This window comes from Microchirus variegatus, assembly GCF_963457635.1.
Source record: "Microchirus variegatus genome assembly, chromosome: 14".
Lineage (NCBI taxonomy): Eukaryota > Metazoa > Chordata > Actinopteri > Pleuronectiformes > Soleidae > Microchirus > Microchirus variegatus.
The window spans coordinates 26,611,438-26,755,616 of record NC_139815.1 but is presented as its reverse complement, the minus strand read 5'-3'; the positions used below and the strand labels follow the sequence as shown (position 1 = coordinate 26,755,616).

Sequence of the window (144,179 nt, the reverse complement as noted above, 5' to 3'; positions counted from 1 at the left end):
AACATTTTGGGTCAAATTTTTTTTTCAAATTTTGGACCAAAAATGTTGCATCAATTTTTTTTTCAAATTTTGGACCAAAAATGTTGCATCAATTTTTTTTTCAAATTTTGGACCAAACATTTTGGGTCAAATTTTTTTTTCAAATTTTGGACCAAAAATGTTGCATCAATTTTTTTTCAAATTTTGGACCAAACATTTTGGGTCAAATTTTTTTTCAAATTTTGGACCAACAATTTTGCATCAATTTTTTTTCATATTTTGGATGACAGTATAGTATGATGTTTTTGTCAAATTTTGGGTCACAGTTTTTTTTTTAAATTTTGGACCAAACATTTTGGGTCAAATTTTTTTTCAAATTTTGGACCAAAAATGTTGCATAAATTTTTTTTTCAAATTTTGGACCAAACATTTTGCGTAAATTTTCTTTTTCAAATTTTGGACCAAAAATGTTGCATCAATTTTTTTTTCAAATTTTGGACCAAACATTTTGGGTCAAATTTTTTTCATATTTTGGATGACAGTATAGTATGATGTTTTTGTCAAATTTTGGGTCACAGTTTTTTTTTTAAATTTTGGACCAAACATTTTGGGTCAAATTTTTTTTCAAATTTTGGACCAAAAATGTTGCATAAATTTTTTTTTCAAATTTTGGACCAAACATTTTGCGTAAAATTTCTTTTTCAAATTTTGGACCAAAAATGTTGCATCAATTTTTTTTTAAAATTTTGGACCAAACATTTTGGGTCAAAATGTTTTTTCAAATTTTGGACCAAAAATGTTGCATCAATTTTTTTTTCAAATTTTGGACCAAACATTTTGGGTCAAATTTTTTTTTCAAATTTTGGACCAAAAATGTTGCATCAATTTTTTTTTCAAATTTTGGACCAAACATTTTGGGTCAAATTTTTTTTTCAAATTTTGGACCAACAATTTTGCATCAATTTTTTTTCATATTTTGGATGACAGTATAGTATGATGTTTTTGTCAAATTTTGGGTCACATTTTTTTTTAAAATTTTGGACCAAACATTTTGGGTCAAATTTTAGTAGATGTCATTGATGAAGTAGATATTTGTAATTGTGTTGATTTATAAAGTGGAAATGCTGGTCCTCACTTTGTCAGCTCTTTTACCCGGTCCTCAGTATGCAGCAAGTACAAGAATGTGTGTGTGTGTGTGTGTGTGTGTGTGTGTGTCTCCTGAGTCATTGGTCATTTCATAACAGCCAGTTTTTATGCTGATGACTTTGTTTTCATAACAATAAATGAGCTTTGGCTGCAGAAAACCTGACACATCTAATTTCATGGATCACAGCTCTGTTTCTCCATCTACTGGCAGAGTGGGAACAAATATGAATTTTCTAGCTGCATTCAATATGTAATTCAAAAGGCAACAGAAAGACAAGTTTATTGATGAAGCACTTTTCATACGCAAAGATGGATTCAAGGTGAAAAATGCAACCTGTAACAAATTGTTTAAAAGTGCAAAGACAGATAGATAGATAGATAGATAGATAGATAGATAGATAGATAGATAGATAGATAGATAGATAGATAGATAGATAGATAGATAGATAGATAGATAGATAGATAGATAGATAGATAGATAGATAGATTTTTATTATGGCTTTCTTTTGTCTTTGTTTCTTTTGTTTTTCTGTGTTCAAAATAAACCTGATCTATGAATGTTGATCTAAAATAAAAAAGTCATTTTGCAGATGACGATGACATAAATAGTTTCATTATCAGAGACCGTGTAGGTGCTTCCACCAGATGTGTCTGATGTTCAAAGGAGTAGTAAAAGTGTGCTTCACCTCATCAAAATGTCAAATACGCTCCGTGCATCACAGCACGTCCGTGTGGAGCAAAGTCCTGTTGCCTCAAGGGCGCTGGATCAAACCCAAACTCCTCAAGGTTAGATGTGAATTGTTTACCATTTCCCTCCTGTGTTGTGACTTTTGCTTTCGCCATGACCTGGCTGCTCACCAGCTCTGACTGCTTATAAAGAGAAGGATCTTCTTGTTGAGGGTAGCCTCCATCACTTTGGACCAGTCGCTGGGTTTGTGCGGTCGCGCGGCGACTTTTTGTTTTGTTAAAAATCTGTCTTCTCATGGATCTGATGCCTGCTTGTGACCTAGCGATGACTCCAGTAGGTTTGGACGCCATGGCGACGGACCTGGTCTCCATGTCGACCAATGCCACTGCAGCAGGATTACCAGGCATCGCTATGGCGACCAGAACCTTACTGCTGCTCGTGTGTCTCCTGCTGGCTGCCTGGAGCCACACAGAGAAGAGAACCGTCCCAGGTACTGTAGGATCAGCACAGATTTGATTTTTTTGAGTGCCGATTTATACTGACTGTCATTTCCCACAATAGGTCCTTCTTTCTGCCTGGGTTTGGGGCCACTTCTGTCATATGTGAGATACCTGTGGACTGGTATCGGCACAGCCAGCAACTACTACAATGACAAATATGGAGACATCGTCAGAGTGTGGATAAACGGAGAGGAGACGCTCGTAATCAGCAGGTTGGCTGGTAACTTTTAAATATTAGTGAATGGTCTATTTCATTTAAACCACTGTAAAATGAGTTGATAGAGTGTTGATTAAGCCCACAAAGTGTTTCTTTCTCTGTGTGTTTCTCAGTGTAGAAGTGTTTAGAATGTGACATTCCCACTCTGCACACAGAATGATGCATCTTAAATCACAACTTATTGAAAGGTGGGAGGATAATAGGTATATTAGTAAAGCAAGGAGACAGCAGACAATTGGAATAAGGACCAAGTTTTGATGATTTTACTCCTTGGCTGAAAAAGCACCCACGAATAATAGTTTCTTCCTCATGCAGACAGTCTCTAGGAGTGTGTTACAGAGCTGTACCATCTCTGTCACTCACTGCAGGAGCTCACTTCATGTCTGTTTTTAATTCCACCAGCTTGTTTTGAGCTTTAGATCTTAACTTAACAACAAAAATTCTCAGAAAGGAAGCCGTCAAACAGATTTCAAACCATTTTCGTTTGTATTTTTTTTTTTACAACAAGACCATCAGCGGTGCACCATGTTCTGAAGAATGGACTTTACTCGTCACGTTTTGGGAGCGAGCAGGGACTGAGCTGCATCGGCATGAACGAGAGAGGCATCATTTTCAACAACAACATGACTCTGTGGAAGAAGATTCGCTTCTATTTCACCAAAGGTAACAACATTTCTGTAAAATATACTGTAATATTCCCTCATTCAGTTCTGTGATTTCCATTTTGTATAATATGACCGTACTCTATATGTAGACTTTAAATGTTAATGAATTTAATTGAAATGATCACTTAAATATGAGGTAATGTGAAAGCAAATTATAATTAGTTGAGTTGAACAACTTAACATTTAGTGTTTGAAGAATGTGTTTTATCAAGTTGAGTTTAATTATTGTATTTTTAAAGCAACAATAATGTCTTTATATAACTTACAGTTTGACTGAACTAAATTCAAGTTTTCCCAGTTTAAGTATTTTTTTTTGGTGTAACTTTAACCTCATTTAGATCTGTTATAGTCCATTATTCATTGATTTTAAACATATTTTGTTGGTCGTGTGTGTGTGTGTGTGTGTGTGTGTGTGTGTGTGTGTGTGTGTGTGTGTGTGTGTGTGTGTGTGTGTGTGTGTGTGTGTGTGTCAGCTCTCACAGGTCCAGGTCTGCAGAGGACAGTGGACGTTTGTGTCTCGTCCACACAGACTCACCTGGACGACCTGGACAGTCTGGGTCACGTGGACGTGCTCAGTTTGCTGCGCTGCACCGTGGTCGACATCTCCAACAGACTCTTCCTGGATGTTCCTATCGACGGTGAGCAGACACTTGTGTGTACTTTAGTCTTTAGGCTTTGACTGAAACATCTGCTCGACGATGACCTCAGCACATGTGGGAACTGTGTGAGATTTAGTTTATTTGCTGGAGTTTAGTTTATTTGCGACACATGACGTGTGAGTGAGGTCATTCTCCTCTGACCTTCAGCCTCAACAATGCATTTTGGATATTTACCTCTTTTTTTTTTGACCATTCTCTGTAAACTCTAGAGATGGTTTTTGCTTAACATTCCCAGTAGATGATTTGTCTCTGAAAAACTGAGACTTTGAACTTCAGCAGAGTAAGCTTGACCACGTCTACATGTTTAAATGCATTACTGCCCTGTGATTGGCTGTTTAGCATAAGTAAACTAAGCTTGTAGGGGAAAAAACCCCAAAACATTTTAACAAAATACATATTATATTATATATTATATACAAGAAATCAACATATGTTTAGATGCATTTGGGAACACATATTCATCATAACTAAAGCAAATTCTGCTTCGGGGCCACATTATTTTACTCTGGTGTTGCATATGTTGATGCATCTGTAAACTGTGTGTGTGCAGAGAAAGAGCTGCTGCTGAAGATTCAGAGGTATTTTGACACGTGGCAGACTGTGCTCATCAAACCAGACATTTACTTCAAGTTTGACTGGATTCACCAGAGGAACAAGAGAGCAGTGTGAGTCTCCTTTCACCTCATCATGTTTCTTCATATACACAAGCCCAGCATTTTTTTATTTTTTTATTCTTTTACCTCCCCAAAAAAACCAATGCAGTTCGTGTTTGTTTTCTCACAGGCAGCAGCTGTACGATGCCATAGAGGATCTGGTGGAACAGAAGAGGAGAGAAGTGGATCAGGCAGAGAAACTGGACAACATCAACTTCACCACAGAGCTCATATTTGCACAGGTAAGAGTGAGAATCAAATTGAATTCATTGAATTATTATTATTTCCATTCTTCTACATTTGTGAGGTTCTAAACGTTGGTGAAAACGGACGAAAATTGGCACGGAAATCAGAACTCAAGCAAAACATTTTATGAAATGATGGGACAATACCACTTTTTTGTACCGATATCACAAACTTAAGTATCTAGCGATACCGATATTAGTCCGATATAGTTATTTTAGACCATTTATGAACATATGAAGCTACACATTTGTGCTGAGTCATTTCAAATACATAATTATCCAACTGTGTAATAAATATTGTTCTCCCAAAAAGAATAAATAAACAGACCCACAACATTTACATTTAATTTTCATTTTTACAGCCTGTGCATAGTGAAGCATGCGATATACAGTATAGGATTTTTGGATTGTATCGTATTTTACAATTTTATCTGTCCGATATCCGATCCAGTGACTTTGACCAGTATTGGACCGATATCGATAATACTGACAATACCGATTCCCATTCAGACCATTGGGACCATAAACTCAAAAAGAAGTCTGCCATTTTGAATTTGGCGACACATCAAAGTTGTCAAAAGGTCTCAAGACATGACCTCCCACCCCGGCAGTAGTTGATCCATAACAGGAAGTAGTTTCCTGTAACTTCCTCTTCCAATTTCCTTCCGACTTATCCACACTTTATCTGTGCTTGTGCCTTTTTTTTCCCAAGAACCACGGTGAGCTGTCAGCTGAGAATGTGACACAGTGTGTGCTGGAGATGGTGATTGCGGCTCCTGACACCATGTCCATCAGTGTCTTCTTCATGCTGCTGCTCCTCAAACAGCATCCGGACGTGGAGCTGCAGCTGCTGCGAGAGATCGACACTGTTGTCGGTGAGAAAACTGAAAACATAATATCTATCAACTATATCTGATACGGACTAAGTTTTAAATAATTAGATTTAATAATTTTAGAAGAGATGACCAACATAAGGGGCCTTTTTATGAGTACAGAAGGTTGTAATATTGTAGATTCTTTAAAAATATACTCAAAATACTCAAAATACAGGTCCAGTGAGTAATAAACGGAGGACGTCTCCTCCACTCACTCCTCCCTTTTCCTAGTTCATCAGAGAACTTATAAGCTAAGAATAACTTATTCTAAGGCTACAAAAACCAGACCATTTTTATTTGACAGTGATTATACATTTATATAAACATAATTAAGTGTACTATACTAAATTCCTGAAAATAAAAGCCTCCTCAATATGAAATACTGGACCTTTAAATCAGTGGAGGTTACAGTAAAAAGCACTAAACAACCTCTCTGTTCTTCCTTTCTACACAGAACTAAAAGCTGCATCCTTCAAAAATGTTTAAATTGTTGTTAAATAAAAATGAAGACTAAATTGCATGCATATATAGTTCAGTTCAGTTTAGTTTATTTCAAACATGTGAACAATAACAACAACGGAAGAAGAAATTAAAATAAAAAATAAAAGAAACAACAACAACAAAAAATAATAATAAAAATAAACATACAAAATAAAGCAACAAAATACATTTTAACATGTCCGAAAAGGAGTAAGAAGAAGAATAACTTATATAATACTACTTCTCCATTTTCTAATTTTTATCACATATTATTTTGGCTATAAATACATAATAACGGTCTTCTACTAGAACATGAAATGGTCATTTTATCTTCGTGTCTCTTACTTTATAATATTGCTTGTAATTTAGCAGTTTTTTGCAGATTTGTTTTGGAGATTCGTAAATCTCTTTGTGGTTTACAGTAATAACTGAATTATTATTATAATTTTTTTAAAGCAATAAAGATGGGAGGGGACTTTGTAATCGTAGAATTAATCAACAGATATTCCTGTTTTTTTCCCCATCTTTACTCTCAAATAATTATCTTAGCAATCAATTCATTATTGCCTTTTAAATCCACTTTTATATATTTTATCTCATGATTTTGATGACAATTTTAACTTTAGTGTTGATTTTAATGTTGTGCTTTTATTTATTTATTTAGTTTAGTATTTAGTATTTTATTTAGTTTCTATTTCCGAATGACAGAAAGAACATACATTACTTGTTTTTTTTTTGTTTTTTTTTAAATGTGTAAAATGTTATTCAACGTCTTGCTGAACCAGGTTAATAAAGCAGTATAAGTTTCATTAAGTTTAATTATGGCATTAAACACTTAACCACCATTGTCTCCCTTACAGGTGAGCGACAGCTGCAGAACGGAGATCTTCCCAAGCTGCAGGTGCTCGAGAGCTTCATCAACGAATGCCTGCGCTTCCACCCTGTGGTGGACATCACCATGCGTCGAGCCCTGAACGACGACATCATCGACGGCTACCAGGTACCGAAGGGCACCAACATCATCCTCAACACGGGCCGCATGCACCGCACGGATTTATTCTGCAGACCAAATGAATTCAGCCTGGAAAACTTTGAGAAAAATGTAAGAGAATAATTGAATAAACTAAATAAGTCTTTCAATTCATAAAAAAAAAACTACAAAGTTTTTACACAGTCTTCTTTTTCTTCCTCCTCCAGATTCCTCGTCGTCACTTCCAGCCGTTCGGCTCAGGCCCTCGTTCCTGCGTTGGCAAACACATCTCCATGGTGATGATGAAATCTGTCCTGGTGACATTGCTCTCCCGGTTCTCAGTGTGTCTCCACGAGGGCTTGTCCCTGGACTCTCTCCCGCAGACCAACAACCTGTCACAGCAGCCCGTCGAGCATCTGCAGGAGTCTCATCATCTGGGTATGAGATTCTTGCCCAGACAGAGAGGGAGTTGGAAATCTCTCCTGAAACACTGATCCTGTAGCTGAATATGCTGATGTTTTAGCATACATACACTGTACATACAGTATATACATGAGTGTTATTATAATATTATTATGTTATCTCATAAATGTACAAAACTATGTTTTCACGACAGCCAGAGCATCATACACTGTGTTAAAGGTTTTCATTTATACTCTAAATAAATTATTGTTCCAGTATTGTGTGTTGTTGTCTTTTGGGTGGATTGGATAGTTGGTTTACTATATATTTATTTAATATATAGTATATTATATATATATTTAATACAGACTATACTATGTCGTCCAATATTTGACAATTTTTTTGAAAAAATATTTTTGGTCCAAAACTTACAAAAATGACATACTATATACTATGTGGTCCAAAATTGGAAAAAAAAAGGAAAAAAGACACTTGTTCCAAAATTTTACAAAAAAACGTCGCATTATACTATGTGGTCCAACATTTTACAAAAACATATTACTATACGGTCAAAAACGTCATAGTATAGTATATCCTCCAAAAATGGTCAAAAACGTCATAGTATAGCATGTCGTCCAAAAATGGTAAAAAATGTCATAGTATTGTATGTTGTTCAAAAATTGGTCAAAAACATCATAGTATAGTATGTCGTCCAAAAATGGTCAAAAACGTCATAGTATAGTATGTCGTCCAAAATTGGTCAAAAACATCATAGTATAGTATGTCGTCCAAAAATGGTAAAAAATGTCATAGTATAGTATGTCGTCCAAAATTGGTCAAAAACGTCATAGTATAGTATGTTGTCCAAAAATGGTCAAAAACGTCATAGTATAGTATGTCGTCCAAAAATGGTCAAAAACGTCATAATATTGTATGTTGTCCAAAAATGGTCAAAAACATCATAGTATAGTATGTCGTCCAAAATTGGTCAAAAACATCATAGTATAGTATGTCGTCCAAAAATGGTAAAAAATGTCATAGTATAGTATGTTGTCCAAAAATGGTCAAAAACATCGTAGTATAGTATGTTGTTCAAAATTGGTCAAAAACATCATAGTATAGTATGTCGTCCAAAAATGGTCAAAAATGTCATAGTATAGTATGTCGTCCAAAATTGGTCAAAAACGTCATAGTATAGTATGTCGTCCAAAATTGGTCAAAAACATCATAGTATAGTATGTCGTCCAAAAATGGTCAAAAATTTCATAGTATAGTATGTCGTCCAAAATTGGTCAAAAACGTCATAGTATTGTATGTTGTCCAAAAATGGTCAAAAACATCGTAGTATAGTATGTTGTTCAAAAATGGTCACAAACATCATAGTATAGTATGTCGTCCAAAAATGGTCAAAAATGTCATAGTAAAGTATGTCATCCAAAATCGTTCAAAAACATCATAGTATTGTATGTTGTCCAAAAATGGTCAAAAACATCATAGTATAGTATGTTGTCCAAAAATGGTCAAAAACGTCATAGTATAGTATGTCGTCCAAAAATGGTCAAAAACGTCATAGTATAGTATGTCATCCAAAATTGGTAAAAAACGTCATAGTATAGTATGTTATCCAAAAATGGTCAAAAATGTCATAGTATAGTATGTCGTCCAAAAATGGTCAAAAATGTCATAGTATAGTATGTTGTCCAAAAATGGTCAAATATGTCATAGTATAGTATGTTGTCCAAAAATGGTCAAAAACGTCATAGTATAGTATGTCGTCCAAAATTGGTCAAAAACGTCATAGTATAGTATGTCGTCCAAAAATGGTCAAAAATGTCATAGTATAGTATGTCGTCCAAAATTGGTCAAAAACGTCATAGTATAGTATGTCGTCCAAAAATGGTCAAAATGTCATAGTATAGTATGTCGTCCAAAATTGGTCAAAAACGTCAGAGTATAGTATGTTGTCCAAAAATGGTCAAAAATGTCATAGTATAGTATGTCATCCAAAATTGTCATAGTATAGTATGTCGTACAAAAATTGGTCAAAAACATCATAGTATAGTATGTCGTCCAAAAATGGTAAAAAATGTCATAGTATAGTATGTTGTCCAAAATTGGTCAAAAACGTCATAGTATTGTATGTTGTCCAAAAATGGTCAAAAACATCGTAGTATAGTATGTTGTTCAAAAATGGTCACAAACATCATAGTATAGTATGTCGTCCAAAAATGGTCAAAAATGGTCAAAAATGTCATAGTATAGTATGTCGTCCAAAATTGGTCAAAAACGTCATAGTATTGTATGTTGTCCAAAAATGGTCAAAAACATCGTAGTATAGTATGTTGTCCAAAAATGGTCAAAAACGTCATAGTATAGTATGTCGTCCAAAATTGGTCAAAAACATCATAGTATAGTATGTCGTCCAAAAATGGTCAAAAATGTCATAGTATAGTATGTCATCCAAAATTGGTCAAAAACGTCATAGTATAGTATGTCGTCCAAAAATGGTCAAAATGTCATAGTATAGTATGTCGTCCAAAATTGGTCAAAAACGTCAGAGTATAGTATGTTGTCCAAAAATGGTCAAAAACGTCATAGTATAGTATGTCATCCAAAATTGGTCAAAAACGTCATAATATAGTATGTTGTCCAAAAATGGTCAAAAACGTCATAGTATTGTATGTTGTCCAAAAATGGTCAAAAACATCATAGTATAGTATGTCATCAAAAATCGTCCAAAAATGTCATAGTATAGTATGTCGTCCAAAAATGGTCAAAAACGTCATAGTATAGTATGACATACTACATAGTATACTATGTCGTTTTTGTCAAATTTTGGACCAAAACTTTTTTCTCCAAAAATGGTCACATTTTGGAGACATAGTATAGTATGACGTACTACATAGTATAGTATGACGTTTTTGTCAAGTTTTGGACCAAAAAAATGGTTTTCAAAAAAATTGTCCGATTTTGGACGACATAGTATAGTATGTCGTTTTTTGTCAAATTTTGGACCAAAATTTTTTTCTCCAAAAATGGTCACATTTTGGAGACATAGTATAGTATGACGTACTACATGGTATAGTATGACGTTTTTGTCAAGTTTTGGATCAAAAAAATGGTTTCCAAAAAAATTGTCAGATTTTGGACGACATAGTATATAGTATGTCGTTTTTGTCAAATTTGGGACCAAAATTTTTTTTCTCCAAAAATTGTCACATTTTGGAGACATAGTATAGTATGACATACTACATAGTATAGTATGACGTTTTTGTCAAGTTTTGGACCAAAAAAATGGTTTTCAAAAAATTGTCAGATTTTGGACGACATAGTATAGTATGTCGTTTTTGTCAAAATTTGGACCAAAATTTTTTCTCCAAAAATTGTCACATTTTGGAGACATAGTATAGTATGACGTACTACATAGTATAGTATGACGTTTTTGTCAAGTTTTGGACCAAAAAAATGGTTTTCAAAAAAATTGTCAGATTTTGGACGGCATAGTATAGTATGTCGTTTTTGTCAAATTTTGGACAAAAAATTTTTCTCCAAAAATTGTCACATTTTGGAGACATAGTATAGTATGACGTAGTACATAGTATAGTATGACGTTTTTGTCAAGTTTTGGACCAAAAAAATGGTTTTCAAAAAAATTGTCAGATTTTGGACAACATAGTATAGTATGTCGTTTTTGTCAAATTTTGGACAAAAATTTTTTCTCCAAAAATTGTCACATTTTGGAGACATAGTATAGTATGACGTAGTACATAGTATAGTATGACGTTTTGGTCAAGTTTTGGACCAAAAAAATGGTTTTCAAAAAAATTGTCCGATTTTGGACGACATAGTATAGTATGTCGTTTTTTGTCAAATTTTGGACCAAATTTTTTTTCTCCAAAAATGGTCACATTTTGGAGACATAGTATAGTAGGACGTACTACATGGTATAGTATGACGTTTTTGTCAAGTTTTGGATCAAAAAAATGGTTTTCAAAAAAATTGTCAGATTTTGGACGACATAGTATAGTATGTCGTTTTTGTCAAATTTGGGACCAAAACTTTTTTTTCTCCAAAAATGGTCACATTTTGGAGACATAGTATAGTATGACATACTACATAGTATAGTATGACGTTTTTGTCAAGTTTTGGACCAAAAAAATGGTTTTCAAAAAATTGTCAGATTTTGGACGACATAGTATAGTATGTCGTTTTTGTCAAATTTTGGACCAAAATTTTTTCTCCAAAAATTGTCACATTTTGGAGACATAGTATAGTATGACGTACTACATAGTATAGTATGACGTTTTTGTCAAGTTTTGGACCAAAAAAATGGTTTTCAAAAAAATTGTCAGATTTTGGACGGCATAGTATAGTATGTCGTTTTTGTCAAATTTTGGACAAAAAATTTTTCTCCAAAAATTGTCACATTTTGGAGACATAGTATAGTATGACGTAGTACATAGTATAGTATGACGTTTTTGTCAAGTTTTGGACCAAAAAAATGGTTTTCAAAAAAATTGTCAGATTTTGGACGACATAGTATAGTATGTCGTTTTTGTCAAATTTTGGACAAAAAATTTTTCACCAAAAATTGTCACATTTTGGAGACATAGTATAGTATGACATAGTACATAGTATAGTATGACGTTTTTGTCAAGTTTTGGACCAAAAAAATGGTTTTCAAAAAAATTGTCAGATTTTGGACGACATAGTATAGTATGTCGTTTTTGTCAAATTTTGGACCAAAATTTTTTTCTCCCAAAAATGGTCACATTTTGGAGACATAGTATAGTATGACATACTACATAGTATAGTATGACGTTTTGGTCAAGTTTTGGACCAAAAAAATGGTTTTCAAAAAATTGTCAGATTTTGGACGACATAGTATAGTATGTCGTTTTTGTCAAATTTTGGACCAAAATTTTTTTCTCCCAAAAATGGTCACATTTTGGAGACATAGTATAGTATGACATACTACATAGTATAGTATGTCGTTTTTGTCAAATTTTGGACAAAAATGTTTTCCTCCGAAAATTGTCACATTTTGGAGACATAGTATAGTATGACGTAGTACATAGTATAGTATGAAGTTTTTGTCAAGTTTTGGACCAAAAAAATGGTTTTCAAAAAAATTGTCAGATTTTGGACGACATAGTATAGTATGTCGTTTTTGTCAAATTTTAGACCAAAATGTTTTCCTCCAAAAATTGTCACATTTTGGAGACATAGTATAGTATGACGTACTACATAGTATAGTATGACGTTTTTGTCAAGTTTTGGACCAAAAAAATGGTTTTCAAAAAAATTGTCAGATTTTGGACGACATAGTATAGTATGTCGTTTTTTGTCAAATTTTGGACCAAAATGTTTTCCTCCAAAAATGGTCACATTTTGGAGACATAGTATAGTATGTCATACTACATAGTATAGTATGACGTTTTGGTCAAGTTTTGGACCAAAAAAATGGTTTTCAAAAAAATTGTCCGATTTTGGACGACATAGTATAGTATGTCGTTTTTGTCAAATTTTGGACCAAAATTTTTTTCTCCAAAAATGGTCACATTTTGGAGACATAGTATAGTATGACATACTACATAGTATAGTATGACGTTTTTGTCAAATTTTGGACCAAAAAAATGGTTTTCAAAAAAATTGTCAGATTTTGGACGATATAGTATAGTATGTCGTATTTGTCAAATTTTGAACCCAAAAAAATGGTTTTCAAAAAAATTGTCAGATTTTGGACGACATAGTATAGTATGTCGTTTTTGTAAAATTTTGGACCAAAATGTTTTCCTCCAAAAATGGTCACATTTTGGAGACATAGTATAGTATGACGTACTACATAGTATAGTATGACGTTTTTGTCAAGTTTTGGAACAAAAAAATGGTTTTCAAAAAATTGTCAGATTTTGGACGACATAGTATAGTATGTCGTTTTTGTCAAATTTTGGACCAAAATGTTTTCCTCCAAAAATTGTCACATTTTGGAGACATAGTATAGTATGACGTACTACATAGTATAGTATGACGTACTACATAGTATAGTATGACGTTTTTGTCAAGTTTTGGACCAAAAAAATGGTTTTCAAAAAAATTGCTCGATTTTGGACGACATAGTATAGTATGTCGTTTTTGTCAAATTTTGGACCAAAATTTTTTCTCCAAAAATTGTCACATTTTGGAGACATAGTATAGTATGACGTACTACATAGTATAGTATGACGTTTTTGTCAAGTTTTGGACCAAAAAAATGGTTTTCAAAAAAATTGTCAGATTTTGGACGACATAGTATAGTATGTCGTTTTTGTCAAATTTTGGACCAAAATGTTTTCCTCCAAAAATGGTCACATTTTGGAGACATAGTATAGTATGACGTACTACATAGTATAGTATGACGTTTTTGTCAAGTTTTGGACCAAAAAAATGATTTTCAAAAAATTGTCAGATTTTGGACGACATAGTATAGTATGTCGTTTTTGTCAAATTTTGGACCAAAATGTTTTCCTCCAAAAATTGTCACATTTTGGAGACATAGTATAGTATGTCATACTACATAGTATAGTATGACGTTTTGGTCAAGTTTTGGACCAAAAAAATGTTTTTCAAAAAAATTGTCCGATTTTGGACGACATAGTATAGTATGTCGTTTTTGTCAAATTTTGGACCAAAATGTTTTCCTCCAAAAATTGTCACATTTTGGAGACATAGTATAGTATGACGTACTACATAGTATAGTATGACGTTTTTGTCAAGTTTTGGACCAAAAAAATGGTTTTCAAAAAAATTGTCAGATTTTGGACGACATAGTATAGTATGTCGTTTTTGTCAAATTTTGGACCAAAAAAATGGTTTTCAAAAAAATTGTCAGATTTTGGACGACATAGTATAGTATGTCGTTTTTGTCAAATTTTAGACCAAAATGTTTTCCTCCAAAAATGGTCACATTTTGGAGACATAGTATAGTATGACGTACTACATAGTATAGTATGACGTTTTTGTCAAGTTTTGGACCAAAAAAATGGTTTTCAAAAAAATTGACAGATTTTGGACGACATAGTATAGTATGTCGTTTTTGTCAAATTTTGGACCAAAAAAATGGTTTTCAAAAAAATTGTCAGATTTTGGACGACATAGTATAGTATGTCGTTTTTGTCAAATTTTGGACCAAAATGTTTTCCTCCAAAAATGGTCACATTTTGGCGACATAGTATAGTATGACGTACTACATAGTATAGTATGACGTTTTTGTCAAGTTTTGGACCAAAAAAATGATTTCCAAAAAATTGTCAGATTTTGGACGACATAGTATAGTATGTCGTTTTTGTCAAATTTTGGACCAAAATTTTTTCTCCAAAAATTGTCACATTTTGGAGACATAGTATAGTATGACGTACTACATAGTATAGTATGACGTTTTTGTCAAGTTTTGGACCTAAACTTTTTTTCTGCAAAAATGGTCACATTTTGGAGATATAGTATAGTATGACATACTACATAGTATAGTATGTCGTTTTTGTCAAATTTTGGACCAAAATGTTTTCCTCCAAAAATGGTCACATTTTGGAGACATAGTATAGTATGACGTACTACATAGTATAGTATGACGTTTTTGTCAAGTTTTGGACCAAAAAAATGGTTTTCAAAAAATTGTCAGATTTTGGACGACATAGTATAGTATGTCGTTTTTGTCAAATTTTGGACCAAAATGTTTTCCTCCAAAAATTGTCACATTTTGGAGACATAGTATAGTATGACGTACTACATAGTATAGTATGACGTTTTTGTCAAGTTTTGGACCAAAAAAATGGTTTTCAAAAAAATTGTCAGATTTTGGACGACATAGTATAGTATGTCGTTTTTGTCAAATTTTGGACCAAAATTTTTTCCTCCAAAAATGGTCACATTTTGGAGACATAGTATAGTATGACGTACTACATAGTATAGTATGACGTTTTTGTCAAGTTTTGGACCAAAAAAATGGTTTTCAAAAAAATTGTCAGATTTTGGACGACATAGTATAGTATGTTGTTTTTGTCAAATTTTGGAACAAAAAAATGGTTTTCAAAAAAATTGTCAGATTTTGGACGACATAGTATAGTATGTCGTTTTTGTCAAATTTTAGACCAAAATGTTTTCCTCCAAAAATGGTCACATTTTGGAGACATAGTATAGTATGACGTACTACATAGTATAGTATGACGTTTTTGTCAAGTTTTGGACCAAAAAAATGGTTTTCAAAAAAATTGTCAGATTTTGGACGACAGTATAGTATGTCGTTTTTGTCAAATTTTGGACCAAAATGTTTCCTCCAAAAATGGTCACATTTTGGCGACATAGTATAGTATGACGTACTACATAGTATAGTATGACGTTTTTGTCAAGTTTTGGACCAAAAAAATGATTTCCAAAAAATTGTCAGATTTTGGACGACATAGTATAGTATGTCGTTTTTGTCAAATTTTGGACCAAAATTTTTTCTCCAAAAATTGTCACATTTTGGAGACATAGTATAGTATGACGTACTACATAGTATAGTATGACGTTTTTGTCAAGTTTTGGACCAAAAAAATGGTTTTCAAAAAATTGTCAGATTTTGGACGACATAGTATAGTATGTCGTTTTTGTCAAATTTTGGACCAAAACTTTTTTTCTGCAAAAATGGTCACATTTTGGAGATATAGTATAGTATGACATACTACATAGTATAGTATGTCGTTTTTGTCAAATTTTGGACCAAAATGTTTTCCTCCAAAAATGGTCACATTTTGGAGACATAGTATAGTATGACGTACTACATAGTATAGTATGACGTTTTTGTCAAGTTTTGGACCAAAAAAATGGTTTTCAAAAAAATTGTCAGATTTTGGACGACATAGTATAGTATGTCGTTTTTGTCAAATTTTGGACCAAAATTTTTCCCTCCAAAAATGGTCACATTTTGGAGACATAGTAAATTATGACGTACTACATAGTATAGTATGTCGTTTTTGTCAAATTTTGGACGACATACTATACTATGACATCTTTGGATGATTTTGGATGACATACTATACTATGACATTTTTGACCATTTTTGGAGGATATACTATACTATGACATTTTTGACCATTTTTGGACGACATACTATACTATGACGTTTTTGACCAATTTTGGACGACATACTATACTATGACGTTTTTGACCATTTTTGGACAACATACAATACTATGACATTTTTGGACGACATACTATACTATGACGTTTTTGACCATTTTAGGAGGATATACTATACTATGACGTTTTTGACCATTTTTGGACAACATACAATACTATGACATTTTTGGACGACATACTATACTATGACGTTTTTTACCATTTTTGGATGACGTACTATACTATGAAATTTTTGACCATTTTTGGACAACATACTATACTATGACTTTTTTGAACGATTTTGGATGACATACTATACTATGATGTTTTTGACCATTTTTGGACGACATACTATACTATGACGTTTTTGACCGTTTTTGGACGACATACTATACTATGACATTTTTGACCAATTTTGGACAACATACTATACTATGACTTTTTTGAACGATTTTGGATGATATACTATACTATGACATTTTTGACCATTTTTGGAGGATATACTATACTATGACATTTTTGGATGACATACTATACTATGATGTTTTTGACCAATTTTGGACGACATACTATACTATGACGTTTTTGACCAATTTTGGGTGACATACTATACTATGACATTTTTGGACGATTTTGGATGACATACTATACTATGACATTTTTGACCATTATTGGAGGATATACTATACTACGACATTTTTGACCATTTTTGGACGACATACTATACTATGACATTTTTTACCATTTTTGGACGACATACTACACTATGACGTTTTTGACCAATTTTGGACGACATACTATACTATGACGTTTTTGACCATTTTTGGACAACATACAATACTATGACATTTTTGGACGACATACTATACTATGAAATTTTGGATGATTTTGGATGACATACTATACTATGACATTTTTGACCATTTTTGGAGGATATACTATACTATGACATTTTTGACCATTTTTGGACGACATACTATACTATGACGTTTTTGACCAATTTTGGACGACATACTTTACTATGACGTTTTTGACCATTTTTGGACAACATACAATACTATGACATTTTTGGACGACATACTATACTATGACGTTTTTGACCATTTTTGGACAACATACTATACTACGACGTTTTTGACCATTTTTGGACAACATAAAATACTATGACATTTTTGGACGACGTACAATACTATGACGTTTTTGACCATTTTTGGATGACGTACTATACTATGAAATTTTTGACCATTTTTGGACAACATACTATACTATGACTTTTTTGAACGATTTTGGATGACATACTATACTATGATGTTTTTGACCAATTTTGAACGACATACTATACTATGACGTTTTTGACCATTTTTGGACGACATACTATACTATGACGTTTTTGACCATTTTTGGACGACATACTATACTATGACGTTTTTGAACGATTTTGGATGACATACTATACTATGACATTTTTGACCAATTTGGACGACATACTATACTATGACGTTTTTGAACGATTTTGGATGACATACTATACTATGACATTTTTGGACGACATACTATACTATGACGTTTTTGACCATTTTTGGACAACATACAATACTATGACATTTTTGGACGACATACTATACTATGACGTTTTTGACCATTTTTGGACGACATACTATACTATGACGTTTTTGACCATTTTTGGACGACATACTATACTATGACTTTTTTGAACGATTTTGGATGACATACTATACTATGACATTATTGACCATTTTTGGAGGATATACTATACGATGACATTTTTGGATGACATACTATACTATGATGTTTTTGACCAATTTTGGACGACATACTATACAATGACGTTTTTGACCAATTTTGGGTGACATACTATACTATGACATTTTTGGACGATTTTGGATGACATACTATACTATGACATTTTTGACCATTATTGGAGGATATACTATACTCTGACATTTTTGACCATTTTTGGACGACATACTATACTATGACATTTTTGACCATTTTTGGACGACATACTATACTATGACGTTTTTGACCAATTTTGGACGACATACTATACTATGACGTTATTGACCATTTTTGGACAACATACAATACTATGACATTTTTGGACGACATACTATACTATGACGTTTTTGACCATTTTTGGACAACATACTATACTATGACTTTTTTGAACGATTTTGGATGACATACTATACTATGATGTTTTTGACCAATTTTGGATGACATACTATACTATGACATTTTTGACCATTTTTGGACGACATACTATACTATGACGTTTTTGAACGATTTTGGATGACATACTATACTATGACATTTTTGACCAATTTTGGACAACATACTATACTATGACTTTTTTGAACGATTTTGGATGACATACTATACTATGACATTATTGACCATTTTTGGAGGATATACTATACTATGACATTTTTGGATGACATACTATACTATGATGTTTTTGACCAATTTTGGACGACATACTATACTATGACGTTTTTGACCAATTTTGGGTGACATACTATACTATGACGTTTTTGACCATTTTTGGACAACATACAATACTATGACGTTTTTGAACGATTTTGGATGACATACCATACTATGATGTTTTTGACCAATTTTGGACGACACACTTTACTATGACGTTTTTGAACATTTTTGGAGGATATACTATACTATGACATTTTTGACCATTTTTGGATGACATACTATACTATGACATTTTTTAGCAATTTTGGACGACATGCTATACTATGATGTTTTTGGACAACATACTATACTATGATGTTTTTGACCAATTTTGGACAACATACTATACTATGACGTTTTTGACCAATTTTGGATGATATACTATACTATGACATTTTTGAACATTTTGGAGGATATACTATACTATGACGTGTTTGACCATTTTTGGATGACATACTATACTATGACATTTTTTAGCAATTTTGGACGACATGCTATACTATGACGTTTTTGACCAATTTTGGACGACATACTATACTATGACATTTTTGGACGACATACTATACTTTGACATTTTAGACCATTTTTGGACGACATACTATACTATGATGTTTTTGACCAATTTTGGACAACATACTATACTATGACGTTTTTGACCAATTTTGGATGATATACTATACTATGACATTTTTGGACGATTTTGGATGACATACTATACTCTGACATTTTTTAACATTTTTGGACAACATACTATACTATGATGTTTTTGACCAATTTGGACGACACACTATACTATGACGTTTTTGACAATTTTTGGACAACATACTATACTACGACGTTTTTGACCATTTTTGGACAACATACAATACTATGACGTTTTTGACAATTTTTGGACAACATACTATACTATGAAATTTTTTACCAATTTTGGACGACATGCTATACTATGACGTTTTTTACCATTTTTGGACAACATACAATACTATGAAGTTTTTGAACGATTTTGGATGACATACTATACTATGATGTTTTTGACCAATTTTGACCAACTATACTATGATCTTTTTGACCAATTTTGGACGACATACTATACTATGATGTTTTTGACCATTTTTGGACAACATACTATACTACGATGTTTTTGACCATTTTTGGATGACATACTATACTATGACATTTTTTAGCAATTTTGGACGACATGCTATACTATGACGTTTTTGACCAATTTTGGACGACATACTATACTATGACATTTTTGGACGACATACTATACTTTGACATTTTAGACCATTTTTGGACGACATACTATACTATGATGTTTTTGACCAATTTTGGACAACATACTATACTATGACGTTTTTGACCAATTTTGGATGATATACTATACTATGACATTTTTGGACGATTTTGGATGACATACTATACTCTGACATTTTTTAACATTTTTGGACAACATACTATACTATGATGTTTTTGACCAATTTGGACGACACACTATACTATGACGTTTTTGACAATTTTTGGACAACATACTATACTACGACGTTTTTGACCATTTTTGGACAACATACAATACTATGACGTTTTTGACAATTTTTGGACAACATACTATACTATGAAATTTTTTACCAATTTTGGACGACATGCTATACTATGACGTTTTTTACCATTTTTGGACAACATACAATACTATGAAGTTTTTGAACGATTTTGGATGACATACTATACTATGATGTTTTTGACCAATTTTGACCAACTATACTATGATCTTTTTGACCAATTTTGGACGACATACTATACTATGATGTTTTTGACCATTTTTGGACAACATACTATACTACGATGTTTTTGACCATTTTTGGACAACATACAATACTATGACGTTTTTGACCAATTTTGGACGACATACTATACTATGACATTTTTGACTATTTTTGGACGACATACTATACTATGACGTTTTTTACCATTTTTGGACAACATACAATACTATGATGTTTTTGAACGATTTTGGATGACATACTATACTATGATGTTTTTGACCAATTTTGGACGACATACTATACTATGATGTTTTTGAACGATTTTGGATGACATACTATACTATGATGTTTTTGACCAATTTTGGACGACATGCTATACTATGACGTTTTTGACCATTTTTGGATGACATACTATACTATGAAATTTTTGGACGACTTACTATACTATGACGTTTTTGACCATTTTTGAACGACATAGTATACTTTGACGTTTTTGACCATTTTTGGACAACATACTATACTACGACGTTTTTTACCATTTTTGGAAAACATACAATACTATGACGTTTTTGAACGATTTTGGATGACATACTATACTATGATGTTTTTGACCAATTTTGGACGACATGCTATACTATGACATTTTTGGACGACATACTATACTGTGACGTTTTTGACCATTTTTGGACAACATACTATACTATGATGTTTTTGACCAATTTTGGACGACATTCTATACTATGACATTTTTGACCATTTTTGGACGACATACTATATACTATGACGTTTTTGACCAATTTTGGACAACATACTATACTATGACTTTTTTGACCATTTTTGGATGATAAACTAGTAAAATTGGTAAAAAATGTCATAGTATAGTATGTCATCCAAAAATGGTCAAAAACGTCATAGTATAGTATATCCTCCAAAAATGGTAAAAAAATGTCATGGTATAGCATGTCGTCCAAATTTGGTCAAAAACATCATAGTATTGTATGTCGTCCAAAATCGCTCAAAAACGTCATAGTATTGTATGTTGTCCAAAAATTGTCAAAAACATCGTAGTATAGTATGTTGTCCAAAAATGGTCAAAAAAAATAAATTTGTTCCAAAATATGTCAAAAACGCCATACGATACTATGTGGTCTAAGATTTGACAAAATGTCATACTATACTATGTCATGAAAAATGTTAATTTTTTTTGAAAATAACCCCAAAACAATTTGGTCTAAAATTTGACAAAAACGTCATACTATACTGTCATGAAACATTTTGCAATTTTAAAAAAAAAAAAGATATTTTGTCCAAAATTTGACCAAAAATGCATACGATACTTTTTTTTTTTTTTTTAGAAATTTTGTCCAAAATTTGAAAAAAAAACGGCCTACTATGTTGTCCAAAATGTAACAATTTTTTGATAAAAAAACAATTTGGTCCAAAATTTGACAATAACGTCATATTATACCATGTAGTACAAAACTTGACAATTATTGTGGAACAAAAAATGTTGGTCCAAAATTTGACTAAAACGTACATGTCGTCCAAATTTGTAAATTTTTTGGAAAAAAAACTATTTGGTCCAAAATGTGACAAAAATGTCACACTACTTTGTCGTTCAAAATTAGATTTTTTTTTTATATATAATTTTTTGTCCAATGAAAATGTTGGGCAAAATTTAACCAAAGAAGTAATTGGTTAGTATATCGTCCAAAACTTTTTCTAAAGTTCTTTTTAAATTTTGACTTTTTTGTCAAATTTTGGAGGAGAAATCCTTTTTGCAACAACACTATTTACATGCTGATTATCTAATTGAATTGATTATTGTTCATTTTAATTCAGTTTCTTATGTTTGTTTAATGTTCCTTTATCTTCAAACATATTGTCAAATATCATGCATTACTACATGATGTTTGACCTACTACATGCCAGGTCTCAATTGTAAAATTGTATTTAAATCATAACTTCTTAATTATAAATTATAATAAAACATTTTGAAAAATATAGGGTAACAAATTGGTAACATTTTACTTTTTGTTTATTTTACAGCTTTAGCTATATTGTGACAATTAAAGTGTACTCAAATATGAATGCCATCGTACATGCAACATGAAAAGTACATTTTTATAATTAGAACAGCATTTTTCTAAATGTTGCCCTTTGAAAGAAAACTACAACTTTGAAAAGCACATGAATAAACAAATATCTCTTAGCATTTGCAACACTTTGTCAGCAGAGGGCAGTGCAGCACATAACACGGGATCTTTACCTCCACCAACATATGCACCTTGAAAAAAAAAACATTGATCAAGCAAGTATCAGTTGCTCATTCTCAGAGAAAACATTTCACACCGATGCTTCACCTCTAACTTTGTTTCTAAACAAACCTCCAAACCAACTATTTTGATAATCAATAGTCTTTAGTTCTCAAGTTTTTTATGGCTTCGATTCTTCTTCTCATCAGTTTTTCTAGTTTTTTTTCTGGTGGAAATGGGCTCCCATATATATCTCATCAGGTAAAAGTAGAGGTAGCGTGAAATCCTTCCTCTGTGAGCGACAATAAAAGGAAGAGATGATGCTTTAAATTGTAAATTCATAGAAAACAATAAATGACTTAAGTATAACACCATGTATGGCACTGACTTGTGTAAAAATAGCCTCAGGGTGATGCTTTTATTATCACGTAAAGACCTAAAACTGTCAATCACCGTCATCCTCACATCACTGGACACAGTGGTTTGCTGAGATATTTCACTTAAAAATGTCAAACACGAGCAGTCAAAGCAGTTATTACTGGAGAAGTTTTGGAATATTTATTATCCAACCACGCACAAGAAAACACAAGTATTGCAAACCACCATCACTGGAAAGTTTTCACTCTGTGTTTTACTGTAAATAAAAGAGTCAAAAAGTGTTTTATATTTCTATATTTGATAAAGAGCAGAATTCTACATGCCGAGCTAATGAGATTCTGCTGACTCCAATCTGTGGGATTATCAGACATCTGCAAAATACATCTGTGGTAACGTTCACTTCAAGTTTAAGTCTAAGTCATAAACACTGACAGTGTCAGGACCAGGAGTCCTCATGCAGACCACAAAACCTGGTCCTAATGAGGCAGAAACTAATTTCTGAGGAACTGGTTAAGTTCAGGGATAAGATGCAAATTGTGGCTTAAGGTTAAGGTTAATGTAAGGGATTAAGATTTATATAAACTGTACAAATGGAAATCAATGCAGAGTCCTTACAAGAATAGCTGTCCACATCTGTGTTTGTGTATCTTTCTGAGGACCATTTTGAAATAAAGGCTTACAAATAGAGGGGCATCTTGGGAATGTGAGGATATTTTTGAAGTCCACAGGTTGTTATCACTCCTGTTAATTGGTCACTTTTTTATAATAGTACTTTAAGTAAAAGTCTTAAAGTATATGGAAGTTTATGTACTGCAGTATCAAAAGTAATTTTTTGATATAAAATGTAAGTGGCTCAGTGGTAGGGCGAGTCGTCTTTCCACTGGAAGGTTGTGGGTTTAACTCACTGCTCCTGAAAGGACTCCAGTCTATTTGAGTTTACAGAACTCTGCTGTGGCTCCAGGTGAATAATGATAAAGACAAACTCCGGCATAGAGAGGCTGAGTGAACGTGGTGTGGACTCTGTGGATCAGAGTCATGGTGTCAGAGACTCTGTAGAAGGACAGAAGACCTGCACTGTGGTTCAGGTAAACTCCCACTCTGGAGACTTTAACATCGGAGACTTTAGTCCAGATGTTGTTGTGACCAAACTCACAACTGTTTCGGTCACAAACTAAAGCCCAGGACTCGTCGTTGTATCCAAATCCACATTGAAATGAAGTTCCTGATCTCCTGATGTTCTCGTACGTCACTGCTACACAAACTCCTCCTTCTCTCCTCTCCACCTCCCAGTAACAACGTCCAGTCCGACTCTTTTTACTCAGGACCTGAGGCCGATCAGTGAATCTGTCTGTGTGAAGAGGATAAGACTGATTCTCCTTCATCATTTTTACTTTTCTGTTTCCCTCAGATAAAAACAGATGTTTGTTTGCCGTGTTTGGATCCAGTTTGATTTCCTGTGAATATCTGTAGAATTGAGCTCTGGTCCTTGGTTCTGGTTCTGGTTTCAGTAAAACATCTACTTCGGTCACAGCCAGTGAGACGTTTGTCCACGTCTCGGTGAGGACGTCCTGCAGTTGTCCTCTGAGCTTTACCACAGCTGCTGTCACGTCCTCAAAGTGTCTCAGAGGACGGACGTTGATGGTGGACGAGTGTGTAGATGGACTGAGTGCTGACAGTGAGTGGTAGTTGAGGAGAAACTGGGTGGGATCGTGTGTGAGTGAGAGCTGATTTAGTTCACCTTCTCTCTTCTTCAGCTCAGTCTTCTCCTGCTGAAGCTTCTTCTCAGCGTCTCTGACTCGACTCACTTCAGTTTCCAGCTGAGATCTGATCTGCTGCTTCACCTCAGAGCCTCTCCTCTGCAGGAGATTCATCATCTCAGTGAAGTTCTTGTCTGTGTCGTCCACAGCTTTATCAGCCGAAACAGTGAGAGCCTTCACCTCCTGTTGAAGCACCTTCACGTCTCTGTCTATGTCCTGGACTCTCTGCTGGATTTCTTCTCGACTCAGATCCAGCTCTCTCTGCGTCTGCGTCCGCTCTGCTGCAGCTGAGACTGTGTCGTGGTCTTCATGTTGGTCCACAGAGCAGAGATAACAGATACACTGCCGATCGGAGCGGCAGAACATGTCCATCATCTCACCATGACGGGGGCAGATGTTCTCCTGGAGGTTCTTGGAGGGCTCCACCAGCTTGTGTTGCTTAAATGCAGGTGATTCATGATGAGGCTGGAGATGTTCCTCACAGTAAGAGGCCGAACAAACCAAACAGGACTTGAGAGCTTTCAGTTTCCTGCCAGTGCAGACATCACAGGCCACATCTTCAGCTTCAGCACAGCAGTGATGAGCAGGAGCAGTGTGGAGTCCAGTCTTCTTCAGCTCCTCCACTAACTCTGCTAACATGGTGCTTTTTAACAGTTCAGGCCTCGGCGTGAAGATCTTTCTACACTGAGGGCAGCTGTAGATCCTCTTCACGTCCTCTGAGTCCCAGTGGTCTTTGACACAGTTCATACAGAAACCGTGTCCACAGTTAAGAGTCACCGGATCCTTCAGAAGTTCCAAACAGATGGAACAAGAGAAGCTTTCTCTGTGCAGCTGAACTCCTGCCATTTCACCGGTGTCTGAGATTCTCTGCCTTACAACAGGAACAGGTTTGAGCTCTGGTCTCAACAACATGTGACGCAGCAGTGGGCGGGGGAGGGGAACCAGGAAATAGCAGGCGGAGCAACTCTGTACTTAGCAACACTCCCTCTGTGTGTGTGTGTGTGTGTGTGTTCTTGTACTTGCAGCATACTGAGGACCAGTGAGGGTTTTTAAACAACAAAGTGAGGTCATTTTGGCCGGTCCTCACTTTGTTTTCATTGAAATCACTTCCTTAGGTTGCTATAACATGCTATACTCAATTTGTCAAAACAAAAAATCTAATTTTGGACGACATAGTATAGTATGACGTTTTTGTCAAATTTTGGACCAAAAATTTTGGGTCAAATTTTTTTTTTTAAATTTTGGACGACATAGTATAGTATGACGTTTTTGTCACATTTTGGACCAAAATTTTGGGTCAAATTTTTTTCTTCAAATTTTGGACGACATAGTATAGTATGACGTTTTTGTCAAATTTTGGACCAAACATTTTGAGTTAAACTTTTTTCTTCAAATTTTGGACGACATAGTATAGTATGACGTTTGTCAAATTTTGGACCAAACATTTTGAGTTAAATTTTTTTCTTCAAATTTTGGACGACATAGATTAGTATGACGTTTTTGTCAAATTTTGGACCAAAAATTTTGGGTCAAATTTTTTTTATTTTATTTTGGACGACATAGTATAGTATGACGTTTTTGTCAGATTTTGGACCAAAAATGTCCGGTCAATTTTTTTTTTCAAATTTTGGACGACATAATATAGTATGACGTTTTTGTCAAATTTTGGACCAAAAATTTTGGGTCAATTTTTTTTTTTCAAATTTTGGACAACATAGTATAGTATGATATTTTTCTCTAATTCTGGACAAAACATTTTGGGTCACATTTTTTTTTTTAATTTTGGACGACATAGTATATTGGGGATCCACCTGCAGACATTTTATGGTACTGCAACCAGTAGTTCTTTATAGATGTCATTCATGAAGTAGATATTTGTATTTGTGTTGATTTATAAAGTGGAAATGCTGGTCCTCAGTATGCAGCAAGTACAAGAATGTGTGTGTGTGTGTGTGTGTGTGTGTGTGCGTGTGTGTGTGTGTGTGTGTGTGTGTGCGTGTGTGTGTGTGTGTGTGTGTGCCCATGTATTACTAATGAATGAATACAGTCACATTATGGGGAATTGTCTTCCTTGTGGGAACAAAAAGCAAGTCCACATAATGTAAATGACTATATTTTAAGGTGAAGAAATGTTTTAAGGCCAGGTTGAGGGTAGGGTTATGGTTAGGATAAGGTTAGGGTTAGGGTCAGGATTAGGCCAGTAGTAATTATGGTTAAAGGGATACTTCACCGATTTGAATGTGGCTTTGTATTGCTAGAATAGCAGTAGTATTTTTAGAAAATGTGCTTCCCTCCCTCAGTTTTTCATTGAGTTGTAAAAAAAATCTGTTTTCCATTTTCAAAATGTGCCCTACTTTGATGCAAAAACGCGTCATTTGACTCACAGTAGGGCACATTTGGATAAGGGAAAACAGAATTTTTTACAAGTCAGGGAAAAACTGAGGGAGGGAAACACATTTTCTTAAAATACTACTGCTATTCTAGCAAAACAAAGCCACATTCAAATTGGTGAAGTATCCCTTTAAGGTTAGCGTAAGTCTCCAGGAAATGAATGTAAGTCAATGAAATGTCCCCTGAATTCATGAAAACCTGTGTGTTTGTGTGTGTGAGTGTGTGTGAATGAAACAACACTTTTAAAGCTGAGTCAGCTGTGACTGCCTATGGGATGGAGATAACGCGCGTGTGTGTCTGTTTCTTTGAACGCAGATACTCTGTATCACGCTCAGCACATTTTTAAGTTAAAATATCTTGTAACACTTTCACAGGTAAAAATACATTTTCCAAAAGCTGCAGAACTCCGTTCCTCGCTCGGCTCTCGGCCAGCAATCTTCTGACAGTATTATGCAAGAGCAGCTTGCCTTGCCGAATCCAATGGCCGCCTCTGTTCCTCCTCTTCAAATCCACGGATCTTCATATGTGGTTTGTGTTCGTCGCATGATGTGTTCTTTCCATCTCATTCCATTTATTTCTATTGCTCCATGACAGATCTACAGAGGCAGCAGGATGCCAGACAGCTTTTAAAATAACTTTCACCGTCGGAGCCTCGCAGCAAAAGAAAAAAAAGTTTAGACCGTCCGGCCTCCTGCTCTGATTGACAATGTGATTGATTACACGCTGTTCATTGCCCATAAACACACACACACATACACACACATACACTGGAAACCACAACTTCTCAAATGCCAGTGGCCATAATGTCTCTCCGTCTCAGTCCCCTGCTGGAATATCGCTTCATTATAAAAAAAGAACTCTGGTTTCCATGGAAACATCTAGCAGAAACTGGCAATGTACTCATCTCATCTCTCTCTGCATTGACAGTGTGATCTGTGGAGATGACACTTTTTTCCCTCACGTGACGCCGTGTGACGTTTGCACATGTGAATGTTGCTGTGTCACTGTAGGAACAACACGTTTTTATCTGTGCCGTATCGTCTGAAAATCACAAGAATTTTCACTTGATCGTCTGCTCTGTGACTCTGCAAAACCACTACAGGGGAAAGAGGAAGTGATATTGTGAATTGAAACTTTAAAATCGAGGATGTTTTTCAGTCTGATAAGAGTTTTTTGTGTGTGGGGACCCATTTTGTAGAACTATTGGGCAAACTTGTGCATAATGAAACTTTTTGGACTGTTTTTACAGACAAAGAGCAATTTACAAGAACTGTACATGTGTGTTAATTAATGAATTACAGCTTATTTTGAAAACAATAATATACCCTTTGCTTTACCGTGATTACGCGATGCGTTTGTGCTATCGCAAACATTTGGACGATTTCTGAAAGCTGAGAAGTTGCACGTCAAAGCCAACGTGTGGTCATTCTGGTTTCCCTCGCACTGTTGCAGGAAACCGACGAATCAGTGTCTTTGTCGCCAGAAAGTGAAAAGTTGGGGTAAAAAAAAGTTTGTACATAGTTTCCATATTGTTGGCCTGTTTTTGGACATTGAGACAACAACTCCACAAAATATGATGTTCATGAACAACTAGTTTTTTTCTTCTTCATTTTAAATTGTTGTTAGAGAATTTTAACATGCAGTAAATTGTAAATAACTTCCAAAAGCAACTTACTCACAGGACATTTTCTGGCCTTTTTATGGTTAAAATAAGTACATTTTGAGACTTAGGAGTTAAAGAGTTGAATTGAAGATCTGGGTGGAGTTAACAGATAATCTGATTGTCTATAGGCAGATTTAAATCTTTAGAAGAATGTCTTGCGTCTCATGTTTAGGAATTAGTGCACTAATTTATTGCAATTTGAAGATTTTATGTTTGTCTTTCAAATCTGGAGATAAATACGGTTCCGTGCACTTGTTCCTGAGGTCTGATCGTGTTGCCGTTAAAGCGCCTCCTCTCATCAGGCCGGTATGAGGTTTTTCTGCCAGTGAGGGCGTCGGATCAAAGGCAAACTCTCACTTCATACGCGTTTCATGTGGTTCACTTTGCAGAGTCAGCCCATTTGTTTCTCGTTGAACATCAGAGGAGCGTAATGATGGTGCACATTAGAGGATGACGCTGTCACGTTTGGTCCAGCAGCTGGTGAATGAACAGATGCTGCTACTTCTCTTTCAACAAGTTTTTTTTTAATATCATTTTTTATTTTAATCTGCTGAATAGTTTGTCCTGACCAGTGTTTCCTAAAACCTGTGTCAAAATGTCCATGTTTTGTCAAACAACCAAAGATATTCAGTTTACTCTCATAGAGGACGAACGATGTTGCCTCTAGACTTAGGAACACACTATCCTTGGATATCAGGGGAACCAGCTCACTAGACATTTTTAAAAGAAGACTTAAAACTTATCTTTTACTCTTTTTACCGTTGCTCCTTTTTATTCCACCCTGTGTCGTGTTTAATTTGCATTTTTAAAGTGAAAACAGGTTTTTGACCTCTTGACTATAGAGCCTTTTCCTATATTACTCCACGTTGTGTTGTATTTTACTATGTTATTGGCACATTTTGTTTTCATTTCAAAGTTAAAACAGGGTTTTTACTTTTTGACTTGAGACTTTTCCTTTTCATTCACATGTTGTGTTTTATTGTTGTAAATTTTGCTTTTTAAATTTGTATTTTCGCACTTTGAGCTGCAATCCTTGTATGAAAGGTTCTATACAAATAAAGTTTATTGATCTCTCTGCCTGTATAAAACAGAGAAAGCAACTAAATTGGAACTCCTGCAAAGTGCTAATGCATCAAGTAGACATGGTGTTAACCCAGGCATATTACACTCTTGAATTCATCAAATTAAATCTAAAAGTCAAGTTTATGAAGTTACTTTCTTTGCATTCATTTGATTCTGGGTCATCAAACCATGATAAAAGTTGCTTTCAAAACATGATAAAACTGTGATTAACAAGTGAACTTCTCTAATTAAACTGTTATCACATGTGAAAACACACATTTCCATTAAAAACCTAAATACCAGACTCAAACGTATTCTACAAACAAATGAAGTGGAAACATGAATTTCTCTTTTGCCAATATTTCATGCGAGAGTTTGCGTCGTCCTGTCAGTGACAGAGACACGGTTTAGACTTGGCACTTTAACTTACAGGGCAACAAGAGGAGATCATGACAATGGCCATTATATCAATAAAATGAATTATTGAAACCTCAACTCTTTTGCCAGAGGGACTGCACTGTGATGAGAATCAGATTCTGTTTTAATAATTCACTGTGTTTCATAACTCTGGACCTCATAAAAAAAAAGAAGTGTGAAGACTGTCTCAGGGCAAACACACATTTGTGCTACTAGTCTTCTTAGGACCCTGAATTGACAGCCCTGACCTTAAACACAACCAGTTAATGCAGAACCTTAACTTTAACCTCATCACAATTCAGATCCTAGACCAAAACTGAGCCAGATCCTCAGAAAGAAAGAGGTTGTCGCTCATTAGAACCAGGTTTCAGTGTCCATAAGGACAACTGGTCCCAACAAGGTCAGTGTTTATACAAACACAAACGCACACAAACACACACCTTACACATTTGACAACAGGTCAACGGAGACACCGCTTTATAGTGAGGGAACAAAGTAGCTCAGCTTGTTGTGATTTCTGGTGTCTTTTTATTACATAGCTGCAGTGCTACACAACAAGCACACACAACACACACACACACACACACACAGACAGTGTCAAAGATGAGTTTGCCTGTGGGCAGTGGGCAGCCAGGCTAATGCCATCTGGTGCCCAGTGTTCACGCTGAGCAACAGTCAGCTCCACACCTGGGAGACAGTATAGCCTGCAACTGTTGTCGGACCACCAACTGCCCGCCCACCTGCTCCCACACTTCTGTATCTGAGCTTTATGTTGTCACACACACACAAATGTATACACACACACACACACATACACATGTATACACACACACTGTGAATACTGTATAAGCAGGACAAGTCAAGTAGAGCTGAATCGATTAATCGATTAATCGATTATTAATCGATTACTAAATTAATCGCCAACTATTTTGATAATAGATTAATCAGTTAGAAGCTTTTTTCATGATTTAAACAAGATTTCTGATTGTTACAGCTTCTTAAATGTGAATATTTTTTAGTCTTTGCTCCACATAAAGAAATCATTCAAACTGAATCATTTTGGTTTGTGGACAAAACAAGACATTCAAGAACATCGTCATTTCCAGGTTTGACAAACACTGATCAATGTTTTTTTTAACATTTTCTGATATTTTATGGACCAAACGATTCATCGATTAATCAAGAAAACAATCGACATATTAATCGATTACGAAAAATAATCGTTAGTTGCATCTCTAAAGTCAAGTCACTTTGCACTCGTGGGTAGATCTCTAATGCAAGTTTGGGATTTCTCTGTGTTAGTTACATTAAGAGTTATTGGAGAACTTTATATAGATACATTTTTGTAAATATATTTATATATATATATTTTCCACCTGTAAATATGTTTTCCCTGTGTTCACCTTGGGAAGTTGGGACATAAAAAAAGGCCTAAACTCAAGTCAGACGACAGTGCCGTGGTTTTTTTCTTGTTTGGAGGAGTTATTAGCGTTATTAAAGAATCCTGCGACAAAGACAATGACAAAAAGGCCAAACATGACAAACATAATAATACGTGAAAAAAAAAGCGAGATGAAATAAGTTTGTTTTTTTTAAACTTCCTTTATGGAGAACAATTTTTTAAAGAAGCTACTGTGAGCCAAATTATAATACATCAATTGTGACAGGAGCACATTATTGTGCATAATGCAGCGACTCATTTGCAGCTTGGACAAGTGCATTTAGAACATTAACACATGCATCTTATCTAAAAGTTTGAATGGAGACTCAAAAATAAATAAGTAAAAAAGTAAATATGACACAGTCTTTGGGAATGACTGAGATGAAAGATAAAAGTGCTTCAGGCTTCACTTTTGAAGGCTCAAAATACATAATACATCAATAAATAACAGAAACATAGAACCAATGCCAGAATAAATAAATGTGGCAAGAATTTAAAAAATAACTATAAAAACTAAATCCATGTACTAGTATTCATTTATATTTACAAGACCCTCTATTGTTTTTATACATGTGTATCATGTTGCTACTGTCTTCCTGCAGTTCATCTCCAAAATACTCCAAGAGAAACCTCTAATTATCTTCAAGCACTTAAAACTCAGTTCAGATGCTCTACATTCAATTCTTCTTGGAAAATAACAACAGAGAGTTTATTTGTACTTTAGACTCAAGGATTTTAAATGCGTTTTGACAGTGGACTGTATAGAAAAACAGTCTTTTGCTTTGGTATCAGGATGGAAAGTAAAGGTCAGCCAGGAGGGGGCGCCCCCGCTGGGGGCAGAAAGAGCACAGTTTGAATGACATTAGAAAATGAGCTTCTTCTTCTTCTTCTTCTCACTTGATTTATTGCATCAATAAAAAAATGTCCTGAGGTGTAGTTTTGATCACTAGTTTCAGAACATGATGTCAATTATCTGCTCTGGTCACTTCTTTGCAGATGTTACAGGCTTAAAAAGTGACATTTATGAGAGCATTTCTTTGGCTGTCGTGTCACAAAGTTAATAAATTCCCTTTGAAACAGCGACGGCCGAGTCATTTGGGTTTTCTGTGGCCGAGTAAAGCACCGGAGCACGACAGACATTTACCACTCAGCACTAGACTATAAGACAATTGACAAATACTTGTTTTGCTGCTAATTTTGTCTGCTTCCTTCAGGCAGTTTACTTACAGTGAGTGTGTCATATTTTTATGATTTTCTTTCTTCAAAGAAACTACTAAAAATACTAAATCTAAACAAAAAAGTAAAATGTGCACAAAACATGCAACGCTCTGCAGATTTATGGGAAGGACATCTTTCAAACCTTCAGACAGACAATGTTTTCCATTCAGTACATGATGGTATTTGTTGCTGTTCCAATCCAATCCTACTTTACATGTATTTGTCTCCCCGGTGACATTTATTATCTCCAACTGTTTCAAATAATCTTTTATTTTATGTATTTGCTTAATGTTAGTGCACTTAAGGACACAGTGAGGCAGCATTCATGAGCTTTAGTGATCAGAAAATGTGCATGCGTGTGTTTTGTAACATACTGAATATTACCATAATACCACTTCCTCTCTTTCTTTCAAACTCTTGGGGAGTATTGGATGATGAAATTCAGAGGAAGGCAGTAATGCACACATTATCGATGCCAACTTCTGCTGAACACGACCACAAACCTTCAAAAAATCTGCTATGTGAGCGATTTGAGGACGAAACAAGAGGGAAACAAAGAAAGAAACAAACACTTTACTGGTGATAAGTGTAAACCAAATATAAACACAACTCAAAGACATATCCCATACTTTAATGACTGTAAACTGTTCAAATCCATTTAATGGTTAGTGCAGGTAGTCAAACAGTAACCGGGCCGAAGTTCATGTGACCGGCACAGATAGTAGCTGAGTGACAGCCAGTTAACAAGCGGTCATGGGATTTATATATATTTTTTACTGCTGGAGATGAATTTCAAGTTGCCATGAATGAGTCTCTCTGCCATTGCTCTGTGAAAACACAGGCAGCACTCTTACCCAGAGACACAGAGAGAGGGAGGGAGAGAGGAAGCAACAGCACTTACAGCATACAGAAAGAGGTAGAGAAAGAGTTTGAGTGGAGCGAGCGTGAAGAGCCCGAGTGTGACAGGATCCCAATGAGAGGAGGAGGAGGAGGAGGAAGAGGAGGAGGAGGAGGGACCAAGTGGCAAGGACAAGGGAGGGAGAACCAGAGAGGGGATGGACCGTGAGAGAGCGAGGGGAGGGAGCATTAGGAATTGGGAAAGTAGACGAGAAGGAAACTGAGGGAGTCAGAAGAAGAGAGGAGTGCAAAAGAAAAGGAGGCGAGATCAGCAAATAAGCTCAGTACTATTCCTCTCACAGCTGCAGTGATTTAGGCTGGGAGAGGAAGTTCAGCTCTCCAGGAGAAAAGAAAAACAATACAAATATATATATATATATATATATAAAATCTTTTTTTTTTTTTCTGAGATCCAAAAAGACTCCCTGGAGAAGAGAGGGAGCCAGAAGAAAAGAGAGACATAAGAGAGCATCTGAAGCCTCTGAGTGTCCTGCAGGGGAAGATGGACTCAGACTCCGGAGAGCAGAGTGATGGAGATCTCTCTCCAGGTAAGTCTCACTCTATCTCAACCACATTTACTACAACACAACATCACTTTCTGACAAGTTCAGGTCACTGGGCTCTGAGCACATTCATTCTTCAGAGAGTGTAGTCGCTCTCCACAGGGTCAGTGAGTCACTCCGTCCGCTATTTCAGCTCATTTTCCAGGATTATGATCAGGTACTGGCTGTACCTTCGTATGGTCCATTTTCCTGGCACAGTAACCCGACCGACGCGGGTTTCTTTCCACATCCGAAGACGTCTTCATATTTAAAAAAGAGTCTTTCTCTCTTCATCTATCCCGCTGCCAGCAGCTCAGAGCTGTGATGTGTCAAAATGCACAGTCGTCTGTCACTCTGAGCTCAGTGACTGGCGGAGCCTGGTTTGAGTGCTGTGAATGAAAGCCGGTGGAATCACCAGCAGGAACAGGCTCCAACACGTGCGTCAACACATCCAGAGCTCCAGAGTTCATCGACACATCCTCCCCGAACGCTCGCACTGTTATCTTCTCTGTGGGTCATTTGGAGCATGGAAATATTTGGACTTTGCAAAACCCTGGAAGAGGTCTGCATGTTCCCCAGCATTCTGAGTGTGTGTATTAGTAGTTGAACTGTGGAAAATTTAATCCCAGGGGTGAAACAGCCTCCTGCAGATAAGCTGAGTTGAATCAACAGGGTTTTTTTTTTTTATAATATACGCATGTATTTCATGAATATAATTGAAAGTTTTCCTCTTCCAGAACAGTGATCATACACTCTAAGATTGAATGAGTCTGGCCAAATTTCAGCCTCGTCAGGTTTTGTTTACCATGCCATCAGACAGCTGACGCGTCAGAAACGTTGCTCGGTCGACGTCAGGCTCTCGCACGGTTGAAACTACGCAAAGTTGCGAATCCGCAAACCACGACGACACAGTGTCGGACGTCATGTCTGGAAGCCAAGTTGCTCGAGATGTGGCGTGTTGTGTTACTACTTTTATTACATTTCTGCTTCCGTCCTCATGCTCTCACACATCTTTGAGTCCAGATGTGCAGACATATATATGGTCTGGTGTGTTTTAGTCAAGTATTGGCACAAAAAAAGTGCACTTCTACCTTGTTAGCATTGTCGCTCGTTGCCATGGAGCTTTGAAAAAAAAAATCTTTATTGGCATTTTTGTCAATAGCCTAATGGGACTGCAGGGGCCAACAGGCTGGTTTTTTTTACACCAATAATGATTGGACGAGCACAAAATCATGAGCATTGATTATTCAGTGTTAGATATAACTCCATTAGCAGATCGTGTAAAGGTATTATTAGGTATTATGATGCACTCATTATTTATTATTTGACGGCACAGAGATTCGTGTGTTAATGAATTCTGACCATCTGTCTGTCCATCTGGACAACTGTCTGTCCGTCTGATGGTGAGTCCATAACTAACAGTAGATTTAGTGGTAAACACACGTCCTGAATACACATTCACATCATCTGTGATTTCAGGCAGACAGATCAAGGCTAAAACAAAATTAACCAGGACTCTTAAATGAAGCCACATTTTGTACATTTTGCGGCCAAACCATCGGCAGATGCTTTATCCATTCACTTTCATGTCAGTGATATGCACCGTTTCCCAATGACAGAGCCGGAGGTAAATCATTTTTCTACATATGCTGTGATCTGGTAATGCATCCAGCGACACAACACTGACCAAGTCTTTGAAGCGTATGGAGGTATTATCTTGTAAAGCTTATCTTTCAGGGCCTAAAAGCACATGTAGACACAGGATTGGTGACAGCAGAGGAAAAGCAGAGTGACATTTTTCCGTAGTTTGGAGAAAGCAGGAGTCTGACTCATTCTCAAAAGTCATGGTAATGCGTGTGTGCTGCAGTTTCCACTCTCTCCAGTTAACTGTCACAGACAACAAATATATCATAAAAAAATGTATAAGGTCAAATCCACGAGCGAAGCACGAGCAAATGTATTTTGAAAACAGACGTGTTTTGAAAACCCTGTCGCACACAAACACGACCCGTTTTTCCCGAAGGAGTTGATGAGGGTCGAGTGATTGATCTGCTCTGAAAAGTCAGCAGTGTAAACACGGACGTGTTTTGTTTCCAGTGCGGGTTTCGTACGTCTCCCTTTTTTAGTCGTTAGAAAGTGAGTTGATCTTACATGAGTCATGTCAGCGGATCATCTGTGGTTATAGCTATATAATCTCACATGTAAACACAACAGGTAACTTGGGGTTACAGCGCATACAGCAACAGTCCTCCATCTTTGATAAATCAGGGTGTAGGAAGACTCTCCAAAACCAGCGTCTATTTGGATTCAAAACAAATAAAACTAATTCAGTTGAACTACTTCAGTACAAGCAGGTGAACGTACATTTCGCTTGTACACAGTTTGAGCATGACTCAGTTAAACACGACTCTTTTTCTTTGCTTTTCCATTAGTGATAGTACCTGGTACATCGTACTTTTTTTTGTACATGCTCTGGCGAGGTGAGATGTGACGTCGACAGTCTGCCGCCCACTGATTGGTCTGTGACGTCTGTCAAAAAAGAATCAAATCGAACAATAAGTTAAAAATACTTGAAAACGTGTTCATCTACAACATTTAGCAAAGGAAATGTCTAAAATCTCAACATTTAACAGAGGAGTCTGGTGTATTGAAAGCCGACATACCGAACGATTCAGTGAACAAATCTTTTTAATGAATTGATTCTAATGATTCAGTTACACCGAAAAACAACCGTCACTAGTTTGTGTGTTTGTGTCGCGTATCAAACGATGTCACGGCAGTTTTCGTGCTATGGCGACTCCGTCCACGTTGAGGAGGTTCTGTGGAGAACCCAAACCCAGTCAGGTAGAGCATTCGGTCTAATGATTCAATTTGCGTCCTGTTTGATGTGAATGCAAGACATACAGACGGACAGATAGGTTCTATTGTTGTGATAAAGCCTGGAGAGTAGCTGCAGTGAACTCTACTTAACAGTAACTGCTGAACACACACACACATACACATACACACCTACAAAAGCTCACATTATTACCCATAATCGCCCAGTCATGCACTGATCATGCAGCTCTCCATGACCCACAGACTGATTCACCCAGCTGCCCTGTTCTTCCCGCCGTGCACAGATGACCACAATTTACAAGTCAAAGTGTCACCTGTTCTGACGAGTGTGCCGATCGCACCAAAGCCCGACACAGGCCTCTGAACAGTTCTATCACTCCACGTTCTATATTTGAGTCGTTTGTTTTTAGATTGACATTATGTTGGAGGACAGTGAATAATCAGCCCACAGTTTACTTTTGGCTGATTCATCGTGGTCCGTGCGCGACTCACTATCACACCAGAACCAAAAATCTGCCATCTGCGGAGCTATTTCCAGGCACGCCGTTTGTGTTTATTGCAGATTGTCTTTATAAAGGCAGACTCGCTGAAAAGAGAAGCCGCAGAGAGACTGTTGTAATAACAAAAGTGACGCTCGTCAGGGCCGTAGCTGTGGTTCCATTATAAACAAAACAGCAGCAGATGTTGTTTGATGACACAACTAACGTTTTAGATCATGTTCTTTATTAGTTCCCTTCTGCTGATATGTGTACACATACTAATAAACAATAAAATGCCGACGACAAAAAAGAAAAAGCAGCGAATTAGCATCCAGAGGAGAAGTGCCGTGTTGGCAGACTGGTCACATGACCCACACATGAGAGAGTCCTGCACATACTGTTAACACTTCCACACACACACTGATGAAATCATGCCCACACTCTTCTTTCTCATTCCCCCTGGGCTTCCCAGCACATGCATCCATGAGTTTTCTTCCCCCCCCCCACCTTTAATCTGGTCCACAGATGGAAAGCTCTCAACACATACACACACACACACACACACACACACACACACACAAGGGACACACCATGCAGGAGCTGGTTCTGGAAAATTGCAACATGAACTGAGCAACAAAACAAAAGAAAGAAAAAAGAGGAAAACAGAAGTGAATGTAAATGGAAAAGACAACTCAGGACAAACAGGTTTTTCAGCCGCGGCGAAAAAGTCAAACCGTGAAACTCCAGATCCGGTTGTGTGACCGGTGACGGTGTGTGAGAGTGTGTTGCGTCTCTTGTGCGCTAACACAATTCTTCTGTGGCATTAGCAGTGTAGTGTTTGACAGACATTTGGTGAGTGAGAGAATTGTTTCCCCCCCCACGGCTGAGCCGTTACCGAAACATGGAACCAGACCGCAGAGACATTTTGACAAAGCCTCGTAGTCACACACTGAGGAGGAGGAGGAGGAGGAGAAGCCTGTGGTTTCACTGGACGACCTGATGAAGCAAAGCAGAAATATTAACTAGTGGCGTCTGGTGTGAGCGGTAAAACTGTCTGAGGACCAGCATGAATCGAGAGAAGCCTGAAGTGGCGTCAGCCGGACCTTGAGCTATGAAAGCTGCACACAGGAGCTGTGGTTCAGCTCCAGTTGTTTTATTTCTTCAACTTGTGTTGAAATAAATCCACAATTGTCTCAAGGAATGTTTGAGGAAAATTGTTTCTATTTTTAGGGGCCTGGTGTCTGGTTTCAATTTGGACTTTGTGGTTCACACAAGTGTTTTCATCATCAATGCCTGATGTGTTTGTGGAAATCAGTGCAGTCTGGGTTTGTCTTGAAAACCATCAACTTCAAGGTCGGGGTCTGTGAGTCTGGACGAGGTTTGAAACAGTATCCGTCTTGGGTTTCGATTATAGTGTGTGTGTGTGTCGGTCTTATGGCGATAGTTAATGTGACATCATACCGACACGATGCTGTGTAGCCACCAAAATATTCAACACATGGCATGGTATTTATTTGACGATGGTCTGATGCACTTCTAGACTTTATAATTTGGCGTTAAAGTGTTTTCTAAGGGTTTGAATTTTAAAGGTCCGTTGAGTGGTCCTGTTGCACATATATGTTAGTTATGAAGGTCTACTTACATACATTAACTTGTTTTTATGCTCAAAAACCTCCTAGTTGCTGTAAACGAGCCGATAGAAATCCTCTATTCTGACGCTGTTCCTCAGCCGCGATATTTCAGACTCAACTCTAACCCCCAGAAGACAGACTGTGTTGTGATTGGCCAGCCAGCGTAGAGCCTTCCCAACTGTCTTGTGATTGGCCAGTAGCCAGAAGTGACATATTCAGCACACCAGCTCTCAGAAGCACAGCTCCCCCCTCTGGAACGGTGGATGCACTGCTCCTCATTATCAAAACATTGTTTTAACAATGTTTAAAAATAGTTTCGTCACGACTCCCCGCCGCAGTCCCTTTGACGACCTTTGACCCAGAGTCAGACCCAGAGTCAGAAGACACTGTCGCTCGTGAAACACCTCCACAACGGATGTTATTCTTCTTCTGTGGTTCAATGTACGCAACCGGATGTGCCCGGACTAGTGCCCGGAGCAGGAGGATCTGCTGTTCAGGAGAACCGCTGTTTACGTAACCGGACCGGGTTTTTTCAGAGATCTCGCTGAGCCTGAGATTACAATAAAACACAGCGTTCTCAGCAGTGACTGAACTGTTTGTTTAGAACCTTCAGGGCTTCATAAACAAGGTAATGACGCAGATACACACTAAAAAACAGTGTTAATTGGAACTTCAGGTCTAGGTCTGCTTTAAAAAAAAAATCTGTCTCAAATGATGAGAAATATCTGAATTTTGCAAATGACCTAGAATACTCTCTAAAAAACTTTTGTGTTTTTTTTTTGTTTTTTTTTTATTCCATTCCAGTTATTGCTTGGAAGTGAAGAGACAGTGTTGACAAATCAATGGACCGAGTGTTTCTAGCTCCACCCTTTTTTTGTTTTTTTTGGGACATTCTGTGAGGGCACTCGTAGGGTTGGTTTGTGAAAAATATCATGACTGGCTGTGTTTATTACAAAAATATGTGGTCAATAGACTTTCTTTTCCCCGTTATTACCAAAAACATAAATCACTGATGGCTATAAGGATGCTTCAGACCCAAATTCTGAACCCGAGCATTCACATACAGATTATTCCAACATGTATATAAACTTTTCCTCTACCTCTTCACTTAAAAAGTTAACATTGAACATTGAATTGAAGAGTGGGAGGCAATTATACACTCACAACTGAAATAACGGCTAATTATAACACTTTGTGTTTGTGGTACGATAAAGTGTTGAGTATTTAACTGCATTTCACAGCAGTTGGTTCAGGATTATGTCATTTCAGGCTGATTTTGGTAAGGAAAAGTGTTCCTGGGTGGTGGTGAAAGGCAGCGGACCAGGCAGAATTAGAAATTATATTTATTATACAATTATATTAGTGGGTTTGGATATTTCATAGGAGACAATGGCAACAGTGAGAGTCTTAAATTCCACACTCCGTTTCCCCGCAGTCACTGGGATTTGAATTAACTCGCTTAAGGATCAGGTTTTTGGTCAGTTGTGGAGAGGGTTAAGCCGAGAGAAGGAATGCAGTCCCTAAAAGTCAGAAACGACTACCAGTGTGTGTGTGTGTGTGTGTGTGTGAGTGTGTGAGTGTGTGTGAACCACAGTTATTTCCTGGTCATTAGTTAGTGGTGCGTTGGCAGCCAAGGGAGCAGCAGCACATTGGATTTAACCCAAAGGCATGCACAGTAAAAGGCCTTCAAGGCTCAAAGTACAAGCACATTTTATCACTCGAATCTAATTAAAGAAAGAGCAACCTTTCATAGACGCACGGAAACTCTACTGTTCACGGACAACCTTTGTTCCTCTATAATCCCACATTACTTTAGGCTGTAGCATCTAATAGAATTTAAACACCTTACGTTTCAGCACAAATGGCTATTTCCCCCTCAAACACTGGTGGTGTAGAAATAGTAAATCCTGACACTTGATGCACAAAGAGCATTTCTTTCTCTGGCTTCTTTGACATTTGGTAACATCAGGTCGATCTAAAAAGAAAAATCAGTATAATGTAATCTAATGCGAGCATACTGTACTCTACTGTACCGGCCTTATGTTTGCTTGAAGGAAAACAAGTAAACAACAGTGTCTAGAGTCTTTTTCAAATGCTGGCATATTTCTCTGAATTCTCTGACCTGCATGACAAATAGATGAGCAGAGTGATGTGGACCATTCCCACTGTAATTTGCAACGTCAGAAAGCGTCGCTGCGCGTTTCCCATTAGTCTGTGGCGAGTCGTGCTGTTATTACCTCGAGCGAGGAGGGTTCGTCCGACTGTGAGCGGAATAACTCAGAAAAAATTACAGAACATATTCTGATGAAATCTTCTGTGCATGTAGATTATAGCCCAAAGAAGAAATGATTAGATTGTGGTGATGTGGATATGAAACCGACCGGCTTTGGCGGAGGTTTGTACTCTCTGAGTGCTTTACCTATTGTTTTTTTAATGAATTAAAACTGCAGTGTGTAACTTTTGTTGTTTTTTTTGTTTGTTTTGTTTTTTTCAAGACATTGACAAGATTAGAAATAATCATTTTATTCCAAATAATAATGTTGCCCTTTCGTCAAAGAAGCAGCAAAACTGTTTTCAGCTGTGCTAACATCATTGTACAAGGGTTTTCTAATCATCCAATAGTCTTCTAATGCGATTAACAAACACAATGTACCATTAGAACAGTGGAAATAGGCCTCTATACACCTATGTACATATTACATAAAAAACCACAATAACAATGTATAAAGTGTATTTATTTTATTTATTTCATTTAATGTTATATTCACTGAAAAAAGTGCTTTTTCAAATATAAGGACATTTCTAAGTGTCAAACTGCTAGAATGTACATATCCACTCTGGAGACAATAAAAGCTCATCTGCAATGTTCTCTTGACGTAAAACAAATCACTTTTTGTGTGCAGCGCCGACCTGAATAGATCTAAACACACTAAACGCTTCAGTGAGACACGACGTGTGAACTCATTTTTGACAACACAGGCAACATATTTCAAATGTTAGCGGTTGCATGATAACACATTAATCTTTAAGCGGGAGAGTTTTTGAACTGGGGTCACCGTTATGTGGTCGGTGTTTGATTGGCAGAGCGAGATTACGATGACTGGTTTTTGTCCACAGTCTTGTGTGTGTGGTCATAGGTTTAGGCAACAAAAGCACTTTGGTTTGGGGGGAAAACGGTTGTTAAATGGAAACAATGTTCGGCCTCAAGTCACTTACTGTAACTTTTTCTGCATCAAACCAAAACCGCAACCCCCGAGCGCCCTCCAACCTTGATAAAGTTCTGCTATTCTTCAATCCATGAGCGATACCTGCTTATTCTTTACACAATACTACTATTCCTACTACTCTTTAGTGCATTAAACAAGGGGATATTGTTCTGTAAAATTAGCTGCACTGGCAGGAAAAACTACACTTTCTATTGATTAAAAAATGTAATCCAGCCACTTCAAAACATATGCTGAGGCTCTGTGTTATATATAAATATCATTTCTTGGAGACGAGATTCTATTACCTTCAATTTTTTTTACAGTCCAGTTCCAGCAAAAATATCCAAATAACATAGATTATAGCCAAGGGAAATGTGTTTTTGATGGCAGCGATCCAGCTGTGTATGCCAGCAGTTTAAAGCAGGGGCTGGGGATTCAGCTGCGGCGAACGACGACGGACTGAGCTTCTCTGTCAGTAAGTCCAGGATTCTCACTGCAAACTCACTTCGACTGAGGCCGAGCTAGTAAACAAACCAGGAGGCCAGAGTTATGGGAAAAGCTGGCACAGCCCAGGATGATTGTGAGTGTGTGTCTTTGTAAACGATGCCATGGCATGCTGAGACTTGGCCAAGGTCAATGAGAGGAGCAGCACACCAAGGGCCGGAAAACGCTTACTTCCAGCTCAGTGTCGTAGATCTAGTGAGAAATGGACAGAAGAGGAAGAGATCGTCGCAAAAGAAAAGAGAGATGTGAGCTTCACAAAAGACACGCAGTGCAGCCGGCGTTTAACACAGCTGCAGGTTAAAAAAGGGAAAAGATGGCTGAGGATGAGGTGTTTTTCTTGTTCTGCGTGGGTCTGATTCTGATGTACGTGTCGACAGAAGGACGACGGTGAAAATATGAACGTGTGATTCCATCTCTCCTTCTTTGAGACACGTCTTTCCATCACGTTTTGACACATCTGCAGATAAATAGACAAACAGACTTTCTCCGTTTCGCTTCTATTAATCTTGTGAGAATTGTCAAAAATGTAAATATATGTATTGCCACACAGCTCTGTCCAATCCCCCCATCCATCAATCCTTCATTCTCTCTTTCACTATAAAAAAAAAAACCTTAGTTGCTTTATTTCAGATGGAATAGATTAAGGGAAGTAAGTGTGTGTTTCACTTCCAGTCCAGATAAAGTAAGGAAACCCCGATATTTCACCCTCTTGCTCAGTCTCACAGTCTGTCATTACAGTTCACACACAAAACACACCCACCCACACATTTGCACCGACGGCCTATAAATAGAGTTATGAATTAAATTAATTCCAGGAGAAGGTTGGATTGTTTCTGCAAACTCTTGCACAGCCTCAGTTCTAAAATATTGAATTTTTCCATCAGCCTTTTCTAAGCGTTGTTTATCTGCTCCAAACAATTTGCTGTCTTTGCAGATAAAAGTGTACAAAGCAGCACTTCCTGTGTGCACAGATGGTTCCGGGGACCTCTTGGACACTGGCCCCTGAATGCACAACCTGGTTCAAGTTTGAACATTAACAAAATCCTTTATTTATAGGGAAAAATGTTCAGTATTTCCAACAGGATCTGGTTATTGTGGCAGAGCTCTGTTCCAGAGAAGCTCCCACAGGACAGGAGCAGGGACGGGGGAGAAAGCCTCCAGCCTGTTCCCATGCCCAGATAATCAGCTAACTGGTTCTCCTGGCTCTTTAGCTAAACAATAGCAGACATTAGCGAACCACAGCTGGTGGAGACATTAGTTTTACACCAGAGGAGAGGTCAAAGGGCAGGTATCTCACAGGGCCCTGCAGTTCACGCTGCGTCCGCAACAGGATGTTCCCTGCACCACTTCTCAGCCTCTGCGGACGAAGCCGCTTTCTGTGGTTCGCTCGACGACAAGTGACTGTGACGAGGCCAAGGGCAGAGCGAAAGGCAGAGGTCAAATCGCTATCTCTCCGTCGGTGACAGGCGATCAAACCGGCAGCACATTAATCAATCAGACGTCTCCTGCCACTGCCAGGTTTTCCCCTTCATCTCTCTGGCTTGTGGACAAGGGCCGGCTGAGGCACCGGTGAAGCGGATGAAGGCAATCTGCGCTCGTGTCCCTGCTGAGGGGCCTAAGTGCTTTACTCTGGACTGTTGGTAACAACCATCCATTCATGTACAGTACATGTCTGAATGCTACCAGTGAATCCTGGTAAATGCTCTCTAATCTGATCCAAGAAACCACATTCAGAGGTGGTTTGAGGACTCGTGACCACAAGATAGATTAGAGATCTCAGCTGATGCTCTCTGATAAAACTGCTGTAATTTAAAGGAGACGTATTATACCCTCTTTCTCCAAGTGAACCCAGTTCCCTGGTGTCCTAATGAACATGTCTGTGACATGCTTTGGTCAAAATACCTTAAGGATGAAGCACCACAGCAGTTCAATCACTCTGCCAAAACAGTCCTGTTTAGAACGCTCTGTTTTGAGTGTCTGTCTCTTTAAATACAAATGAGACACAGGAAACTACGTCAGCGTCACTGAGGCTCCAGCAGCTAACAGCAGTTAGCATTTGGAAAAACCATCATTTGCCTACTCTAGCTGATCACTATTGCCCTCTCTTGCACTGTCACAGGTTTTAGGGACGAAGCAGAGTTCAGCAAGGAATGTGTCATTATGACGTAGCAATGAGTGCGGAAATCAACCTTGCGTGTTTTATGTCGCATCAGCGCGAGTAGAGCTTAGATTCACTTGAGCTTAGATTCACTTGAGCTCTTCTCATTTTCCTTTTCCTCTCTTTGTATCTGCACACACACACACATACATCTGTATGGTCAGACTTGTTAAAAACATCATGAATGTCCTCGCAAACAAACATGACATCATTGCGTATTTGAATTTAAGAGCAAAAGAAGCCAGATGTGATCACGGGAAATGCATCCAGGAAACATTTCAATGCCAGGTGTGAAGTCTGTTCACATGCGACTGGATCACTGAAGACAGATGCTAATACCAGGTGTGAACAGGGCCTTAGTCAAAGTAGAGACCGGTCGTTGGATAAATAATATTTAGTGGTTTCAAACACCGTCAGTTTGAAGTGAACATCACTAACAGGTTTGTTATTATGTATAATTACAAGAAATGCTGAGTCAAATACACGGAGGTTACAGGAAGGTGGAGGAGTTAGCAATAATTACAGTATATGATCAATTTGAGAATGAGATTTTTGTCATTATACACAGGTACAATGCAATTCTGTGCTGGTAGTAAATAAATAAGAAAAATAGAAATAGAAAAAAAAACGACTACTAAGACAATTAAAAAAGGATCTGAGATTGACAATTGCACAGATATTAAGTCACTCAGATGTTGGACATAATGATATATATGACGATATTTCATCCTGATTTTCAAAATAAATCAATTTGATTTCTGACTATTGGCCTGATTTTTGTCTATCTTTGGTTTTGGGAAAGCATTTATTGCACTTAATGCACCTACTTAACTCAAGTTATTTTGACTACACACTTGAGTGAGGACATTTTGGTTGGTCCTCACTTTGTTTTCATTGAAATCACTTCCTTAGGTTGCTGTAACATGCTATACTCTGTTTGTCAAAAAAAAATAAAAAATTAACATTTTGGACGACATAGTATATAGTACTATAGGACTTTTTTGTCAAATTTTGGACCAAACATTTTGCGTCAATTTTTTTTCAAATTTTGGACCAAACATCTTGGGACCAATTTTTTTTTTCAAATTTTGGACCAAAAATTTTGCGTCAATTTTTTTTTCTAATTTTTGACTTAACATTTTGGGTCCAATTTTTTTTTTCAAATTTTGGACCAAAAATTTTGCATCAATTTTTTTGTCTTTTTTTCAAATTTTGGACCAAACATTTTGGGTCCAATTTTTTTTTAAAATTTCGGACCAAAAATTTTGCGTCATTTTTTTTCAAATTTTGGACCAAACATTTTGGGTCCAATTTTTTTTTCAAATTTTGGACCAAACATTTTGGGTCCAATTTTTTTTTTCAAATTTTGGACCAAAAATTTTGCTTAAATTTTTTTTTCTAATTTTTGACCAAACATTTTGGGTCAAATTTTAGTAGATGTCATTCATGAAGTAGATATTTGTAATTGTGTTGATTTATAAAGTGGAAATGCTGGTCCTCACTTTGTTAGCTCTTTTACCCGGTCCTCAGTATGCAGCAAGTACAAGCATGTGTGTGTGTGTCTGCTTTGTTATGTGTGTGCAACACACGCCAGCACAGGGACAGAGTATGGGAATAAGAGAATGGAACAAATGTCACCGCGAAGAAATGGAGGGGAAACTCAGCGTCAGCATTGTTTGTTATGGTACGATTGTTTATGGGATGCAGCAGAAATGGTTATTATGATAGCGATGTATGGTAAAGCCTTATGAGACCTGAAGCACAAGGGTTTAAGAACATTTTGGAGGAAGGTTTGAGATTGTGTGTTTCTGTTGTCACTGATTCCTTCAAAGGATGTTAGTTGTTCCTCGTGTCCCAATAGCGTAAACAAAAAAAGTTGTATGGAAAAAGAAACTTGGCGTCACTATCCCTCACAATACGGGAATGAGCACTATCTGATTTGTCATTTGGACAAAATGGAATAATTGACTGGAATATCTGTCGTTAACCGACCTGTCAACCTGGTTCATAATGATAACTATGTTAAAATAAAGACGTTTTCTTACAGGTGATGGTTTGGTATGAATCCTTCTGGGTTTGTGGCAGCTGTCACAGGTTTTTTTTATTTTTTGGGGGGTGGGGGGTTGAAGCCTGCTGCTGCTGTGAGCTTTTCTCGACTTTAAGAGTCAAAATTTTTAGGTTTAGTTTGCTGCACAGTTAATGAGCGCTGACAGCATGTCATCCGAGCACGGCGGTGGGTCTGAATGACGGGTTTGTTGGTCTGAGATGTTGTGTCAGACAGACTCTCCATGCAGTCCACCTGCAAATAAACTGTTTTACACCACTGTCAGTTAACCACAGGCTAAAGATAATAAGTTTACTCTACAACAAAATCCCCAAAGCTCTGGCTGGGGTTGAAACTGCAAATAAATGTCAAGTAATAAACTAAGACACCGTGTCTGCAGGTGAAGTTTTATTATGACGGGAGCAAATCGACAAAATCTTCATCTAGGTTTCACAAACCTCTAATCAATTAGAATTACATTTGAAAAGTAAGTGGCTTTCTTCTTCTTTTAAATTGAATTTGCATGGATTTCTAAAAGTCTATATTTGGGACAATGATTGAAGACGAAAATAATTTCATATGTTTTAATGATTTTAATATCAGTCTACAACAGAACAAAATGTGTCCTGGAAACACTATTTGGCAGCATTCAGTGATAATCCTCGAGTCAAATATATATGCAAACATGTTATATAACATCATCAGTACAAATACTGTACACCGTGAACAATGGTGCATGACTCAGTCAGATCCATAAGTTGATTTAGCAAATTGTGCCCCAGTGAATTTGTTGATTCTGCACTTTATGATGTTCCCATGACCGCTATTTATGTCCTCTGGGCCTCTTGTGTACTTTTATGCCTCTCCTTATCTATGTTCCACATTTGGGTCAAATAAAAACTAGACTCATGCCGAGACAGGCAGCACCTGCACAATCCACTAACACACACAAACCCCTCACATCCACTCGTCTTCTTTCAGCTGAACGCCTTTTACAAGCCTCCAGATCTGAGAGGAGCATAAATCTGTGTTTCCTATTATTACGTTTAAAGGACCACTGTCGTCCACTGGAACCTGTGAGCTCCGGTTTCAGCCGGAGACGCGTGGACAACGGAGGATGAACTTTAAACTCCGTAGCTCAACTTCACACAAATAAAAGTCATTAAGGTATTAAAAGGCAGTTATTTATTAACCCTAAATGTCAGTATGGCCTTCTACGTACATCCTGAGCAGCTGTTAAACGCAGCAGAATGATCTCACTCAGGCATTAAGTGGCCTTTGGAAACTGGCTCAGAGTCAGATTTTACATGATATGAAAAAATGCACATCATGGCACGACAGTATAATAAGTCTCACGATCTCGCAGTCCTTGGGAGTCTAACATATGCCAATACAAAGTCATTAAAGATCCAGTAAAGAAATATTGACGTGTCTCCAGAGGATTTTGTAATGAATAAAGTAAATCAACATTCAGATAACAAGCCACATTGTTCAAATTTGATTAAGTCCTGATTCATTACAGATTAGATTTTGACTGTCCAGTGTGTCTTGTGTCTGACTTGCATGTAAATATGACAAGCATGTGCACATTGATCGCATTTCATAAGCCACGTTACAAGCATAATTAAAAATGTGCATTTTACATTTGAAAAGGCATTAGTTTCCCCAAGATTAGACTTCTGCACTGCCACACTGAGACACCTGAGTACTAAGTGCAACAAGAAACACTGAACACATCACTCCAACACTCTGAAGTCTTCACTGACTCACAGTCAAATACAGGAAAGTCTCTCAACTCAAATCCCTGACTGGTCTATAGCTCTAAGACACATCTCTGACCTGCTTTCTCTCCAGAACCCTGACATGTTCAGACTCTGGCTTTTTAAACACACTGGACGTATTATTGCAAATGTAAAAGGTGCATTCAGTCGTTATGAACCCACTCTCTCTCTCTCTCTCTCTCTCTCTCTCTCTCTCTCTCTCTCTCTCTCGAACCAACTGCCCGAGGACTTTAGATGTGCTACAACGGTGTCCTTTAAAAGCAAGTTTAAAAACCTACTGGATCTCTCAGGCTTATGTGTGAGTTGCATTATTAATATACTAATATATATCTATGTATTTTAATGTTATGTTAATGTATAATTTACTTTATTCTGTTTTGTAATCACGTGTAAAGCACATTTAGACAACTTTATATGAAAGGTGCCAGACAAAAGCTTTTGCATGCAATGTCAACAACAGAAGACGTGATATTCATCAGTCCACTCCATATTGCTGCAGAAATGGAAACTAAATCTCATACAAATGTGTGTATGAGATTTAGCTCAAGATCAGTGGTTCTCAAACTTTTATTTTTTTATACTAAGAACCACCTGAGAAAATACTGAGCTCTTGAAGTAACACCATTATCACCAATGTTAAAATACAGTGGTGTAAATAGACTTTTCACAGGAGGCAGATTTATTCCCAATAAAATAATGTGTGTGTGTGTGTGTGTGTGTGTGTGTGTGTGTGTGTGTGTGTGTGTGTGTGTGTGTGTATACGCAATATGATTCAAAGAACCACACACTAAAGTGACAAATCTGGAAAAAGCCATGAATAATTTGGCCTCAGGCACATTAACCCCCAGTAAATTGCCTTGGGAATAATACACAAGGCCCTATAATGGACATCCTGGTGATGTGTGTGTAGATTGCACATATTAAGGCTTTACAAAACACATTGTTGAGTCAAAGTATATCACATTTTTTCAGTTCAGTAGTTCTTTCATTTTTGTTCATAAAAACGAGCCAAGCAAACTCTGAACCGTGATAAATATCCCACATATTCAATCCCATTTTAAACATTCTGAGTACTTTTTGCTCAAGTGTGTTTATGTAGTGAGTGAAAATATCAGATTGTCTAGGTTGTGCTGAAAAAAAGGATATAAGACATAAAAACTCTGTATGTTTTTAACAAGCCTTAAAGGAGTCATATGTAAGAATGTGGCCAAAAACAGTTACTACACTCACTACACAAATACAGAGGTCTTTTAGGTTTTGTTTTCTCCGCCATTGTAGCTCAGACGTAACTGGCAACCCGTGGTTGCTCGGCAGCTGAGACTCTACTGACTGCAATGATTGGTAGACGGCGGTAGGTGGCGCCACATGCCAAAACATGATTTCAGAACATAAAGATGATTTGCAGTCTGCAAAATATATTTTTTTAATGCAAATATTTTGTCTGTACTGTTGTTGTTGGTGAGTTCAGTTTGTTATATGAACATTATTCCTGAGTCTCTGTGACATATTAGGAGGATTTTATGATTTATTACATGCACCTTTAATGCTCTGTTATTTAAGGGTTCATGTATAATAAAATAATCTAATTTGAGACACTTAAGTCTGGTAAGGTGAGAGTAGCCCCTCTGGTCCTCTGACGTCATCTGACATGAGTCAAAACTGTCATATCAGTATTGATATGAAGCACGTCAATACTGAGCGGTTTGAAAAATGAAATATGAATTTGAACAACGTAGCTCGTAATGTGAACGTAGCCACGTGAAGTAACACAAATCTGAATAGAAAATCAGACTGGATTTGTTTCCACGCAGCCCTGAAAAAAAAAAAAATGTGATGAGTCACATCAGTGGAGTGATATGAGTCACTTCAGCCTGGTAATCTGAATGTACCCAGAGACGCTAGAAAATAAATCCCTTTTACCTCGAGCTTCACGAGTCGAGCTCTCGTACCATCTGGCGTCACATTCAATTTTATTATTTATTAAAAACCCTTTTACTACTGACGAATAACCCGCAACCATTGTTTTGTCCTGAAGTCTTGTTAAGTGCAGAGTCTGCAGCGACTCTGTACTGGGAAGCAAAGGTCACAACAAAAAAAGATAAAGCGAGGGTCAATCTGTCACCTTTGTTTTGTTCCCCTGTGTAAAGAGCATTTCCCCTGACATTTTCCTCCACCATTGATATATTGTTGTGTCCGCTCACGTTGAAATGGCACAGCTGACGGATGATGGCAAACTGTTTTTACAGGACGCTTCTTTTGTGGACTTTTCTGTACGACTTCATCGTCCGCGGCTCGTGCGTGAAATATGAACGAATGCAACAACTGCAGATGTCCACAGCTGTGCCCCTTATAAAAGAGTAACCGAAGAGAGAAATGTGTGGGAAATCGTTGCCATTTGAGAGTTTACAGGATGCAAAGAGGGGTTTGGCAACTGTCCATCCGAGCGAGGCGTGGAGCGACCGTTCACTTATTCCAAACATCAGCGGCACAAAATGGAAAGTAGGTTACAGATGGAAAGTAAATGCACAGGAGGAGATGTTGGTGATGGCTACAGATGGGAAAACCTTTGTGTGGAGTTAAATGGCACGACCAACCTTTCTGCACCTTTGAGCTTTGGTTGTCTGTCAGCAAAATTGACCGTTTTTCTGTTTGGACTAATAACGTTTAGAGGGAGCAGGTGCTTCAGCAGCAACTTTGCCTCTTTTTTCCCCACCTTCTCCTTTTTGTTCTCCTTTCACAACGTAACTAATCTAATCCCACTTATATGATTATGTATGGATATACACTCATGGTGAAAATACCATATGTAGTTTCTGTATCTATAACAAACAGCGTGTCATGCACCTGTGAAGAGAATGGTCTGGTTTTGTTCAATACGGAAGGCAAGCATGTCGTCATTGGCAACCGCATACAAGCATTGTGTCCACCCCCTTGTCTGTCTGTGTGTGTGTGTGTGTGTGTGTGTGTGTGTGTGTGTTACCTGATATGCCAGGTGTCTGCAGAAGCTCTGAAAGGTGAAACAGGAAAAAAAAAAAAACATCAACTAATTAACAGCTGCAGAGGTGAATGACTCAATTCTCTCCGCTCCATGGTTGATTTTATTTCACTTTTTTTTTTTTTTTTTTTTTAATCTTCCATTTATAACATTCAAACACACTGGAAAATATAACCATTATTATGGTTTCAACACCTCCTTTAGTCGTGTGTATATATATATATATGTATATATGTATATATATACAGTACAGACCAAAAGTTTGGACACACTTCCTCATTCAAGTAAATGGAAAGGTGTGTCCAAACTTTTGGTCTATACTGTATATATATATATATATGTATATATGTATATATATATATATATATATATATGTGTATATATATATATATATATATATATGTGTATATATATATATATATATATATATGTGTATATATATATATATATATATATATGTGTATATATATATATATATATATATATATATATATATATATATATATATATATATATATATATTTAATATTATTTTCTAAAATCCAGTGAAATTGCATTCGGCATCACTATGTCAAATGAGTTCAGGTGCAGTTCTTTTTGCAGTGCATCTCTTCTATCAGTCACTCCTCCCGCTTAAGTACTTTATGTACATGTAAATACAATAAATGCAAAAATATGGCAGTAAAATGAGCAACACGAATAAAAAAGAGGCATCTTAAAATAGTGTACGAAGTAATATGATGGTTTAAGGAATGCTCAGCTAAGAGGTTAGCAGGTTTTCAGAGTAATTGTATACATATATATAAAAATATATATATATATATATATATAAAAAAAAAAATATATATATATATATATATATATATATATATATATATACACATATATAAATTTAGTGGTTGTGGTGTCCTCAGGTCTCACTCTCTGTTTTGGATTGTTTCACTGACTTCTTAGTTTTTTTATCGACTATTTATCCTTTTATCACAAAGATGAAAAGGTAAAAATGTCTTGTTTGAGTTCACTCTTGTCTTGTTCAGGGAGTTTCCAACATTGTGCTCACTTGGCTTAACCTGCTGTTTCACCAATACAGGGAGCATCTAACGTTACATATAAAAAAAAAAGAGTGTGGTAAATGGTTTAACCCTTGGTGCTCACTCAGCACGGATCTGTGCCTCAGGTGCACCCATGGTAATTTGCCGTGGAGATAATACACAACTCCTTATATGGACATCCTGGGTGGGTGTGCGTTTATAGGTCACATAGGTCACATTTTTTATGATTATTATGTCATGATTCATTTCATATTGCATTTATAGTAGTGATATAAAGTAGCAATAATGTAAAGTTCATAAAAAAAGTGAAGTCACCTTTGAACTGTGACATAGTTTCACAAATTCAATCTAATTTTAAACATTTGGAGTACTTTTTGCTCAGGTGTGTCAATATATATGGTGAAAATTGTGTGGTTTTTTGGCTAGGTTGTGCTGAACAAAAGGATACAAGACACTCTTTATTGCATTTATTACATTCTTATAGCCTCTGTATATACACTGTATGTGTAAACATGGATTTAAACATGGAGTAATGGAAAAAAGCAGCCGAAATGCTCTGTGTTCTCAGGGTTAATTATGACAAGAGTGTCCCTGACTGAATTTCAGTTAAGGACTCCAAATTTACTCCAGACATTGACTGGTTGCACATATTTTGTATAGGATCCAAATCCTTGTAGCCCACACAGCCATTGGTCTGACAAAGCTGGCTTTATGGTGCTAGATTGGTATGGTATTGGTTTGATCATTCAAAAGTTGTTGTTTTTTCTTAACTGCCCGATTCCATTATATTTATCTTGAAGCCTAAAATAAATCCCTGCCACTGATCACACACTCACACACTCACTCAGTCAGACATGTAAGTCCTGCAGACAGTGTTCTGGCTGAAAAGCCCACAAGTGCCTCCAGCGATGACTCAGTAAAGGCCGGTTGGCCCTCGTCTGTGCTAGCCGCCGGTGCTGCTAACGGTTCATTTCTCTGGTTACTCTGGACCGAGACCAACACAAGCCTCGGGAAGCCGACTCAAAGCCCAGCTGCCCGGCACACTGCAGGAAATGTCCATGGCATTTAGCGCCCAGTTACTAAAAATGAGTAAGAAAACTCTTCATGGTCCCGGGATCAGCAAATGTAATCTCAAAATAAATCTCTCGATGATAACGGAGTGATCTTTATTACATGTGGGTTATACCAGGTGGCACTAACTCTAACAATGACGTCAATTCAACCAGAAAAAAACAAAGATCATTCGTGGAAGCTCAGGGCTTTTCAAGGAACTTTTAGGACCTTAAGCAAAAGAGTTTATTGAACCAAAACAACACGTCATGTGGTTTTTTAGGGTCCCCAGGATATTTCCTGCTCTACCTACCTTGTTAGAAAAACCCTGATGTAGAGTTCTTCAGTTTAAGCAGATAACTGAATTAACTCTAGCTTTTGGGTTGATGATGATGATTCGCTAAGTCTTAAAAAAAGACCATAAAATGACCATGAGATGTTTTAATTAAAGTTAATTAGCCAGTTTATTCAGAATTTAAAATCTAATTTACAGCCAGCAACTTTGGTTGATAGTTATGTAGTGGAAAGGGGGTTTAACTGCAGCTGCTCATGGATTAGTATTTTGGTTCATTCAGGATTGGTTCTTCAAAGTCTCTTGACTTGGCAACCTGAAGACTCTGGGGAGGAGTGGGGGAGATTTTAATTCAGATTGCAGTAACCAATTTAAAACTCTGGTTTCATATCCTTCCAGTCTGGCTTGAAAATGGAGACCCCGGTCTGAATCACTGGAGAAGAGTCCAAGTTAGGCTCCCATTACCCGAGTCTGAGTCATTGAGGTTCAGTCACTGTTATTGAGTCCAAATCCCTGATCTAAACCATTGCACTGGCTCAATCATCAGTTGATTCGTTTCTGCATGTTCAAGCAGTCCTATAAAGGTGTACAGCACCATCTTCACCAGTCTGTATCAGAGATAGACGATCAGTAACACTCTGGTCTGTTTACCGACAACTAACCTAGCGTGACGCAACAACCACACTTATGAATCAAAGTTGCAAAAAAAAAAGTTTTGTTGTATAATTCAGGTCCTCTGTGCCATGTGATTCTTGGCCTTAAGCGTTTTATCTGTTTAGTAATTGGAGGATTCAAGTTGCTGAGTCAACCGTGAAGCCGTCGGCCAGGACTCATGCTGACACTAACAACAAGAGCCGGTGCTGAGGGGATGAGGAGTTTAGAGAGAAAAGGGAGAAGAATCCAAAAGGATTAAAGGAGACATTATTATACCCTATTTCTAGTTAGTTCCCTGGTGTCCTAATGAACATGTCTGTGACATGCTTTGGTCAAAATACCTTAAGGATGAAGCACCACAGCAGTTCAATCACTCTGACAAAACAGCCCTGTTCAGAACACTCTGTTTTGAGTGTCTGTCTCTTTAAATGCAAATGAGACACAGGAAACTACATCATCATCACTGAGGCTCCAGCAGCTAACAGCAGTTAGCATTTGGAAAAGCCATCATTTGCCGACTCTTGCCGGCACATTGCCGTCATATATAAAATGTATCCACTGGACACGTAAATCCTCTGAGGCTGGAAGTTTGTGTAGAACTCTTCGATGACTTACGATCTTCCGAATACTACTGCCCTCGCCTGCACTCTCATGTTTTTAGGGACTAAGCGGAACTCCACAAGACAACAATTCCAGGAATGTCTCATTGTGACGTAGCAACGAGTGCTGAAGTCAACATTGCATGCTTTATCTCCTGTACTTGCCTACTCATAGCGCCTCCAGAGTCCCAAATAAGTATTAAAATGATTAAAAAGTTGATTTTGCATAATATGTCCCCTTTAAGGAATGAGGATGAGAATAAGGGAGAACTCTGAACTGTAGGAGACGAGAAAGGAGTTGGGTGGAGAACTTTGGGCTGCAATCTACAACTGCAGACTCAGAAAGTATAGAAGAAGACTATGTATAGCCATCTTGTCACTTCCTTGACATAATGGTCTCAGACTAAAAGGAAACTAAATCGGGCCAGATGGGCATTTTTTGCAGTACACCACCTTTGGCAGGGCAGGTTTGGCTGCTCTCCATGGTCCACACTGGACGCATGTTCTGATCCAGCACAGCAGAAGCTGTTGACTCAGCACTCTAAAAACATCAGGCAGAACAAACAGAGACTGTCTAGTCAACAGCCGCAGTCAGAGAGCAGCGTGCACCTTGCTAATCCTGATGTTGAAAGTAAACATCACAAACTCCCAAAACACCGTTATGCAACCACGTTGATTTGCTGGTGGCTTCTGTGACTAGACTCCCGGTTTGTTTTCAGTCTGTGAAAACATTATACTCGAGGATAAGCAATGCAGGGAAAATAATAAAGAGGCGAGTGAGCGAGTGTCAGAGCAGGAGGGAGAAAAATAACAGGGGAGACAGTTTTTGGAGTTCTTCTCTAACTCCCTCTGACACTCAGTGACAGGATGTTTGTGAGTGTGTCGGACGACTCAGCATCTCCACGTGCACTTTCAGAATCATCCGTCCTCACTTGCTTTACTGCATGCGCTAAAATCTTCAGCCAGACTGAATCACCCACCACTCTGACTCACACTTCAAGCATCCCGGTGTCTCCTTGACTCGTGCTTACCACTCTTCATTTTTTTTTTTTTTTTTTCTTCGCCATTTGTTGATATGCAGACGTGAGATAAGGGGTCGAGCAAGTGAGTTAATAACCACCTGCTGGTCCTCAGAGAAAGGCTCCAGGCTGTGAGGTGGGTGGTAGCACAAGTATAGCATTAGTATAGACAGCATATAATTAAAAAAAATGGACAGTGTCTGTGATTCTGGAGTGTGCAGCCAACGCAGAAGTGTCTGAAACTTGTGTTCTCTTTAACGCACGTCAACATCTGGTTCTCTGAAAGCAAAACTTTGAACGTCTGGTCAGTGATTCGCCTTTTTCCAGAGAGCAAAGAGTGGTAGACGTCACTTCCATCATTTGGTCGACTATGGTACAGAATGGAGTGGTAAAGCCCAGAGTCAGGCTCGGTTTCAACTGACAACAACAGTACTTTTATTTGGTAGGTGGAGTGTGCGATGTGCCCAAAGGCAGCATAGTGCAATGACAATAAATGACGACATTGAACGCGGCACAACAGACTACAACTCGATGAACAACATCAGAGGACGTCCAGCTGCTCTTTTTTTCCCTGCTCAGTTTGTGGCAATTTGTCTCAACGAGATGTCAAGCTTTGTATGAGTAGAGACTACGGCATTTGCCTCAACCTCTATGCGATATTCACACCGATCGCAACAGAGTGACATTTTTCCATCGCAAAAACAGGCCAAAAGTTGGCTTTGACGTGCAACTTCTCAGCTTTCAAAAACCGTTGGAAGTTTTACCGACAGCACAAACCGTCACATAATTACGGTGATGCAAAATGTACTTGCGCAAACTGTGACATCTGCGATACGCTAGGGTGGTTTCGTGCATCAGTGCCATAGTTTCTGTCTCACTCATTTTTTTGTGACCACGTGTGTTTTTGTGATGAGAAATATCAGTCTGCATCTCCTCCTGATGAAAGATCATGTCGTCTGTAATTAGCAGCTGCCTTAGAAAGTTTAACAGTGAACAGACGGTGGGTCTGAATCTGGTCCTTGTAAAAAGTTGCCGCTAACGCTGCGCTTATGTGCATTTGGTTTCAACGGAGCCATGTTTCCCAAAGATACTTATGAACTTATGAGCTCTGATGAATGTCTACACTATCGTTCTCGCTGCCTCGACCTTATAGCTTGGAATCTGCCTGGGAGGCGTGTGCGTATATGTAAAGTGCCATAAAGCAATCCGTGTTTCTCAGGAGACCCGAGACTCTGCGGCGGCCCTGATTTTTTGCAAGGCTGGTTTTCTGCTAAAAGAAATGAAATGGTATAGGGGGAGTGGAGACGGCCCCCACTCTCCCCACAACAAAGCATTTAACCATCACAATGTCTCTGAAGCTGTTCTATTGGGGTCAGAACCCTATATAGTTACGATTTAACAAGTTCTCCAGAGTACTAAGAATGCTTTGAAGAACTTTTTCTAAACTGAAGAACCCGTTTTTTGCCATTAATGGGTGTTTGGGGAACTTAAATTCAAACCTCTGTCTCTGCAAAGACAGAGAGACATAGAGACAGTCTTATCACAAACATCAGTCAAACTGTAATCAGCTGACTGCAGTCTCAGTCTCAGTCACACTCCAATCACAGCTTTGCCGTCACCAGCCCAACCTCCACCTTTCTAGATCCAACAGACTCAAGTTTCCAGGGGAGATTCCAACATTGTGTTCCCTGTCAATCCAGGAAGTATCTTAGGAACAGAGCCATCAGCACAAAGTCTACCTGTAATTCCAGGCTATAAATGCTTCTATTATGACATTATAAGCGTCCCTGACTGAATGTCAGTTACGGTTTAAGCTCATCCACACAGTAATAATAATAACAGATGTTGGCCATTTCATTGCGCAGATTGCAAATGTACTCAGAAATTGAATTGGTTGCACATCATTTTGTTATAGGATCCAAAACCCTACGAGCCCACACAGCCATTGGCCTGACAAGGCTGGCTTTATGGAGCAGGCTGTCACCTTTATCAGTGTGCCAGGGTTTCAGAAATCTATCCAGTCGTGTTTCTGAATATCAGAGGCCGACTGAAACAAAGAGCTGCTTCAGGGTAACAGGAAATGACAGTGACAAAGAGAGTCTGTTGATGAGAGACACAGATCTGCCTAATGAAATCCACACTTATACATATCCTGATGTTACTGCTCAAAACAGCATGGATGCTGTTACTGTTGTTAAGCTTATATATATATATATATATATTCATACGTATATACAAATACATATTCATACAGATAGATAAAGTGTCAATATTTCTGCAAAAATGTGGGGTATTTATGATTTCTATGGGTCAATCAGGATCAAATGTGACGTGGACCAAACTGTGAAGTAGTAGTAGAAGATTAACACTGTCAGCATGTGAGAATCAAAGCATCACCAGCTGTTGAACTGACCTTAAAACACAGGAAACGATCACCTAACTCTTTGTCCTCATCCACTGCAGAAAAAAAAGCTTTGCTAGACCAACTGTTCATCAGCTCACAGACAGATGTAGCTTTACCAGCAGGTGAAGGAGTGAAGCATTAAGCAGCTGAAGCAGCTGATGTTTCCCACAGGAGTGAGTGGAGACTAATATAAAGCTACAATGTGAATGAATGAGCGCTGGATAAACATTAGCACAGTCACTAGACAAACAGCTGAGAATGTATAGCAGCATTGCTCACCGTCTACTTCCTGCTCGGCAACTGTAAAACAAACCGTAGCTACTTCATGTATGTATTTTTCCTCTCAACAACCTCTTAGTATGAACATTCTTATTGCTTGGATTTTTTATTGAGTGCTGCACTCAAACACTGTTTAGAAAACAACTGATCATAAACTCAGCTTAACCCTTAATCCACAACTCCTTATATGGACATCCTGGGGGTGTGTGTTTATAGGTCACATCTTCAGGTTTGCAATTTTTCATCTTCCTGTGTTGTTGAGTCAAAGTTATGATTCATTTTACATCACATATTTAAAACAGGAGTAGCAATAATTGTGCAGAAGTGACAAAATAGACCGTTTTTTTTATTATTATTATTTCATGAAAACGAGCCAAGTGGAAGTTCCACAATTTCACAAATTCAATCCAATTATATAAATGTTAAGTACTTTTTTCTCAGGTGTGTTTAGATGGGTGAAAAAAAAATATATCAAATTGCCTTGGTTGTGCTGAAAAAAGGGATATAAGATGTTCTATATTGCACTCTTATAGCCTCTGTATATAGGTGTTAGTACAGTAATGGAAAAAAGCAGCCTAAATTCAATTATTTTTTGTATATAATTTAAATGGATTGCAGTCACCTTTGCACATTTATGCCTCAACGCCCCAGAAAATAGCATTCCGGACATTTTTCAGGGGTTTGTTAGTTCATGAAAGCAGCAGCAGGGGTTTGTCTGGGTGGGTCTCACATGTTCACAACAGCAGGAAAGCTTCTGGAACATTCAAGAGGCATGAGGTGGCATGAGGTTTCCTGCCGTATTCACACACACACACACACACACACACAAATGCAGGGGCTCACTCAGACGTTGTGCGGAAATGGACTGGGAGGCAAAAGTTCCCCCAAAAAATGTCGGTACATTTGCATGAATCAGCCCCTCTGAACACTTTCTAAGGAAAATGTCTGCACTTTGACTCCCGTCTGAAAGCAGCTACAGGCATCGATTGGAATCGTAGAATTATTTAAATCATAGAGGAATACTTGGAATGTTAATTTTAAGTTTCAGACTTAAAACAAACATGGCAATTACTTTAGAAAGGTTCAACATCTCCAGACTCGTCGACCCACTCACTGACTGCACTGTGATCATCACCCTCGCTCTCATTAAAGCTGTATATGAAGAATTAAGATAATCTTGTCTTTTTGTTGAGAGACGATTACAGACTAAGATATTTGCCTTAAATGTCATGGTGGCCCTAATTATGTGAACACGAAAATGTCATTTAGCTTCAGACCAACACGTGAAATGTCGCTGGTGTGTGTTCACATGAAATGTCACAGATTGGGTTTCTCCCGAAATGTTGTGCAACACACAGACTAACACTCACACACAGCTGGGGAAGTGTAAACAAAGAATTATCCCTAACCTTAACTATAACCATTCCTAATTCTAACTTTAACCCAACAACAACTCAAATCTTAGCCCTTAAATAAGGTTCTGCCTCATTGGGATCAGTTTTTGGTCTCCATGAGGACTACAGTGTCCTAAAGAGAACACACACATAGGTTTTTAAGGACTCTGCATTGACTTCCGTTCATGTGGTCACAGCCTAAACAAAGCAGTATCAACTATAACCAGTTAATGCCAAACCCCTAACTTTGACTTGACCACGATTCAAATGTCAGCCTTAAACTTAACCATTTCTTCAGAAATTAGGTTCTGCCTCATTAGGACCAGTTTTTGGTCTCCATGTCGTCCTGACAAGGTTTGTGATTATTACAGAAAATTTCCCTAAAGAGGTCACATATTCAAGTGGAGAGCCTAAACAAAGCAGTATCCTTAACTATAACCAGTTAACACCAAACCCTTACTTTGACTTAACCACAATCAAATGTCTTAACACGCTTCTCAGAAATGAGATTCTACCTCATTAGGGCCAGGGTTTGGTCCCCATAAAATGTGAGGACACTGCATTGACTTCCATTCATTTGGACGGCCTATAAAACCACGACCATATCCAGTTACCGTGGAATCCTAAACTTAACCCATAACCACAATTCACATCTTATTCCTGACTCTTAAGCCACAGCCTCGGTAACGAGGTTCTTCCTAATTACCAGGCTCTGGTCTGGTGAAGTCTCTCCTCATCATGTGTCTCTATCCCCAGAAATGGTCGCGAAGAGGCGTCAGACACAAGTGTTCACTCACACACACACTGTTCTAATGTCTGCTGTCTGTTTTAATGAAATTATAATGACAACAAGGCAGGTGTTCCTTTTTTTACGATCTGGCCTCATCTGCTGTTATGTGCTATAATGACGCCCCCACCCCCCCCATGCTCTGTGTGTGTGTGTGTGTGTGTTCTTGTACTTGCGCCATACTGAGGACCAGAAAGGGTTTTTAACCAACAAAGTGAGGACATTTTTACGGAGTGAGGACATTTTGGTCGGTCCTCACTTTGTTTTCTTGAAATCACTTCCTTAGGTTGCTATAACATGCTATACTCAATTTGTCCAAAAAAAAAAAAAAAAATCAAATTTTGGACGACATAGTATATAGTATGACTTTTTTGTCAAATTTTGGACCAAACATTTTGCGTCAAAATTTTTTTCAAATTTTGGACCAAACATCTTGGGTCCAATTTTTTTTTTCAAATTTTGGACCAAAAATTTTGCGTCAAATTTTTTTCTTCAAATTTTTGCGTCAATTTTTTTTTTCAAATTTTTGACCAAAAATTTTGCATCAATTTTTTTTGTCATTTTTTTTTCAAATTTTGGACCAAACATTTTGGGTCAAATTTTTTTTTTCAAATTTTGGACTTAACATTTTGTGTAAAAAAAAAATTTCAAATTTTGGACCAAACATTTTGGGTCAATTTTTTTTTCAAATTTTGGATGACAGTATAGTATGACTTTTTTGTCAAATTTTGGGTAAAACATTTTTTTCAAATTTTGGACCAAACATTTTGGGTCAAATTTTAGTAGATGTCATTCATGAAGTAGATATTTGTAATTGTGTTGATTTATAAAGTGGAAATGCTGGCCCTCACTTTGTCAGCTCTTTTAACCAGTCCTCAGTATGCAGCAAGTACAAGAATGTGTGTGTGTGTGTGTGTAAGTACATGTGGAGGAGGAAGAGTTTGTCAACGTGCCAAAAGGAACAGGAGGAAAATATGAACCCACCTTCCTTTAATCATAAAAAGGGAATTATGTGGTGTGTAATTTGTAGCATGGGTGGCACCTAAATAAACCCACACTCTGTCCTCCGACTCGTCACATTCACACACAGACACGTGTGGAGCTGCTGTGAGGACACAGACACACACACACACACACACACACACACACTTTGAAGTTCTCTCCTCTGTGATGGATCTAGACTGCAGTCTAGTGTCTGAACATGTTCAATCTGGACAGTGAGCAGAAGCGGATCTTATCTGTGTACAGATGTTTGATGTTATGCTGAGCAGACACTCATTCCCTCCACCACGCCATCACCATCACCACCGCCGCCCGCCGCCTGCTCCAGGAAGGACGCCGCCCTGCCTTAGAATGTGGCCGCACCGCACTTCATCTGCTCCTCAGCTTTAACAGCTTTGCTCAAGTCTATTTTCTATCTGGAAATCCTCCCAAATTATAATCCGGTTATGTTGAAATAAACTCACAGCAGCAGTTCTATACAGTCACAAGTCACAGTAAGACACAGTAAGTAAGCAACAGCAAAAAGTAGAAGAATGCAAAAGGGCAGGGCAGTGACAAGTGAAGAAAGGAAGGACTTTGTATCATTAATATTATTATTACAAAGAGTCCAGGGAGCTTTATCCAGATGGAGTTCAGCTGTTTTATGTAAACACACTCAAATTTAAGGGGCGGTGATTAAAGAGCATTATAATAACGTGTAGAGAAGCACAATTTCCACCACTCTTCTCCCAGTTTGCCAGTAAAAAAAAAAACAGGATTCACTAGTTTGGACACTTTGTTTACAACAGGTTAATATTTACCACACAAAAATCTTTCTGCCCGGCAACAAATGACAGGAAATAAGCACAGTGGAACATTCAGACGCTCGAGAGCCAAGTGCTTGCTCTTTAAACGGTCGGTACAGATTCATCACGCAGAACCACACATATTATTTAAAGAAGAAAAAGGTGATAATTTTGTTCTATATCTGCTGCTGTAAGTGTGAATAAGGTGATGTGACTGTGTCAGCTGTTTCCAGCTTCTTCTGCTGCCCCCAAGTGGCCGAAATGGTCTATTAATGCCGTCGTGCCAAAGCATGACCAGGTAAAAATGGTCTGTATTTAAAAAAAAAACACATTTCCCAAGATATTTAAAAGACAAACCAACAAAGCGTTTTGTCAAAAACACAACACTCCATGTTCTTGCTTCTCAAAAACAGATTCTGTCAAACAAAACACAGATGTGATGTTCTCATGTCTCACAGAGCATCACATACACACTGAAGTGGTGAAACGACCATTAAAAGTCTTCATGTATGTTTAGGCACGCTTAAGGTTTTCACAATTATGTCCATGTTCTTTCTTGATTGTATAAATGTTATTCAGCTACTCTGGCTCTGTCAAGCAATACTATGATACCGGACTGAGGGAGCATTTGTGGGTATACAGCAGCAGAGCAGGGGCAAGTGGGTTTTTAAATCGGTACAATTCACTTCCTAAAGTTTTCTTGGGCACTTCTTTGTGTTTCCAGTCCAACTCCAACCTGTTCACAGCTGTCTCACTTTACTAGCACAATGTTCTTCTTGCTACATGTGTCTGGACTTCAGTCACTTCCTGTGTGCAGTTGGGATATAAACACTGAGCGCATGATGGGCTTACTCAGCATTGTGTGAACTCATTTGACAATGGTTTGAATGTAACGGACGCATGTTTATATTTACGACTGCAGTTTCCTATGAGTAACATCACAGTCCAGATGTCTGACCTTTGACCTCAAACACTTGTGTGTTCTCTCTGCCCTCAGGACAGGAGAGCTTCAACTCTCGCTCCCTGGCCCTGCAGGCTCAGAAGAAGATCCTGAGTAAGATGGCGACCATGGTGGTGGCCAACATGCTGACGGACGACACGAGCAGCGAGATCCTGGACGAGCTCTACAAGGCGAGCCGAGAGTTCACCAAGAGCAAGAAGGAGGCGCACAAGATCATCAAGGACGTCATCAAGATCGCCCTGAAGATCGGCATCCTGTACCGCAACAGCCAGTTCAGCCCCGACGAGCTGGACACGGTGGAGCGCTTCAAGAAGAAGATGAACCAGGCGGCCATGACGGCGGTGTCCTTCTACGAGGTGGAGTACACCTTCGACAGGAACATCCTGTCGGAGCTGCTGCTGGAGTGCAGGGACCTGCTTCACGCGCTGGTCGAGCAGCACCTCACCGCGCGCTCACACGGGCGCATCGATCACGTTTTCAACCATTTCGCCGACGGGGAGTTCCTGGCCGAGCTGTACGGGGACGGAGAGGAGTACAGACTGTCTCTGAGGAAGATCTGCAACGGCATCAACAAACTGCTGGACGAAGGAACGCTTTAACCCCGCCCCCTCCTGCGCACCTGACCTCGCTCACCTCTAGCTATTTCTTCTCCTGCTCATTTTCTTCCCGCCTCCTCCTGCCGTTTGTCCTCGTCACTTGCTCACCCACGACTGCGCACAACCTCTACGTCTCTCTCTCTCTCTCTCTCTCTCGCTCTCTCTCTCTCTCTCTCCTGCAGCCGTTTCCGTGGAGTTTGCTGTAACATCTCGATGCTGTGGTGCAACGAGGGAGAGACTTTGCACTCATCGGTGGTCATCGCTGCACACTGGGACAAACCCGTTCTCACGTTGTACGCTTTCCATGTCATCGTCTTTGTTTGCATAAAGTGTACTGTACCCAATGGCCAAAAAAAAACATACATTAGGTATACTTTATTTGGATAGTGAAGATAATCAGTCGTAGTGATCCGTCCGTCTCTCTCTTGTGTGTGTGTGCTTGCGTATGTGTGTGTGCACATATGTCTGTATGGGATCCTCATGAATAATGTGCTTGTACATAAGAATATGACACGGTGTGTGTAGTGTGTATCAGTCCTGTACGTCAATCTTCTCACACGTCTTTTATTAAAGATTTCTTGTAAACTTTATTTTGCAGTTCTTCTGACAAAGTTGGTAGAGTTTATAAAAAGAGCAGTTTGTTCCGTGAACGATAATTTCCCCCCGTTTCTTTGGAAACATCTGAAGCATTACAATGATTTACCTGTTCGCAAGCCAATTACTTTAAGAGTAAAACCTCCAATTTGCGAGGACTAAAATAACTCAATGGAGGAAACTGACTGTATGGATCAAATCTGGAAAATAAGCCACTAATGGTGCATTAAGTGACTTCTCTGCTATCTTTTTGACCCACATGCACGCTGGGCATAAATATGTCAACTTGTGTTTTTGAACCAAGTAGGAAAATCAGCGAGTGGTTATTTCTGGTTCATTAGTTGCCGCCTGGTTTATTCTCTTCCAGGAAAAACATTTTACTGGTGGCTTGGTTTGACTCCAGCTGGTTTCACCGACAGTTTGTGGAGAAGATGTCCAGTTTATAATCCATAAAACAGACCACCCACCTCCTGAGACGTGCAGTACATGTCATGTTACTCTTCCTCAACCCTTTTCCACTCTCTTTCACACTCATTTCCACCTTTTTCTTATTTTGTTGGTTTATGCACCAGGTTAATGCTAGCAGATCTGTGCATCTTTGTTTGTTTTTCGCATACTTCTGCTTCAAATCACACTCTAGCTAATTTATCCTCTAGGGGCTGCTGTAGAAACACGGAAGAAAATGGCAGCCTCCGTCTAACAAGGCCCTTGACTAAAGAACATATAAAAGCCTCGTTCTGAGGCTATGGAAACTAAAAAAAAAAAATGTAATTGATTATAGACTTATGCAAACATACCTGTGTGAAGTATATTCTTTTCTGCCAATTAATCTGCCTACATTTTACATACTGGTGCTTTAAGAGACATGCATATCATCAACCACACACTTGCACATGTTAATCTGGTTTTGCGAGGAATGGGATATTAAAGATTGATGCAGTTTCTCAATTCAAGACTGTACTGCAGGGGTGTCCAAACTAAGGCCCACGGTGAGATGTTGTACAGCTCGCAGCTTCAGTTTTATGAAGTATTATTTATAGCTAGGGACGGACTCGGACAGAAAACTCTTGCATGTCTTAGATTTTAACATTTTCATTTTAAAATGATAATTGTGACAATCAAAATTATTTTTTTATAAACCAGTGCATTTGTATTAATGTTACTGTTCAAAAAAAAGGGGGGGGGGGCATCTTCACATTATCAAATATGGCCCCTTTTAAAAAAGGTTTGGACAGCCCTGCTGTACAGTGAATGTATGAATGAACATGGAGAAATGAATCCTCTATTCAGCACATCACTCACTCACTGCTACATCACATTTGTTTCTGTAGCTTCATATTTCATCTACAGACATTTCCACTTCAACAGTCTCACTTCAAATGTATTCTTACTCTAAAACGTGGGCTATTGCAGTAAACTTGGCGGAGTCACGAGAGAATTATGCTCACTTTTAATACAGTAGTGTTTGTCAACCCTCAAAAATCTTGGACACTACAATTCCCATGATGCAACTCTGACCAAACTGTCAGCAAAAGCCACGTTTCAACCTCAGTGACCCAGTGAAGTTTATTTCACATTCTCTGAGCCAGAGCTATTTCACCAGGGGGTTAAATTATTTAAAGGTTTTTACAGCTTTAGTTTCACTCATGACAAAAATGAACGATCAAACTGTAAAACGTGCATAATTTCATCCTTTTAAACATGAATAAAAATTGAATAACATCTTCTATGGAGGTGTCAAAGTCACTTAAAATAACCTAAACTCCCTATGATGTCATCCAGAGTGTGGAGAAAGCAGCATTATTTAAAGGTGAGCTGATGAATGGTGGGAGGTAACGTCTCCAAAGCAGGACATTTGAAGGAAAATTGGCAAATACTGGGAAAGTAGTTCAGCCTGTTTTTCATGCAGCACATTTACATTTGTCACTGTGCAGCAGGTATCAGGAGGGCGGAGCCTGGATCATCATCGCTGTGGTTGGAAATGCGTCACTCTGATGTTCTCCAGCTTCTGTTTCTAAATCATTTACCGTTTTATTTCAAATAAATTACTTTTTACGTTTTCTGTGTCCATGGCATAAAGACAAGCAGTGTGTTTTTAGATTGAATGGAGACTCTAAATCACAATGTTGTGACTGTGATTCATTTCTGTATATTGCCCCTGTGATGGACAGGCAAAAAAAGTATATATAGTCCTTGACTCTGAACTCAGACTAAAAGGTCCAAGGGGAAATTCGACAAATTCTCACTTGATTTATGATGTCAGCAAACATTTTCTTGAGGAGTTAATGGTATTAGTTGATAGTTTGAGGTCTTCTATGATGTTCATTATGTAAATTAGTATCTCATTTAGAGGGAAACGGATGATAAAGCACAGCACATACGAGTGGTTACAAAAGATGTACGTGAATTTACAGCTGAAAAACCTCTACTTGTCGCTCGTCAAATCGCAAATTGCAAAGGTTTCTAAACAGGAAGCTATTTTGTAACTGGAAGACTACATCACACAACAGATAATAAATGATGTCAATGTCACATGAGCAAACACCAGCGTGAGCAACACTATGTGAACGTCCAGTGGCCAAATCTCGATTCTGGAGGCTTCAAAACAGACATTCTGATTCTTGTTGATGATAATGCAAAGAGTTGCCACATGGGGGCGCACCCTGCCTCTCACTTCAAGAGCATACACAGTATGATGGATGGATGAATTTCTGTGAGGATGATGCTTTTAAAATGCCAAATCAGTTAATCGTGTTTCAGCTGTATTTCTGTCTTTGTCAAAACTGCTTAAAGGTCACATAGAGTGGTCCTGTTGCACATATATGTTAGTTATGGAGGTCTACTTACATACATTCACTTGTTTTTATGCTCAAAAACCTCATAGTTGCTGTAAACGCGCCGATAGGAATCCTCTTTTTTGACGCTGTTCCTGAGCCGAGTTATTTCAGAGTGAACTTTCACCGCCAGAAGACAGAGTCTTGTGATTGGCCAATAGTATTCAGCACATCAGCTCTCAGAAGCGCAGCGCCCCCCTCTGGAACGGTGGATGCACTGCTCCTCATTATCAAAACATTGTTTTAACAGTGTTTAAAAATAGTTTCTTCACGACTCCCCACCTCAGTCCCTTTGACGACCTTTGACCCAGAGTCAGACCCAGAGTCAGAAGACACTGTCGCTCGTGAAACACCTCCACAACGGACGTTATTCTTCTTCTGCGGTTCAATGTACGCAACCGGATGTGCCCGGACTAGTGCCCGGAGCAGGAGGATCTGCTGTTCAGGAGAACCACTGTTTACGTAACCGGACCGGGTTTTTTCAGAGATCTCACTTAGGACGAGATTACAATAAAACACAGCGTTCTCAGCAGTGACTGAACTGTTTGTTTAGAACCTTCAGGGCTTCATAAACAAGGTAATGACGCAGATACACACTAAAAAACAGGGTTAATTGTAACTTTCGATCTAGGTCCACTTTAAAGAAATTCAAATCGTCTCCTTGAACAAGTGACAGCAGTTTTTGTTTGTGTCCCAGACAATCTCTTATTAAAGTTATTAAAAGCATTCCCCTCTGAGTTTTCTTTTGAAAGGAACACTTACTGTAAGTCCGACTAATGTAAACAAATGTTTTTCCTTTCGATCCGACTAAAAGTCTGTGTCCTCATCTCTGTCTCATTCTCTGGGGGACATCGTCTGTTTAGAGCTTCCTTTAAAAGCATCTCAAGGGCATCTTCAAACATCAGAAACAAGACAAATAAATGTAAACAGCATGTCGAGTCACTTCTCCAGTCAAACATACACTCACTCACTCACGCACTGTACACACACAAACGCACAACATGTGACAATGATTCTCATATTCTGGGAAAACAAACATCCGTCCATGTCAGGGCTGGTGTTCGTCATAAACTCTGAGAAACTTCAGTTGTCACTTTCAAATGCTGACCGCTGTTTAAAAACATACAGAGTCCACATCAGAGACAGTTCACAGGTCCTGAGAGAGTGGACGATGGAACCACACACTGATAAAAAAGAAGAAGAAAAAAAGAATGGGGGAGGATTTCACTTAAAGTCTGGTCGTTCAGGCTAATATTAGACTAAAAATGCTGCACAAGATTGAAGAATTATTCCAGAACATTCAGGTTCCAGAGGACAGAAGTGGAAGAGGTCAAGACAGTGAAAAAGGTCCCGACAGGAAAACTATTTTTGTGGACACAAAAGATTAAATAGTACTTTTTTTCCCTCCACAAACTCTTCTATAGAGTAAGAGTGCAGGTTATATAGAATAATGTGATTTTACGTATGTATTATGAAGATAAAAATCACATCAAAATCTCAACTTCACATAAAGTAACAAAACCTACATGCAAATTAAAGTTTAAATGTTGTTGTTCTTTAATAATAGTTAAGTCAATTATAATATATACTTTTAGATTGACACTCAACAAGCAGCAACAAGATGAACAAATTGTAAAAAATAAATATTTATATGTGTTTTCCCAGAAAGGTTTTCAGAAGATATTTGACAGACATTCAGGATGGAGCCCTAACTTTGTGGTTTGGCTGATACTGGTTTTCACTGCGGTGAGTTTTTGTTTGTTTATTAATATTATTCAGGCAGATAGTGGACGTGCATGTGAAGCCAACAGAAAAACTATTTTCCCACGCAATAAATCATGTCTTTATTTCATTAAGTTGACATGATTCCAACGGAGAAACCGCACAGCAAACGAGTGTAATTACAGCTACTGAGCACAAGATGTCAGTAGAGTTGTGTCGGAGAGAGAAAAGCTCAGAAGGACAAACTGGAATATGAGGGACTATGAGAGTGGTAAAATAAATAAAATACATCTTCTGTCTACTGATGTGTTTTCTTATCATCACTGCTTTGTGTGATCACATACTGTATCTTTAAATGCGTCTACTTTCTCTAAGAGTTCTGGCAGCGCTGCTGTCCTCAGACTGCTGAGACAAGGCAGAGGACGAGGTGAACAGTCTGTGGCAAACGTCCCATCCTGCTCTGCACAGTGATGAGGCAAGAATACAAGAATGAATGAATAAATAAATAAATAAATAAATATAAAGGAAACTGACATCAGCACCTCTATACTGCAAAATACCAGCCACATCGTCTTGGTATAACTTCCTCACCAACAATCACATAACCAAAATGAGTTTGTGCATGTCCAGCACAAACTCCCCCGCACAAAATCATCACTCCTTCCAGCTACTGCCCTCAGGCAGAAGATACCAAGTATATTCACTGGCCCAGAAAAACAACCATCCAGAACACCCACTAACAGACACTGCAGTTTTTAAAGCTATTTTTCCATTTAAATCAACTTTTTAAAAATTGTTTTTATGGTAAATGTGTGTATGTTTTGTCACCCTTTGGTACAGCAATGTAAACATCTATGATAAGATAAACCTATATACCATCATTCAATCATCTACCATCTATCTGTCCATCTTTGTGTCATCCATCTGTCAATTATCTATCCATCATCTTCCATCTATCTAATTATAACATCTGAAAATTGACAATTTACATAACAGTAAACGTACATAATGCAGCAAATCTACTACTTCATTTACTTCATTTTGCACATTCTATATCATTCGTTTATTTAAAAAATCTAAATTATCTCAGACCATTTAAATAGATTTCAACTCAAAATGTGAAACTTATAAAAGAATATGAATTATACAACACAATAGACTCAATCTAATAAACTTGAAGGTGAATGAAGTGAAATCTAACCAGTGACTGGATGAACTTTTATCACATCTACATACATGACCATGCTCATACATAAATTAAACCAGGCAATTGAATAGCTTACTTTTAGCTTATGTACCCAAAAATCCAGGTCATTTGTCACTTCACAGGTTTTTGACAAGTGATGTAATTCAGAATATTACAAAATATGAATCAATGGCAACATCAAAACATTTAAACTGAAACAAATAAGCTCAAACAAACAAACAAACAAACAAACAAACAAACTTACTGGTGACCGCATTGCGTGTTGGGGGGAAAATGGGAAAATGGCTTCCACTTCTTCTTTGTTGAGGTTTTATAGCCGAATGATTAGGCGCATTACCGCCACCATGTGGTATGGAGAGGGAAAACGGGAGCTGGACACACCCAGACCTGATATATCCTCCCCCTCACAACACTGAGTTTCAGCCAAACACTGCAAAAGTCTGAGGACAGCAGCAAATGATTGTTTATTCTGTCGTTAAGTGAATAAAAACACTTTATGCTGAATATTTTTGTCTTATTCATGCAATTTGGAGAACTGAATATTACGCAGGTTTTCCTTTCTTTGCTCAACATCACTCACAAAACACTTCACATCACTGTAACTTCACAGTCCACTCACCCACACGAGTGTTTTCTCTGTGGGCTGTGAACTAAATGAGATGAATTAATTTCAGCCATTAGTTTTGTTGCTCTTCAGACTCGAGCTCCAGCCTCCAGGTCTAATCAGCTCAGTAATGGAGCGTGGGCGGGCGGAGTTTAATAAGAAGGAGAAGAGAACATAAAGATACTAAATCGTCACACAGTCAAAGCTGCCAAAAGTACAGAGGGATTAAAGCTGCAGTATGTAACCTTTGGTGACCTTTATTCTGTTATTCTGCATCCATTTTGTCTTTGTGAAAAGAAAAAAGACGCAATATTATTTGTATGCTCCGTCCTTCGTTTGAAAGCAGAAAACAGAAATGTACTTTATTTCTGTGGCCCTTTACAAACACACACAGTTAAACCAAAGTGCTTTACAAAATAAAAGCCTTACAGACACACAGCACTGAAAGCAGTCGGTGAGAACAAATTCATAACAAAACATTAATCAAATCATGAAGATACACAAGAATAAAAAGTGAACTAAAAGATTAAAAACTGTCACCACACTACTGGGTATTTCTGAATAAATATGTTTTAAGTTTGGATTCTCCAGTTTCCTCCCACAGTCCAAAGACATGCAAATATCCAATGTAATATCAGCAAAAGTCCATTTGAAATGATGAATTGCAGCCTCTGGGTGGTTTAATTTAATTTTACTTGATCCAGGAGCCATTGGACAGAAATTCAGTGGTTCCGTTATTTATTTATTCACTATCGTGTATTTTTTATGGTCTTGTTTTGTGGCACCTGGAGCATCTTTTACTCTCACACCTTCCAATTAGTTGCAGTGTTTTCATATTTCATACATAATTATGTCTGTCACGTCTGTGTGCAGCTCACGGTCGCTATAGTCCGGTTAGCAGCACTCTTGCCTTTGCAGCAACAGTGTGTGTGTGTGTGAGTTTTCTCCAGGTTCTCCAGTTTCCTCACACAGTCCAAAAACCTGCAATATGGGGATTAGGTCAATTGGACACTCTAAAATAGTTGAGATTGGATGATGGTTGTTTGTCTCTATTGTCTCCTGTGGAGGATAACGTGGTAGAAGATGGATGTTTGTGTGCAGTCTTTAAGATGCTGTTAATGGGCTGCAAAACAAATCCAGCAACAACACAAACACAGGGACTTTGAACTCATTTGACAACAGTTTAATCTAACACATTTAGTCAGGTCTTTTCTGAGTGAAAACAACATAAGAGACTTTGTCCTCTGGGGGAGAGGAGGAGGAGGAGGAGGAGGAGGAGGAGGAGGAGGAGGAGGAGGAGGAGGAAGAGTCACTGACCACAGGATGCATTTTAATCTCAACTGTAAAGTCTTTCATAAACCACAGGATTAACAGCCTGCGGTCTAAAGCCGGCCTCTTCCACCTCGTCCTTTCACGCGGGGAGAAATTAAAAGTGTATTTCACGCACTCTCGACAATGAGCTTTTTCCATGACACGTGCATACACTTTACATGTTTACTACTTTTTTTTTTTAGCCTATGTTATGACGTTAACAAAGGAAATAATCATTTTACATTTCCTTTGTCCAACAAAACTAGTGGGAAATTACAGCTCCAGTATGTTTGGACGGAGGGAGGGAGCCTCACTTGTTTTGAATATATTATAAGCCTCTGGAAAGTGGAACTAACCACCGCACGAGTGCAGGATCACCAGCAGGAGACGTGAGCTCACATCCAGTCAACAATACACTGAGCTGATAAAAGCAACGTGGTCATAAAAGTGCCCTAATACATCACCCCGGGGGCTTTGTTTGTCTGTCTAATTGTTTGGCGTTTTAATAACGGTTGCTATTTACTGGCCAGTGGAAGATCTACAACCATGACGCAGGCTGTGAGTGACGCACAGAATGGGCGGATTTTCCTGCTCCAACACTGTAAAAGATAGAAATAAAGGTTTGGTGACGTGAATTCAACATGAGCTCTCAGGCCTGTTTGTCTTGTCTCGTATATTAAATTGTAAATTTGCACATATGTTTCAGTTGTTGTTAACATATAAATATATATATGTACACACACACACACACACACACATATGTATATATTTGTGTGTGTGTGTGTGTGTGTGTGTGTAAAACTACTCAGCAGACTGACAGATCAAGGATTTTGCAGTTATTCTGGCTGATTTAAGACTATAGATTACTCCAGACCATAAACAGTATAATGTTGTCTTCCCAGTTGCCAGATGGTGCCACTGTGGAAATAAAAACATACTGAATAGCCACCAGGGGGAGTCTGCTGGTTGTAAAAAGAAGTCAGTTTGAAGGGAAGTCAAAGGGACAATTCTAATTTAATTTAATTTAATTTAATTTAATTTAATTTAATTTAATTTAATTTAATTTAATTTAATTTAATTTAATTTAATTTATTGTCAGTAAACGGGGAATTAATGACTCACTTGCTAGTTTCAGGTCTTCCTCAATAGAACTTTGTAAATTATTCTTCCATTTGGAGGAAATGAGATCATAAAATAGGGTTGTGATGAGTGCACAGCTGATATTGTCCAAATCATCAGTCTTGATGCTTCAAATCAGGACTTTTACACACTGGTTTACTTGTTTAGCTGGACTCAGGTCAGAAAGCCGTTATATGGTGTTCGCTCCTGTGAGCCTCAGGTAAACATCAGTCAGTGTCAGAACTCAACAATGTTACCGAAGCAGTGAGTTGGTGTTTGAGTAGGAATGGAGTCTATTCTATTATTAACAAGCAACCAGCTCACATCACAACAGACTCCAACTGAAACCAGGCAAATGCATAAAAGGTTAAATAAGGTTTTATCTAACACACAAACAAGAAAGTGAAAATTCTTTCTCTTAGATCAACATAACAAACGTCTTATCCATTCGTTTCCAATGATTTTACACAAAAGGACTGACAAAAAATCAAATTGATTGAGATGCTCATTGTGGAAGATATAAAAATGAAATAAACTGTAGTTATACAATTGGTCAGATTAGATCCAACACTGGATTAATGTTAAGCCACAGGTTGATATTACAGTGTGACGTCATCCATAACAATCTGAAGCTTCAGGATGGATTTGGGCAAAATTAGCTGTCAGTATTTTTTTGTTTTTTACTCCCTATTTTAAATTATTTTAGTGTATTTTTTGTGGATTTATAGGTTATAGCGTTTTTTTTGTTTTTTTCACTGTAATCAGTGTTGTTTTGTCATCTGTAATTGGCAATTCTATATAACAAAGATGATCATTTTCTGACATTTTTAGGGATCAAAAGACTACATTTCACAGATTAACAGATTAAGTAAATTATTGTTGGTTGCAGCTGGACTCGTCAGGTTCAGCTGTTCTATCTTGGTAAGACACTTCTTGCAGTGTTCTCCTCCCCCTCCTCCTCCTCCTCCTCTTCCTCCTCCTCCTCCTCCTCCTCCTCCCGCTCCTCAGTGAGGACAGAGGGGGGCAGGTCTTGTTGGACAGGACTCTATTACAGCCTCTTGCAGGTGAAGCTGCAGCTCACACGGGGCCGTGAAGAGCCTCACAGCTTATCTGCTTATAATTACAGAAAGGTGACCTGCTTTAAGCGCAGAGGCTCGTCCACAGCTCCAGAGCAGCAGCAGCAGCAGCAGCAGCAGCAGCAGCAGCAGCAGCAGCAGCAGCAGCGGGAGATCCACTCAGCTCCATCCGCGTCCTGCGCGTCACACACGGCGGCGGAAGCTCCAGTGAAGCGTCCGCGGCGGTTTCAGCACCAGCGAGCGGCTGGAGCTCAGCGGAGCTGTCCACACATTCAGCACTTTTTCTCTTCTTCTTCTTCCTCTTCTTTTGTTCTTCTTCTTCTGGAGGATAAGCCAGAGCTCAGACGTCTCCACACTTTGGACAACCTTATTTCAGGATGGCGTCAAAACACGTCGGCCTTTTTGTCCTTTTCCAGCTTTTACTTGTGACTGTGCTGAACCAGGTTTCTGCTTTCCCCACACCTACAGTTTCATCACCCGGTGAGTTGTGTTGTTGTTGGACATCCATTAAATCACAAGTAGATCATGATAAATGAGGCCAGCATCGCATCTTTGAAATAATTAGTGTAGACATTTAAGGGATAAATGGAGACAAAGAGTGTCCACAGAGGCCAATTTACAAAGGACAAAAACACAATGAGGACACTTTGAGTGAGAAAACGAGCAACTGCACAATTAATAATCTGATCATAACCAAGCAGATATTATATAATTCGTTATTTATTTGTATTACTTTTGAGTTTTCAATCTTCCCAGTGTTGCTCCAGTGATTCTGCTGTTTATTATGACTTTGATTCTCATTCTTTTTACTAGTTTTAGAATGTATGTATATTTATGTTATTATCTAACATGTCTTTGCTGTGTGTTAGAAGTTTGGCAAATTATGCCTTTGTCTAAAAACTACAAAACTTGTGTACTATATACCCCATAAGAATGTGCAGATATCATTCTTGAGACATCAGAGTTTTTTTGGTTTTTTTTTAAACTGCACACACAAAGAGCTAAAAGCACTTTGCACAAATGTCTTTGTCTTTTGTTGCAGGTGTTGTGATGTCTGATCTAAATTAAGTTAGAGGACTTAGAAACCAGTGCCATGTTGTGTTCAGCCGGGACTGATTTGTTTTTAACGACGCCCGGTCGCCTGTTGTCAGGACGCCTGCTCTATTTTCACCGCAGTTTAATCTTTTCTTTGATAATCCGATTAAGCTCTGCCTTTGCTGTGGTGAGCCGGCAGAGCACAGAGGCCGTCACATATAGAGATGGGGTTTTTCCTAACAAAAAAATAGCACAACATTAACTTTTCAAGACACTTTTACAGTTTAAAAAGCACACATTAATTAAGTGAGTGATATAATGGTAGATTATTAATTGCTGGCATTTTCTTTTTCTTTGCAGATAAAACTGTTTACATTAGAGAGTTGACAGAGGAGAAACCACTAGAGGAGCAGGTGAGACCACAGCACAGTTTTGCTCATGCAATATCCGGCCAAACAAACAGACTTTATGGTCACACAAATAGCAAACATTATTAATCTGAGTGGACATCCTGGATGGAAATGATTTGTTCAATGTCCATTATTATTCCCCCCCCCCCCCCCCCCACCCCTCCCAGATTGCTGAGGCGGACAGCGTGAAGGCCGCAGTCCAGTCAGCTGGTAAGAGGAAACCCTTATTCCCAATCAATGAATGACTTTATTTCCGCTTGCTCACTGGATTCATGTTACCAACACTCCTTCCAGTAAAGCAGGCCTCCTCTGCACTGAAAAGTCACAAGTGTATTAGAGCCACACTGATGTCAGAGGAGTCAGTGTCATCATTGCTTATCATATTTCCCTGGTTTCATCACTTTGTGTCTCTCAGAGAGCAGACGTCCATCTGAGGACAAGGACACAGAGTCAGAGCAGGAGCGTGATGACTTGACTCTGCTCAAGTCGTTGGCCGATGGCCAGAAGTCAAAGGACGCGACTGTGGCACCGGTGGAGAAGGAGGATCAATATGTTCCTGATGAATCAGATTCCACCAAGACCCGACGTCTGGCCGAGGACTACGACTCCACCAAGAACGGAATGGACAACGACAAGTACCAGGGTATGAACACCAGTCACTGACAAACACTCTGTGTGTGATCGAGCTATAGCCATAGTCTGACTAAGACAGGCAATCAGACAACTTGCCGAGTCTGAGTATACAAGCAGAGGAGAAAATCAATGTATTGGCCCTGTATGTCTGACTCCGCCTCCGTTGGTGGCGCTATAGTAATACAAATTAGATCGAGCTCTTGTGGTTGCTGTGTTGTCTGAAGAAAGAGGCGGTGGCTGTGGATCCGACTAGCTTGATTTTAGTCAGAATAACATATTTACATGACATTAAGAGAACTGTATTATTGTCTTAGTCTGACTAAGGCTAGCTTGATTTTAGCCAGCCTAACGTGTTAACATGACATTAAGAGAACTGTATTATTGTCTTAGTCTGACTAAGGGTAACTGATTTTTAGTCAGACTAATGTGTTTACATGAGATTAAGAGAACTGTATTATTGTCTTAGTCTGACTAAGGCTAGCTTGATTTTAGCCAGCCTAACGTGTTAACGTGACATTAAGAGAACTGTATTATTGTCTTAGTCTGACTAAGGCTAACTGATTTTTAGTCAGACTTATGTGTTTACATGAGATTAAGAGAACTGAATTATAGTCTTGAGTAAGACTAGTTTGAGTTTAGTCCAACTAACTTTGTTTACATGACATTTAGAAAACTGAATTACTGTCTTAGTCCGACTAAGACTAGCTCGAGTTTAGTCCAACTAACGTGTTTACATGAGATTTAGAAAAACTTAATTATTGTCTTAGTCCGACTAAGGCTAGCTGGATTTTAGCCGGACTAATGTGTTTACATGAGATTTAGAAAACTGAATTAGTGTTTTAGTCCGACTAAGACTAATGCTGCCTCCTCACAGAGGACGTGTAAGTGCATGTCATTTGGCTTTAGACACTGACGTCACCGTCTCATCTAGAAATAATCAGAAAATTGACAGAAAAATACTGTGATAAAAATGCACTCAGTCTATTCTAGTTTTCAAATGTTTACCTACAGGGAAAAAACAGTATATTTGGTCCTTATCTACAGTGGATCCGCACACAGTTGACCGCATGAGCATGATCCAGTATCTGATCTTAAATCCAAAGCAGAGTCTCTGCGGCGAGGTGACGCACACACACAAAGAGCTGAGTGCTGTTCTAACATTGATTCACGAGCTCGGCCCGGCAATGACAAACCACTTGTCAGGTTACGCTGCATCTAAAATTAGCTAGTCCTGCTTTTATATCTAATATCCTACAGCGAGACAAGAACATGCCGTTAGATGGTAGATGATGACTGATGATTCCTCTATGAAAGACAAACGTATTCTGGCAATGAGTCATTTTTATTTTGGATGTAAAACTTTTTTTTTTTTTTTAAAGTTCTGGTTTTAATCTGTGGGAATGAAGACATGGAGAATTAAAAAGTAAAGATGGATGCATGAAGAATTTATGTAACTTTGAAAGAGCCTTATGTCAAATCGATCGAGCCAAGCAGATGTTATGTGGGACTCGGTTTCTTTTTACATAACAAGATTTTGTACAAACACCTACACTGTTTTGAAGGAGGAATGTTCTGCTAAATCACAGCACTATACTATACTATAATTTATTTATCTATTATTTAACAGAAAATCACTTTAAAACACAGGGGTATGAGGCAGTTATGAGTTATATACTGTATTTGTATAGTAAATTACTGCTAAATCACAGAGATATGAGGTTAACTAATGTATTAATGTAGAACATGACTTCTGAATGACCTTAATATAACTATAAAGTCACAGTTACATAATCTAAAAATCATCGAAGTAAGAGGCACTTTTACTGCAATCTTTCAGTTTACTCCTGTATGTGTGTAAGTAAAATCAGGCTGATCTACTGTAAACTATTGTATTTGTTCAGGAAATCACTTTTGAATCATAGTAATACAGACACGACTGCTGTCACAGTCAAATAAAACACTGTATAACACAGGAAAGTACTGTGAAAGCACAGTAATGTATGCAGAAAATGACAGTTAAATCAGTAATATGTGGTACAACTACTCTGATGCTTCTGTAATTTACAATAAAATTATACAATAAGTTACTGTTAATGTACAGTATTTACACTCTTAGAAATAAAAGTGCTAAGTAGAACCATATAAGGTTCTTCGGCTCATTTTTGGCTCCAGGTAGAACCTTTATTTTGGAGGGTTCCACCAAGAACCCTTTTAAAACCCTTTATTCAGGAAAGGGGTTTTAAAGGGTTCTCTGGATCAAAATGGTTCTTACTGGAACCATTAGTGTTACCAAGAACACTTGAAAAACCCTTTCAGAAGCAAATGGTTCCAGGTAGAACCTCAGCCCTTGTATAAGAACCCTTTTGGAACCCTTATTTCTAAGAGTGTATGACACAGTAGTGTATTGTAAATATACAATAGTTTGCTGCTAATTAGCCAGTAATTAACTGTGAACGTACAGTAAGATATTTTACATTTTCAGTCGGTAAACTGTTTTGTGAAAGTTTAAAATAAAAGGCTGGTGGGAAATCTTTTGTTTACCATTAGTGAGCATTATCGGCACAGTTTGTAGGAATAACTCGAGCGTTGTCTCCTCTCAGACGACACAGAGAGTCTCCATCAGGTGGACGGGACTCCGCTGACAGCAGAGGACATTGTGCAGAAAATTGCAAACAAAATCTACGAGGAGGACGACAGAGGCGTGTTTGACAGGATCGTCTCCAAACTGCTCAAACTGGGCCTGGTAGGTTCTGAGATTGTTATTTTCACACACTGCTGAGTGTCACGCCGCGTGGAGTGTGACATTCTCTCAACAGGAGCTTTATCTCTCGCTCGACACTCCGTGGTTTCTCACCAGGAGCAGCTGCGACGTGTGTGCTGTGTGTTTTTTGTTTTTTTTCTCCCATGCTTGGTTGTAAATGACTATTCTCTGACAGTCAATAAGTAGTTTGCTGGTGTCACAGATGCTGCAGGCACAATATTAGATATTCAGTACATGTTGTTTTGTTTCAGCACATCTTGTTTTTCTCAGTCTGTCGCCCTGCCTCGTCTTCTCCTGTAGATCACAGATAGTCAGGCAGACACGCTGGAGTACCAGGTGGCCGAGGCTCTGCAGGATCTCATCACCAAAAACGCCAGGAAGAACGAGATTGAGGAAACGGAGAGCGACGACCGAGAGGCCAAGGGAGAGCAGGACGACCAGGAATCAGACCTAAACTTGGTAACACCCTCAAGAGATTGATGGTGTATTTAAAGCTCTAGTGCTTGAGTTCTGTCGCTCCCCCTGACCCCTGAGGAATTCTCTCTAATGACCAAAACACTGCCTGTGCCTCTACATAACGTATGCTTAGGTAATCCCAGCTTTAGTTTGCAGCAGAATTCATTTCTGAAACCTGTTGCTAGTCGCTTCAGGTCTCTAGTCGAAGAAGATGTTTTTTTCCTCTGGAGGAAAAGAGATGATAAAGCTCTGCACATAAGAGTGGACCCCAGTGTTATTGACGGCGTCTGTCGTCCAGTAGGTGCCTGATTGCAGGGGACATCTGTGAACCTTCAATTTCCCAAAGTGACATGGGGTCGATGCAATTTCAAAATCGCAGAGGCTACAAATTGGGACTTTGTTTTGCAGCCGGGAGCTGGAAAACAAAGTGATTTCTGGAAAACAACCCAGAGCAGAGGTCTCAAGCTCTGTTTGTGGTGTTTACATTTGTCATTTCTGTCTTTTTTATATATATATATATTTCATTCATTTTGCATATTTGAGACTTGACGTCTCTCCATCACAAAACAAACACTCTTATGTTGAAAGTCTGTGAAATATCATCAATAATCTCATTATTTTGGTTATATTGTTAAGCTAATATCTCCCTACCCTTACTGAACAGCTGTTTTTCCAGAAGGTTGGATGTTTTTTTTGTTTTGTTTTACTTGACCCACTTCTGACCAGACTAGATGCCCATTGGCCCCTAGGTCATTTGAGTTTGAGACCCCCTGACCTAGAGGATCAGTCACTTGATCGCATGCCGTTCCCCGATGTCAAATCATCAAACTAGACTTTTGTTATCATTTGATTGATCAAAGTTACACACTGTAAAATAAATATGGATGACATTTGCAATTTCCAGGACCAGTGGGAGGCGCCCAACCGCCGCTACAACGAAGACGAGGGCGACGACGAGGAAGACGATGACGACGAGGGCGAGGATGAGGTGGAACGAGACGCGGAGGAGGACGACGCCAACGCTGCCGACAAAACATGGGACAAAGACACCAAAGAGGGCAACGAGGTCAGCGACGACGACGGCCTCCAGGACCTGCAGTACTTCCCCAACTTCTACCGACTCCTCAAGAGCCTCGACTCAGGTGAACACACCAACACATACGTCATTTCTTCACATCCAAAGATAGAAGATCTTAACCATCGATCGATGCTGTTGTCATGGCAATATGATTCAAGGATGAGGCAAAGGCTCGTCTTTCCCTGGACGCGTTCAGTTCCCTGGGAGGAAGTGCTGAGCAAACCCATGAACACTCAAACATAACTAATTATTTATAACGTTGGCATCATGACCCCCACAGTCTAACACTATGTGGTAACATTAGCGCCACGGTAACCAATTAGCATTAACAAAACAGCGATGCTAGGTTGTTAAAAAGGTGCTCACTGGTTTGCTGGGGGGGGGGTTTGCAGCTCAAGACGCTCAGGAGAGGGAGACGTTGATCACCATCATGAAGACGCTGATCGACTTTGTGAAGATGATGGTGAAGTACGGCACCATCACGCCCGAGGAGGGCGTGTCCTATCTGGGTAAGACTGATTTCTGTTTCCGTTTAGTCGAGTTTGGACTCTTGTCCTCGTCCCAGTGTACGAGCACAAGTGGGGAATCCATTTATTGCCTGGATGTTGCCATGTGTTTGTCGCGGTTGTCTTGTTCTTCTGTGTACAAGCTTCTTCTTCTCTTATTTCAACGTGTGGGTGGTAACTGTGGAGCAGTTTGGCTTCAGTTGAACGTGTACATGCAATAGTAATTAGACTCTCAAACACATTATCTGGGTGTGTTAGGCAATTTGAGTGTTATGTGTATTCTAAAAGGCTGTTTTTTTCTGTCACACCCGGTATCACTTAGTATACATTAAGAGATTTATGTTTGGTGACATTTTTTTTTCCATAAAAACCCATGAAGTTTTTGTTTTAAACATGGATGAAAGATCTAGAATTTCACTTTCATTTAATCATATTAGCATACGCACATTTTCCTATATCTCTACATACGTACAGTACATATAGATATATGACTGCGGTTGTGTGCGTTCAGCCAAGCTAGTTTCCTGGAGCCAGTGCAGTGGAGCGTGAAGCTCTGCAAAGACAGATTAGTGTCAGGGGACAAAACCAGGCGGCTTTTTATGACCGACCATCACATCAGTAATCAGTGACGAGGTCGGATATCTGAAAGGAACAGCTGTCTTTAACATCTCTCTCTGTTTAAATGGGATTTGTAGTCCCAGTCTGAACAAATACAGTAGATAAGTCTTTATATAATGTATATAGTATGTGACTTTTCAATCTAACAATAAAAAAAATAGAACATAAAACAGAGACATGCAGCCAATCGTCACATTTGAGGAGCATTAAACCTTTATATATATACGCAAACTTAAAATGAGTTCACAGAATGCTGATTAAGTCTTTCAACCCCACATAAACTCTTTCTGTGTTTCTAAGTGTCACCGTGTACAGATCTGGAGTGTGACTAAAAACACAAAGAAGTAGCCACCTAATAATATTACTGATTCTACTGCTCATAAAACCCAATCATTCAGCAGCATCAATGTGGATAAACGTCATGTCTGATAGTATTTTCACATGGACACAGCAAAAACATAATTTCTACTCAAAACGACCAAGAATTATATCAACAACAATAAAACAAAGATTTGCACATGATATATAAAATATATTGAATTACCACCAGGGGGCGACACCACTTTCATGAAGGCACATATTAGGGATCGGAGGGGGGAACAATCGATACAGTGAAATATTGCGATATTTTGTGTTTGGTTTTGAGACACCGAGTATCGATCTTTTTAACAGAAATAAACATTAAACTTTTTGTGGATTAGCGAAAAGAAAATATAATCATAAAATAATCCACTAGATTGTGCCAAGTGCTCACTCTCACTCAGGCTTTTGCGTGAGTAGATTGCGACATATACGATTCCGCAAAAACATCGCGAAAATATCGTTTTGTGGCGTCTCTGGTGATTCCCACCCTGAGCACTTTGATTGACAGCTGATATCGTCCAATCAGACACCTGTGAAGCGAATCAACGTCAACAAAACGTTGCTAAATCGTGAGCGTTGAGGCTTCAGAGTGGGAATTGTATATTCATATGACGTCACGGGGGAGTTGCTACGTGTCGTAAGAATTGTAATTTCAAGCTCACTGGAACATGTTTGCGACGTATACGTCACATCATAAATAGCCACAATCACGTAGTATGACGAAGGCTGACCTTTGTAAGCTGTGACCTCCTCTACACACGCCGCAGCAGCAGGTGGCTGTTGTTGTTTTTTCCATCATCACTGACCATGATTTACCATCACAACGTTTCACACGAGGAAGGAAAAAACATATGCGGTTACAGGAGATGGGCGTTACCTAGGCAACCCCTGGCTGGTCTTATGGCTGTATAGCTTGTGTGAGGACATAACAGGACAGACAGAACACCCGTCACCTAGCAACATGTGAACGCTCACCTCCCCTACGAGCCCGCGATGCTCCAGTGAGTCATCCAGATGAAAGTGTCAATCAACGCTAATCTGCCCGAGGCCGACGCAGGACGGGAGATTGAGAGCGAGATAGAGAGGAGGTAATGTGGAGGAAGAGGGGGGGAGAAAGATGGTGAGTGCGTGTGTGTGTGTGTGTGTGTGTGTGAGTAGGCCGGGGGTGGGGAAGAAATAATGGGTTTCCACTGTATAACAGGTGGGTGGAGGCAGCTTTAATATATGGAGGAAGCACGAGGGGAGGGAGAATGAGACAGTTAAACAAAAGAAAGACAACAATGTCCAAAAAGGAGTAGGTTCAAGTAAGTCAATTATATATATATACACAAAAATAAATTAGAAACTACTGATCAAAAACAATTAAAGAAACAGGTTCCAGAGTGAAAAACATCTCTGTGGGATCATTTTTGTGCAATTTGCGTCGGTCGCACATTTTCAGTAAGGCCACAAATCTCCACATGACAAGAAGTAACTTCTAATAGTAATAATAACACTGGGTTACAAAAGAAATGTAAGTTGTCGATGTCTTCAACTGAATTAGGACCATTTTGCACTGCTGAATCCAAAAATGACATCCATCAGGTCAGGTTTTTATGCTAATTTGATTTAGAAAAATCCCCCGCAAAAAAAATTTTCTCATCCAAAAAAGTTTGAATAAAAATGAATAATAGTAATTTTAAAAAAGCAATTAGTCATCTTCAGTTATCTTCAGAATTTGTTTATTGCAAGAAATATAAATGAACTTTGCATCATATCATGTGAAAATAGTGAGTTGACCTGATTGAGCACATCAAAATTATCCTAAACAATAATTTGATGTTAACCAGTGTAATCTATCATATTTTTACAGCACTTTTTAGACGCTAAACAAAAGAAAGGTGATAAAGTAATAAATAAATACATTAAATGAATGTTAAATGTTGTAAACAGGTGGGTCTTGAGTTGTGTTTTTGAAAGTCTGGAGTGAGTCAGAGTTCTGGATGTGTAGAGGGTCCAGGAGGCAGCAGCGGAGGCGGCTCTGTGCCTCCAAGGTTCTGTACTTGGTTCTGGTGATAAAGGTCACGAGGTTGAATGTGTTCAGATCCGAGTGTGTGGGTGGTCAGCGAGGTAAGAGGAGGTTATCGAGGGCTTTGTCGGTGATGAGGAGAATCTTTAATCTTTAGTCTGACAGTTTACCACAGAACAGACTCGTCCGTATCCATGTACTATTGTTGTTTGAATTGATGTATATCTGTGCTTTGCTTAAACCCATTCCACAGTTTCACACAAACACAAAGTGCTGTGTCAAGCATTTGTGTTTCTCCCACTGTGTCCTGTGCTGTAGTTCTTACTGTTTCCACAAACAGAAAGCTTTTCCTTGACTTTCTGTCATATTCTCTGCAGTCATACGTTCTCTTTTTGGCTGCTTCACCCACTTCTGCTTCTTCCAATTTTCACCTTAATTTATTCCTAACCTCTGCTTCCTTGTCTGTCACACCTGCCACGTTCACTCACTCATCACATCCACGTAGCTTCTCGTTGGCATTTTCCCTCGGGATTAACCGCAGCAGCAAAAATGCCACAAATGTGAAATTCTCGTCACTTTTAATCACCTCGTTGAAGAGAAGAGGTTTTTCTAAGGGACTACGGCTCCTCTTAACAACACTATGCAACACAAATACACCCTTTTTAGCACATATTTGTACATTTGTAAGCAGATTATTCATATAATTTAAAAAAGAATCTTACTTTAAGAGGAGGCTCACTTTGAAAGAGATATTTTTAAATAAAATCACAAAATACTAGTCGTTTTAAAAGGCCTTCGTTGAAGAAATGACCAGAAAATCACTGGCTGTGTTCTCATATATCAAAAGTCAACAGTGTAAGTAGATTTTAAAATCTCTGTTGAACCACGTCTTGTTGTTGCTCATAATGTTTAGTTGACATTCAGCTCCGTTTGAAGCTCAACATCTGTGTCACTGCATAAGACGAGTCTTTGACTTTTAGATGTTTTAAAGTAAAAAAACCATCAGATACGAGTCAAAGCTTGAAGGGGAAAATATCAAGCTGTGTCGCTAATTGAACAGTGAATGTCATGGGGTTTTTTTCCCCTATGTTCGGGATGCGACGCATAAATTATGATAAACTAACGTGGAAAAAAGCAAAGGCCGACGTCAGCCTCTCAAAAGTGCTTTTAATGAATTAGCTGAAGTCGCCTTTTCTCATGATAATCTGTGGCTCTGAGTCACTCTGTGAACAGCGAGAGACTCTTAAATGCATGAGAGGTTTTCAATTCATGATGTCAAACGACAATGCGGGGGGAATTAAATTTAAAGTAAATGTCCGAGCTGTTTCACCTCCCTCTCCTCGTCTCTCCCACGACAGAGAACCTGGACGCTGTGATCGCCATGCAGACCAAGAACAAGCTGGGAAAGACTCTGGGGCCGGACTTCAGCGCAATCAACAGTAAATAAGCCTCATGAATAATTATCCTGTGTTCATGAAATCAGATTGTTTTATTCAGCGAGGTCAAGTGTGATTAGTGGTCTTGACCCTGTGTCGGGTTAAACCATTATATGTTTGTGACACGTGTGGTAAAACATGGAGTTTATGTCATTTCAGTGCTGATCTGTGGAAATATGAGGTGATTTTTAACATCATTGTTTTTGGCTGTAATTCTTTTATTCTGCTTGTGCACCTTTATATGAGCAAATGATATTAGGATAACAAAATATTAGGATTTTGTTTCTCAGATCAACTTAAAAATATTTTAAATAAAGATCATGTGTAAAATAATAGAGGGAATCAAAAAGACTAAACTTTGTCTAACTGATTTTTCAGGGTTTTTTAATAATTAAAATTCAGCTTCTTAAATGTGAATATTTTGCTCCATTCAACATAAATCATTAAAACAAGATGTTTTTTAAGAACATTTTATGACATTTTAGGAACCAAACAAGTTCTCGATTAATCCAGGAAATAATAAGTGATTAATTGCTTAAGAAAATAATCATTAGTTGCAGTGACAAATACTTGGCTGATTAACTAAATTTAAAAAAAAAATGGCAAAAGTCTTTACTCGTGAATGTGTTTGTTAAGTATTTCACTGACAGCAAATTCAAATTCAAATTAATTTTCTTTACTATTTTATAGTATTAGATGGAAAATAACCATGTAGCAAGTTTCGCTAACTGACCGACAAAGATGTGCGACAAATCTATAACAAAAACATTGGATGTCAGATGTTCATATAATTTGGTATAATTAATATTTCCCTGAGTTATTGTTGTTGTTGCACATATTTAAAAGTATTCAATAGCATTTTCTTCCTTATCTTATTTCTACTTTTCGACATTGTTGTGATTGTACGCTGCTGTAACACTGCAGATTTACACATGTGGGACGAATCAAGGATTATCTTATCTTATCTTATCTTATAAAAAAATCACATTCAGACCAGTCCATTAAAAACAAGTGTACAACCACAACCACAGCAAAGCCTTGTTCCATTAGAGCAGAACTAAATCCACCTATAAAAGTCGACAGCAGACACAAACACATCTCTTGTAAACTGTCAACGTGACATTTCAATGATTCATGTGTCGAACGATATCAAATCAAAGATTCTTTGTTGACCCCGCAGGAAATTTGTCTCGGGCAAAAGTGCTGCAGTAACTGCACAACAGCGGACAGTAAAAAAGAATAGACCGGATATGAAATCATCTAAACTGTTAAACTGCCTCTATAAATTTCAATGAACCGCGTGCTTTCTTCTTCCCGTAGGGAAAACTCTGGAGGAGGACGACAACACCAAGGCCGAGGCCGCCAAGATGCAGAAGGAATACGAGAACCTGAAAGACTCAACCAAGGAGGAGCAGCCTTCATCTGAGAGCGGTCGGTCTCCTTCACCACACACTCCCTGACAACCACAGCACACACACATACAGTAGCTCGACTGTAGTGTACAGTGTGTGTGTGGTTCGTAAAAATGCATCGTTTTTCCTTTAAGTAAATCAGACGAGCGTGCCGACAGGTGATAAATAACAGCGTGTAGTCCAGGCCAATCATAGTTAACTGTGCGTTTGTTACCGACAATAAAATACATTTGATTTCATTTCACATTCACGAGGCCGACCATTAATCTTTGTCCCCGTACACAGTGTGGTTCAGTAATCTGATGCACACACAAACACACATAGAAAAATTAGAGTCAGAACGAAACGCGGAGCAAGATTAGCAGCACAGCAGGAAAAGTATTTAACTCTGAGTAATGTCAACTCAACTGAAGTTACAGAATACTTTTAGAATGCATTATAATCCAAATGTAATATGCGGTTAACTGCTAGTTAAATCTTTAAACTTCATACTGTACACACATGGTATCATATTGGGATGACTGGAATCATAATCCTGGATGCCAGAATTCTCTCACTGCAACTAAAGTCACAATGTGGTGTAAATAAAAAAGGGGATGAGCCAATATTCAGTGTTGATATTGGTCCAAAAATGGTCAAAATGATCTGGATCAGACACCAGAAGAAAGAAAAATCTGATTCGATCCCAAAACCCAAGATTCTACAAAAATGCTTCACTATTAAAATGTGGGACCTTTAGTTTTTGATGTATTGTTATTGATAGAGCAGCAGAATTGTTATATTTAACGGCGCAACTGTGATGTAAAAACTGTATCTGTATCAGCAGATACTCAAGAGAAAAAGTCGTCTCGTAAATAACAGCGTCAGTAAGACGTGGCTCTTTTGGGCACTAATGCAAACGAAAGGTGAAATCCAATTGTTATTGTTATTACCTTGTAATATGTGTCTTTTCCTTTTCATTATTTCTTTCCTGAATTCAGATCAGTCAGGCAAGTCAGAGGTGTATCTGGAGGCCATCAGGAAGAACATCGAGTGGCTAAAGAAACACAACAAAGAAGAAGGCAAAGACGGTGAGACATTCACTGTTTACTAAAACAACAACAACAACAAAGAGAAAGAAATCAGTTTTAGAGCTGCATCTGTCACACGAAGCACGGAAAAATACAGTTTTAAGCTTCTTTTTTGTTGTTTATTTGCCCTCAATTTGCAATGAAAATGAAGACGGGACACCAGGATAAACTCTTCACTCCACATCTCATGAATATGAATGATTCTTGGAGGAGTCTGCGCTGATTCATTATGATACAGCGGCTTTGTTCGGAGGAATAATGTCCTGTTTGTTTGTTTCCTACTACGCACCTACAGTACCTGGTCCTTGACATTTACGGTGTGTGTGTGTGTGTGTGTGTGTGTGTGTGTGTGTGTGTGTGTGTGTGTGTGTGTGTGTGTGTGTGTGTGTGTGTGTGTGTGTGTGTGTGTGTGTGTGTGTGTGTGTGTGTGTGTGTGTGTGCACCTGGACATCGTTATGCTAAACACAAAGCCAGGTTAAAGTGGAAAACTGCGGGGAGACACCATTGCAGAGACGGCGTCTTTGCCAGATCCATCTCCATAAAACAAAACAAAGAAATAGAAATTCAATCCCTAAATATTATTACTAAATATTAAACAAAGTTTAAACCCACTTTAAACCTCTTTCCGGCCAGTGATTTGGCTCCGATTGGCTTTGTTGGGAAGCAAAGACCTGCGTTAACACACTAATGAGTCTTTGTCTGCTCTATTGTTTGTTTTTGGGCTCAAAACAATAGCGTTAGCTTCAATGATCAGTCATTTATTTCATCAACTGGATCATCTGCATCCATGGTTCCCAACCTGGGGTCCAAGCCCCCGTCAGTGGGTCACCAGAGATCACATGGTGGTCTTCGCCTCGCACAGCTTTGTCTGCTCTGAGGTTGTCAGGGTTATTCAAATCCCAATCACGCCCTCTTTTGGAAAATAAAACCCCTTTTTTGGGCCACCTTTAAATGTATGAAGCCATTTATTACCTAGACCTCTGTGACCTCTGAACTTCTGTGGCCATTACTGCATAAGCAAGTCTATACCTGATCACACTCCTGTTGTCAGCATCTGTGCAACAAAATCTCATGTCTGACTCACTGGTTTTTATCCATAAACGCTGCCAGAAAAGGAACAACAACCTACAACTGCTGTTTATCTTTTGCCTTGGTTTGTCTTGGACACAAGGAGAAAAGTCTGTGAACCACTGATCTAAACGAGCAAGTGCAATCATGCAAAATTATAATCACAAAATGAGAGCTTTATAGTTTTGGAATTGCATCTGTGGCGGCTTCACCCGGGTTTTACCCACCAATTTATTGCTATTAACAATCTGTTAATTTGTAGTGTTAGCATGTCATATCTCTACAGTAAATGTAAGCATTCATTAACATGAACACACGAGAGAAGCAGTGAAGCTTGTGGTAGTTTTGACACACAACAGTGCCTTCATCTAACAAGAGACTGTGTCAAATCAGTGCTTGGTGATGCTTATTAAAAGCTAAATGGGGAAATTAAACATTCTGTGCACTCATGGTCATCACAGAAGGACGAACTCAGAGGGAAAAAAAACTCCAGCTCAGTGTTATTTTTCCTCTTCACGCTCACTGGCCTGATTTATTCTGTGTAAATCAATAGATGAATCAGCCTCGAGTGAGTCGGAAAAAAAGAATTATTAATAGACAAAACAGCGTTTGACCCAGATTTGTGTTTGCATCTCAAACCGGGGGAATGAGAAAGAATATGTAACTAAGAGTGGGTTTGTGGTGCTGCAGAGTGGAGAGGCCGGAGCAGCGGGGAACTTTTGTTTGATGCTCATCTCCCACCAGGCATTATATAGGACAGCTGATTAGCATTCTAGTGTGTAGAGTGGTTGTCTGGGACAACGGGAGCCTTGACTGCCTGTTATGAGACAGACAGATCATGGTGTCAGACAACCACAGGGGTCACAATGTGTTTTCCAAAATCACCCAATTTACCCCCCCCCACAGAGCACCTGAAATGATCCGCCATCAGCACAGCACTGATATTACAACGCTCTGCTCTCCTCGTACTCCTGATAAAGTGCAGCACGAGAAAAAACAAACAGCTCTTTCTATCAAAAGAACAGTGTCATAGTAACAGAGAAGGCAATGGGCCATTTATTGTGTTTACTCTACTAGAAGCACCCATTAGGACAATCCCAGTGTGTGTGTGTGTGTGTGATGTGTGTGTGTGTGTGTGTGTGTGTGTGTGTCCGCCTACGCGCTGCACAGATTAGCCGGCGGCGACCAGATGGACACAGAGGCCTCATACCGGTTTTGGCTCTCGGGCTCGTTTTACGGGCAGGTTTCAGTGAAGCAGTTCAGTCTCTAATCACGTTGCGCTAATCCCCACACACACACACACACACACACACACACACACACACACCATGTTGGTCGTCGACAAAGCAGCCGTGCCTTGAAGCGGTGCGGTAAATCGCAGTCTCTGTTAAAAAAAATAAAATAAAAAAATGTCATGGAAGACGCAAGAAGTTTGTGGCGCGAATCTTCTCGTTCGTCTTTTTTGAAAAAGAGAGAAGTGAAGCTTTTGTTTTCCTGCCAAAAAATAATCTGTTAGCATGAAAGACAGAGACAGATGGCACTTTTCCATTATGCGCTTATAGCAGCACTACTCGCCTCGACTCGACCCTTTCTTTTTTTGCTTTTCCATTAGCGATAGTACCTGGTACCTGCTCTGGGGAGGTTCCAGGCCAGCTAAGACGATACTAAAATGTGTGATGTCAACAGTCTGCCGGCCTCTGATTGGTCAGCGAGTGTCGTCACTGGAAGAGTCATGAGCGTGACGTCCGACACGTGAATCAAAGCGAACGACGCGGAAACTGTAGATCAGTTACTAGATCAGAATTAAAAATCCTTAAAAAACATGCGTTAATCTCCAACATTTAGCAAGGAAATGTCTAAAATCTCAATATTTAACAGAGGGATCTGGTGTATTTTAGTGACATCACTGTGGATTCATTCAGCCGTATTTCACTTCAGTGACTGTGTCCCGTGCAATCCTGTCAGCTCCATTCATGCAGGAAGTGCTGGACTCATTATTTTAATTAACTGATTCTTATGATTCATACACGGAAAAAACCACTGCTTCGCCATCACTAGTTCACAGCAATCACAGCAATTTCATGCAGCTATGACGTTGAGGAGTTACAATAGTAATGGAAAACCATGTGACTGATACCAAACTGAGTATGATGGAAAAGTGCCATGGTTTGTTAGGTCATGTTCACCTTTAAATAGAACCACTAGGTGTAGGAATCGTCCACAGACACCATGATGCGATATTATCACGATATTTAAGTCACAATGCGATATTATCACAATGTCGCAAAATACTTTGGGGTTTTTTTTTCCGCTCTGATATTCTTGATGTCATTATTTCAAGCCTCTGTTCCTGCAGACAAACATTCAGCTTCAGTCTGACCCTAATCCTTTGATAATGAACGACCGTGACAGATTACAGCTTGTTTGGGTGACTGTCTGAGGAAGACGGTGCTTTTGATGTCTGATCTATGCTGAAGACTCATGATCTTACTTCCTTCCTTCCTTCCTTCCTTCTTTCCTTCCTTCCTTAATCTCAAGATTAAGTAAATCTTGATTATTCTGGAGATTGTTTACACTTTAGTGAACGTGGAGATAGATAGATAGATAGATAGATAGATAGATAGATAGATAGATAGATAGATAGATAGATAGATAGATAGATAGATAGATAGATAGATAGATAGATAGATAGATAGATAGATAGATAGATAGATAGATAGATAGATAGATAGATAGATAGATAGATAGATAGATAGATAGATAGATAGATAGATAGAGAGAGCAGGGGGGGGGAAATAATATAAATCAGCTTTTGACTGTCCTGATTCCTAAAGATCAGCATCAGCTTTAGAAAAAAAAAACATCTCCTGTGTTCTCCTCTAATCTCTGCTCTTATAAACCTTTAATTCTCCGCGCCTGATTTTCCCAGACTACGATCTGTCCAAACTGAAGGACTTCATGGACCAGCAGGTCGACTCCTACATCGAGAAGGGCATCATCGCCAAGGACGAAGGCGACACCATCAAGAGGATCTACGGCAGCCTGTAACACTATCATCCGTCCACCCTTCAGCCGACCTCTGGCCTAAAAACACTGGACACCGAGTGTGACACTGCAGTCTACGACAAAAAACCTGACTGTTCACTTATTTCCCATAACGGACAGTGTATAATTCTTCAAAAACTACTCAATACTTACCAAGAAAAAAGGATTTAATCATGAATTAACATCAGATTAGCAGATTACTCCTTATATTTGCACGTCCAGATGACAGTAATAAGCAGTAGGATGACATTTATACTGAGAGAAATCATTTAAGCATTTACTTTAAACATGAATGTCCTGAGGGTAAGATGATGATGCAGTAGGTTTTTTTTTTTATTATTATTTGCGACAAAAACCCCACATTTGTCACACTGTACTCATTACGTGTAACCTGTCTTAGCCTAATTATGTTTCCTTTACCCAAGTCTAAATGTAAGATCTTAACGTGTTTCTTGCTTTTTACTTACCAAAAATATATTTGTTGTGTATCATACTGTGCTCCTCTGTTCTCTTCTGCGGTTATTGCTGGGGGGGCCACTAGGGGGCGGTGTCTGTCTCATCTAACTCTCTGCATGTGTCTGCGAGTGGCGTTCAACACTTGACAGTTCATCCTCTGTAGAGACACCAGATGAAGTATTTTTAAATGTAAATATTTGTGATTTTTTTCCTAAAAATGTAAAAGCAATTAAATGAATTGCCTTTTCTTTACTCTTCATGTGCTCGGCTGTGATGATGAAGCAGCGACCGACAAAAACACACAAACACACCTGCGTCGTCACAGGGAGGAGAAAAGAAACACGGGAGATTATTCATGTTTTGGCTTAAATACATATTTATTCTCTTCAAATAAAACCAAACAGAATTGGAACGCACAATAAAACAGCTGTTACAGACACTTTTCCACACAGATAAATAATGCATTCACACGTCAAAAATATGAAGCAGTTCCCTCTGTTCCTAAAGAAAAAAAAAAAGCTTCTATGGAGGCAAAAGGAACAAAGGCCTCGAGTCCATCCACCGCCCGTCACTGCCCGATCTGTAACCTAATAATCTGACCACTTCCTGTTGAAACGATTTACGGCAGATTTTAAATAAAATAATGTTATATTCCGTGTTTTAGAAGGTAATCGTTTAGTAGTGTAGCCGAAATGTGCAGCTAAAAACAAAAGCAATGCAGAGGCTCCTCGCACACATCGACCAATCGACCGCATTTCACCATGGCTTTCAAAATAAAAGGCACTGGCTTTGACATTTTTACCACTTCCTGCACAAACCTTTGTTGCCATGAAATAAAATACACATTTTGTTGCCTTTCCACTGTCGTAACACATTAGCGGTAACAGGGAGTAACTAATCAGACAGGGTTCCCACACCTTGTTTGACATCCAAATTCAAGGACTTTCCAGGACAAATTCCCTCAAATTGAAGGGCCACATGTAAAGGGCTCTTCAATTTGCACCCATGGTCTCCACGTTCATTGATTTGCAGCACACGCTCTGCATCTGGACAAGTGATTGTGTCCTCGGGATCTTGGTCAAAGACAATCTTTGTATTTTCTCTGTTGAGACAGAGATTTTGGGGTTTTCATGTCATCATTTGCTCTTTGCTTAACTTTACTCGCTCATTGTTCTGCGCGGAATCTCACGTCAGCGGCGGAGAGAGAGACAGAGGACAGTGTCCACAACACCGTTAGTAATGACAAATCCACGTTTGATCTGCTTAAGCCTAGTCCACGTACATCAAGCAACGCAGGACGCAAAAAACAGTAGGTGGCGTCGTAACAAACAAGGGAGACATTTACATTAATATCAACTGAACTTCTTCAGTCTATTTAGGGCAATTTTCAAAAACTTTCAAGGGTCTCAAGGCTCTGTGGGAACCCTGATTGGATTTCTGATGAGATCGGGAAGTGAGCGGGTTCATACCGGGTAAACACTGATGCAGAAGGCCTGAATATGTTTCCCACTGTTACTATTCAGGGACAGGATTAAGGACTTCAGAAGCAGTTAGCAAGTCTAACAAGCTAATCCTTGTGTGTATGTGTGTGTGTGTGTGTGTGTGTTCTTGTACTCGCGGCATACTGAGGAGCAGTGAGGGTTTTTAACCAACAAAGTGAGGTCATTTTTACGGAGTGAGGACATTTTGGCCGGTCCTCACTTTGTTTTCATTGAAATCACTTCCTTAGGTTGCTACAACATGCTATACTCAACTTTCATGTCAAATTTTGGACACATTTTTTTTTTCAAATTTTGGTCGACATAGTATAGTATGATGTTTTTGTCAAATCTTGGACCAAAAATTTTGGGTAATTTTTTTTTTTCAAATTTTGGGTAAAAAATGTTTTTTTAATTTTGGGTAAGAAAAACATTTTAAAATTTTGGGTAAATTTTTTTGGGTAATTTTGGGTACATTTTTTTTTTTTGTTATTATTTTGGACGACAGTATAGTATGATGTTTTTGTCAAATTTTGGAAAAAAAAATTTGGGTCAATTTTTTTTTCAAATTTTGGGAAAAAAATGTTTTTAAATATTGGGTAAAAAAATGTTTTTTAAATTTTGGGTAAAAAATGTTTTTTAAATTTTGGGTAAACATTTTTTTTCAAATGTTGGTCAACACAGTATAGTATGACATTTTTGTCAAATTTTGGTCAAATTTTTATTTTTCAAAATTTTGGTCGACATAGTATGATGTTTTTGTCAAATCTTGGACCAAAAATTTTGGGTACATTTTTTTTTTCAAATTTTGGGTAAAAAATTTTTTTTTAATTTTGGGTAAGAAAAACATTTTAAAATTTTGGGTAAATTTTTTTTTTATTATTTTGGTCGACAGTTTAGTATGACGTTTTTTATCAATTTTGGACCAAAAATTTTGGGTACATTTTTTTTGTTATTATTTTGGACGACAGTATAGTATGATGTTTTTGTCAAATTTTGGATAAAAAATTTTGGGTCAATTTTTTTTTCAAATTTTGGGGGAAAAAAAATGTTTAAATATTGGGTAAAAAAATGTTTTTTAATTTTTTGGGTAAAAAATGTTTTTTAAATTTTGGGTAAACATTTTTTTTCAAATTTTGGTCAACATAGTATAGTATGACGTTTTTGTCAATTTTGGACCAAAAAATTTGGGTACATTTTTTTTTTTTTTAATTTTGGACAACAGTATAGTATGACATTTTTGTCAAATTTTGGTCAAATTTTTATTTTTTTAAATTTTGGTCGACATAGTATGATGTTTTTGTCAACTTTTGGATGAAAAATTACAACAAAAACAAAAAAAATCGAAAAAGTTTTCCAGCCCTTTTTGCTCTGGGGCTCCACCTGCAGACATTTTATGGTACTGCAACCAGTAGTCCTTTGTAGATGTCATTCATGAAGTGGATATTTGTAATTGTGTTGATTTATAAAGTGGAAATGCTGGTCCTCAGTATGCAGCAAGTACAAGAATGTGTGTGTTTGTATGCGTATGTGACAGTATATGCAGCAGGTGGGATCTACACAGCAGCTTCTGCAGCAGGTGTGAGGATGGACATGTGTGCTCTGATGTCTTCTCCCCATAAGACTGTACACAAACGTGACGACATAACGCGTAAACGACAAAATAAAAGGCAGATATGACATGTTTTGTTCACTGTGGTCTCGTGAAAGCAAAGACGAGTAAAAGAGGAAAAGCAAGGAGGTCGTAGTAACGTGTGTGTGTGTGTGTGTGTCTTCCTATGGCTGTGAGGACAATTGCAGCTCAAACCGTCTTCATGAGGACAGTCTCAACTTTAAAAGGTTTTTCCTGAGTGTTAAGACTTGGTTTTAGATAAGAATCAGGCTAAATTTACACAATGTTTGTCTTGTGATAGATGATGTCAATTTGAAGTTCCACACGGGGGAGCGTGCATCTTTCCAGTCATTCCTGAGCCTCATGATTTATAATAATCCTATCTATGGTCCATTATGTCAGATTTGGGAGGTTTTATTGGCAGAAAATGAATGTGCTACTCATAAGTTTGTTTGCTTTTTAATTTCATAATCGCTTTTAAATAAAATACTGGTTTTCATAGCTTTATAATTACCCTGTAATATGTATTTAAGACAAAAGCCTTTGCCAACAGGCAAACCCAGTTACAGTGTGCGTTTTGCAAAGCAAGAACATCTCTGCTCATGTCAAACAACTTTTAAACATCTATAATCTACGAGAACTTCTTTGAAAACACCTTTTCTGGTACGTGAAGGCCACCGTAGTACCCTGTGAGCAGAGTCGTCCTCTATTTGTTTATTATCTACAATCTCACCATTAGATGTCACTGTTTCTTACACGCTGGACCCGTAACTACAAAGAAAATTGTACCTGTGCTACATAAACGTTACATTTTTCAAGATAGAGCTAAGAATTTTAAGTTTAGGGAAATGAGCTAGGGAATATATGATGTTTATGTTTTCTTCACAACTATAGAAAGACACCAGTGTGTGTGTGTGTGTGTGTGTGTGTGTGTGTGTGTGTGTGTGTGTGTGTGTGTGTGTGTGTGTGTGTGTGTGTGTGTGTGTGTGTGTGTGTCCGGCCTCAGGTCAACAGAATAGTCTCTCATGTCTCCTGGTACGATGTTGTAGGGGTCGTGTAGTTGTCTTCGTTGCTCCTGCAAATGATAAAAAAAAAGATTTACGACTTTTAATTTGATACGGGGGAATTTTCCACAGCGGAAACATTATTAATATTAACTGCACACCTAGACTTCCTGTTCCCCTCTTTCTCCATCTGTTAATCTGGTCACCAGGGTGTCTAAGGTGAGTGTGTGAATAATAGATGATGGTGCTCAAACAGCCGGGCTGGTCTTCGTCACGGCCGACAGCTCATCTGGTCACAGCAGCGTCTCAGTTCAACAACATCTTGGAGCTCATTTAGAAAGTTTCCTTCGCAAAGTTTTTTATTACCGAGCAGAGAGGAGAGTGTGGCTGAAGAGTTTAATTTAGGGAATAAAACGTGGAAAGAACAAAATCAATACAGAGTGAGCTGCAGCCCCCTGGTGGTCCTTCGAGGTACTGCAGTGGACCTCAGTCTGAGCAATGAAAATGCCCCAAATTTGCCAAAATCATCAAAACATCAATTCCTCCTCACTTTTGTGCTACATCCTTGCCAATTAACAAATGTGGAAGTTTTGCAAAGAAGAGGCAGCAGACGGGGGAAATGACACCAGACGTCAGTTTTGGAAGGACATTTTAGGAGAAAGGAAAGTAAAAGTGGGCGATTCAAAGACAGTTTCTATTGAGTGGTAAATTCTCTCTGACTATGTTAAACTTCACACCTCTGACTGGACAATCTCTCAGAGGAGCTGCAGAATCGATCTTTCCAACAGTCCAACAAATGATTCAGCTAATTGGTCCAAACGTATTGATTTCTTTAAAGAGGACGCAGCAGAAGGCAAACTTGTTTCGGCTCAGTTTTGCCCGTTTCGTTCATCCATCAATCAGTCAGTCAGTCAGCAAGCGCTATCTCTGCTGCTTATCTGCATGCAACGGTCTACAGATTTACAGAGATATGAAGTGGAAATTAAACCAGCACATTCTCATGTTTGTGTAACAACAGCCGAGCAAAAGCAGAGACTTCCCCTTTCTAAATGTATTGTAAGGTTACAGGAGTTGTTAGATGTCTGTAGAGCTGGGAAATATCAAAACTAAATATTTGACATTTTAACATGATAATCATCAATATCAACCAATTTGAAACCTTTGCTTTATCGTGATAAGATTTTTGTCCAAATCGCTCCCAGCCTCAGGTGCAATGAATATTCACTCTCAAACTCTAAAACCAAATAATCAGTTATCAAAATAGTTCATTTATCACTATTTTTACCAAAAATTTCAAAAAATAATAAAGTTAGCAAATAATTACATTAAAGGTAAATGAAAAGATGGAAAATAATTCAGTTTGTGGACTCATTTTAGTCAAAATATTGATCATTATTATAACAAGGAGATCCATCATGGACTTATAGGGACTTCTAAAAGAAAAGTCTACATTAGCTGCTTCATCTCATCTTCACTACTGTTAAAATCTTGTGGCTTGTTTCATCGTAGGGAGAAAGACGAGCAGGCGTGTGGTCTGTGTTTGCTCTGGGACTGTGTGTGCAAACAATTAAGTGAGCCGCTGTTTGTCTACACACACACACACACACACACAAAAGGAAACACACAAAACACACACACACACACAAAGACCTGCCTTACATGACAGTGGTTGTGGCTTTAATCAGACACTGGGCTTAAACCTAAAGCCTGGTTTTATCCTCAGCTGATGCGTAAACATTTGAGGAGGAATCAAACATTTGGCCTCGTATTAAGTTAACACTTCCCCTGACACACTGACACACTGACAACATTTATAATGTCTTTCATATATTTCAACGATTGTCACAGTATTTAGCAGCATTTCTCTTTAGAAGAGAAAGATCACCAGCGATGACAGAAACTACGACTGAGTCATCATGATATAAATGATATTATATATAAGTTCATGTTCATATTGTTGCCACAAATGTCAGATAAGGGCTGCAACTAACCATTGTTTTCATAGTCGAGGAATCTCTTCATGATTTCTTTGTTAAATGAAGCAAAGAAAGAAGAACATATTTGCTTTTAAGAAGCTGAAGACATCTGAGAAACTGTTGAGAAAGCCGATTGATCGATAAAATATAAAATGAGTTGACGATTAATTTAGAAACCGATAAATCCTGAGTGAAAGATGAAGAGAAACCAACGAATTGTGGGTTGAAACATTTTGATAATCTGAGGTAAAACACCCAAAATAATTACACGTGAGGACCACAAAGTGCATTTGCATTATATCAATATTATGTTACATTATTGTGGAAAATTACACTGTTAATATTATTGTTTTTATTGCCCAGTTTTAACAGAAACTACATATAGTTGTCAGCTGATGTCGATCACAGAACAGACAGGTGCCCTAAGTTACCCTAAAGTCAACAAACTAGATATTAAAATGAATGTGATTGATTAACAAATTAAAAAAAACGTATTTATATGTAGGCAAATATGTTCCGTGAGCCTGAAGAGAGAAAAACTATGTATGTGTATGTTGAGAATGCAGGAGTGACTCATTTCTCTGTGAATTTCTCTGTGAATGGGTATATGTCAGGTTACTAACAAGCAGACGTTTAAAGTGTTAAAGTGTAGTCAGACCTGATTCAGCAGCCAAATCTTCTGATTAAATACCTGACTGTTGAATAACAGTAGCTCATGACAATCTGGAAAAACCCCAATTACTATCTTGACTCTATCTTACATTTGAAGGTTTCCTGCACTGGATCAGTGTTCCATCCTGCTGACAAAAAAAGCCTGGGCCTCATTTCCTTAAAGCATCTTAAAGTAATAGTTTAGGTTGTTTTTGGATGAGGTACCGACACATTGTCAGCACTTTACATACAGCTGAGTGTGCTGTGCAGATCCTCTGCTCCACAAAACACGAAGGAGCAACCTGCTCTGTAAAAACATGGCTGCCAGTTTTCCACACTAGACACTTAAGTTTGTGTTGTTTTGTAAAACACTCGCTCCCACGCACCAAAGTCCATAGAGAAAATCAGGTTTTTTTTACGACACCATACACAGGTGTTATTGGTCCACTGCTGCCTCCATCAATAAGGTTGCATGAGTTATTTTGTGTATTCAGTGTTTGAAATCCTTCCTTATGTATTGAAATGACACAAACTTAACAAACAAGGCAACAGAAGAGCAGCAGCTCCAGTGTACAGGTGAGCTAAAAACGCTGATTTTCTCTATGGACTTGGGTGTATGTCAGCTGTATGTAAGAAAATATATGGGCAACACTCACTTTGCTCAGCTATTCTGAGACGAGAGCAAATATTAACTTTCAAACCCAGAATAGACGACATCAGGACATCTGAACAGTGGCCTGATGTCAAGCTTTTGAAGTTGGATTTCAAACTTCAAGGTGAGGTCAAAGTCAGCTCTTCGCTGTTCAGAAGAGAACAACAGTGATGTGATGTTGTTTTGTTGTGCCACTGGAGGATACAGCACAACAACCAAAAGAGCCATGCTATATCTAATTGGTATCACGATTGACATGTACAGCAGGTACGAAACACACAGAACCACCTCACTGTTCGCCGTTTGTTTTTCTGAGACAAAAAGGTAAACGGGAAACTGATCTATAGATACAGTGCCACCTACGGAGATGTACACGGTCAATAAATCTAATTAATCCGCTATTATGTTATCCGATTGCCGGTCTTAGTTGAACTACACCCTTAGCTCGATTAACCTGTGCATGGAAACGTACTTAGTGACAGCCTCACATGTCTGACTGACCTTTTTGGGGGAACTAGTCTAGAAGATGCATTTTAATTCACTCAGAGACTACAGTGTGTGTGTGTGTGACCACAACCTGGTTTTAAATAGCACTCCATTAACACTCAAACGAGAAGTAGCAGTTGACTTGGAGGAGGGGGATTTTTGTGTCACCTCACCTTACTTCCTCTTCTTCTTTCAGTCGACGCGCAGCCTGCTTTGACTGTTTAATTTGCAAATCCAGTCTGTGTAAGAAGTCTTTGGCTGACAGCTCCTCTGGCTGGGACTGGGTGGGTTTGGAGTCCTTAGGAGGCGGAGAAGGTGGTGGTGAGGGTCCCTCAATATCCTGCATCACGATGCAAGGTGCGTCTGCCTCCTGGCATTCCGGTTCCCCCTCCCCGTCGGGAGATTCCAGAGACAAACCGTTAAATATGTAGCGCCTCTCCGACAGCACAGGGATGTTGAGGCTGTTCCTCAGGAACATGCATTCATTGCTGAAGAGCTTGTTGGCTCGCTTGATCTGCTCCATCTGGAAAAAAAGAAACCTCTGTTATCAAATGCTCATCATCACAAACACAAAGTGAATTTATTGCAACATTCGGGGCAAAGTGGATCAAAAACACAAATAGGTGTGAATAGAAACACAATCTGGACACAAATGATGCAAAAAAACAACAGTGACTTGTCTGAAAATGCTTGAAACAAACAAAAGAGTCACTGACATGAGGTTGCTAAAGCTAAAAAAGCTACGACTGGGACAGAAACATTAGCCCCACTTTATTTTTTCTCCACTTTATAAGAGGTTGGGTATAAACTGAACATTTTGTAGTTCTTAAAGTCATAAATGAAAAAAACTATTGCTTTTTTATGTATTATATCTGCATAAAAAGCTTCATTCGTGTTATTATCTTCATTTTGTGGGTTGTTTTATGGCTCCAAATGCATTTTATTTGGGTGGAGAGGCGACAAAAATGGCTCTTTTCATCCTAAAGATTGCAGACCACTGCCCTAACCCCATAACATCACAAGATTGATGGATATTGTGCATTATCTGACATTTGGGGTCAAAAAGCCAAACACAACACAAGGGTCACGATACCAACAATATCACGATACACAATTCTGTGATAATCAATATATTGTCAGGCGATTGTGTAGCGATACATCACAATATCTGTGTAACAAGAAAACAAAACGTGCAGAATTTCTCTATTTATTCACAACATGGGGAACAAAGCGCATAAAGTATATGTATCGAACAAGGACGGACGCCATTATGGAGAACCTTAATTTATCATTTAAAAATATTGTTATTTGCCCTGGTGTATTGATCATCATATTCGATAAATTGATATTTATCCCCTATTGGATACAGTCACAATTTTCACAATAAGAAGATAAATAACAAGTCATTATTTTGTCTATGTTCCTTTACTCTGTGTACAAACACCTGAAAAGTTTGTTTGAGTTGAACAGCTGCTCAGGAGCTACTGAACATATGTTAGTTGTGTCCGTGTACCGTTTGTAGACGTAAACCGCGGTATTATCGCATCGTGAGAGTCGCTACATCGCTGTTGCTCCTCCATAACTTGTGTAATAACTGTTGTGGTTGTTGTGGTTGTTGTTGTTGTTGTGTGTTAACCTCACCGTGACACCGTACTTGAGAGCGATCCCTTGCAAAGTATCGCTGCCTGAAACACGATGCTCGATGTATTTCTCCCCCAAAGAGGCCGTGACGCTGGCGGTGCTCCCGTAAGACCGGATCTTGGTCCGGGCCAGGCTCTGGGACAGTTCGCTCTCTGACTCGGACCCGGAACCGGACCTGGACCGAGGAAAGATGGGCTGCTGACCAAAGCGTCCTGCTGCCCCTCCATCCCGCATCGGTAGGACGGGCGAGAACTCCGCCATCTTCTCAGAGACGTGTAGTTTCTCTGTGGTTCTTCTAACGTTCCTGTCGAGTCACGGCGGTGATGGACGCGTCGCGTTTAAGCGGCGGGAAGGTTCCGGTCCCCGGTCATCTTCCTCATGTGGGCCAAGGGGACGACATTCATGTTTCGGGGACCAACACCGCCTCACAGCTGCGCTTTTATCATTCGTTGAGTTTGACGTAAAACCGAGCCGAGCGTCGTGAACGTCAACAATACTGTTTCCGGTTTTACTTTCAAAATAATTTACGGGAATTCAGGCCCGGTCCGAGCCACAGTGGTGTCCCCCACAAAAAAACAATGGTTTTAGTACTCAAATATAGACTCACTGGCCATTTAATTTGATAAATGTTTTCTACTGAGACTAAAGATTGTGGAAACAAACAGGATTCCACCACTCAAAGCTCCCTTAGGGCATCATGGAACTACGGTGGCCTATGAACACCAGAATGTTGTTGTATTCAATTGTGTAGTAAGCTATCAATGTATAGACCAGGTGCATCATTTAGGATTAAATTTATATACTAACAATAACATGTTTGTATAAGTGTTCAATTAATAGCTTTTTTTTAAAGGAAATTTGAGTTTGAGTTTGCCTTTTATGCCTTTTATGTACTTTGTAGAGGCAGCCATCTTGTGCCAACATGTTTCCATAACAACTCAGGCATATCCTGCATTTTGCATTTGGAAGCTAAGGCTTATTATCACAAACAATGAAGAAGAACAATTCTGGTATATAAAGGAAAACAATCCAACTCACGACTCCAAATGGAACACACCTTACATTCACGTGCACTACTGTAGAAGTGTGGAGGCACAAAATGGCGAACGTCTAAAAAGCTTATTCCAAGGATTTGGAAGGAAGTTTTTCACTTCACCAGGACAATAATAACATTATGATACAGATTCACAGGCAAATTGAATATCCAATATAAAAGGAAATGATAATCATAAAGTGCAAGATAAAACTAATAAAATAAAATAATGAAATAACTCAACTTAATTAATTCTACAACGATACTAATCAAGTTGGTTATCAACTAACTCACTAGTCCCGTGTAACAGACAGGACTAGAGATGTTGAACAAACATTCATCAGGTCTGGTTGCAACGTGAGCACTGACCGCTGTGTGTGACAACATGAGGCATCACTTTGGAGAGAGGAACCAGGTTAACGGGTAAACAGGTTAATAGGTTAGCAGGTTAACAGTCCCATGACCAAAATAACTATGAAAAAATGGGAATTTTTCACAGCCGGTGCATCAAAGTCTGCCAAATGAGGAAATGACTATTAGTCAAATACACGTGACATTTAAATTAGACATGGATTATATTTTACATTATATTTTTAGAATGGGAAGAAAAGGTGATACATTCACAGTTAAGAGACCTCAGACCTTTTTTTTAATAAATTAAATATTCCTTCAACTGCAAGACATATAATAGGATATGAAAACTACTAAAAAACTAAAATAAATACCGTCCTTTTAAAGAATATATACATTCATGATAAATTAAGATTTTTTTTTAATTATTTAAGCATCTTTTTTTGCTGGTTTTTCTAATATAAAATATCAAATGACTTTATTTATAGCCAAAATAATATGTAATAAAAATTAGAAAATGGAGAAGGGGTAGTATTATATAAGTTATTCTTCTTACTACTCCTTTTCGGACATGTTAAAATGTATTTTGTATATTTATTTTGTATGTTTATTTTTATTTTTGATAGTTTTTTTTTCATTTCTTCTTTCGTTATTGTTATTATTCACATGTTTGAAATAAACTAAACTAAACTATATAACACCAAATCACATACTACATTATCTCACAGTACTTTACGCTCGTTAGACTGATACCTTATTATTATTATTATCGAATCTGGCCAAACCAGTAATAACCAGTAACCATTAAATTTCAACCTTTCTGTAAATGTATGACCTTTTTTCATTCCTCTCTATCTAAACATTAATCACACGGTGTGATGAAAACCTTAATCACATATCAGACATGCACCTGACGCCTGCGTACGAGGAGCAACAGGTCACTTAATCATTGTAGACGGATGAAGTAAAGACTGTCAATATGCAGCGAGATAAACCCCAGTTAAACAAACAAGTTAATAGCAATCAATGAACTCATGTCGGAGAAAAAAAAACCCTCCTTCGTGTATTCATTACTGGATAGTTGAGCTGCTGATCAGGAGATGAAACCAAGCAAAAATAAGTCAATTGTGGGCAAAATAAAGCAGCAGCAATTATTCAAGATGTATTGATACACACGTGTGTTGCAGCTGTAAAGTAAAGCACAACATAATTCAATAGAGACAGATAATTACAGGTGTTACCTCAGGGTGAAGCTTCATGAAATCTAATATGCTGAGGAACAAATACTGAGGAGCAATGAATGAATGAATGAATACAGGAGCTGTGAATGATTAATTTATTGCATTAGTCTCTCCTGGTTATGGACGATGATGATGATGATGATGATGTGGTAATCTCACCGTCTGGCATTTTCAAATGGAAATCAAGTCATTATACGTATATATGTATTGGTACGGTGTCCAGGAGGAGGGAGGTCAGTGCATTAATTATACATGTTCTCAACGTGAGGCGACACATCTGAGATTGAAAAGAGATTCTATTCATTAATCACGTTGTATTTTTGCTTCTCGTCTCGATCTGCAAACGTTAATAACAGGAGAGAAAAAAGAATATGTGTCTTTATTTCTGGATGTTTGAAAATGTGTTTTTTAACTATAATCCCCTGCAAAAGTCGTCAGATTTCAGTTTTCACCGGTTCTGATGCACTCACTGAGTTTGGTGAGTTCTGTCGGGCCCACAAAGGTCCACACAGAGAGTGAATACAACAGGGTCTTCGTACCAGACGGTGCCCTAAATAGCTCCGTGTACATCTATGAATAACTCCTGGGATTGATTCACTCTCCAGAAAACAACAATGACTGAATCAGATGACCTCACGTTTACTCGCATCACCCTTTTCTTTCTCTTCATTCCAGGAAAACAAACAACAAACAGAGGCAGAATGAAAAGAGGGAGGAGGAGAAGCAGCAGCACTGAACCATCTGTCACGACAACATTATAAATGAAATCAAATATACTTTATTGACTCCACCGGGAATGTTCTTATTGTTCTGCAGCTACAGCAGCTGTAGGACACAGAGACACGGCAAACAGCACAGTGAAGACACACAATACACAGAATAAATAATAAGTCAACAGGTGACATATTACACTGACTGTAAAACAGTCATTTCCCAGAGACTGGATCAGGGTTAGTGATCAGAATTGTTTTCCACAATTTAACTCATGATTAGTGCTTTACCTATTAAAAATAACAGCAGTTCCAACTGAAATGGAAGGAAAAATAGTCATGAACATGATATTGTTGCACAAATTACCTCGTGTCATGATTTATATTGCGAATAGTCATTTTTTAAAATGTGTCCCTAAATAAAAGGTTTGACAAACACAAACCTTATACATTTAAAATGGCACAGCAGTGCCTCCTAAAGTGTGGGCTACTGCCCACTGGTGGAGCTGGAAGGTATTGCAGATAGGGCTGGATTTATATATAATATATATTAAAGTATATTCTTTGTAAAAGATATTCCAATGTGTCTATCTTATTTGGTTTTATTCACAGTTCGTTTATATGCAGTACTTTTATTTATAAACACATGATGCTTCTCAGTTATAACCAAAATGTGAATTGATAGTATAATTATGTAATGATTACTTCTATATAGCGCGGGGGAAATGTTATCTGTTTATGTCAATGCTGTGCTAAATCCTTGCTAATATACAAATCTGAGCTTTTAGGGAGTTTTTGCAGAATTGTTTTGGGACATAAAACCTCTGACGTTTGGTAAATAATGTGTTTAAAACCTGTGATTCAGTTGCACAAGGTGCAAACATGAAGTGACGGAATGAACCTGTTTCCTTATGTTAATCTAGAAAGTGAAGTAATTATGCAATTTATTCATCAGCTTTAAGTAAACAAAAGAATCCACACCAGTAAAACCTGCAACAAGGGCCTTTCTGCAAGGAGTTTGCATGTTCTCCCCGTGCTCTTATTTTCCTACCGAACAAGGAAAACAAGAGCAGGATTATGTTAAAGTGAAGTCTACAATAACATACTAGCACGCTTTGTCGACCTCTACTGGGCAGTTTTGGGAACTGCACTGACATTTCCAACCACCAGGTGGTGCCAGTTAATCACGTATAATTTCTGCAACTTTCAGAATTAGGTGAACTACAGTACTTTACATTTTCACTCTTTATTGCTTCTAAGACCATGGTTCTCAAACTGTGGTTCGTGTACCACCAGTGGTACGCAAGCTTCCTCTGGTGGGTCCTTGGAGGAAAATATGAAATATGCTCAACTGTGTAAACCAGGGTATGCAAAGAGTGTAGTAGTCATTTAAAATTACAAAAAATAATCTAAATAAAGTGCGTAGCTGACTTTAGCTCGGCCTTTTGACACCACTGTGTTTTAACACTGGTGATAATGTTGTTAGTTTGAGAGCTCAATATCTTTTCAGGTGATACTTTGTATATATGCAATTTATCTGTGAACAATGAAACAGTGAAACTTGATCAAGTTGGAAGAGCAATGGCGTAGAGTTTAAAAGAACAAAGTGAACCCACACTCTCACTTTACGTCAGATATAAATACATGACAGATTTCAAACCCCTTTTTTTAAACATGTTTTCCTGTTGCCGTGACAACCCAGAGTGAGAGCTGACAAGTTAGCAGAGCTCTGATGGTGTCTGTCAAACACACCTGGTCTCATAACCCGACTGACTGGTTTATAGAATCATTCTTTTTCTGAAATCTGTGGAAATCGGCAACATCTGCAACATCTGCGAGTGCATATTTCATCTAATCCATCTAAGTCTTTAACCCGTGTCAACTGTGTGTATTTAGTTTAATCAGAAGAAAGGTTTGTATTTGGAGTTTTAAATAAATGAGCTCAGGGAATAATAAACGCATAAATGGCTCTAATGGAAAAAATGTGTTTCCTGTCCTGAATGTCAACTTTTATAGGAATGAACTTTCATCTCCATTACAAGGAAGCAGAGCTGCTGTTCTCATTTAGTCTCCTTTATGTGTTAAAAATAGAAAGTTGATGTCAAACACAGTCATTTAAATGAAAGTGAACAGATAATCTCACTTCAGAGGGAGAAAATGATCACGAGCAGCCTTTAAAACCATGGCTTTTGTCTGCTGCGATTAAATGAAAACATTCTTACTATGTCATATATTATTTAAATCATTTGTTGGATGTCTATAAAATGACTCAAAATAATCTGCACACTACATCATTCAGGCACCACAGTTTGAGAACCATGGACTAATCTGACTGGTCAGAGAGAGGGAAAAAGTCCATTTATGATGATATTTAATATCATTTCAAAATAAAAGTGCTTGATTTGATAATGTGGACGGTAAATAGTTCACAATATAAAAGTGTTTATGATGCAAAATGAATCTATGAATAAAAAAAAACATATTAATTAACTATAAGTTGATATTAAGTGGCGGGCCACATGGAATTGATGTGGCCCACGGGCCGCGACTTTGAGACCTCTGATCTAGTGGTCAACACGTGTAACTGCAAGGGACAAAGACGCATAGTTTGAGACTGCTGCTGTATGGCTTTAGGATGGTCGGAAAATCGATTTTAGTTTGTCTTAAATTATTTTACGACCAACATGTAAAGTTTGTTCCAGAACAATTCACCACTTCATTCAAAAAAAAAGAGAGAAGCAGAGGAGGAGGAGGAGGAAGAGGAGGAGGAGGAGGAAGAGGAAGAGGAAGAGGAGGAGGAGGAGGAGGAATGACTCGTCAGCAATGACACATGTTCATAGAGAATGTGACACGTCTGCTCGTTCATGTGGAGGAGACTTTTAATCCCTGTCAGCGTGAGCTACGACTGATCAGACCTTCAGAATAAAATGTGCTTTAATATCAAGCAGAAGCACAAGAAGTAGAGAGAAAATATCCCAATTAATGTCACATTTATTATGTTCTATCTCTGAATTGATAGATGCATCAGGAGAACCTGAAGTATCTTAGACGTAAGAGTGTGGAAACTCATGTTGCATTAAACACTTCCTGTCTCACTCCTTCACACTCTCTGTATGCAAATCACATGATGACATGACGACACTCACCTTGTTCTTTCTCTCCCTCACTTTGTGCTTGTTCCTTTGTCCACAGCTGAGAATGAAGTGAAAAAAACAAGTGTCAGTTCTGCTCTGATCCAGTGTTAAGAAATCATTAAAAGCAAAATTATGGCAATTGTCAGTAAATAATAAAAAAAAAAGATGCCAGAAGGTGTTTGTGAGGTTCACAACATGTAAATTGTTTAAACATTTAGTCTAAATATACAAATATTATGAATTATTCCTCGAGATTTCCAACAGTGATTTAACTTCATGCAAATCTTCACACAAATGTGTCAAGAAATCAGTGAATATCACTGAACATTAGTGAAACATCTCATTCTTCTTCTTCCTTCAGCTTCTGTCTGATAGATGGTTCTTTAACAATAAAAATAGATACCTGTGGTTCCAGGGCTGCAGGATCCAGATCCAATGTTTTTGTCTGTTTATGAGCAGCATAACTGAAAAAAAATAATAATAATTCAATATTTAGTGGAGATCAGAACAAAGATGTGGATTCAGAATGTTTTTAAATCAATAACATTTGTTAATAACTCTATTCTATGATGTGATATTGATCTGTACTGTGGGAAAGTGAGCAGCTTTGGTGGAGGTTTGTTTAAAAGTAAATATGTTGTCTATCTTGTTTTCAGCTTCACTTCTGTCTCACACACTGTTTTAGCATGTTTTGGTTTTATATTCTGATTTAGTCTGCACTTTCATGATTGTTGCTTCTGTTTGAATATCCTGTTTCCTTCTTGAACGACTGCTCTTATCACATAAAAGTCCAGTGTGGGAGAACACGGACACAAAGAACTTTATAAGCCTATTTTCAACGTTTTAATCCTGAGAAAGCACAGACAAGACGATCCAGTGGAGACTCGGGGACCACACACACACACACTTGGCGTTCAAATCAAACGATTTCACGGTGGATATTCCAGGGATTTGGGATCTACACAGAAACACGAGCGCGATTTAACGTGAATTCAGATAAACAGACGACTGAGGAGACGGAAATCAAATCGGCTTGTATGAGTTTCAGTTCTAAACAAAAGTACGCAACGTCCGTTTCCCGGTGAACTCGGAATCTGGAAGAATCTGATGTGTTCGATGACGTCTGTTAATCCCTCACACTACAGGATCATCTGTTCAAATCAGACGTCCAGATCCTGGAATTTAGGAGCTGTTGTGGTTAAATTACTTCATGTTTGTACAGAAGCCCTGAATAATCAAATCAAACACTGTCTCAAGGGAGAGCTTTTCATTATCTGTGTGTATCAGACGGTTGCTATAGAAACGTGGATGCGGTGAGTGAAACAAAAAGTAGTTTTTTTTCAGTTGGTTGCAACACACAGTTTCACCTCTAGGTGCCACTAATCTGACACACTGGTCCTTTAAAGCTTCAACATAACATCAAATTAATGACAGAGCTCTGTGAACAACCTCAACTATAGAGAAGCTGTGAGTTACAGCCTGAGACGTTTTTATTAATAGTTCTGTTCTGAGTGAACGTCTGTTCTGCACTTACACAAACACGCGGCTTTACGTTATACTTTACTGTCGGATTCGGATTTGAGGTTTGGATTTTTCCTCCACGTTAATGCCTTCTGGTGTGTTTTTAACAGACATGACATAACCTCGCTGCTCTGGCAACAGTTAGACGTAGAGATTTGTCTGACAGCAGCTCAACCACAGCCTCCTGAGTCCTGGCAGAGGAAACTCACACACATGACATCATCGCTCAGGCATGTGCAAACTATCTCAAAAACTGGATCTGATTAAAGGCTGCACATGGAAAACACCACCTAGACTGCAGTACCTCCCACAACCAAAAGGTTTGACCGCAGCTAAATTCAACTCCTGAACAAAGTCACACAGAGATTATCCAGGTTTGCTTCTTCTGCTGAGGATGAAAATAAGAGGCTCGGTCTCAGGACACTTGAGTCAAAAGTATCAGAGCACACAATGACTTTGGTAGAAGTTGAAGTCACTTTTTATAATATTTAGGGCTGTCAAAAGATTAAAATTTTTAATCAGATTAATCACAGGGTAGCTGTGGATTAATCACGATTAATTACCATTCGTAAATATGCCAAAAAAAATCTAATTTTCCCTTTATATTGTTGTAGGACTGCAAGTCATGTTTTGTCATGTGGCGCCACCTAACGCCGTCTACCAATCATTGCAGTCAGTATAGTCTCAGCTGCCGAGCAACCACGGGTTGCCAGTTACGTCGGAAAACGAAACCTAAAAGACCTCAGTATTTTGAATTTGAATGTAGTAACTGTTTTTGGCCACATTCTAACATACGGCACCTTTAAAGAATATGACATTTACTCTACTTAAAAAGTCATTTTCTGATATAAAATGTGCTTAAGTTTTAGAAGTAAAAGTAAACTGGAAGGATGTTAAGGTTAAATTCCTGGCTCTGCTATATAAATACAAACCACAATACCAGCTCTTCTTCTTCTTCTGATTTGATTTGGTAGTAAAGAGTAACAAAGATAGTAAGAGGAAATGTAGTGGAGTCAAAGTAAAAGTTGCTAGAAAGACAAATAACAAAGTACTTTAGTAGAGACTTTAGTCAGTCGACCCTGACTGAGCACATTCATAGTTGTGAATCCCTCTAACTTTCATAATCCCTTAAGTTTTCCACTTGCAACACCATAGGCTGTATTTAGGTTTCCAGGAAGAAGCATGAACCCAGCAGCATATAGAGAGGACAGACATGAAAACATTTGAAGCTACATTTTGGTGTCTTTCATTGACGGAGGCCTCAACAGGGAGGTGTCCATGTCCTCAACTTTTACTTTATTTCCATAAGTTCACTCAGTTTGAGTTTTTATCCTGACTCCCATAACTATTTAACCCACTATTGTTGTTACTTTTATAGCCCTCCATTATACTAAATGGCTTGGCACTGGGACTGAGAGTTTTATTACTGGTAATCACAGGGCCGGCTCTACGTATTCTGGTGCCCGAGGTCTCCCCCCGTCCAAAGATAGGTTTCTATGAAAAAGTGAACTATGTACAAGAAGTTCATAATAAAACACTATACACTATGGTCGAGCAAACTGTGTAGAAGTATGGATACTGCAAGAGAAAAACACACACACACTAATATATAGTAATAAAAAACAAAACTGTTACATTACAGATCATGCAAATTTGACTTGGTCTTAACTATTATCATATTATAAGGTTTGTCCATTTGTTAAGCGAAAGACAACGTGTATCTGGACAAGTGATTGTCCTTGGGATCTTATTATTATTATGAGAAATAGATTTGAATTAGAATTTTCGTTTCCCAGGCATCGCGTCCTCAATCGCTCGCTCTTGCTCAACTTTACTCGCTCATTGTTCTGCACGGAATCTCACAATCTCAACAGTGGAGAGAGAGACAGCGGACAGTGTCCACAAACGCCGCTAGTATATTTATGACTCGATGTTTGTTCTGCGTAGGCCTGAACAAGGGAAACAGTAGGTGGAGCTGTAACAAACAAGGCAGAGCTTATTGACCTAAATAGCAACTTATTTCTCGCACAACACATAAAACAGGGAATTATTGGTTCAAAAACAACAACAAAAAGAACATTTAGACATGTAGAGATTCTGTAAAAACATTTATTGTTGAGGATGTTTCATATACAGCAGTGCATTTTACCAGTCTTGTGGTTTTATCATAGTAAGTATTCCTTATATTGGAGTCTACACCCTGGGTTTTTTTGACTGAAGGTACAAAAGAAATCTCAGCAGAGTTGTGCAGATTGTTACGTGGTGCAGGACACACATAAACATGTGCGTGTGTGTGTGAGAATTTGAGATGTTTTTTGTTTAATATAATTAATATACATATGATATAGAATCACAGATTATTATTATCATTATTATTATTATTATTATAAACAAGCCCAAGCGAAGAAGCAGTATTCCACTTTACCCGAGCGTCTGCCAGCAAAGCACAGTGAAACATCAGCAGATGTGGAAGTGGAAGAAGAACAAGTACAATAAAAACATACAGTATTACTCGTGTGTCAGGAATGTGAGGCTGTGTGTGGAGAAACAGAAACGTGAAGTGACGACGTCATGCCAGACTATTGTTCCTATTACACATTAACCGTATATATATATACACATGTACTGTATATACACGTTTCAAGTAAACTCTGAATTAGTCCTGTTATACCATATACTGCAAAGTGATAATGTGATGGAGAATTCAAATTCATAAATCTCTACACCAGTGACGATTTATGTGTCTGTTTTAAATGACCAATTCATCGAGTCAATACATTATGCACAAATTTGCTCGTTTCATGATTTATATTGTGATTTTGAAGTAAAAAGTCAGTCCCCATATAGAAAGTTTGGGAAAAAACGAGGTTACAAAGCAGCTCTGTAAGACAGTTCTTCCTCACATCTCTGTGGACTACAGTTGTATGTGTTTTTTCTACATGTGGCTCACAAAAAGGAATGCAATGACATGGTAAAAAAGCAAAAAAAAATACAACAACAAAAAAACCATCTGGATCTTGTTTTGAATTATTTCACTTTCTCAGATCTGTACTGTGAGGATGTGAAAAGCTGCAGCTGAAAAGACCTGAACGTGACAAATATTGATAGTGTAAGCACCACATGTGTTAGTCTTTGGTATAATGGTTAAGCATCAGAGACACTATCACTGCATGTTGGAGTTAAAAAACATGATTCATGACATCAGGGTCAATTCATTTTCAGTCCAAACAGAGTTACGGCCGGGCGATACAGTCTATTCATGATCATCTTCAGTGTTTTTTTTAATCATTTAAAATCTGCATCTGGTTTCTTTGTTTCATTTTACAAAGGAATCATTAAAACTGAATCATTTTCGTTTGTGGACAAAACAAGACATTTGAGGACAAAGTCATTTTGAGGTTTGACAAACAATGAATGAACATTTTTTTAACATTTTACAGACCTGATTAACATAATCAAGAGATTTATGAAGAAATTGTTAGATGACTAAACTAATCGTCATCTTTGCATAATCGATTAATTGGTTTCAGTCTTTTTTTCAATAATTAAAACAAGCTTTCTGATTCTGCAGCTTCTTAAATGTGAATATTTTCTGGTTTCTTTGCTCCATAATAACAAGGAAATCATGACGACTGAATCATTTTTGGTTTGTGGACAAAACGAGACATTTGACAACATCATGACTTACAGGTTTGAGAAACAAGTGCTGCATTAATCGACAAATTAATCAGTTATGAAAGTAACCGTTCGTTGCAGCCCTACTAGAATATTAAAGGGTGTATTTTGTAACTGTGTGGATGTTGAAGAAACCAATTAAGTGTGCTTTAAACCTTATGTTGAACTCATGGTTTTAGAATCATCGCCCAGCCGTAACACCCTGGTATATTTTCAGTACAATTCCTTTCTTTTTCCCCCATCAGAATTCAATGTATTTACTCCGATCCAGAATAACTGACATGAGAGTTTGAACTGTATGAAAACAGGATCATTAGTTAGAATAAAAACATCACCTTCTAAAGCTCTACATGAAGTTAACGGTTTGTTGCTTTGTACGAACTACAGAACACGACCAGCACCAAAGAAAAGTGTCGCAGACGTACGTGGGCCCAAGTCATGCTGGCTTTTTTTTTTTTTTTACATGGCAACTCCAGTACACAACACCTGCAAATCACAAAATCCTGTGAGAGAAAACAATACAACGGGGATGTTACCATTACTGCACTATACAGCTAATTGTTAACAGTATATTAAGACTAACGTCTGTAGAACTATTCCCCAGAATCTTCAGCCTCAACAGCATATTGTGAGTATTATGGAAGGACACTACAGAGTATTCTTGAAGCATGTTACCGTTTTTTTACAACCGTCGTTTCAGTTACTTGGTAATGTTCATGTTTATTTACCATGATAATAGCACAGTAAAAAGGAAAAGGGCAACTAAAATAAAAAGTCTGGACAGAATGTTATAAAGGCTCAAAAAAAAGGGGTGTAGGGGGGCAGCTGAAATGAAAAGTCTAAAAATCTAAATCAGATTTACACCTTCAACATAATAAAAATAACAATAATAACGATAAACAAAAGTATGAAAAAGCATATGGGAGAGGGCCATTCCAGTTATTTCCCTTCTTCTCAGGTGTATGTTCTGGTTGAGCGCGCCTTGCTCCACAGTTTGGCACAAGACTGAAGAATCCACACAGTGAGATGAGACCAGGGCATTGGCTGAAATTATTCCACATGGTGAGATGAATACACCGGATTGGCTGGGAGATGTTTGGGGCTTTACATGTCTCCTTCCACTCGCCTCCTGCGGACTAGATAGAAAAAGGTAAGAGTGAAAAAAAGGAGACAAAAGTAGACCAAAAACAAAACACAAAAAAGTGAATCACTGCAAACATGCAACCTTCAACTCCCTGTTAGTTTATCACAGAAACACTAGAGTGAGTCATCACGAGCTAAATTGTCAGCGTGTACAGAGGAAAACGGGAGGTGAGGCGTCGTCGACCTCAAAGCTGTGACATCATCACACAGTGTGTGCGTCTCAGTCGTCATACGGTTAATGCAGTGAACGCTCCATTCAACCACTGTGAAGGAAATGGCTGTTATATCATAGATAGCATTAGCACTCTTAGTGAAGCACACCCATGCACCAGACCTGTGCTACCGCAGCTCTGACAGGAGGAGGAGCTAAAAGAGAGCAGAGGTCATCACTGATTGACACCAACACATTATTAAGAGACAGAGTTTTCACATGAGACGACGACAACACTGTGCAGACTCTTTCATTCCTGCTCTGCACCTGAACCTCTGTCCTTGCACTATGTTGACTCTAGAGAGCTGATAAGAACAATGGCAGTTGTCAGAGATTCAGGGCTGGTGCACATTCAGGAGAATTTGCAAACATTTTGCATTGTGTCAACCTTTTTAGCCCTAAAATGTTATCCCCACCCTTGTGTTTACAACCGATGTACAACTTTAGAAAATATGATGACATCATAGCCCCACCTCTCTCTTGCAATCTTCTTCATTGTCATCTTCTTCATCTTGTATTTGGATTTTGTACACAACGAGCAAGCTTTACACTCATGTTTCCATGTCTTCTTCTCTGTTTTTTGGTACATATCTGTGGCAGCACAACAGCGCCACATACGTGTCTAATATACGTACTACATCGCTCAGAGTCGTTCTGGACATTTCTTGCGAAAGAACAAAAATGACTGTGAATAAGGTCCAAAACGGCCAGAATCAGGCTCAGAAACGAGAGTCTGTAAATGAGAGGTGACCACATTTGTGTCGTTTGCTTTAGTTGCGCAAGCTGAAATTTTAGAACTAAACCAGTTGTACTAGATTGTAACTTCTGAAAAAAACATGTATCACACGATTCCAGCTCTGTTTGTTAGCGCTAACATTAGCCCCAGGCAGAAGCCGCCAAATGTGTTTAAATAGGCTGCAACGATTATTCAATTACAAAAGACATGATTAACTATTTTGATAATCGAGTTATCAGTTTGAGTGAGATTTTTCAGCTTCTTAAATGTGTCTTCTTTGCTCCATATAACAAATAAATCATTAAAACGGAATCATTTTGGTTTGTGAACAACAGAAGACATTCGAGAACATCATCATTTCCAGGTTTGGTAAACACTTTTCAACATTTTACAGATGAAACAAGTACTTGATTCATCGATTATGATAATAATTGTTAGTTGCAGCCCTAGAGAAATAATGTTTTGGTGTGAATGCACCATCAGAAGTCGTTAAACATCTGCTTACGCTGCAGTGACAGCACCTCCAGCAAAATGTCCATGAGTTATTTTGAACTTTGACATGAACTCTGTGAAATGTCCTGAACAACAACAGCAGACAGATGTCAGAAACACTCAGGTGAGAGGTGGTGTCCTTACAGACCGTGATATTTGCCCTTTCACATATAACACCGACAGACGATTTAAGTTCGTGTCCAAAGGCAGCTGTCGTGTTGCGTTTTAATTGTTTATTATTAACCTTGGACCTACTCTTGTAAATTCATTCACCAAAGCTCAAAACTTGTGTGTGAATGTGTGTGTGACTCGTACCCAGGTCGTTGTTTTTTGTGATGGCTGCAGCAGCTCTGGAGCGAGGTCCCTGCTGAGTGAAGTGGTAGCCGAACTTCACTACGCTTTTGTTCTCTTCCAACATTTTAGCTATCTCCATCTCTACAGTCGTACCGAGCTGCTGCCTCTGAAACACACAAACAGACACATACGATGTTAAGCTTCTTTTCTTAAAGTCATGTATGTCGTTGATACTCTTCTATTAGAGAGTCACGCCACTGACCAAACATTCTAGATCAGTGAGAGCTTTGTTTTTTTTTAGACAAATCATACTGTACCTGGTTATCTATCTTGATCTCTGTGAGCGCTTCATTATCTCGCAACGCACTAACCAAAGCCTGCACCCCCGCTCCGGTAATAAAGTTGGATTCCAAGTTCAAACTTTGCAGCGCTTTGTTTTCCCGCAGCATTTCACTGAACGCCTGGAACAAGAAGGAGGAAATGAAGCAAAGATGCAAATATGGAGTTATGAGGTGTTTTTTAAAAGAAGGAATTTAAACACTCACCACAGCGACTGGGTCGTTACTCCGCGTTGCTGCCATACTGAACTTCTTGACGTGCGTGTTTGTCTCCATGGCTTTGGCAATGTCTTTCAGGGTGGGAATTGGAATGTTCTGAAAAATCAACAAATCATACACATCCATTAGTCAAGGGTTAAAGTCAAGGGCAAGGGAAAACATAAGAAGTTCACTGTGAAAACTTGTTTGTGTGTACCTTAATGTTGTTGAGGTTGACTTCCGTTAAGGAGCTGTCGTTGCTTTTTATCCTCTGCAGGGTTTCTTCGACGTTAGTGGGATTGGGCGGCTCGTCGAACACTGGGTTCATTTTCTCCCCTTTGATCACATCTAGATGAGACACGAGGTCAAGACATTGATCCTTTTAGATCCTTTTGAATTAGTACAGGTAAAAAGGATAGGACTACATCCAAACTACAGCTCTGTATCACATGGGCATTAGAGCGCGGCTCAGGGCACATTTTTCCGTCTGATCCCGACTGAGCCAGAGAGAGAACGTTGACTGAACCTGACAAACTAAGCTGAAGCGTACTCTGACCGTCATGCAGGTTGTTCAAAGTTATCGTTACGTCTAGGAGGAAGCAACTATTAGCCTCGTGAACACACATGTAAAGATACAACCAATTCACACACCATATGAGTTATCGCCAGCATTTACGAGCATAATAAAATTTTAGACACGCCATTTAATACAATTGTTTCTTCTTAATGAACTCTTTTTACATAATCCAACCACCGCGGTTTATTTTGAGTTGTTGTGGAGGAAAAGGATAACATCTACCACGGATGGTTTCAATAGCCTGTTTGTTGTAAATGGTAAACCCAGCTTTATTTTTACTCTTTACACATCTATTTAGTCAATGTTTACACCATATTTTTGAATTCAGCTTATTTTACTCTGTGTCTCACTAAAAAGAACTATTAATGTAAACAAGAAGCTGATTCTCTGCTGTGTTGTTGTTTGAGAAAGTACTATTAACAAAGGTAAATACAGTTAACTAAAAGTATGGGTTTACAGAGTGGATGGTCAAGTTGTGGCTGATAAGAACCATCAGGAAGTGAATGAAGGGAAGTGCGTCATCATTTCCAAAGAGTTTCTTCCTATCCAGACTTAAATGATGGCTCCAAGTTTGAACTAAAATGGAGGAAGCACTGTTTTCAAACAGCAGAATTTATGCATTTGTAAAAGAAAATGAAGCATGACTGTACTTACTGTTGTAACCTTCTTTCATTCCAGACCCATCGTACGTCTGACTACTGGTGACCAGCGTGTGAACACCAAGGATCGCTGAGAACAAAGACAAAAAACATAGACTCAGTAGCTGTGGTGTGGAATCATATGATGTAACCATTATGACAACCATTATTATAATACTTCAATGTTCTTGTATCGCTGTCTATGTATTCTCTAACATTTTACCTTTTATTTCACTTGCTGAAACTGTGCTGCTATAACTAAATCATTAAATTTACTAAGTAAATCCATCCATCTCTCTATCTATGGAGACATCATGGGAGAAAAGTGGTTTCATTGTGTTCGGCCAAGCCTTTTTCTCCTTCCATCAACACAAACAGTAAAGGACAAATGGGAGAAACAATAAAAGTCAAAGGATCATTTGTTTTATAGTCCGAGCTCATGTTTCCCCACAACTACATCCATGTGTTTGGCTTCCTTTTCATAGAAGCCCTTACAGCTCAGCTCTGATATCTTATATATAATGTATGTATAAAAGCTTTCAGCAAACACGTCTTTGTTTTCATGCTCACCTGCTAGATCACACAGTTCTGTGTCTGTGGCGCTGGACAAAGCTTCCTCTAATTCTGGATCGAGGGTTGTGACTTCGTCCTGACGCGCCTCGATCGGTCTCTGCTTGGGGATAAATACTTTACCTATAGAGAGAGAACAAAAAGGTTTGGATGATGTCATTGAAAATCTTAAAGGAGAGGAGTCAACCTTTTTTTTAAATATATATATATACAGGCAATAAATTCCTTTTACATTAACCAGCACAAATGAACTGTGTCCCTGCAGGCCCAGCAAAAGGTTTTATGAGATGTTACTCAACCACTCCTGTTTCCACAAAACATGTCCAACTGCTAACAGTTAATGAGACCATTGCTCTCCTTTTGCCTTGTGCAACAGTTAGAAGAGTGCACGACCACCAAGAGCCATGCGAGTGAGTGACTACAAACAGATGGATCCACTTCCAGATAAAGCAACTGTGGAGCTGCACCCAAAACATGCTTTCATCATCATTAACATCTCTTTGTTAAATTATTTTCGATTTGTCCATAAATGCACAAAAAGGTGGAAACTGGTGTTTCCTGAACCTGACAAAAACATCCTCCTCAATTATTTTGTTTACAAACCAAAGATAGGGTTTAAAGACACTAGGAAATGGTCGCATAGATGTTAAAATCCCAGAACTTGGCTTTAGTTTATAGAAACCTTAGTAGTTTGCCCATAACTTTAGTAATCAGTTAATTCTTCATCTATCTTTGTAGCTATCTATGCATACAAAGATATGATAGCAGCATCAAGCAGAGTGCATCTATAGTTTTGTTATAACTGGGCACCAGCTGCAGAGCTCTGAGTTTAAATGCTCATCACTTTCCTTTGCTCTTGTATTTTATTTAACACAGTAACACACTGTGTTTGTTGGCTTGTTTCCTAAAAGTCATTAAACGTTTTATACTTTTTTTCCCCCAAAGCACAGTAAAATGTAACAGGTCACATTTGGCTTATTTTAATATTGACATTAACACAGTCCATGTTAAGTAGTTCTGTCCGATGTGTTTGAATGCTGTTCAAAATGACTGATATTACATCAGTTTTGGCCGGTAGACAATGATTATATTATTTATGACAAGCAGACAAAGTGTCAACAACAGAAATGTGTCATGGCCTCCTGCTATTTCACACAGCATTCCCCTCTTACCATCAGGGGCTCAAACTAGCTGAACTTAGCCCACCGAGGGCTGTCCAACAACTGTGGTATTGCCATGGTTACCAATCTGGGCAAAGAAACGGAAAAGAGCGAAGGAAGTCATGGAACAATGACTTTAGTCTAATCTAAAACTGCACTACTTTGGCATAAAAAAAAGTATGCATGGGCCAGAGAACTCAGCCTCTCTATGTGCCTGTCAACTCCCCAAGATCAGGCCCTCCCTCTTTCCTGGTCAAACTGCTCAAACTGGTCCCAAGAGGGGGCTCTGGCACTTCCTGAAAACAAGTAAACAGTAAATAAAGTCATCAGACGGAGTCTGTGCCAGTCCCACTGCAGCAACATTTATCCCCTCAGAAGCAGTGAATGAGACTGATGGACCCCAGAACATGAGCATGATCCCAACAGGCGCATATATCAAAGTCTTAATGAGGAAAACACATTGGGCTGCAACAATGTACCAATGTGGAGGAAAAAACAGAGGCCGAGTCTGTCTGAGAATTCAGCTTCAGCAGCGTTTTCAAACGTTCAAAGTGGGGTGTGGACTCAAGTGTGGACCAGTGTGAATGCAGCCTAAAACACCAAGACATTTTAACAGGCTGTAAAACACACAGTTACCCTGAATTTTAATATATTTGGAGGTATAACCAAAACTGAGAGCACTGCACACACCCCACAACATCAAGTAAAAGGGGTCAGATGTACCTGTAATAGATGTTTACTCAACACTAAACTGTTTTCTTTACTCAGTTCTACTATTTGAGTTAAGTGTGGCTAAATTGAGGTCCAGCTGATCAAATTATTCAACTGATTGATGAGTAGCAGCTTTGTCTATAAAATGTCAATGTCAGTTCAAGTTAACTGAATTAAAATGCCCATACATCTCAAATTAGTATCAGTTCCCTGACGAAATTACTTTTACAAAGAGCTGTTTGAAGGTTAAGACCTATCAAGGTCACGATTAAGTTTAGAATTACACTACTGTTCAAAAGTTTGGGGTCACTTAGAAATGTCCTTATTTCTTGGAATATGTACATAGGTGTATAGAGGCCCATTTCTAATGGTACATTGTGTTTGCTAATCACGTTAGAAGATTATTGGATGATTAGAAAACCATTGAAAACCCTTGTGCAATGATGTTAGCACAACTGAAAACAGTTCTGCTGGTTCTTTGACGAAAGCTAAATTATCATTTTGAATAAAAATCATTATTTCTAATCTTGTCAATGTCTTGACTATATTTTCTATTCATTTTGCAACTCTTTTGATGAATGAAAGTGTGACTTTTAATGGAACAAAACACAAAAAAAATTGTATAGGTGACCCCAAACATTTAAGCGGTAGTGTAGGTCAGGTTGGTTGAAGTAAGATGTGTGCATTATGTCTCTGAGCGTCCTCACAAAGATAGAATTACAAGCAAGTGTATTCTCACAGCTACACCTTTACTGTACCACCATTATAAAAATTGACTGATCTGACATAATAACACATATTAAGAGGTTTAATAACTGTATCTGTTGCCATGACAGATTTTCTTTTTACAGTGGAATTATGCATGTTATTATAAGGTGACCCCCCCCCCCCCCACACACACACACACACACACTCATGCACTCACAAGCTTTTCCTGACCACATTATTTATCAGCAGGGGGTGAGCACAACAAGGGGAGGAGAATGAGCCACATTCCACAGAACCACCAGAGTGATTTCAGTTTTCCATGTTGTCATAGGGTGTGTACAGACACACACACACACATACATGCAGCATAATGTCTACCAGACACAGAGTTGTGTTGGGGGGGATGTCAGTTCCATATTTCCTCTCCAGAGGGAGTAGATCTTGGGGGAGATCTCAACAAAAAGACATTTCTCTGGAGAAGTGTTTCAGTTTCCAATCGACTCACTTTTCTCTTTTTTTAACCGTCTCACTGTCACATGAATCACTTCCCAGAGACTTCCATACGTATCCAACTACAAATGAAAGAATCTCAGAGTCCTTTGATTTATCAGCGACCAAATCAATCAATTGACTTTAAATGTTGCGTGTGCACTGCTGGGAAACCACAAAATGCAGTGCCGACAGTGAAGGATGTCTTTCACATGACTGCTTCGTGGTCAACGTATAAAAATGAGGATTAAATAACAGCGGCTCGGGGTAAGAGTGGGGTGACATCAACATATTTCACTGATTACGACAAAGGCGGCTGCATCCTTAAAAACAAGCAGCACAAGGCCATGACATGCACAGGATTATGAAAACAGTTAATCGCAGAAGTATAATAATATTTACTGTGTAAAGATAGCCGGAATAATTAGCTGCTGTTAGGATTACATGATATTAAACCAGTCTGTTTGAACAGAGGCGTTTTCTATTAATGGAATAATTTCTTTTCAGTTTTGCCATCAACAATAATCCCATAATAACCATTCATGACTTTGGCTTTCAGTAGACATCTCCATAAAATCCAGCGAGTATTCTCGCTCCTCTGATACCAACACGACAGGCCCAGCTGTCTGCAAAAGAGCCTGATTACATAACCACACTTCCACTGGCTGGAAAAAGACAGATTATGTTTGTGATAGTAGATCTACATGTTGTACAGTTATGTGGATTAAGCGTTTCATTTTTCAAACATTGAACAAAGCCGAACAAAGAACAATCCTCAAGACTTGGCCTCAGCCATGAACTCATCAAGATCTCGATCGATTTATTGCCGTCTTGAACCAGAACTGTTAACAATCCATTACCAGATACATTTCAAGACATCTTATCCCAACACTCTGTCCTGTGTTTGGCACTCCCTGCCTCATGTCTCCTGGTGCAAAGACAACCTCCCCCTCACTGCTGTATATTACATAAGAGCAGACATGCGTTAAACATGCAAGGACAGCAGATCAATATGTCGTGTGTCTGTGATGCTGACGAAGACGCCTTCATTCTCCATATAGAGAAATATAACATGGTTTAGGGTTAACATGGGTTAGGGAAAGTTAGATATCATACCAAACAAATCACAGCTATTCTTTTTAGGACACTACGTTGACTTCCATTCATTTGGACAGCCTTAACAAAGCATTATCCCTAACCTTAACCATAACCAGTTAATGGCCAAGCCTAAACTTAACCTAAAGACAATTTAAACCTTAGCCCCAAACCAGATAACGTCAGTGTTCCATAAGTCCATAAGAGGTAGCACACGCGCACACGCACACACACACATTCCTGTACTTGCTGCATACTGAGGACCAGCATTTCTTTAGGGTTAGAAGGGTCTTTATAAATCAACACAATTACAAATATATACTTCAAGAATGACATCTATAAAGAACTACTGGTTGCAGTACCATAAAATGTCTGCAGGTGGAGCCCCAGAGCAAAAAGGGCTGGAAAACTTATTCGATATTTTTTTATTTTTGGTCCAAAATTTGACAAAAATATCATACTATACTATGTCGTCAAAAATTTGAACAAATCTTTGACAAAAAAATGTTGGTCCAAAATTTGAAATAAAAAATTTGGTCCAAAATTTGAAAAAGAAAATTGGTCCAAAATTTGACAAAAACGTCATACTATACTATGTCGTCCAAAATGTGAAAAAATCTTTGACAAAAAAATTTTGGTCCAAAATTTGAAAAGAAAAAATTGGTCCAAAATTTGACAAAAACGTCATAGTATACTATGTCGTCAAAAATGTGAAAAAATCTTTGACAAAAAAATGTTGGTCCGAAATTTGACAAAAAAATGTTGGTCCAAAATTTGAAAAAAAAATTTGGTCCAAAATTTGAAAAAAAAAAATTGGTCCAAAATTTGACAAAAACGTCATACTATACTATGTCGTCCAAAATTTGAAAAAATCTTTGACAAAAAAATTTTGGTCCAAAATTTGAAAAGAAAAAATTGGTCCAAAATTTGACAAAAACATCATAGTATACTATGTCGTCAAAAATGTGAAAAAATCTTTGACAAAAAAATTTTGCTCCAAAATTTGACAAAAAAATGTTGGTCCAAAATTTGACAAAAAAAATTGGTCCAAAATTTGAAAAAAAAAAATTGGTCCAAAATTTGACAAAAACGTCATACTATACTATGTCGTCCAAAATTTGAAAAAATCTTTGAGAAAAAAATTTTTGGTCCAAAATTTGAAAAGAAAAAATTGGTCCAAAATTTGACAAAAACATCATAGTATACTATGTCGTCAAAAATGTGAAAAAATCTTTGACAAAAAAATGTTGGTCCAAAATTTGACAAAAAAATGTTGGTCCAAAATTTGACAAAAAAAATTGGTCCAAAATTTGAAAAAAAAAAATTGGTCCAAAATTTGACAAAAACGTCATACTATACTATGTCGTCCAAAATTTGAAAAAATCTTTGAGAAAAAAATTTTTGGTCCAAAATTTGAAAAGAAAAAATTGGTCCAAAATTTGACAAAAACGTCATACTATACTATGTCTTCAAAAATTTGAAAAAATCTTTGACAAAAAAATTTTGGTCCAAAATTTGACAAAAAAATGTTGGTCCGATATTTAAAAAAAAAAAATTTGGTCCAAAATTTGAAAAAAAAAAATTGGTCCAAAATTTGACAAAAACGTCATTCTATACTATGTCGTCCAAAATGTGATTTTTTTTTTTGTGAAAACAAATGAAAACAAAGTGAGGACCGGCCAAAATGTCCTCACTCCGTAAAACTGACCTCACTTTGTTGGTTAAAAACCCTCACTGGTCACACACACACACACACCTTTTTTCTCTCCAGTGAAGGGAACTACATCCTCTCTGTCCTTGTGTTCCATTGCTTCCTTCTCCAGGTATTTGAGCAGACGGTCCCTGTTAAACGGTTCTGAAACCGTCTTCGCTGTCTGGTCCTTCTGGCGTAAACCCGCTGGGAGAAGAGCATTCTGGGGAACAGGAAACAAGGAGACATTAGACCCGTGGAACGGTAAGGACTTCAGAACTGTCACAAATCAAATCTTTTGTCCATTAACTAACAAATCAGGTTAAGTTTGTTAAAAACTGGCTTATTCTGGTTTGACTCGGGTTGATTACACAGATTTTCTCCAAAGAAAATCAGTGTAACTGATGTTTTGATTTTAGTAATGGGCAAAAATATAGATAAAACTGTGACAATTGTTTATTCCATGTATTGATACAGAATATCTGTTAACACTTGTTGGCATGTCACCTCCCACATGAAACTGATATCACAGTCAGGATTAGGTGACGCCCCTTGCTAAGGTTACAAAAGTGTTTTGCTTGATCATCGTTTATCATTTTGCCTGATGACAAAGATGTTTGAGGTCAAATCAGGTTGTTTTGTTTTTCTGCAAGTCTCTGTTTGAATAAAGGCTTTTTAACCTTTTTTTGTTGTTTCCTCTCCATGCAAGAGTGACTAAAGTTTTTAATTTTCCCCTCATAGCTCAGTCAGTTTGGCTCTTTTCGAAATAACTTTTAAAATGCTGTCCAGTATCAGTCAGAGACACCCTGAAAACACCGTCTCCTCCAAACTAAGACATGTTCACAATTTGCTGTCAAATATAGCACTGAAAGCCAAGCCAACTACATTCTGTCCATCATCCTCAAGTAAGTGAAATAATTGGCATCAGCGCAGATGGAATTTCACATAGAAATTAGACACTGATAAGTAGTTTCACCCCTCGCTTTAACCATGTTATATTCTTTGCCACCTGGATGAGGTTTTTGTGGGGGAAATGATGTCCTGGTTTAGACCACAGAGAAGGTGATTTATTTTGTATCCAAAACAGGGAAGATCATTGACCTTGTATGTACTTTGTTTACTCAGAGGTGATTATGACGTGACAAATAATCTCCTCTGAGGAAAAGAGCATGTGTCATTGTGATACTGCTGCAATGACCATAGGAACTGGAAGGGACACAAAAGTTGTCCATTGCCTCTATAACCTATTAAGACATGTCAACTAAAACCTCATTTATTTACTTTTATTATTTCTGCACCAAAACCTGACTCTGCCCATACCATTACGTCCACAGATTAAAAACTTTTCCCAGTGCTTTCAACTGCATCCTGTGGGCTCCATGAGTCTCTCAAGTGGTTTAGAAAGATGGGATTTAAATAAAACATCCTGAGGTTTGGTAGGAGTAATACTTACTCACACTTATTTATTATACTCTAAGCTCTACTCACAAATAAACAAACAACACTTGGCAGCCTGCTGACAGAGTCACTGCAGCCTACGCTCGCCCGCTAAATCATTTTCCAAAGCATAAAAGCTACAGACTAGTGGGATTGTTTGGAGGGTGCATAGGAAAAACCCACACTTGGTTTTGGGTGAAGCTGAAGTTCCATAAAATTTGAATGTAATTATGCGGCATTATATGTTTCTAGTGTTTTTCTCTCTCAATGGTTTGCATCTACGAAACCAGTACAACCCTGACAAGTGACATGAACTTGTTGATACCAAGAAAAACTGGGTGCATTTATAAATCTTTTGTGGAAAATGTAAATTATGAGCATCTCCCTGCTACTAAAGAGCTCTGGAGCTCCTCCAACCCTCACTGAGCTCTGACCTCAGGATCCATCTCCTCGAGGGCCGTCTCCAGCTGCTTCAGCTCCTCCGCCGACAGATTGTTGAGGATCTCATCTTCGTCCAGATCCTTGTATTTCTCCAGGTCCTTCTTGAACGACAACGCCATGGTGGCAGCTATAGCTTGCTAAGAAACACCCTGAGAACAGCAGCAGACCACAGCCACAACGTCCCTTCACGGGCTCACAGCTCCAGAGCGAGGAGAGGCGACCTGGAGACAAACAAACAAACAAATAAACATGGTGATGTAGGCACATCGTGTAAACTGAGACAAATGCTGTTTATCTCATTCCTGTGAAACAATAGTTAATCACACAGCTGGGACCAATGACGCAACACAGACACACACAGCTGGAACAAAGGAAGAACTTTCCAAACAGCTTAAAAAAATGAAGCAAAATGTAACAATAGTATCAAGTACGAGTGAAGTTCTCTTTTAAGAACATAACCCAACAGTTTTAGATTAATTAATGTACGAATGTTTTAGGAAGTGAGCGTATTTGCTGTCAAACAAAATGGAGATGCTTAAGGCTTCAGTTTCCTCTCCCACGCCATGGTCTGGACACAAAATGACCTCATGATGTCCCCGCAGGACTCCACAGATGCTCTTAATCCTAATCATTCACATTTAACTGTGCACACACTTCAACACAGCTGATTTTCCCAGACTGTTCGCTCATGTTATAGTGAAAATGTCATTAGTCAAGGGTGGGATAGAATGTTACAATCCTCTAATAATATAAATAAACTTTGATCAGTTGATAGATCTTTGCCCTGAATAATGATGGGCTGGCACCAAATATTGATATTTTTAGTGAATAAAATTGAGATTGCGCACAGAATAACTACATATTTGATGGCAGACGCTTCCCTTGAAACACAAAACACCGCAATCACTCATTCTTGACAACTTAAAAAAATACAGCGTAATCAAAACTCTGTCATTCATTTCACTTTGGTGGTTTAGCAAAGGGTCCTTTAAACATTCAGTGCCACTTCCCCTGAGCTGCCCGAGTGATTTCTCTTCTGCAAAGGAATTCCTCGAGGACTCCGACATGGTGTATGTGTGTCTCATACTGTGCTGTCCTTTGTCTACACAAACCAGACTCTGTGCTGAAAAAAATTCTGCAACTACCCGTCATCTTCTCTGAGATGATTAGAAGAGTCATGGGAGCAGCATTCACAGGACAACACGTGAAGATGGGCTAAATGTCAACAATGATGGGCCTCAATAAAAGTGTGTGATTAGAATAACCAACAATAATAATGTCATATTCATGTTCGGCTCATTTACAGTGACATTATCAGGGCCACGGGTGTGAAGGAGTTGAAGCTAACTATGAGCAATAGACAAGTGAGTTGAAAAACCTGGTCTACGTGAAAATGTCAGACAGGGACACAGTGTTAATAACATATGGAGTGACAAATCAATATTTTTGTGGAACTGTGAAACCCATCCAGATATAACATGTCTGTTATCTCTCACGGTCATCTTAACTGTGTGAAAACTGTGTGGTTTGCTGCAAACACTACAGCTGTTGTCTGTGCAGAGCTCATGGAACAGCACCAGGACTTGTTTCTCATGATATCATTACAAACCTGTGCAGCCTGGTGGCTAGAAATAAGGGGGTTTCGTTTATTGTTAACATGTTCCTGAAAACAAAAAAACATCATGGGGTTTCACTGTAAATGTTTAAGTGTAATTACAAGTATATTGCGCCTTAACATGATGACAAGGATCAGGAAAAACAGAAATTCAAGGTCCAGGGATAAGCTTAAGTCACACACAAACACACATATACCTTTAATGCTCTTATGACCAGATCAGGTCAAAATAGTTAACCACAGTTTGCCACATTATTCAGCAAGAAAACACTTTCCGCTTAACTGATGCAATTCATCACATTTAAGCTTCAGTGTCTGTTTACAGTGAGGCCCAAGACTTTCTGCCTGTGCAGATATACAGAGGAGTAATGGTGCACGGCATGCAGACAGGGATAATGATGGCTATGGGTGGGCTCAGGCCGAGGTGGAGAGACACTGAGAGGATCCATTAGTCCAATCTGATTGATTCCTTTCTCCCCCATCTCTCTCTCTGTTAATCTCTCTGTTAAGACAAACAGGTGGCTCAAAGCCAATAATACAGCAAACCTGTCTGCACTCCAGTCACCTTGAGCTTTCCTTTACTGACCTGTGTGCACTACCAGGCTACTGCTGCTCACATTAACGTGTCCTTGTAGAGGGCTGCACAACGACACAAGCTACAATTCATACAGAATGCAAAAATCGAGTTGACATTGAGGTACAGTGTGCAAACTAAAGTTGGGTAGTTTGAGGTTACCTCACGATACGTGACACATGGTCACGGAGTGATATGAAATGTATATATCTTTTTTGATGTTTTGAATATTACACATGTAGATATCACCGTGGCAATCCATTTTTGATATATTACACAGCCCTACTAGTCTGTACCTGTTTCTGGTTAAATTGTCAAGTTAAAGTTGACACAGGCACACTGTAAGATTATCAAGCATGATACAATATCAGAAACCATCACAGATTTTTCTGGAGTGTAGATCTTGAAATCAAATATCCCCGTTGGCTTTGCTACTTTAGATTTCTGAGGCAGAAGCTGTGTGAGCAGTATTTATACTGCAGTGAGTCAAACAGGAAGAGCTGGTTGGTTATTACTTTATTATAGACCACCAGCTCTACAACGCACTACAATTAGACTGACCCAGCTCTGATACACCTGGGACAAGAGTCTGCACGTACTCCACTCGCCTACTCTCCTCCAGTTTTATCGTCTATCACTATGTCTCTGCACCTCCACCCTCACTTCTTCTTTCTTCTTTTTATAGACACTCTGACGATCTGCCTGCAAGTATCAGAAACATGGCAGGCGGCATATCATAGTTAAATACAATTGGGGAAAAAACTGAGTGAACAAATACTAGTGGTACAGATGCGTTCTTGCTTTATATTACAGCAATAGTGGTTTCAATTTAACAGTCAGTAGAAGTATCTGTGCAGACCTGGAAAGGGCCAGACAGGAAGGGGCGTGTTTCACAAAAGAACTGACATGATTTCTATACTGCCCTACCATTCTAGCTGATCACTCAAGACACTGATTCCAATATTATGTTGTAGCAATGGCTCAATACTAGGGCTGGGAATACAGAATTGGAAATTTGGTAGAATTGAATACCATGTACTTGATCAATGTGATCAAAATCCCTAAATTGGCCCCAAAACCAGTATAATTGCAAACAAACACTTAATATGTCTACAAGGACAGGACATAAGCATGTATTTTATTTTGATACAAGGTAGCACTCATCCTGTATTGCTAACCTGGGCAGCAGGGAGAAAAATGGACCACATAAAGCCACATAAAACCAAACTGCACAACAGAGATGGTGGACTCCAAGTTAACCTGTCAAGTCTTACTTCCCCACGGTACTGAAAATGAAAATTGGACTTGTAATCGGAACATGAATTTAACAAATTCAAACAATGCTAATTCATTACCATTTATTTGTGTTCCAAACCAATACTGACATCACAACTATATCAATAAAATGCAGTCTTTTTAACCTATTTTTACCCACTTGGCTTCTAAGAACACATCTGTGTTTATGTATATACTCCCTAGCCAATACCAGCCATTAAAAAAGCTCAATAGTGGCAGATCCATGCAGCCCTCACTCACACATGAAGATGATGTTGTATTTACATGTTCATGACTGCATCAGATTTGACTTTTATTATTTTCCGATTCAGTGATTTTGATCCGTATTGGACTGATACAGATACTGAGAATGGGTTTGGCTCATCCCTATAATGTAATGAGAATAGATTTCAGGGAGTGTCCAATTTCCTTCTAAGGCTCATGCATGAATAAGACAGGCATAGAAAGACTGGCCCTTTAACGCCTTTGTCACAACAAAATAGCCACAGTTCAGTGTAAGCGCACAGTAAGGGTGAAACTAGATACTCACAGACAGGTTTCACTCTCAGGTGAAAGGCATGCAGGTAAACTAATCCCACCTGAGGAGCCGGTGTAGAACACAGTACTGCAGAGAAAGCCAACATCTGGGCACCACCATCCCCACATCTGCCTCGTCAACACTCACTGCAGTCACCAGCACCACTACATTCCACACAATTATACGTCCTGCTTCAGCAATGTCACCTCACCTGCCTTCGGGCAAGAAAAGAAAAATCTCACTCACCCAAGCAGAAAATCTCTGTAAGATTTGGACCACGCCCTTAATTCAACACTGCTGGACAGACAGAGAACTCTTGTGAACACACACACACTCCTTATCACCTGCACTAAGGTTTTTGTCAGCAGACTATGACCACCCAACAACTCCCCACTATCAGCCCTGAACGAGAGCTTCACCTCTCGCTGCCTGCAGAAGTCATACAACATCCTCAAAGACTCGTTCAATCCTGCCCATCACCTTTATTGAACTGTAGCCCTGTGGCAAAAGATCCACATCCATGAAAACATGCACCACACGGTTCCTGAGCATTTTTTTTTGTTTAGCCCAGAGCCATAATCACACTGAACAATAAACTAAAAAGACCTCCCAACATGAGACAATACTTCACCTACATATTTTCACTGCAGTGTTATTGTGCAATACTGCAATTATAAAATTAAATGGGCATTTTCTTTTTAACATAATTACCTCTCTTAAATACCTACGTCGGCACTGGTTTAATGATTGTAGGGTTAAATGAATGCATATAATTATTACTTATGAGTATGAGTACGTAACCCTAACCCTAATCCTAAAGCCAAAATAGACAAAAACACACTCGATGCATATAAGTATTTACGGCATTAAAGTGTCATACACTTGACTGTCTCACCCTCTTACCTTCCACTGACACAGCAAACCACGTAAGCTAACGTGTTTACCATTACCTCACTGATAGTTTCACCACATTTATTTGAATTGCCATCACCTACATACCAAGCAAAACCAAGTCGTTTGTCGAACTCACTGAACCACATATGACCACATACTTTGGCCGCTTGACTCCGACGTCGAAACCGTGAGAAGTCGCCTCAACTGGGTGTGATACAGACGAGATGCTAACTCGTTAGCCTCTGCAGTGAAGTGAAGTTGCTAGCACTTTAGCTCAACTCGTCAGCTTCACGGCACCTAAAGTGTCAGTGTGTCAAACTTACAGGCCGAATACTCCAAACCGCCGAGTTACTGTACGTCTCTTCTTACCTGAGGCGAACGGGAACGAGCTAGTGTTTCCCCCCGGAGAAGAAGACCAGTCTTTCCAGTGAAAGCGATTCCTTCGGCGCTGGATGATTTTTCTCGCTGACTGAACCCAAGCAAAGCAAGGGCGGTAACACAGGAAGAGCCGCGGCGCATTCTGTGAGCGACGGCTGGACGAGCCAATAGACGGCGAGTCTGCAAGGCCCGCCCTCTTTATCCAGGAGAACCAATGAGGTGATAGAGGGAAGGCGAACAAATAAGAGGTATTTGACAGGGGGTTCGCGACCCCTAGGGAGTCAGTGGGGGTACTGCGGGGGTCGCTGCATTGTTGGTTGATTACAGACATTTTGTAATCAAGGGCAAATATCAACATTTGAAATAACAAATTATGGTCCCCCTTTTTTTTCTTTTTTTTTTCTTTAGATAGATAGATAGATAGATAGATAGATAGATAGATAGATAGATAGATAGATAGATAGATAGATAGATAGATAGATAGATAGATAGATAGATAGATAGATAGATAGATAGATAGATAGATACTTTATTCATCTCACAGAGAAATTCACAGTTCAGCAGCTCCAGAATATGTTACAAGATAGAAACATAAGAGGCATGCAATTATATGTACAGTCTAAATAAAAACTGAAACATATGTATAAAAAGAAAAAATATAAAAAAATATATAGAAGTTAAAAGAATGAGATGAACATGTACATGTGTGCTTGCGTGTATGTGTCATGTATGATGTAGATTGAAGAGTCTGATGGCATCGGGGAGGAATGATCTCCTCAGTCTTTCTGTGGAGCATGTGTGCATGTGTGGAACATGTGTGCGTGCATGTATGTGTCATGTATTTAACAGCAGTTAGCATCTCTAATCTTGCATCACTGCCTTTCCCTATATTTAATCATCCATTAAGTGGAGTGGAGCTGAGGAACTTTGACGTGGTATATGTGAGGAAGCGGAGGTGGATGAGAGAGCAAATAATCTTATTGGGAATAAATCTGCCTCCTGTAAATAGTCCGTAGCTGACTTTGCTCAGCATATTTACACCACTGTATTTTAATGTTGGCAATAATTGTGTTATTACGAGAGCTCAATATTTTCTACCAGGTGGTTCTTGGTATAAAAAGTTTGATAACAACCAAGTTAAAGGATCTACAGACAGATTCCATGCTATTCAGAGTCCATAATCATGCACTAATTGTGTGGCGCTGGCCCTAAATAAATCAGAAAATGGGCACTGAGAAGTGTAAAAATACTCTGAAACTACTGCTGGTCAGAGGATGTCAGCTGAGGACTTTTGGAATATTTAATAGGAATGAATCTTGTGAGCAATGGCCATAATTTCCACATTTTTCAATTAAAAATGTAATATAATCCTGGAGCAAACACTTTAAAGTGAAACAGACCCACATCTTGACCAGCCAGTTCCATGTCTCTACGGTGTCTCATACAAAAAAACCATTTGTGTTTAGCTCAGTCCATACTTTACCTTTGACTGTAAAGATCAAACAGAGCTTATCTTCTTTGACAACACTGTGCAACACAGTAGTGGAGCTAGAATGTCATGTTCCCCTGAACCCTCCCCTCCCACATCAGTCAATATGAGCTGTGTAACAAGATGCCTTACATGTAGCACAGAGGCTTTGAGAGGAGAGGTGGGCGATGAAATAGATATCAGTAACCCAATGCACAAATAAGAATAATGGTAATTAACTAATGGAGGTGCAAATTTCAATTTAGATTTGATTGGTCCATGTTAATACTCAGAGGTGGCTACAGGCTAACAGCTATTAGCTGTTATTCACTTGAATTTATCCAATTGGAACAATAGCCTTTCTGCACAGTTTGCATGTTCTCCCTGTGTGTGTGGGACAATTTGCTTATTAGGCAAATTGTACACTAATTGACCGTAAGTGTGAGAGTGAATGGTTGTTTATCTCTACGTGGCCTTGCGATGGATCAGTCCGTGGCGTACACCGCCTTTAGCCCTATGTCAGCTACGTTGGGGGGGGGGCAATCCTAGGTGATTGACAGTTGATTCTTACAAACATTTACGCTAGCTATTCATGTTATGCAAGAAGTAGAAAAGGAACATGGCGGATGGCCAGTTTGAGTCCCTGCCAGGTCAAGGGCTGGGGTGCCCCTGAGCAAGGTACCCAATCCTAATTGCTCACTGTTAATTGGACACTCTAAATGATGACCCCAGTGGATTGCGTAAAATCTCTGCAAAAATCTGGTGTGCAGATCATCGGCTGTGGCGACTCCTAGACAGAGTCCTCTGTGTGTTTACTCACTTTCATATGTGGTCAGTGTGAACAGCAGAGTTCTGATTTGGACCACATTATAAAAAGTGGTCCAGTTTAGAGCTGAAAAAGATCACATTCCGTTTGACTTGTGCTGTTCACATTGGCATTAAGGAAACAAATCGAATTTAGACTTGGACCAATTGTGTCTCCAGTGTGAACGTGGTGAACCCATGGATCAGTCAAACGCTGCCTTTACTGTGGTAAACACCGCCCCCGTGTGGCTGTTATATATATATAGCCCATAGATCATGACGTATACGGCTTGACCCCGGAAACAAAACCTTTCGTCTCAGCCCGGTGTTGACGTTTGTTTCCGGTCGGTCACGTTGCTGCTCAGAAATGGCGGACATGGATGAATTGTTCGGCAGTGATGGAGACAGCGACAATGAGCAGCGAGGTAAACCATGTTTTCGTTTCAGCTGCTCGAAATATGTTCGTTTCGAAAGTCAGGGATTTGTTGTTGTTGTTGTTTTTAAAGGAGAAAAGCGCCGCTCGTAACCCCCGCCCCCCCGCCCCCCCCGTATTTTCTAATACGTTATCCGTCATGGAATCCAATAACAACAAGTAGGATTTTATGTTAACAGCGTTAACGGAATCACAGTCCTTCTGTTGCGGTGAATTTTATTTCCTTAAATAAAAAATGATCAATCTTGCAACAACGACTACGTTCTGTTTCTCTTTTTCAGCTGAAACACATTCACCCGCCGTTTACGAGTCACGTCATTAACTAGAATGCGGTTATCAAATATGAATTGTCCACTTTATTTTTGTTGTTATGTTAAAAAAAAAAAATCCTGTCACGATTCTATATCTATTATTATTCTATTGCTTGGTTAACATAAACAGGCAGCACTTATCCATATTATCAACAGATGAACTATGCATGCACCATAAAATAAACTAGTTCTGCTTTCTTGTGTTACAGAGTCTGGCTCCGGGTCCGGTTCTGACTCGGAGCAGGAGAGACATCAGTCCGCCAGCAACGCCTCGGGCAGCGGCAGTGACAGCGAGCGGGGACGAGGAGATGAAGACGATGATGAAGAAGAAGGACAAGAGGCAGGAAAATCCAGCATCAATAAGGTTTGGACCTCTTGTTTAAGCACAAACTGAACAGCATGATGGCTGCACTCACACTTTAGTTAAAAAAATCACTTAATCAATTATTGAATTTAACCTATAAACTCGAACTTTACTTCTATTATCACATCAGTAAAACTGGATTTTAATTACACTTAATCCCCTACATTATAACCAGTTTTCATTTTATCACAGAATAGTGTAAGTAACTGTGTCCACGCTGTATTGAATTGTAACTGACACTGCTTGAAGGTGCTTTCAAAATAAATGTTAGCATCAAACCAAAACTATAAGGCATTCTCTTTTTAACTAGTAATATGCCTTTAATGTCTTTGACTTTGTTTCTACATCATGTTTCCCATCCAAAGAGCACTTCTGTCCACTTTAGTACCAAGTCTGAACAGGGCCTATGCCTCTCTCTCTCTCTCATAGTAATCTGTGTGCCCTGCCTATGATACAGAGATAGAGCTGAACAGTGTGCAGTCACGATAGGGACCTATACTTCAGATCAGATTAATCACCTTTCCTTTTACCACATAGGAACTTTTTGGAGATGACAGTGAGGATGAACAGCACAGTCCGCACAGTCAGCACAGTCAACACAGTCAACGCAGTCAACGCAGTCAACACAGTCAACACAGCGCCAGCGACAACCTGTCGGAGCGATCAGGGAATCAATCGGATGCCAGCATGCAGTCAGACCAGGGGGACAACGATCACTCAGACGCAGAGCAGCACAGCAGCTCGGAGCGTGGCCCCCGAGATGAGGACGAAGATGACGAGGACAGGGGCCACCGCTCAGATGTAGGAAGCCCAGCTGGAGGAAGCCCAGTTGAAGGAAGCCCAGCAGAAGGAAGCCCAGCTGGAGGAAGCCCAGCTGAAGGAAGCCCTGCTGGTGGAAGCCCAGCTGGCAGTGGGATGTCTGGAGCAGGTAGCCCTCGCTCTGAGAGAGGCAGCGTGCGCTCAGACCGAAGGTACAGCAACACAAACTGGATGCAACTCTTTTTGTTACTGAAATAAAACCTCGTACAAACACACTTATCCTTTAAGAGGACAATATATGTTCTTCTGTGTATCTTCATCCCAGTGTGTTTGTTTTAAACCAGTGTCCACAGTGGTCCTGGGACTCCACAGTCAGGAGGACCGCCTACTCCTCACAGTGATGGAGAAGCTTCAGGCAGGGAGAACCAGTCCGATGATGAGAAGTGGGAAGGAGGTGCCAAAAGTGACCAGTCAGAGGATGAAGATGAGAAACGCCATTACTCCGATGAAGAAAGGGAGAACTCTGATGATGAGGGGCAGAGGAACAGGAAGTCAGGTACGTCCAGTGTTAGTTAACATCAGAGGAATTACTATAAAGGAAATGGATCATGACCCGACCTGATCTTGATACTAATTCTCTTTCTTTTAGTGTATGATGTGTATGAATCTTAATGTTATTTATACCTTGCTGTCCCTTGTCTTGATGTTATTTTCCAGAGTCTCCAAAGGCCAGTGATAGTGAAGACGAGTTCATCAGACAGAAAACAAAGCCTAAAGCCGCCTCTGATTCTGATTCAGACAGTGATGTTGGCACAAAGAAAGGTGAGAAACTGATTAAGGAATGATTTTACAATCATAACCTTGTTGGTTCATCACAGTATGTGCATTTCAAATATAAATCGTCACTCTTCTGTAACGTTCCACAGTAAAGAAAACTGCAGCAGATGACCTGTTTGGAGAAGCTGATGACATCTCATCAGACAGCGATGCAGAGAAGCCTCTGACTCCGGGACAGCCCCTGGTATTTGTCTGACCTTTGACTCTGTCTTTCTTCTAATCTGCTCATTAATACTCTTTTAATTGTGCAGCAGTTACCAAATCTCTTTTTCTCAGAGCCTCTCATTAAGCCTGTCTGAGCTGATCCCTATTATCATGGGTCATTGAATCAAACAGACGTTGTTCTGAACTGTTCCTTTTGTTCTTCTCTGTCCAGGACACTGAGGATGGCATGGAGGGAGAGCACGCAGAAGAGGAATCTGCACCTGAAACGCGTATCGAAGTAGAAATTCCGAAAGTCAGCACAGACCTAGGAGCTGACCTTTATTTTGTCAAGCTGCCCAACTTCCTGTCTGTGGAGCCCAGGTCAGAACATTGACACTGTCATTAAATACAACGACAAAGATGCACGTTGTTTGACGAGGGTTGTAAATCCACTTAAAACCAAAGGGAAAAATTCAATTGAGAAGATGCATGCAAACGCTAATGGTCTGTTTTGTATTTTGTAGTGTTTATCTAAATGTGAAGATCATAAAAGAATCTGTGCATATAAATTAGAGTTAAGTTTATCTAGATTCTCATTGAATCTGCCTTTTCAGACCCTTTGATCCTCAGTACTACGAGGATGAATTTGAGGATGAAGAAATGCTGGATGAAGAGGGACGGACCAGGCTCAAACTGAAGGTATGAAGTTTACGTTACTAAGTTTGTCGTTTTCCTCTTTGAAATTGAATATAGTCACCTTAAGTAAGGGTATTATTGCTTTAAAATGTTTTGTTGCCTTGAATCAGCCTTTTATAGGCCAGAGCACCAATTTCACATTTTAAAACAAGTTTACTATGCAAATTAAGAAGGATAACAAGCCCTCCGTTTACAGTCTGCAGTCTCACTATGAGATATTACTAATTCTCCTTACCTGAACTGTTAAAACACCATTTGATTGTTTTTTGTGTGACCAGACCTTTTGCTTTTCTCCCTCAGGTGGAGAATACGATTCGATGGAGGGTCAAGAAAGACGAGGAGGGAATTGAAACCCGGGAGAGCAACGCACGCATCGTTAAATGGTCTGACGGCAGGTGTGTGTTATGTCAACTTAGTGGAATGCTGTTGTCAGCGTAATGTGAACAGGATGTGCTCTGAATGTTCCATGTTGTTAAATGTCCCCTTGTTGCCCACAGCATGTCCCTCCACCTGGGGAATGAAGTCTTTGATGTTTACAAAGCTCCTCTCCAGGGAGACCACAACCACCTGTTCATCCGACAGGGCACAGGACTGCAGGGACAGGCTGTGTTCAAAACCAAGTTGACATTCAGGTAATGGAGTCGCGTGTCATTGTTGTGTTGCTAAGATTCAGACCAGAGTCTTCTGTATGCATAGACCCAGGCTTTTGCCAGAGACTTGGGTAATGTGGACCTCAGGCTTATATGGATCAGAATTTATGCATATTTAAAGGACGCATATCGTGCAAAATCAACTTTTTTTAAGTAGACAAAGTGAAAAAAGATGACTCGCTTATGTTTTTGCGGTTTGCCTCAGTCTAAGTACAGGAGATATAACAATGACACATTCCTGAAATGGTTGTCTTTCGGAGCTCCACGCGAGAGTGCAGCGAGGGCAATAGTATCCTGAAGAGCGGAAGTCTGTGAAGTGTTCTATTCTTGGCTGCACAGTGCAGCACAGAGTTCTACACAAACTTCCAGCCTCAGAGGATTTATGTGTCCAGTGGAAACATTTTATATATGACGGCAATGTGCCGGGTAGAGTCGGCAAATTATGGCTTTTCCAAATGCTAACTGCTGTTAGCTGCTGGAGCCTCAGTGACGCTGACATAGTTCCGTTGTCTCATGGGGTATAATATGTCTCCTTTAAACAAAAATGTTGGATGGATGTAGCCTTGGACTAGTCTGCCTCCGTCTTGCACTTTCACAGCTGGATCTGCACTAAATTAGCCCCTTACTGCTTCCAATTCCTAACAACAATCACACCCTTCATTCTGGCTCCATCCCGAAATGTGGTTTACTATCTTAAATCTACAGTACACCTCGTACAAGCTGCCCAGGTTTCTTCCAATTAAAGCAGTATAAACCTCTTAGTGCCACCAAAATCCACTTGGATGTTCCGTCTTCTCAGAGAACATGGGACCAGTAGGACACCGGCCAAAGCTGCTTTAATACACAATAGTCCTACTTGCTACCAGACAGAACATTACTATTTAATTTACATCAATTGCCAACTGTGCAGTGGATTGTTTTCGGATTATGGCTGAAGCTGCTCAGGGTGGAAAAAAAGGGTAGGACATACTGAATCACATCTTTTCTTTTTTGAATAAAAGTTCTTTCTCACTTACTGAGTAAAGATATTAACAGTAGAGGGAGACAAACATTTAGTATGAGGTTTACTTTTCCTGTCATTGCTGACATAAAAATAAGATAACACAATGTTCTGATGCCTAGAACTTCAATGAAAGCAGATTCGAATACAGGATAGTGTAATTAGGTTAGGGTTAGGGTCTTCTTATTCAGCGGTAACCTTTATTCTGACTAGAGTTCTGTTCCTCTTTGTTTCCAGGCCCCACTCCACAGACAGCGCCACCCACAGGAAGATGACTCTGTCTCTGGCCGACCGTTGCTCAAAGACACAGAAGATCAGAATCCTCCCGATGGCTGGACGAGATCCAGAGTCACATCGTAATGAAATGATCAAGGTAACACTCAGCTAACAACAACCTCATCCTGGCCCAAGATCGTTAACACTGGCACCAAAAAAGAGTCCAGTTATATAAAGACAAAACCTGATGCGCTTACATAACAAGGTCACACAGTGGTCAGTGGAATGGAAAGAGTGTCAGCAGATTGGGGCGTGTGTGTATCTACACATTGATTGTATCATTTCCAGTTTGACCTACAGCAGTGTGACTGTGAAGTAACACTAAAAAAAAATCACAGTAAACCACAGCATTCTTCAAAAAAAAATACTTGTGAAGCAAAACCTGTTCAGACATTTGAATTAAGAAGTCTTCAGAATGACCATACGGTTACATTTTTGTCAAGATTTTAAATTAGCCTCTAGAAACAAACAAGTCAAACTCAAACCAAGGTCTTAATACTCACTGTTGTGGCTGTTGGCAGAAAGAGGAGGAGCGTCTGCGAGCATCCATCCGCAGAGAGTCCCAGCAGAGGAGGATGAGGGAGAAGCAGCACCAGAGAGGCCTGAGCAGCAGCTACTTGGAGCCCGACCGCTACGACGATGAGGAGGAGGGCGAGGAGGGCATCAGCCTGGCAGCTATCAAGAGCAATTACAAGGGAGGCCTGAGAGGTGAGGATAAACAATAATACTTAATAAAATATAAATTGTGTTTCGCAAGATCCAATGAACACAACTCCTCTATTTCCAACCGCTAATCCAGAGGAACGAGGAGCGAGGATCTACTCGTCAGACAGCGACGAGGGCTCAGACGATGACAAGGCTCAGAGGTTAATGAAGGCCAAGAAGCTTGACAGTGATGAGGTAGGTGCAACTCCAGAAAACAAAAAGTGTTCATACAGACGTTGTTGCTCCCAGATAAATCTCTTGATTACAGGCGAGGTGACATTTTGGGCTCAAGTCCTCCACAGGGAACTATTGCAGGGAACTGCAATAGTAGCTTGACTCCCACTCACATTATCTGGGTGTTTTAGTCCGACTTTCAAAATTTAAATTTTGTATGATTTCAATCGGACTAAAATGTTTACATCTACTTTGAAAGTCTGGTTTTAGTCAGACTAACACGCTCAAAGAACAACAGAGCTCCTTTTCTACAGCAAGAACTTTTCTCATTTACCCTGGATTTTGAAAAACTTGTGCCAAAATTACCCGTGGAAAAATGTTCCCTGGACCCAAGTCTTTTCCCAGAGGAAGTACCTACTCACGCTTAGGGACTGCTGGAAAAGAGGTTAATAAAACCAAAAATGTTGTGTTCTATTGTTTATCGTAATGTAGGTGTGTATCCCAGAAAATGTCATTCACAGCCGGTGCAATGACGTACACCAAAAATAATGTAGGAAAACAAAAAAAAAATGGTAATAATGAAAAATGTGTTGAAGAAAGTGTTAGCGGGAAGACGTATAATGATGATATGAGAATTCTAACGCATTAGATTTGCCTGAACGAGAGAAAAGTTGTTGCACCATCCGCCTAAGCAGACAGGGGGCAGTGTGAGGCAGCACAAGGTTAAAAACACTCCACTTTACCCTCATGAGAACTGAACAGGAGTGGAAATACTGGAAATACTCAAATGACAGTGTCAGCAAAGCATGTTCTGACACTTCTGACACCAACTAAATGTTCTCCCGTGACAAACTGTGAGTACAAACGAGGTGAAGGCACAGAACGTCATCACTCTTGTCTCGTGCTCTGCTCTCCACAGGAAGGTGAAGGGTCAGTAAAGAGAAAGGCAGAGGACGACGATGACGACGAGGCGTCCACCAAGAAGGCCAGGAAATATGTTATCAGTGATGAAGAAGATGAAGAGGAGGGGGAGGAAGCGGATGAATAAATCATGTTTTTTTTTTTTTTTTAACATTCTACTGTATTATCAGTGGTCAGCCCACATGGCATATAAACAGTCATATTTTGTTTTGTATATTTCTTTTCTTAAGACCTGTGTGTGTGTGTGTGTGTGTGTGAGTGTTTGTTTGTCTGATTGTGTGTTGTGTACAGCAGAGGTGAGAAAATAAAGAATGATTTTTTTCTTATGTAACCAAACTTTCTCAAGGCCTCTTTGTCTTTTTTTTAATAGGGTGATTCACGCACATGAAGCACACTGATGTGAGGTTACCAAACTAAATCGCGTTTACCCCTGTTTCCAAACAAGAAGGAGGTCAATTAGATAGATGTCAGATTAAATTAAGCTTAAATTAGGTTAAAAAAAAAAGTCTGTGCTGTTTGTTTTCCAGCGGATGAAAGAAATGAACTGGTGTGAAAAGAGTGAGCGCAAATCTTGGTTTGCTGCTGAAAGAGCTGACTGAACTCACCTGACAGGAGAGATGAGATGATCTCCTGTAATTATGCACAACACAATTGTCGTCATTGTACCACATCATAAATACATGGGCACAAATACTGGAAACAAACTGACATTGGAATGTGAGCAACACAAGAGTTACAAAGGCTCAGCTGCATCTTAGGAGTTTATATGTAGACATAATGTATTATGTTGAAATTATGTTTACAAAAGCTTGACCTGAAATAGACTGAAACGCAAGCAGGTTAAGCGACGGTGGAATGTTGATGGGGAATATTACTAATATTACTCATTTTCAATAGTTTCGTATATGTCCACTGCAACTGTAGGTTTGTTCTTCATATTTTTCTTGACTGACTGGACTATTGACTCTATACTGCCCCCACAGTTTCCAGTGGTATTGCTCCTAGTTGTTAGCATGTGGAGCTCCATTGACCCATTAACTTGAAAATATC

General features: G+C 38.6%; 7 protein-coding genes across 9 annotated transcripts; 4 read left to right on the top strand and 3 right to left on the bottom strand.

Moving 5' to 3' along the window:
* Positions 1-2,107: 2,107 nt before the first annotated feature.
* Positions 2,108-7,571, top strand: cyp19a1a (cytochrome P450, family 19, subfamily A, polypeptide 1a; the record flags this gene model as incomplete). Its single annotated transcript, XM_083900636.1, has 9 exons — positions 2,108-2,303; positions 2,375-2,533; positions 3,047-3,193; positions 3,669-3,833; positions 4,405-4,519; positions 4,638-4,749; positions 5,465-5,627; positions 6,968-7,209; positions 7,305-7,571. 9 exons carry the CDS (start codon positions 2,108-2,110, stop codon positions 7,569-7,571), a joined length of 1,566 nt encoding a protein of 521 aa, XP_083756762.1.
* A 15,891-nt stretch (positions 7,572-23,462) lies between these two features.
* Positions 23,463-26,103, bottom strand: LOC310936947 (E3 ubiquitin/ISG15 ligase TRIM25-like; the record flags this gene model as incomplete). The annotated part of the gene is made up of 1 exon (XM_083901114.1): positions 23,463-26,103. The coding sequence occupies one exon, from the start codon at positions 26,101-26,103 to the stop codon at positions 24,427-24,429; it is 1,677 nt and encodes a 558-aa protein (XP_083757240.1). The 3' UTR covers positions 23,463-24,426.
* An 8,682-nt stretch (positions 26,104-34,785) lies between these two features.
* tnfaip8l3 (tumor necrosis factor, alpha-induced protein 8-like 3) lies at positions 34,786-65,401 on the top strand (the record flags this gene model as incomplete). The annotated part of the gene is made up of 2 exons (XM_083900915.1): positions 34,786-34,894; positions 64,839-65,401. Exons 1-2 carry the CDS (start codon positions 34,849-34,851, stop codon positions 65,399-65,401), a joined length of 609 nt encoding a protein of 202 aa, XP_083757041.1. The 5' UTR covers positions 34,786-34,848.
* Positions 65,402-76,242: 10,841 nt separating this feature from the next.
* Positions 76,243-93,778, top strand: scg3 (secretogranin III; the record flags this gene model as incomplete). Its single annotated transcript, XM_083900695.1, has 12 exons — positions 76,243-76,345; positions 77,261-77,313; positions 77,478-77,520; positions 77,726-77,953; positions 80,544-80,686; positions 81,005-81,163; positions 82,065-82,302; positions 82,631-82,747; positions 87,092-87,172; positions 88,490-88,600; positions 89,562-89,651; positions 93,649-93,778. 12 exons carry the CDS (start codon positions 76,243-76,245, stop codon positions 93,765-93,767), a joined length of 1,485 nt encoding a protein of 494 aa, XP_083756821.1. The 3' UTR covers positions 93,768-93,778.
* On the bottom strand, positions 92,054-104,144 carry lysmd2 (LysM, putative peptidoglycan-binding, domain containing 2). Of its 2 annotated transcripts, XR_014593005.1 has the most exons (4): positions 103,721-104,144; positions 102,253-102,602; positions 94,232-94,377; positions 92,054-92,103 (listed from the first exon to the last, which is right to left on the bottom strand). XR_014593005.1 is itself a non-coding variant. In XM_083900698.1 (3 exons), the coding sequence occupies exons 1-3, from the start codon at positions 103,979-103,981 to the stop codon at positions 98,334-98,336; spliced, it is 663 nt and encodes a 220-aa protein (XP_083756824.1). In that variant the 5' UTR covers positions 103,982-104,144; the 3' UTR covers positions 97,258-98,333. The 2 variants fall into 2 exon arrangements, 1 of the variants encoding a protein (XP_083756824.1); XM_083900698.1 differs by lacking the exons at positions 92,054-92,103; positions 94,232-94,377 and adding an exon at positions 97,258-98,385.
* A 9,686-nt stretch (positions 104,145-113,830) lies between these two features.
* tmod2 (tropomodulin 2) lies at positions 113,831-133,719 on the bottom strand. Of its 2 annotated transcripts, none has more exons than XM_083900696.1 (10): positions 133,579-133,719; positions 128,307-128,534; positions 126,502-126,658; positions 120,583-120,705; positions 120,029-120,103; positions 119,015-119,145; positions 118,807-118,914; positions 118,579-118,722; positions 118,283-118,427; positions 113,831-116,894 (listed from the first exon to the last, which is right to left on the bottom strand). In XM_083900696.1, the coding sequence occupies exons 2-10, from the start codon at positions 128,430-128,432 to the stop codon at positions 116,836-116,838; spliced, it is 1,068 nt and encodes a 355-aa protein (XP_083756822.1). In that variant the 5' UTR covers positions 128,433-128,534; positions 133,579-133,719; the 3' UTR covers positions 113,831-116,835. The 2 variants fall into 2 exon arrangements, with proteins under 2 accessions (XP_083756822.1, XP_083756823.1); XM_083900697.1 differs by having other exon boundaries at positions 113,831-116,521.
* A 2,489-nt stretch (positions 133,720-136,208) lies between these two features.
* leo1 (LEO1 homolog, Paf1/RNA polymerase II complex component) lies at positions 136,209-143,468 on the top strand. The gene is made up of 14 exons (XM_083900655.1): positions 136,209-136,284; positions 136,813-136,967; positions 137,505-137,938; positions 138,071-138,282; positions 138,444-138,548; positions 138,653-138,747; positions 138,940-139,088; positions 139,322-139,406; positions 139,704-139,798; positions 139,901-140,035; positions 141,291-141,426; positions 141,851-142,037; positions 142,129-142,229; positions 143,128-143,468. Exons 1-14 carry the CDS (start codon positions 136,227-136,229, stop codon positions 143,254-143,256), a joined length of 2,076 nt encoding a protein of 691 aa, XP_083756781.1. The 5' UTR covers positions 136,209-136,226; the 3' UTR covers positions 143,257-143,468.
* The last annotated feature ends 711 nt before the right edge of the window (positions 143,469-144,179 follow it).

Coding starts and splice junctions, on each gene's coding strand:
- tmod2 (XM_083900696.1), bottom strand. CDS start 128,432: ATGGCGTTGTCGTTCAAGAAGGACCTGGAGAAATACAAGGATCTGGAC. Junction 126,659..128,306: donor TCGAGGAGATGGATCCTGAG/GTCAGAGCTCAG, acceptor CCTGTTCCCCAG/AATGCTCTTCTCCCAGCGGG. Junction 118,723..118,806: donor GTAACGACCCAGTCGCTGTG/GTGAGTGTTTAA, acceptor TTCTTGTTCCAG/GCGTTCAGTGAAATGCTGCG.
- lysmd2 (XM_083900698.1), bottom strand. CDS start 103,981: ATGGCGGAGTTCTCGCCCGTCCTACCGATGCGGGATGGAGGGGCAGCA. Junction 102,603..103,720: donor CTCTCAAGTACGGTGTCACG/GTGAGGTTAACA, acceptor CTTTTTTTCCAG/ATGGAGCAGATCAAGCGAGC. Junction 98,386..102,252: donor AAAGAAGAAGAGGAAGTAAG/GTGAGGTGACAC, acceptor TATCATTTGCAG/GAGCAACGAAGACAACTACA.
- leo1 (XM_083900655.1), top strand. CDS start 136,227: ATGGCGGACATGGATGAATTGTTCGGCAGTGATGGAGACAGCGACAAT. Junction 136,968..137,504: donor GAAAATCCAGCATCAATAAG/GTTTGGACCTCT, acceptor TTTACCACATAG/GAACTTTTTGGAGATGACAG. Junction 139,089..139,321: donor TTCCTGTCTGTGGAGCCCAG/GTCAGAACATTG, acceptor CTGCCTTTTCAG/ACCCTTTGATCCTCAGTACT.